This window comes from Ceratotherium simum, chromosome 8, assembly GCF_057802395.1.
Source record: "Ceratotherium simum simum isolate JZ-2026a chromosome 8, ASM5780239v1, whole genome shotgun sequence".
Taxonomy (NCBI): domain Eukaryota; kingdom Metazoa; phylum Chordata; class Mammalia; order Perissodactyla; family Rhinocerotidae; genus Ceratotherium; species Ceratotherium simum.
The window spans coordinates 53,962,569-54,106,747 of record NC_141907.1 but is presented as its reverse complement, the minus strand read 5'-3'; the positions used below and the strand labels follow the sequence as shown (position 1 = coordinate 54,106,747).

General features: G+C 36.2%; 2 protein-coding genes across 3 annotated transcripts; both read left to right on the top strand.

Moving 5' to 3' along the window:
- Positions 1 to 25,931: 25,931 nt before the first annotated feature.
- Positions 25,932 to 65,474, top strand: LOC101396761 (transmembrane serine protease 11D). Its single transcript, XM_087434661.1, has 10 exons — positions 25,932 to 26,004; positions 26,714 to 26,863; positions 29,089 to 29,207; positions 42,273 to 42,340; positions 50,503 to 50,660; positions 54,070 to 54,108; positions 56,789 to 56,966; positions 60,339 to 60,598; positions 61,998 to 62,140; positions 65,313 to 65,474. Exons 1-10 carry the CDS (start codon positions 25,932 to 25,934, stop codon positions 65,472 to 65,474), a joined length of 1,350 nt encoding a protein of 449 aa, XP_087290787.1.
- A 16,748-nt stretch (positions 65,475 to 82,222) lies between these two features.
- Positions 82,223 to 143,380, top strand: LOC101400481 (transmembrane protease serine 11C-like). Of its 2 annotated transcripts, none has more exons than XM_004419110.2 (10): positions 82,223 to 82,278; positions 88,482 to 88,591; positions 98,308 to 98,426; positions 111,088 to 111,155; positions 114,955 to 115,118; positions 131,899 to 131,937; positions 135,405 to 135,576; positions 136,756 to 137,015; positions 138,057 to 138,199; positions 143,219 to 143,380. In XM_004419110.2, the coding sequence occupies exons 1-10, from the start codon at positions 82,223 to 82,225 to the stop codon at positions 143,378 to 143,380; spliced, it is 1,293 nt and encodes a 430-aa protein (XP_004419167.2). The 2 variants fall into 2 exon arrangements, with proteins under 2 accessions (XP_004419167.2, XP_087290820.1); XM_087434694.1 differs by having other exon boundaries at positions 88,479 to 88,591.
- Positions 143,381 to 144,179: the final 799 nt, after the last annotated feature.

Here is a 144,179-nt window from a genome sequence, read left to right as displayed (position 1 = left end):
AGCAGTTTGAGGCAGCTAGAACTGGGTTCAGCTAGCTTGCTTGTGGAAACTTTCTATGGTTAGGCTCTTCCTGAAACTTTTTTGTCTGTAAAACACTCAACAGATAATCTTAGTTTTTATCAGATACTTGGTACCCTTCTCTTTGTCTGGCTTTCTGGTTACAGCATGAGTTAGATTGGTGTTTCTAAGTGAGAAATCATGCTGTTGGGCCCATACAGGGCCCTCCATCTCTCCCACTGTGCCCATGTCATTCATGTGCCCATCATGTCAACAGTTAGTGATACTGGTCTAGAGTGACCAACTGTCCCAGTTTGCCTAGGATTTGGGGGGTTCCAGAATGCTAGACTTTCAATTTTAAAGCCTAGACAGTTCCAGGCAAAATGGAACAAGTTGATCCCCCACTGGTGCCCCTCTCACCAGCACATTCCTGATGACCTTGCTGAATAGTGTGTTATCTGGGCTCTCCCATTAAATGATTTTCTGATGGAGCTTCACATGATATATACATTCCACCGAGCCTGCTTCTCTGAGCCTTTTAAACCCTTGGCATCTACTGAGTCCGACAAAAATTCTTGAATTTCAACCTAACTTAGGATGAGCAATTGCTTTTCCAGACTTCCAGGAGCCACTCCAGCAGCAAGTTTACACCATTCCCTGGGCACCCTGCCAGGTGTTATGCCCTGTATACTGAAAGGCTGTTCCCAAGTCAATAAACCCTTCCTTCTCCAGCCTTGTGTCCCAGCCCCCTTGAATAAGCACCCTCAGAATCCACTCAAACAGAAAGTACTCCCACAGTACCTGCTGGTATCTGCTGCTAATTTTTGCTTTTCCTTCCTCTCTCTTCAGGCCTGACTGGTTCCCAGATGATTATGTTGTGACTTAATCTTGGTAGCAGGCCTGGCAATCAGGAGAAGAGATGCATGCAGCTCCTGGAAAGAACAGCTATCGCCTTGTGGAGAAGAGGCCTCTGCAGAATGCTAGCTCTCAAAGGAGAGAGAGGACCTACTTCTTCAGACTTAGAAGGCTCAAAAGTCTGCAGAGTCAAAATCTTCAGGGACATCTGACCAGATATCCACATCCCATGTGTCAGGTTCCAGCTTTTCCCATCTAGGGTTCTGACTTTGGAACAACAGACCTGCCTCTTTTGAACATTTAACTATCATTGGAGTTCAGCCACTCTATCTAATCCTGTGTTTGCTATTCAGCTTTTCCTGCTCACCCACTGCATGACATGAGGGGTTCCTAATAATCTATCAAACAGAATCTCTGGATTTCATACTTAGTTTTCAATTACGTTAATTGCCCTCAACTTTTCACTATCCAACTATTGACCATACATACAACCTAGTAGCAACCATGCAATTCCACTCTACTTATGTTTATCTTCGCTCTCCCCCATATCTTTCAAATACATGAATCAGCACACCGACCTGTGCATTCACTTCTACTATCACGCCAGCTCAGCTCACTAGTGGTGAAAGGTTTAATCAGACTGTAGGCATGACACCTACCACCAAGTCCTCATTACCAGCTGGGTGGTGAGTGATCCAGCCCTCAAATCTCATCTTAACACCTGTTTTCTTGGAGCTCTCTCAGTACTACCAGTACAGGTTGGGTTTTCTGAATAACAGACACTTAGACAAAGTAAAAGTATAAAAGTTTATTGAAAAGTAACACCTATTAAAAAAAGAAAAAGAAAAAAAGGAAGCAGCATTGGGCAGGGAGAGCTATCAAACCGGAATGCCAATCTGACAATATCTCTGCCAGACCACTGGGAACTCTGGAGTAAATACTACCTGTTAAAGAAATCCACACTGGGTGAAAATGGCTAGGCCCTTGTACCACCACCTTGCTCAGTCACTGGCTGAGGGCTACCCAGAGAAGAACATGCCCTTGGCTTGAAAACTGAAGCAAACCTTGACAAAGCTAACAGCTAGAGGCTGTCAGGTTGTAATAGGCATATCTTTTTATTCTGATGCTTTGATATCTGTGGCCTACTGACCCTGGAGGGACTGCCTTTCCCAGGGCTAGCTAATTTCCAGAGACAGCAAATGACTCCCCTGTGTGTGTGCCCTTCATATGTAAACCAATCCAGAGTTCATACCCCAAACACTTCCTTTTTTGAGCTCTTACACTCTGGGTCACTATCCCCCAGGGAATAGTGTACCCACTAGTACAGTGTCCCCACCCCAGGGCCAGTTACCAGATAGCTAGGGACAGCCACTATACCATAGAGCCCAATGAAATTATAACAACTAGCCAACCCTAAGTCTTCTTACTCTGCTTCACCTGTTCCTTCCCATGGAAATCACAATCAAGGCTCTCGCCCACAGTTCTTCCTTTTTCTCTCTGCCTCCTTACTGACCCTGGTGCTTCCTCATGTGGCCCTGCATGGAGTGGCATGCCCCTTCCTCTTGGGGGCAGTAAATAACAAACTATCTTTTCAATGGCAATCTCTCCTCATTTGTTGGCCTCATCATACCTAAATAAAAATAAAATCTATATTTTAAAACACAGGTACTCATACTCTTTGCGGCTATGTAATTTGTCTTGAAGGATGATCTGAAGGATATCGCCACGTACCCTACAAGAGTGATTTTTTTAAACAGCTCAAACATGGCTGTAGTACTTCAGAAAGCACTAAATTTTTATTCACTATTTTATTCAATAATTCAAAAATTATTGAATGAGTAGTTGAACATATGCCAGGTAGGGATGACAGGCTCTGAAAACACAGAAGTCCTCTCCCCCATGGGCCCTGTGGTCTACTGTGGAATAATTTCAAAAAGTGTGCTAAGTGCTGTAATGAGTGTGAGTATGAGAAGCAAACTGATGTAGGATCACAATGAAGAGGAACCAACCTATCCTAAGAGGTAAGAAGCCTTCACAGAGGAAGAAGCACATGGGCAGACCTGAAAGATTATTCAGATTTGGGAACTAAAAATAAATTTATTGAAAGAGGTAAGAAAGATGATCTAAGCTGAGGGAACAGACCTGGAGGAGATAGTGAGGGCAGTATATTCAAGTAACTAAAGGAAATTCAATGGACAGAACATAGAGTGTGAGAAGGAGGGTGAAAAAGTAGGAATGTCCAGATGCTGCAGGGCTTTCCCACCCATGTTAGAGAGAATGAACTCGATCTTAAGTGCAAGGGAAGCTACTGAAGAGTTTCTAAAAGGATAGTGGCATAATACAATTTGTAACAATCATTCTTGTAGGTGTGAAGAATGGACTAGACTAGAAAAAGATTAGAGGCAGAGAGATTCATCAGAAGACTGTGGCAATAATCCACCTGATAAATTATAGTGGCCTGGAGTCATGTGGTAACAGTGGGGACAAGGACAAGGGAATAAATAGGTGCAATAAATATTCATGCACATAAGACATTGAGATACTACACAGAGTCAAAGATAACACCCAGATTTCTGGTGCAAGAAACTGGCTGAATGGGAGGTGACTTGTAGAAATAGGGAATATTGGAGAAGCAGGTTAAGGAAGAAGATGTGCGTACAAAGCACAGATGAACAGATTAACCTTTCAAGGAAGGACGTAAATGTCTTTCACTATAATAGGAAGGGTATAGGCAGATGCTAAGATTTATAGATATGATAATAAGTAGTGTGGCAGTGTCCATCTGAAGGCTTCTATCTTTTTCTCCAAAAGTAGAACTGGAAGTCCTCTGTTGAAAGCAAGGGCAGGGAATAAGGGATAGGAAATAAACATATGGGGAAGAATAGAGAAGATTTGAAATGGTTTTTATAAACACTAAACTAGACACTGACCAGGGAAACCTAGCTGTATTTCCGGGCAGTACTGAAGAGCTCGCTAAGTCCAATAGTCATAAATTGATAATGGAATCAATCTTAAAATAGATACTACTTATAATAGTTATATGTATTCATACTGTTCTTATTGTCAACCAAATAAAAGATCACTTAAAAGCCTTTTGTGGATATATTGGATAATTTTAATAGAGTTTAGCAGCCAGACCCTTCAGTTGATGAGATGATATATGTTGTATTATATTTATTTACCCCGATTGCTTCTCTGAATGTGGAGAAAAAAATGCAAGAGTCAAATTTGTGTATGTACGCAGGAAGGTGAAAATTAACCTCCATAGGAGAAAACAACTCCATGCAGCTCAAGGGAGATGGATGTAAAGAACGTAGGAGAGAGGTAAAGGATACATACTTCTTCTTTAATAAGATAAAAAGGTAACCTATGACCAAGATGCTTCTTTGACATCTTACTATTAGAAACTGGTAAAAAAAAAAAAGTTCACATGGAAAGCACAAGAAAATAACTGGCTGCCAACATGAAAGCCATCATCGGTTGTAATAAGCTTTGGATGTCTTAAACCATGTTTGAAGGAAGGCTTTAGGAATAAGATTGGTTTAGAGAAGCAAGAGCATATGTGTGAATCTAGGGAGGGGGTGTTTTAAAAACACCCAGGGCCATTTTCACACTCTCTCCATCTCTCGGAAACTATGACCCCTAAAAGTGTATAAACACACAAACACACACACACGGCCTTGAGAATCAGTGCTGAAGGAATGACTTATGTTACACATTGTTGACCATGCCAGGTGCTTTACATTTGTTCATTCATTTGATTTGATTTGACTGAATTTAATTTTCACAACTCTATAAGAATGGTATTTTAACTCCATTTGTACATGTAAGAAAATTGAGTCTTACAAAGATAAACAACTTTTCTGAATCCTGTTGGGTAGTAAATAGAAGAACCATGATTTGATTCTAGGTGTATTCTAACTCCAAAGAACATAGTGTTTCCACTACAACATGCCTTCTGAATATACAAAAGCCTTTGAAACATAGTGGGACATATGTATTCCCTTAGCCCCAACTACCTACAAGTCATAATCCACAAAATTAAACTTGGCCACACTTACAAAACCCAGTTATTACCCGATTTTTAAATTTACATTTACAATAAATGTGAAGATTTATATTTAACTAATATTTTACTACTTTCAAATGGTGGGCACATCCATTATCTTTCTTTTTCTATGTATATAACAACTCTGTGACCAAGGTCATGACAAATTCATTACCAAACATAGCCATATGATTGTGCTGCCCTGGACCTGGACAAACTTCAAATTCAAAAAAAAAAAAACACTACTGGCCACACCTTTTTAGAGCATCTGCTTTTTGGTTGTTGTTTCTGCTGGTATTGTTATGACAGGCTCCACTAGATGATTCATACTTCTTTCAAAGCTAGGTCTATTATCAGACATTTGTGTATTGAGATATTCTCTTTACTACGATCTCTCCCCCTCAGCCTGGGTGGGCAAAAGAACTAATCTTGTTAGCTCGTACACTGGTTTGTACTGGTTTGTACTGGTTTGATGGAGGATGGTTTATCCTCCATCAAAATAATGATCTCTTCTATTTCCCTGAAGCCTGTTCCTGCCAGTCATCCTAGGTCAGGTTGTCTTGGTTTTCTGAATGTACAACTAGAGGAATAAAATCAAACCTATGACAGGGAGGAAGAGGATTCTAACATGTTTTGTATAATATCATTCTATATTCCTTATTCTTTCAATGACCGCCACTTAAGAATAGAGAAGGTCAAGTCCTATCCTGCCACTCCCTGAGGATCTGAAGGTTAAGAGTCAACATCTTTTGAACTAGTCCCTGCTAAGAGCAAGTCCTTTGCCTCACAAATAATTTCATGCCTCACCTTTTCTTCTGTATTGAGTTCATCACAGACAAGCAGGAAGTCACTTTCAGACTGAATGCAGTTTTCCCCAGGCCATTCCTCTGACTCATTTCCAAATTCTGTTGGGAATAGTGATGGGTCACCAGGATCTGCATTAATACATTCAAACAATATGTTGACTAAGCACCTACGCGTTAAAAAGACCCTTGCTGAGTACTCTAGGAAATAGAAAGATGGAGGAGAAAGAGCATACATATTTGGGGGAAAGGGCTGTCAACAAAAACCAGAAGACAATACTTCACATCCTTGAAAAAATTATTTAAAAAGAAGTAAATTTTTAAAAGCCATTAAAATATTTAAATAACTTAGCCCAATAAATTATTTTTCCTTTCCATTTATTTCAAGGAGAAATTCAGCAGTTGGGTGAAAAAGAAAAACTATGTTCATGAAGGTGGTCACTGAAAGAACCATCAACAATAAAAAAAGGAAAATATCTAAATATTTCACATTAGGAGATGGTTTCAGTATTTTACAATGAATCTATTCCATATAATATGATTCACCCTTTAAAATGCAGCCATTAAAATTGTTAATAATGGATGAATCTAGGTATTACATTCGCAAGTTTTCTGTAAGTTTGAAATTATATCAAAATGAAAAGTTATAAAATATTTTTATACAGCTACTAGATACACGTACAACTACTAGAAATAATATACACAGCTACCAGAAATAAAAACTAGTAACACAAGGATATGCTTATGAAATAACACTAAGTATAGAAAGCGTAATACAAGATACATACATATACACTGTGATATAAGTGTGTGAAAAAGACCTGTACATGTGAAAAGTACTTAAACAAGTAAAATGAAAATGGTTTGTTTAGGTAACATTGTTCAAAAGTTTTTAAAATATTGTTTCATTCTTTTTACCAAAAAAAAAAAAAACACAAACAAAAAAACCAACAACGTCAGAATATCAGGTATGAGATATTGGATCTGACGAAAATATATAAGGGAAGGGTGGGGATGAATCCACTCATTTCTGTCCCTGTTGTCTGGTTTGTATGTTATATGAAAAATGTATAAGAAATTGAACACTTCTCTAAGTGCAGTCCTGGAGTGAATTCATTAGCCATTAGCTATCAGTATTTACAAGATAAAGTCAGAGAATTTTAGAGTTGGAAGAGTCCTCTAAGACCACCTGATTCAGCTTCTTGTGTTCTTAGCGCATAAATGAGACTCGCTGAAGAATAAGTGATTTTTTTCTTAGGCTACACAATTAGTTGATGAAAAAGCTGAGACTAGAATTCAAGTTTTAATACCCAATCTAATTCTATTACACATTCCAATTCTTTAGTATTCATTATTTCTCACAAAGCAACCCCAGCACAACCTTCCAAATTTGTCTTCTACTCCTTCCCAACACATTGGACAGGGATGTCCTTTCTCACTTCCATGCCATTCTTGCCTGTGTTGTTTTCTTGGGCTCTGCCCCTGCCTGGAAACACTGCCTGACACTCTCCACGCTTACCCTGACCACATACATACTCGCACTACACTCTGCTGTCCACTCATCTACTAGTAGTAGCAAGTTAGAATACTTTTTTCAAAAGACATACTTGGAAAAAGATGAAGTGAATTTTAGTTCTAACTGATCTACTTGCTTATCCCACAACTTTGTACACCTACTCAATTACTTCTCTGAATTTCTGTTCCATATGCTATGAGAAAAACAGTATTTTATCACAGAGAAGGGGGAATTCAGAGGTCGTACTACCCAATAATGCATGAAAAGTATTTTCTGATAGTCCTTGGCTTGCTGTGGCAAGAAATGAGGAGCATGATGATATAACACGGGCATGCATGTCACATTCTCTTGAATTAAAAATAGTGACTTTACTGCATGTGAAGTAGTTGCAAGCTTTCACAAAATACCTATCACCTGTTACCATGTTTAATCACAATTTACCAGAATAAATGAAATTCTTACTGATTTTTGAAATTCCCTGTTTCTGACTCCATTTCACACGTCATACTATTGGTTCAAGTTGTTTCCTTCAGACTTGTTTAGCAAGTTAGATTTTAATTACATGAGATTTCCTCCTTTGTCTTCAGCTCCTTCACAGATTACACATAATATATAAGAGTCATCCATTTGAGTGGAAATCTCAGAGCAGTTGAATAGGCAGAAAAAGATACCTCTTCATTATTCAGGATTAAAATGTATAGGTAAGTCCTGTTTTTGCCTCTGTAGTTTTGGAATTTTTACTGTATAGTAAAGCATGTGAAAAATATACAGAAGCTTAAGAAGTTTTGGCTGTATGTAGCAATCTTCTAGTTACTTTTCCAGAAACTTCACTGAAAATCCTAGATATTGTTTCGATAATGTGCTTGATATTGTTTAAATAAGGTGCTTGGTTGCCTGACTGAATTTTTTATGAAATGAATAAACCTAAAGAGATGGCTTAGCATTATGAAACCATATCTTTAAATAAGGAAGTGTTTTTGTTTTCTCATGTTTAACTTTTCAGACAGTGATGTGTGGATTTTAAAAATGTAATCGGTAAAAAATTCCTCTGTTTTCAAAATTTTTGAGGATTCTGTATTTTTCCTCTTGTCACAGTCACAGTGTCATTAATAGCTATTAAATAGGCAATCCTGAAGTCCTCTTTAAGAAAGTAAAGAGACTATTTGTCTACTTTTTATATATTTAATAGAATCTTTATTTTCAAGTAAATTCTTGTTGATATTTAAGAAAAAATTAGCATTTATCTAGTTTTCAGTTAATGAATACTTATTTTCATACACTTTCACACAAAAAAAGCAACAAATACACTTTCACAACAAAAAAGCATAATCTAGAGTCAGATGGTACAATCTTAAAATCATTACATAATCTGATGTGTTTGTTGTGTTTCTACGAGCATACACAGTGTTCATTTTGTTTTTCCATGAACACAGAAAAATAGAATACTGATAAGTCATTTCAAAAGGAAGATAGATAAAAGCATGGGCAATGTGTTGGCTATGTTAAGTGTAGTTGAATTTATTTTAAATCTCCTGAACGTTACAAAACTCAATCAAAATTCAAATCATTTTAATAAAATATATGGACAATTATGTGCACTTGAATATATATAAAGATGAGTGAAAAGTGGGTAGCAATCTGTTTCCAACAATAGGCAATAATTAACAATTAACAATAATATAAAGAAAATAAAATAAATTATTTCATATTCATGTAATGGATAGGTTTAATGCCCTATTCAAATAGGTTAAAATCTACAAAGTAACTTATATACCGTGTCTGTTCTCATTTTATGTGAAAAACAAATCACAAAATTGTATTTACTCATTGACAATCACTTTGTAAATCTATACATGTGAAAAAGTCTAATGAGGAATATAAAACACTAATCATGTTTGTTGTATTAAAGTAGTGAGTTTATGAATTATATTTTTTCCATTATGCTTAAACTTTTTATAACAACATAACATTGTTTTGGTAATCACAGTACAGTTTGAAATGTGTTTTGCTGAAACATTTTTAATTTTGCAAAGAAATTTCTCTGATTTTTAAAAAACTGACCCCTATAAGCAGCTAAATGTACATCAAAATGTCATTCAAAGGAAAACAAAGGAAGATATGTAAACAATGCAAATAATGAAAGAGATGTACAATTTCAGAATGCCTTGAATCAATCTAATTTCTAAATTGATCCATCCTTACAAGAAACATGACAATCAGAACTAAACTTCCAATTACAAAGAACTCTTCTTTGGAACTTTGGTTTCTATGGATCAGACTTTGAAATATTTTGTCTCTATAACAGGCTGCATCTACTAATAATCAATTAGTTTTTTCTTTTTTATTAACCGAAAATATATATAACTCCCAATTAGTTTTGTTCATTGGTTGGTTGGTTGGCTTTTATCAGAACGAGATCATCAGAGTTACCACGCCAAACTGATGAAATTTTCAAAATAATTTAATTTATGGACCCTTATTCATCAATTTGAGGAACCACGACCGGGAAACAATGCCTTCTGTCAACCTGAATAAAGAGCAGAATTTTCAATAGGAAGAGGAAAGCATATTCAATTGGAGAGTTAAAAAAATAGACAAATTCTTATTCTGACAATCTTACTTCTAAGCCAGGACGCCTGCCTGAGTTTAATATTGCAAGGAAAGAATTAAAATATACAGTTTCCTTCTCTGCTGAAATATTGCCATCAGCATAAAGACATGTCATACTAACTCCAACTTAAAAAAAAATCTCCAACTCCATTATTTTCCAATTCCTCCATATACTTTAAGGGAGCAGGGTATCCAAATTGAGTAGGGGAAGGGAAATGGAAAGGTGTAATATATTTTTTAGGTAATTCTAGATCATTTTTAGGTAATTTTAGGTAAATCTCCAAGTAATTCTGAGATACCTTTGGTTGACAATGGGCTCTCTTGGATGGTTTTATTACTTTTATATATAAATTAAACTCCCAGACCACTTCCAGGTTCTCCTCTCTTGAAGCATGCAAAGATAGTGTGTTCCTTTCTTTACCCACCTTGTTCTCCCTTTCGCTCAAGAAGGAAATGCTACCACAGGGCCCAGGAACCTAGGCAGCTGTGTTATAATGATATAATCATTATTCATTTCAAATCCTTGGGTATTCCAGATGTTCTCAGGTCCACTATGAGAGTGTCTATGTCCTCTGAATTACATAAAAAGTATAAGATGAGGTTTGGAAAATACAATGAAGATTTATAAGCTGGAATTCAGAATGTGGTTTAGATTTAAGGTAAATGAGCATATCTCAGCTCAGGAACAGACAAGTCTCAGCAGGATTCCTCCCACCACAACAAATGTTATTTCCATTTTCTTCCCTTTGGTCTGTGCTCGTGATACGATTAATTGACTACAGAGATATGTCAAAGCCAATCAGGTGCCCTGCCTCCTAACAGCTCAAAATAACATGAGACAAAAGTTAGGGGAAAAAAGCCAGAGCTGTCAAAAATGCATTCCAAACTCTGCCTGTTGTTTCAACCTAATTTGTGAATTGCTATTTTAACTTTCAAAAACCATGCTTATAATTGTAAATCACTAAGCAAAGCATACATTTCTTAGTAGAAATTAGGCAAGTGAACACCAACTTATCCTTACAGTTAGAGCCAAAAATAGTGCATTTAAAGTAAAAGTTTCTGCTCACAAAAACCTCGGGACACATGCTAAAACAGTTGCCACATTTGGCCAGAATTTTGTTTCTGATGGTGGTATAGACTGGGGCAGTGGCAACAGCGTTATAATACACAGAAGGATCAGCTGCAATCAGTCACTTAAGAACACATATTGTCTAGCAAATTCTGTCATGTCCACCGCCAATTTTTTCTCTGGAAGGCACTCCCAAGCTATTTCTTCTGAAATTTGTCACTTATCTAACTCTTATGCCACTCCAGCTCCCAAGATAGCTATGGTTGACACCCCTAAAATAAGTCTTGAGGACAAGAGTCAATATCTACTATTCTAAGGGAACTTAAAGATATTCAATCCAATTCCTTAAAAGATGTTGCTCTAACTTGAATGACTCCATTTTCTTAAACAAAGAAAACGTGCCATGATTTCAGTTTTTCAGAGTATTTTTTAAGTCTAAATGTAGCACGCACTCATGATACGTAAAATAAAGCACCATCCCAAGTCTAAAACCATTTGCTGGGTAACTATCTAAAATGATTGGAGATAAAATTGACTTTGGAATAGTTTACATTGATGACTAACTCAGCAGAAAGAAAATGACAGATTCTATTGAATATTTACAATATCCATTTGCCAAGGGTATGAACAACTGTATCAGCGATTAATAAAAGGATATGTGAGCTCAGGCTTCAAGGCAGTGGATTAAAAAGAGCCATTGAACATATTTTTCTAACCTAGAAAAATTTTTATTCTGACAATCTTCCTTCTTAGCTAAGATATCTGCCTGAGTTTAATACTGAAAAGAATGAATTAAAACATACAGTTTGCTTCTCTGCTGGAATATTCCCATCAGCATAAAGACATGCCATAGTATCTCCAATTTCAAAAATATTCCTCCCTTGACCCATATCCCCTCTCCAGCTATTGCCTCATTTCTCATTTCCTCCCCTTAACAGCAAAACTCTCCTAAAGGTTTATCTAGACCCACTGCCTCCATTTCTATTTTCTTCTCCCATTCACTCCTTTTACTTTTTAAATATTTTTATTGTGAAATATACTATACATAGAGACTAATTTAAAAAACAAACCTCTCGGTACTTAGCATTTATTAAGAAAAATAACATCATCAGTACTATAGAAGACCCTGTGGGCCCCTCCCCAATTACACCCTGTCCATTAACTGCCCTCCCCCATCATGCCCAATGTAGCTGTTTTCTGGCATAGTATCTAAATTTCCCTCATTTTCTTTATGGTTTTACCACTCATGGATAGATCCCCACATAACATATCATTTAGTTCTACCTACATCTGAAATTCACATAAATGGGATCAAAATTATGTTTTATAAAGTGTGTAGTAATAATTTATTCATGTTCACAGCTATATGATATTCCATTGTAAGAGTCTACTATAACTTACATATCCACTCTTCTGGAATCTTGCCATTACAACTAATACAGCTGTGAACATTCTTGAATAGGTCCAATGGTAGAAACATGGAAGACTTTCTCTTGGGTATGTTCCTGCAAATGGATTTTCTGGGTCATAGAGCATGTGCATGTTTGTCTTTAACCTATTCTCTCTTATTCCATTACAAATAGGTTTTCATCCCCACAGGTCTGAAATAGCTCTTGTGCAGCTCTTCACTGTGATCCATATTGCAGAATCCACTGGTCAGGTCTCAGCACTCACTTTACTTAGTGGCTCCACAGCAGATCATTCCCTCCTTGAAATATAGTCTTCACACAGCTTCAAAACACCATTTTCTCTTGATTTTTCTCCCATACCACTGGTCAAACTTTCTGAGTTTCTGTCACCGGATCCTGTTCATTATCTTCTTGCCCAAATTCTGAGTAATTTGAGGTACAACTTCTCTTCTGTAGCTATACTTACCTTCTGTGTAATTCCATCCAGTTCTATAGTTTTCAGTACTATATAAGCTGATGGTTCCCAAGGGTAGGTAGTGGTCCCTCAAGTCCACAATCATTCACTAGGAAACCCAAAATGCTCTTGCTAGAAAGCAACTTTTAATTCAATATGGCAAAATAAGCCATTTGAATCCTACGTACCCAAGCACTTTATTTATACCTCCTTTATGGTATTTACCTTATTAGTTCTTCTATTATATTTCATTCATTTATTCATTATTCATTCATTGAAAAAATACCTGCTTTTTGAGTGCCTAATTTGTGTGAGCAGCTGTGTTAGGTGCCAGACATGCAGAAATGGAACAGAAATGCATGGACCCTGATCTCGTTGTTCATTGGGAAGACAAGCACTAAAAAAGAAACAAGCAAGTACTTATCTAATTATAGTCGTAGTAAGTACTGTGAAAAAAAGTTTAGGGGCTTTGGTTAATTAAGATGAATGGAAGCAACTATCACTGAACACACTTATTCTATGGAAACCTCAGCAGAGCAAAAAGAAGCTTCCTGGCCAGGAGATGACTATATCAGTGATTAATATGAAAATTTGTGATCTCATTTTGATTTGTTTAATAAGATAATATTAAAATAAGCATTATAATAGAGGACACTACCTAGGAATTCATGGAAGTCTTTTCTGAGGAAGTACTTTTTAAGTAGAAACTTAAATGCAGTCAGGAAACAAATCATGCTGGTCTTTGAAGGCCATATTAAAGAGTTGGGATTATATCCTAAGAGAACTGCTAAACTGTTAAAGATTTGACAAGGGCAGAGACATTATTATATCAGAATTTTTGAAAGATCATCTGCCTCTCTATGGAGAATGATCCCTGTGGCGAGGGGAGACACTCGCTGATAAAGGAAGACCAGTTACAGGCTAGTTCAGTACTTCAGAAAAGGAATGAAGATGGCTTAGATAAAAGTGGTGGGAGTGGCAATAAAAGTTGAGACATATCTCAGAAATAAAGAGGCTGGGACTTGGCACTCAATCAGATGTGAGGAACGAGAGAGGTGTCAAGTATGATTTTCAGGTTTTCTACATGAGTAACTTGGTGGACATGGGTTTCATTTACCAGAAAACAAAATACCAGAAAAGGATCTATTTGATGTGGCAGAGAGAGGTTGTGAGTGTTAGAAGGGAAAAGACAATCAATTCAGCTTTGGAAATGTTAAGTTCTAAACATCAAGTGGGGATGTGTGAAGAATGCAGTTGGATATTTCAGTCTGAAAATCACGTGTAGATCAATGTTTCTCAGAGTGTAATCTTCGGTTTATGTCTATCTGCAACCCCTAGGATACTTGATAAAAATGCAGATTTCTGAGCCGTAAGACCAGATGTACTGAAACAGTCTATCTGGGTGTGGGATGCAGGAATTTTTGCTTTTCCAAGCTTCTCAATGGATTCTTATGCACACAAAAACTTGAGAACTGTTGTCTCAAATGGTAACTGAAGCTGATTGAATGAGATCAACTAGAGAAAAAAGATGTCACCCAAGACAGAATACAAAGCAACAACAGACACTTAAGGTTGAATAGAGGAGAAGCAATCAGCAAACGACATTTAAAAGGAGGAATCAGAAGGATAAAAAGAGTATAGAATCATGGAAATCTAAAGATAGTGTTTCAATAAAAAAGGAAGGGTTAAGATTGTAAAATGCTGCTAAGACTATGGCTTATTCTCTCTCAGAAAGACATGAGTGCCTTAAGGCAAGGACAGTTCTTTAGTCATTTTTTAAATGTCCCCAGTACCTAGCAGAATGGTATGATAAGTACTCAATAGCTGTTAATTTTTCCAACATTCATTCAACAAACACTGTGTTAATAGAGGGCCCACCCTGTCCTGGGTTGCAAAATACAATAAGACTTCAGAGAACGAGCACAGACAAAAAAAGTCAAGAATCCTCACTGTGGCACCACTTAATCTCTCTGCATATCAGTTTATTCATCTGTATAATGGGGAAGTTGGAATGGATATTCCTAAAACTCCCTTCCATTGCTAACATCCTGTGATTCAGTGATTCTACAGAATGTTATCGCTCTTACAAAACGCCATTATAAAAAATTATATTATTTGCAGCTAAACCTGATTTCTGTCTAAAAGAGGAATGTAGACTTTACCATTTATTGAACATAGGCCGGAGTCTAAGTATTTTACAAACAGCATCCCATTTAATTCTCACAACCCTTTGAGGCATTTTATGAATGAGGAATCTAAGGCTTAGGGATGTTTTGTCACTTGCCAATGGTCACGTGAGTCTGTCTGATTACAAAACTCATGATTATCACCACTATACTATATTATCTTTCTATATTACTTATATAGTAATTAAAAATACAGGCCTCTGGACAGGACTAGTGTTCCATAGGAATATTTATATAAAAATAGAAGAAACTGAGTAAACAGATGCATTTGTTCAGGAGACAGAAAGGAATCCCTTATGTGTGTGACTCTTCATGCTCATGTTAGAAGCCATGGCAAAGTTCACTGAGTAGAGAGGGCCTCACTTCCATCATCTAATCCCTCCTCTCACTGTGCAGATTCACTTAAAGAACAGACCACTGGAAACTTTGGGAGATACAGTGGAGAACTAATCACAATCAGTCCCTGCCCTCATTTTTTTGATTGACCAAGCACTGACACAGGGCCGAGTGCCAGACATTATTCTAGCTGCGTTAACAAATTTTTAACTCATTTATCCTCACAACAACCTGGAGGTAGGTACTATTGTTCCCTCCATTTTGCAGATAAGGAATTTGAGGAGAAGTTAGTTGGCTTCCCAGGTCCACATAGCAAGTAAATGGCAGAAGTAGAATTTGAACCCAGTTAGCCCAGCTTCAGAGTCTGTGCCCTCAACTGCTGCCTCTCTCACGGAGCTTACAGTCTACTGGGGAGGGGAGGAGAAGGTGTGGGGATGGGGAGACAGATAAGGAACCGGTAAGCAGACTCTCTTAAGGAATAAAGTGTTTGCAAAAGTTGAGAGTGTGCAGTAGAAGTGAGAGACTCTACCTAAGAGAGTGGTCATGGAAGTGAGAAGGAACCATCCTTGTGAAGGAGGAAGGAGGAAAGAACAGTGTGAAGGTGATAAGTAAACTCGCTGATTCTTCGTTTAAAGACAAAGAGGAAACTGAGGTCCAGAGAAGTGATTTGCCTCATGTGAAGCAGCTTTTCTGATCACTTCAACAGTGTTTTACCCCTTCCATGCATACTGCTTCCCGAGATAAGAGCTATATCTGTGGCATTTTTTCTGAGCTCTGAAGAATACATTCTATTTTGTAGGCCTCAAAAATATTAGTATCAGTGATCTTGGAACTCTGTTCATTTCATTATGACACAAAATCATCCTGGTAAACTGAGAATCTCAATTCTTTCCTCTGCTTCTGTAGGCAATTTGGGCAAGAAGCCACTAGGATTAAACTCAGAAGAGCCTGAGTACAAGATGTTGTTTTAAAAATATGTTGATGCAACTAAATATTACTCAAGAGCATTCCAAAGAACTAATCTTGGGTTTGGTCCATGATTCATTAAAAGCTACCTTTTTTTCTATGAGGACAATTATCATTTACTGGATATGGTTAAATAGAACTAACCACGATGATTCCAGTCTCCACTCCTCCCCTCTAAGTTACTGGCAATAACCCTCAACCAGTTGTACTAAGAGAATAGTTCCAGGAAATTTCTGGATTCTCTATTCTATCATGCCTGCTAACTTATTCCATCCAGTTTGTGCTGAAATGTCTTTCTTGCTTTAGACCCTTTACTAATAGATTTTTACTTCTTTAACATATAAATTTAATAATATATGATATTTCTTTTTTCTTTCTTCTGTCCCATCATTTATAGCACCTCCTTTCCCACCTCCCTGCCCATCCCCCCAAGTAAAAATTGTTAAAAACCTTGTATATATCCTTCCATACAAATTAAGCAGGATTGTTTCCTTGGCAATTGTTAGAATCTTGTAGATTTGGGTCTATATATAACAATCAAATCAAACATTGGAACATAAACACATTTGGGGCAAAAAAATCCTGCCTTGAGCTTCTCTGGAGTGTGATGCACCAAATTCCTCACCTCATTGGGACCCACTTTGTAGAAACAATGAAATAGCCTGACACTTTCAATTTAGTATTACAAATCAGTTCACATTGAACTGGGAGTAAGGGCCCCTCAAGCCATTACTCATTTATTTTCTGTAAAAATCAAACATGTATTTAGTTCTAGATTAGGGTCAGTATATTTTGACGAAGCAATAAGTTAAGGTTTGGAACATTTTATAATGATCTTAGAGCAGAAGAGGATTGTTTATGTACTTGGACTTTAGGAAACAGAAAAGGAACTAGTATGCCTTCAATAAAATCACTCTTTTGTCTTGGAGCTACTCTGATCTAATTGTACCCAAAACCCTTGTTACACAAAGTGTGATCCTTGGACCAATAGCATCAGCATCACCTGGGAGCTTGTTGGAAATGCAGAAGCCTGGGCACAACCCCAGATTAACTAAATTAACATTTGCATTTTAACTGGCAATTCATACATACATTAAAATTTAAGTACTAAACTAAACCACAACTAAACTAAAGAGCTACAAGGTAGTCTCTCAAGTATCCAAAATGGAGAGAGTGGTACAGCAAGAAGCATCTTTGTGTATTTAAATATGAATAAACATGCCCTCTAAGCTGGGCATGCGATAGAAATCCCATTCCTCTCCTGCAGAAACAATACCTTGGGCAAGTTAGAACTCACAGAGAAGCATTTTCTTAACTGAGTTCCCGGAACACTGTGCTTCTCAAAATGTTAGGTATTTCAGAAATAAATGTTTCTGTGCTCAAATAAGTTTGGAAAACACTGCTATCTACTCAGTTCAGGCTGCATAATGGAAGGAAGAAACAGGAGAATTACAAAATGAGCAAAGAACAAATGGCTTTTTGTCATTTGGCAGCTTGAATTTAATATGTTTTTCTCTAGGACTTCTCAGCCTTTTTTTCCCACCTGACACATGACAGGTAATGGTAATATGTGTGGCACACTCCCATGGATCTAACCAGGCTTATAAGCAGCTCCCAATGTAGTGCTTGTAACTCCACCCCCCACAAAAAAAAAGAAAATGCAAATGAGTGAGAGGAACGTTATGCCAGAATTATCTGCTCTAAATTGTGTTAAGAAGTAAATCATTTCAAAACTCTGATGCTTTAACTGTTATTTGTAACAAATTGCTTGCCATCAACAATAATACGCCACTATATTCCAACCACTCACTGAGAATTGCTTTCTAGGAAATGGCATTGAAACTTGAACTGAATGGGTTATTGAGTCGTTTTCTGTTTCTCTGAGTTCAAGCCCACCCTCATTGTCAATTATTCACTGAAAGCTTGGTAATTTTGTTATTGCAGTAAGTTAACAACCATTAAAAGAAAATTTAATTTTAACAGCTTTATTGAGATGTAATTACATACCATAAAGTTCACTCCTTTAAGTGTACAATTCTGTGGTTTCTAGTATATTTATAGAGTTGAGCAACCATCACCAAAATCCAATTTCAGAACATTTTCATCATCCCAACAGACACACTTAACTTTAAAAATTAATTTCAAGTACTCATTTCCCAAAGAGCATTTTGACGATAAAATATCACTTATTTATACTGTCATGAATACTTCTTTGTAACTTGCAGAAAGCTGGCAAAATAATGTTGGTACCAATAAAAGTTAAAGATCATCTTTAGTTAAAAATAAAGAAAAAAAGGAAAGAAAATTAAGGGAAAGAATAAAGAAAAGAAAAAGGAAGGGAGAAAGAAAACATAGATTCTGAAAACTAAATCCAGATAGAAAAAAATGCTATTTGGATGAAAACAGACAAGGAAGCAAATCTTCAACTTTATGGTTCTTTCTTGCTTTGAAACCACTCTGGGCTCAATGGCTCTGTCAATAGCTGCACTTTCTACAACTCAGAAGGAATATTAGCATTGAACAGCAGTGCCCTCTAAAGTACATGCTAGGCTCTCCCTAACATTAATCAGGAAGGAGATCAGTAACCTGGGGCAGGACTTTCTTTGTTACAATTGTTGGTATTGAAATACTAGGTACATGTTCTTCAACAACAGTAAAGTGAACAGTATTGCTCCCATCACTTTGTGGATTTGGTGACTCCTAGAGAAATATACTTAAAATACCAGCATCATGAAGTTTCAGAAGAAATATTTCCATCCATTTTGTTGTTTTCAAACAGATCCTAGGTAGGATCATCTTCGTAGACAATGCCACCTTCTACCATAATGCTACTGTGCCTATTTGCACCCTGAAAAAGCCCCATAATCCCTATTATGGAAACAAGAACCTACCCTTTGGGCAGCTGCACAGTTCCAACAAAGACGACCTTCCTTATAAACGCAAGAGTATATTAAGTGTAGCAGAGCAGTAACTAGAATATGACTCTAACGCTTTAACTGACTCTTGTCAGTCAGTCATCTTCAGACATCATCTATTCATCATTACAGAAGGCTGCTTCTACAACGTAAATCCCCTAACTGCAGTTCTCTTTCCACAGCCCCTGAGAAGTCTTTTACAATGCAAGAATTAAACACTATGCTCAGAAGTTTCAAATCAATTAAAGGAATATTTTATATCTTAGATCCTTCATTTCAGAAACATGACTGATGTTGGAACAAAGGAAATTTCAGAAAAGAAGAAATGATTATTTTTAATTGGAAAAGTTCCACACCTGCGTTACTTATCGCAGAAACATAAACTTAACACTATTAACAAAGAATACATTATAAAACTGGAAGTATTTTTCAATTACAGCAGGGTCTAAATAAATTAATATTTGGTACACTGTGATGAAGGATAATCTACAATATTTTCCTTCTCTAATAATTGTTTAATACAGCCTCAATCACTAGAACTCAGTGAAATTTTTTTAAATCAGGTAACAATTGCTGTAAATCATATTGAAATACATTTTAGTGCTATAATAATAATAACAAACTGGAGAAAGAATGCTCATGGCCTTCTAGTATAGGAAAATGATTCCTTCAAGTCTAGAACCAATTAGACAAAGTATGACTAGAGCATCATTAGGGAAGGCATTTATTTTCCTCCCAGCAGTAAAGATAGATTTGGCCTACTGTGGCCACACCCTCTCATGGTGTTCACTCTGTGATCTAGATCTGTTAAAAAGAACCTGAGTTCCAGAGTATAGCCTGAGTCCTAGGAAAGGAAAAAACTTAACCAGCCTTTGAGGCAATTGAGCCCACACTCTTAGTGGCAGCAGCTTCTCATGAACCATCGTCAACTCCCAACCCCCCCTCTGCATTCACATCTACATACATACCTATCAGTCATTTGTCTGTATCAACTTGCAAACTTTGTGAGAAGAATTTGAATCCTGGATTTGCTTTCCCTGCGAGTAACAGATTCCAGAACTTCAACATATCATTTCAGGTCTGCTATATACAGTTGTACAGTTTGCACAATGCACAAAAATGCATGGCTCAGCGGAAGACTGGAAGCTAAGGTGGAGCCCATGCTCCCTGCCAAACTCTTTGCCCCAGAGTGGTGCTGCATGCAGCCCAAGGAGTAGTATCCTTTTATAATTGTCTCTCTCTCCCAGAGAAGTTGTCTTTTCCTAATTCTCCCAAAATCATTATACTAGCTCATACAGGTCTCATACCACTTGCCCAGCCTCTGTATCCTCAGGAAGTATAAAGTGATGTATATCCTCAAGGAATATAAACTTATTTGAATGCTACCCAAAATAAAAATAAATTGGAAAGTAAATCATTGAATTAAAAGAAAGTCATGTAGTGCATGCCAAATGGACACACACACCAAGCGTTATGTATTTGTGATTCAAGCATAGGATTCTTCCATACGGACCCAGAGTTTTCAGAATGCATCATGGTTTAATAAAACAAATAGATTCAATAAATTTTAAAACTGTGGCACTGACTCTGCCACCATCCAGTTGTTCAAGCCTGAATAATCCTCTGTGTCTCTTTCCTTTTACAGTGCTCCTAAGTTCATCAAGAACAAAAAAACTTAAGAAATTAATAAATAAATAAAAGTGTTGGACTAGATCAGTGATTTGCTGGAAATAGGAGAGGGTCCTTTTCTCCCATCCCAAATTCAGACAGAAAACCTACTCCATTTTCATCTGTTTTCCATTATTGTGCTTCTAAGCAAGACCTTGTTTGAACAAAGTGTTCCTCAACTTGAAAAAACATTAAACCATTAAATTGGATAGTCTGTACTGCCTGGCTAGTGGTAACTGTCTAGAGCTAATGAAACTGGCTAAAATAGAGTAAGTCCCTTTACTTTGGAACCATTTCTCATATTCTTCATAACACTAACATATAATGTAAACACACATATTCAAATATATGTTTGTATATGCTGTAAGGATATAAGGTCCTTAAGAAATATAAAAATATTTTCGAACTTTTCATTTCTTAGCATCAACAATAAGATAGTAAGTGTGATAGAAATTAAGAACAACAATGTGATAATTAACAGAAAATCTCCTCCCATCTGATGTGGACATTTGCAGTTTGAGCTTGACAGACCTCGACTCACAATCCAGCTCTGTCACTTACTAGCTGAGTAACTAAGCCTCTATTTCATCATCTGTAAACCAGGGTTATTTACAAGGATTAAATTGAATGATGTAGAAAAACACAACACAGTGCCAGGTAAGCACTCAATAGACGGTAGAGATTATTCTCTGATCTATATTTTATTTGCCAGTATTCAAAACAAGAATGCATGACAACAATCCCATATCAAGTCCCTCCGAACTATAGTAAAATTATTTTAAACCTCTCTTTGCTGTGTCATTCATCAATTTTGCCATAAACAATGCCTGATGTGGAGTCTGTAATGGGTATTGTGCGAAGAATGGGGCATAACTGACAGACAAGATGCATCTCTACCTTTCATGAGTTACAGATTAGAGGTGGGTGCAGGCAAGAAAGTCATTGTTTACCATGTGAAGTGATAAGGACTAGAATAGAGAAATTCACTGGGCGTGATGAGATCAGATGAGGGGGAGCTAAGGGAAAAGAAGGTAACTACCTGGAGGGAAAAGAAAGATGCTTGAATTATCTTAAGAATAAAATGGGAATTCACCAGGTAGCTGAGGAATGATGTTTCTCAGGCAAAGGGTCATCACATATAGAATTGGCTGTAACATTTGGTCTGGCTGGGGTTAATTGGGCAGGTGAGGATGCGGCAGAAGAGGAAGCTGCAGAGGTAATTGTGATGAGCCTTAAATGCCATATAGAAGGTTTGGATGCATCCTGAGGATCTTGACGAACTATAGATAAATTTCAAAGGTGGTAGGGGAAGGGGAGGGTGTCAGAACCTAAGATTTAAATTTAAAAAGTCCCTAGAAGGATTTTTAAGGGTTGATTGGAAAGAAGCAAAAACCTTGGATTCACTCTAGATTTCTTTTTTTCCCCACATCTCATAACTGAACCATCAGCAAATCCTCTAGGGTCTAAATTCAAAATATGTCCAGACTCTGACCACTTCTCTCCACTTGTTACCACCCCTGTCTAAACTACCATCATCTCTCATCTTGATTACTGAATGACCTCCTAAATCATCTCCCACTCCATCGCAGGCCCACCACTCCCCCCACATCGCCCAGAGTGACCCTGTTAAAGAAACAGATCTCATGTGACTCCTTTGCTCAAAACCTTCGAAGAATTTCTGTCTCACATAGAATAAAGACCAAAGCCTTACATGCAAAGCCCTAAATGATCTGTCCCCACCCACTGACTCCCTACTCCTTTCTGACCTTCTCTTGCTCTAAGGCCCCCCACCTCTAATTTGCTCACTCCACTTCAGTCCAGCTGCCCCTTTGCTGTTCCTCAAATTCACCAGGAGAACTTCTCGCTCTGGATCTGCTGTTCTTTCTCCCTAGATCATTCTTCCCCTGGTATCTTCACGGCTTATTCAACTCACTTATTTCTGTTCTTTATTCAACAGTCATCTTCTCAGCACAGCCTTTCCTGGCCATTTTATCTAAATTTTCAGCACCCCATACTCACTCCCTTTCTCACCTCCTTACTTGTTACCGTTATTTTACTTATTTATCTTATTCATTCCTGTCTCCTTATCCCCTACCCACTAGGACTGCTACGTTTGTCTATTTCTTTTCAGTGTATCCCCAGCACCTAGAACATTGCAGGCATTCACCAAGTGTCTCTTGAATTAACTGATTAGTCAATGGAAGAACGGAGACCAGTTAAGAGGCATTTCAAGTAATACAAGTAAGGAGATAACAAGCAAAATTAAGAAAGAAATACAGGGTATAGAGAAAAAGACTTAGGTAGTAAGCTAAACACTGTTTGGTGACCTCTTGAATGTGGGAAGTGACCAAGAGGGAGCAGGTGCAGCTAATTCCTGGGTTTTTAACTAAGGATACCAGGTAGACGGTAGTGACATTCGCCAATATTAGAAATAGTGAGGACTGAGTGCAGGCTGAGGAAAAAGACAGCAAGTTCAGTTTTGACTTGAACTGTTATATTTAAGGAGGTTGTAAAGCTTTCATAAGATGTCCAGTGGATAATCAGAAATGATGGTGTGAAGCTCAAAGACAGAGGTCTGGGCTAAAGATCTAGCTCAGGAAATATTACCCTATTGAGTGCTTGCTGAAACCATGGCCTAGGATGGGATCACCGAGAAAGAATGCATAGCAGGAATGAACCAAACCTTTGTTACTATGAAATCTTATTTAAATGGACACAAAATTGTCTAAAAGCTCTGTATAAACTTAATATGCGTATCTGAATTTGCAATTACTCTGTCACTGTTTTCCTCCATTTTTGCAGATAATGGAAAGTTATTGCCAAATGGCTCTATTAATCCACAGCCAAGTATTGGTTGTACCTATATGTCAGTGGCAGAGATTAATTAGTATTCCTACATAAATTTGATAATGTAAGGTGTACTTTCAAGATAAAATTAAATCAACAATTATTTTATTGCACACCTACCATGTGTAAGACAAAGTCCTAGCACTCAATTTAGTAAGCACTCAATAGATGTTGATTACCTTTGCTTCCCTCAAGTGAGGTCAGGAGAGATAGGAGTTCCAAAGCTTTCTGTCTCCCACAGGGTGAGAGAAGAAGCGTATGTGAGAGGAAGAGCATCTTCTTTGATTCAAACCAACCTGGTTTCCATTTCCAGCTCTGTCACTCCTGAGTAATTACGAGTTTTTTACTCTCTGAGCCTGAGTTTCCTTATCTTCAAAACGAGGATCATAATACCTACTTTACAAGACTATTATGAAGATTAGCAATACACATGTACAATGTCTGACACTTAGGCTTTCATAAGAAAAGTATGGAATAAGTTTTCCAACATTCATGTAATTTTCCAAGTCAGTGAAAGAGAAAAGAAGAGAGGGAACCTTGTTACTGTGTCACAACTGAATATTTGTTCTGCTGTTTAAATGCAAGCACTAAAATTCTTACTGGTCAGGACCCTGCTTTAAAAGCAAAGTATTTTCTTGTACAGATTTCCATCGAATGATGAGTCAAAATTCAGACAGTGTTCACAAACATATTGTCTCTAATAGTTTACAAAGTAAATATTGTGTACGACTTGGTTTCTCTTGGCATAAGCTTTATATCAGCCACATACAGAGGCTCAACGATAAGTTGCACTACCAAAAGCAAAGCAGGTAATTCTCCAGCTGTTTCTACAGGGTGGAACAACCCATTCTTATGCAGGTAATTCAGGCTTGTGAGATTACGGTAATTTGGGCTCCACACCCTTTGTTTATTGAGTCATATGTCTCATGGTGCTTTTCAGTTATTGAGTTTAAGGAGTGTTACGTGAAGTAAGCAAAGTGGGCTCTAAAGACATTCTCATGGGAGACTCAGCTGAGCAAAAGCACATACTGACTCTAGCCTTTGGGTTTTGTTTTTGGGGGTTTTGGCATTCAATTTAATTCTAGTTTTTTAGTACTTCTCACTCCACACTCATAAACCTTGACATATCAGTTCATCTCTGGAAATACAACCAGTCCCTGGTTGTTGAGGTGGAGGATCCAATCAGTTTGAAACTTATATAGGTTTTTGAGCTTACCCTTGCCTCCAACTGTCTTCCTTTGGCTCTGCCACTGCTCAGCAGCCACTAACATTTACTAAACTCACAAATGCCAAACGCTGTGCATTTGTGATCACACGTCATTGGCACAACAACCCCATAAGGAAACAGATGAGTAAACTCAGGCTCAAAATTTAGCAAACCTCAAAGTGCCAATTTTCTCCAACTCGAAAATTACTACAGTAGTGGTTTCCAAACGTTGCACTCTGGACCAGTGTCAGTGAAAGTCAGTTTCCACTAGTATAGCAAAATGAACAAGTAAGAGCAATGTATAAAAAGACATCATAAAGTTTGAGCTAAATTACTCATCTCATTATTCTGAGATTATGTCCCTCCTACTATTATGTATTTAAATGCCCTTTTACTAAATGATAATGTTTGAGCATGGTCAATTTTTTAAATTTTTAATGTGTTTATTCAACAAAATTATGTTGGCAAGTCTTTGTCCACCTCCAATAATCTTCTGAACTGTTACTGGTCCCAGAGCCACAGCATACAATGTGCAGGTGGTTACACTGTAAAATTCCAGGAGGTGCCCTTTCATAGGTATGTGAGCTGGGCAGAGCCCAAACAACACAGGCGATCCTGCTGTGAGACCTACATGTCTGGGAATCACTGACCCTCAGAGCATTCCCTTCATAGTTATATCCTAATGTTAGCAAAACAAATAGGAAAAAATGAAAGACTATATTCTGGCTAAATGTAACTGCTTTTCAGCTTTAAAGCTTTTAAATGTAAAACACGCCCAGGAGTTAACACATGCAACAAATACTTATAAATATCATAAATATTTATGAACCACTTATATACAGCAGGCACCCTACAAAGTGTCAGAAACAGAAGCATTAATACCATCATGATCCTCAAGGTTTTCACAGCCTAGTGGATAACCTATTAATAGAAATATATACTTCGTAACACCTAACATAACCTCACTGATCTTCAAAACAGCCTTGTGAGGCAGGTACTATTATTCCCATTTTTCAGATGAAGAAAGTCTCAGATAAATGACGATATGATCTCTAAGCAAACAAGGGATAAAACAGGAATTCACACTCGGCTCTTCTGGCAACCTCCCCAATTTGAACGTGTGTAGTGCTGGGGAGGGAGGCAATGAAGAAGGGAGTAACGTAGGCTCTATGCCTAATATAATACCAGATACTGTATCAGTACACATCTATTGCCTTACACTGCAGTTGATGAATTTGTAGGGGAAAAAATGATAAATTACACAAATCCTCTGCTGTCGGTGCAGTTCTAATTCATTTCAGGTGCCTGCTGCTCTCCTGGATCTCAGCACTCAGCCTCTGGCCACATCCCCATTTTTAATAGTGTGGAGAATATTACAGTGAGGAATGCTACTGTTCTGACTCCCTCCACCCCTGCCCCCACCCAAAATGATCTCTCTTCCGTACATCCCTGGGGATGGTGCCCAGGAAAGGGAGCTTACTACAGTAGTGTCCACATAGGATCCTGGAAGGAGTTGTAGTAAAACAGAGAACATAGTCATTATTCTTGAGAACTGCATCAACTGGTAGAAGGGAAAGCAATTGCAAATCACAGATTTCCTTATTCTTCTGTCGAACCACCTAAATGTCAACATTTTTGTGTTGAACAAAAATTTGAAAGAAACACCATTAAGAAAAGTGTTGTTCAGTTCAGGTTCATTTGCAGGACTATATTCCTATCAAGAATTATTCAGTTTCCAATATAGAGAGCCATGTGTAAGCTAAGACACTTAGGAAGGCAGACAACGATCAGGAACACTGAAATGATGGCTTCTCTGAGTGAAATGAGTGGCTTTGATTTTTACTCTTGTTCTAAGGCCAGCACGGGTGCCATCGACCTCAAGATTCCTGAATCCATATGTAGTGTGTTTTGTTGTTGTCGCCGGGGTGCTGATCCTGGCGGTGACCATAACTCTACTTGTCTACTTTCTAGCTTTTGGTAAGTACCAGAATATTAAAAGTACCACTTTTCAGACTAAATAACTAAATATACTTTAGGATTAAAAGTTTGGCAGTCTCTCTTTTATTGCCTTTTATTTTTTAATATAACATAATCATATGTCTTATTTATATATCCCTAACTATATGCTCATGTCTATATTTTCCTTCAATCAATATTTTTTCTCTTCTCTTTTTTGGTCTTTTTTATTATACTAAATATTATTAGCCAGGCAAACATTATTCTAGCCAAAGAAAAAAACTGGATACTTTTCTGATGCTAGGATTTTCCCATTTTGTTTTTTCATTAATACTATGATTTCCTTCTTCATTTAATAACCTGATAAAATTGTAAAAGTGAAATTGCAAAGAACTTTAAGTTTAAACATTTAAAAGGTGAATGTGCCTAAGTATTTGTTAATTCATGATCTGTCTCCTGAAAACAGTATTAGGAGCAGAACAGTTATGATAGGAGATAAACTTGAAGTTAAGAAGCAGAAAGGGGTAAAAATAAACTTTAAAAAGTATTCTGTTCTTTTATTATTTGTTTCTCTTATTTTCTTGAATTTTTTATTATTAAATCACAAAAAAATAGGAAACAATGACAAGGTACAAATAATATAAAGAAGACATATACTCTGCTTATTCACAAACAACTTTCCTTAATATCGCAGTGAATATTCTTTCAGATGTTTTAATGCAGATAAAATGTGTCAAATTTCACTAAATAATATATGTTATAATCTGCTTTTTTCACTTAAAAATATACTTTGAGGTTATTTTTATTTTAGCTATAACTTTTAAATTATGTTTGGGGGCGTATGTATGACTGTGGAGAGAGAGAGAGAACATAATTTATTGTATGTCCTATTGTAAACAGGCAAAAATGCTTAACTATGTAAAGATTGAAAAACTCCCAATGATGCAATAAAATTACGAACATTAGAAAAAGCAGTAACTAGGAATAATCTTTTCAGCCAATTAAATTATATAGTTGTGGCTAAATTTTGCTTTTGACTACATTTTGCTATCAAATCACCTGGAGTCAATTATGTCTAAGGTGAATTACAGAAAAAGGAAAAAGAAACATCAAGTTCCAAGTTAAATTAATGAGTTTTTACTCTTAATGACACTGTATAGTCATGCATTGCTTAATCACATGACTATGTTCTGAGAAATGCATTCTTAGGTGATTTCGTCATTGTGCAAATGTCATACTTACACAAACCTAGATAGTATAGCCTACGTACACACTTAACCTATATGGTACTAATCTTGGATGTATGGTACTAATTATGGATCCACCATTGTATATGAAGTCCATCATTGACCCAAACATCATTATGCAGACGTGACTATATTGTCACACTTAAACACAAAGGGGAGAGCCTAGGTAAGTCCTCTTCAAACTATATCCCAGTGACCACTTATGGCCCTAGAAATACTTATCCCTCCACCACAAAGAACTACTTACCCTTTGCCCAGGATCTCCAACTCTTTCCTCTGACTGAGGTATTTCTCTGCATAAATTACATATACAAATGATCTAAGGGAAACAGAGATTTTTCCTGAGACAAATTATGTTATATTATGTCCATGTTCATAATATTTCTAAGATGAGTACAAGTATATTTTAAAGATTTTTATTTCCTTCACACAGCTGAGTATGTCCTCTGGAAGACCCTTTTTGATGGAAAAAATTCACATTGGACAACCAGATTACATATCTTGTCAGAAGACTTGTTTTCTAGCTTAATCCAGAAAGACTAATGACAATTACTAACTCCACCATAAAGAATATTATTTGAAATAATTTTTTAAACTATTCAGAATTACTTAGGGTTATTCCTTGATGATAAATGAGTAATAGCAAATTACAATCATTAATATTTCTTGAATGAATAAATCTGCAATCACAAATCTCCCTAAAATATAGTAAGAATGAAAATGATGATACTTTTGAACAATTTTTAATTTCTCAAATAATAATGCTGTTCTGATTTTTATACATCTTTAACAGTTCCAGTTTTGCCAATCTTTTTAAAAACTGATAGAAAAATCATAATTTTATTATAGTTACATTTATATTAAGTTTAGAGTTTTCTTTCTTTCAAAGCAAGTAAATTTTTTAAAATTGCATAATATAGCCTCTCATAATCCTAAATGTACTAAAGATTAAAGTACTTAGTAACATGAGACTGACTCTGCCTTTTCTTTGTTTTACAGATCAAAAATCTTACTTTTACCGTAGCAGCTTTCAAATCCTAAATGTTAAATATAGTGATCAGTTAAATTCACCAGCTACACAGGAATACAGGACTTTGAGTGGAAGAATTGAATCTATGGTAAGTTAATATTTTATCCATATTTATTTTATTCCATCAAATTTTATTCCATCATAAAATGAATATGATAATAAACCTAATATTTTGTGATATATTTGCAATTGCTAGATGCTCTGCATATTTCCCTCACTTGAATGGTGAAAGATGTGATTCTTTGTGCCTTTTCCAAGTTAATTTGCAGGTATCCTGGTTCTTACTCACATTTTAAGTTATGAGTGAAAAGTATTAGATGGATCATGAGTATATATGTATTTTCTATGGTTATGACTTCAAAGACTAGAAGTCTATTGTTTGTGCAAGTTAAGCATTTATTATTGCTCCCCTTGAGAATGCCGTTATAAATCCTTTCATGTTGCCTTCTTTCCTCTTTCTGTATTCAACTAAACACAGAGGTAGAAGATGTTAAAAGGTATGTTTGCATGTCAATAATACCATAGTTTGGACATCACACCAAAATATGTTCAACGATAGACATAGAAAATATACAAAGGAAACTTGGATTTTCCCTTGAAGAGGCCAACAGGCTGCCTACCAACAACCTCACAAGTGGACCCTTAGCATTTGTTCATCACCACTAACCAGGTCTGCCTGAGTCAGAGTTGACCAGTCTCACGGTTGCTCACTTACTCTTACGTTTTTTAAGAGTCCTAAGAATATAAATTAATCCAATGGTTCCAAAATTTTAGCATGTAACAGAATCACCTGGAAGGTTTGTTACAACACAGATTTCTGGGCCCCCATGTCAGAGTTTCTGATTCAGTAAGTCTAGGGTAGCCCCAAGAATTTGCATTTCTAACAAGCTCCCAGGTGATGCTGATGCTAATTGTCCATGGACCACACTTCAGGAACCACTGAGTTAATCTATAATGAGAGCTATCATGGCTGGGGGACTGAATCATCTGCTGATCTAACATTTTTCCTCAGAGGAAAAATTCACTGGAAGCCAAGTTATGAGCCAACTGCTTGCTGAGCATGGAATTAGAGCAAGGGAAGTTAGGTGTATCATTTAAATGTTTAATGAGATCAGAATAAACAGCTGAATCAGAATGATTTGGGAAGAGAATCTAGGCCAGGAGGCAGACGTAGGGTTAACATTGAACAAGATCAGTTTATCATGTCAGAAGTGGGAGCCTCCTGTCCCTGCAATAAAGTTATTAAGCATCAATCCTGCCAAATGCTGTGGATGTACAAAAACGGAGTAGATAGTGGATCCTGCACTTGTAGAGCTTAGGCTAACATGGAAGATTAAACAAGCCTACAGATACTTACAAAACAAGATATATAGTGAGTATGTGACATGAGAGCAACGCAGACATAAGTTTGTGGTAAGAGGATAAATTATATTCAATCAAGGAAATCAGAGATGGCTTCTTAAAAAAGATGACTTTTCAGGTTGGCTGTAAGAATGAGTAGGGCACACTACAGCCAAAACATAAGCCAAGGCGTAGAGGGGAGAAGGCGCTTAGCTAACAAGTTTGGACTTTATTTTGTAGGCAAAGTCTTGAGCTGGAGGCAACATGATGGAACCAGCTCCGACAGATTCATGTCCAGAAATGTAAAAATTAGATTATAAAGAGAAGAGCCTGCCCACAGTAAGACTAGCTAGATGCTTATAACAGCGGTCCAGAAAAGAGCCAAGGAGCTAAGAGCTTGAATTAGGCAATATTCCAGAAAATGTGGAATTGCAAATAAAACTTCCATCTTAGGCCCACCAAAGCAACTCTTCTCCCCAACTTACTACTTTCTTCTCCCAACCGGTTCTGAAAAATCAACATAAATATTTAGTTATATCATTTGTATCATGAGATAGCATTGTTTGAACTTCAAACCAATGGATATTTTTAAATTTCTTGAAGAAGCTACTAGAGATATAGACCTCAGGAGGCCAGTCTGAGGACAGCTCATTTTATTGAGCTTCACTTTATTGTGCTTCGTAGATATTGCAATTTTTACAAATTGAAGTTTTGTGGCAACACTGTGTTGAGCAAGTCTATTGGCACTATTTTTCCGACATCATTTGCTCACTTCATATCTCTGTGTCACATTTTGGTAGTTATTGTAATATTTCAAACTTTTTCATTATTATTATATTTGCTATGATGATCTGTATCAGTGATCTTTGATGTCCTTATTGTAATTGTTTTGGAGCACCACAAACTGTGCCCATATGAGACGGTGAACTTAATGGATAAATGTTGTGTGTATTCTGACTGCTCCATTGACTAGCTGTTCTCCTATCTCTTTCCCTCTCCTTGGGCCTCCCTATTCTTTGAGACAAAAATATTGAAATTTGGCCAATTAATAACCCTACAATGGCGTCTAAGTGTTCAAGTGAAAGGAAGAGTTGCACATCTCTCATTTGAAATCAAAAGCTAGAAACGATTAAGCTTAGTGAGGAAGGCATGTCAAAAGCCGAGATAGGCTGAAAGCTAACTCTCTTGTGCCAAACAGTTAGCCAAGTGGTGAATGCAAAGGAAAAGTTCTTGAAGGAAATTAAAAGTGCTACTCCACTGAACACACAAATGATAAGAAAACAAATCAGTCTTATTGCTGATATGGAGAAAGTTTTAGTGGTCTGGATAGATCAAACCAGCCACAACATTCCCTTAAGCCAAAGAATAATCCAGAGCAAGGCCCTAACTCTCTTCAACCTTATGAAGGCTGAGAGAGGTGAGGAAGCTGTAGAAGAAATGTTTGAAGCTAGCAGAGGTTGATTCATGAGGTTTAAGGAAAGAAGCCCTCTCCATAACCTAAAAGTGCAAGGTGAAGCAGCAAGTGCTAATGTAGAAGCTACAGCAAGTTATCCAGAAGATCTAGCTAAGATAATTAATGAATAAGGCTCCATTAAACAACAGATTTTCAATGTAGATGAAACAGCCTTATATTGGAAGAAGATGCCATCTAGGACTTTCATAGCTAGAGAGAAGACAATTCCTGGCATCAAAGCTTCAAAGGACAGACTGACTCTCTTTTTAGGGGCTAATGCAGCTAATGACTTTAAGTTGGAACCAATGCTCATTTACCACTCCGAAAATCCTCAGGTCCCTTAAGAATTATGCTAAACCTACTCTGCCTGTGCTCTATAAATGGAACAACAAAGTCTGGATGACAGCACATCCATTTACAACATGCTTGACTGAATATTTTAATCCCACTGTTGAGACCTACGGCTCAGGAAAAAAGATTCCTTTCAAGATATTACTGTTCATTGACAATGCACCTGATCACCCAAGAGCTCTGATGGAGATGTACAATGAGATTACTGTTTTTTTCATGCCTGCTAACACTACACCCATTCTGCAGCCCATGGATCAAGGAGTAATTTCAATTTTCAAGTCTTATTATTCAAGAAATACATTTTGCAAGGCTATAGCCGCCACAGATAGGGATTCCTCTGATGGATCTGGGCAACGTTAGCTGAAAACCTCCTGGAAAGGATTCACCATTTCAGATGCCATTAAGAACATTTGTGGAGCCAGCCCTGATGGCCTAGTGGTTAAAGTTCGGTGCACTCTGCTTCAGCGACCCAGGTTCAGTTCCTGGGTGCAGAACCACACCACTCATCTGTCAGCAGCCATGCTGTGCCAGCAGCTCACATAGAAGAACTAGAAGGACTTACAACTAGAATATACAACTATGTAGTGTGGCTTTGGGGAGAGGGGAAAAAAAAGCAGAGGAAGATTGGCAACAGATGTTAGCTCAGGGTGAATCTTTCCCAGCAAAAAAAAAAAACGGAAGAACATTTGTGATTCATGGGAAGAGGTCAAAATATCAACATTAACGGGAGTTTGGAAGTTGATTCCAACCCTCGTGGATGACTTTGAGAGGTTCAGTGGATGAAGTAACTGCAGACGTGGTAGAAATAGCATGAGAACTAGAATTAAAAGTGGAGCCTGAGGGGCCGGCCCAGTGGCACAAGCAGTTAAGTGCACGTGCTCCACTTCGGCGGCCCGGGGTTCGCAGGTTCGGATCCGGGCGCACACCGACGCATCGCTTGTCAAGCCATGCTGTGGCGCATCCCATATAACGTAGACGAAGATAGGCACAGATGTTAGCTCAGGGCCAATCTTCCTCAAGAAAAAAGGGGAGGATTGGCATCGGATGTTAGCTCAAGTCTAGTCCTCCTCACAAAAAAAAAAAAAAAGTGGAACCTGAAAATGCGACTGAATTGATTCAATCACATGATAAAACTTTAATGGATGAGGAGTTGCTTGTTATGGATGAGCAAAGAAAGTGGTTTCTTGAGAAGGAATTTACTCTTGGTGAAGATGCTGTGAAGATTATTGACATGACAATAAAGGATTTAGAGTATTACATAAACTTAATTGATAAAGCAGCGACAGGGTTTGAGAGGATTGACTAATTTTGAAAGAAGTTCCATTGTGGTAAAATGCTATCAAATAGCACGCATGCTACAGAGAAATCATTCATGAAAGGAAGAATCAATTGACACCACAAACTTCATTGCTGTCTTCTTTTAAGAAATTGCCATAGCCACCCCAAACTTCATCAATCACCACACTGATCAGTCAGCAGTCATCAATATCAAGGCAAGACCCTCCACCAGCAAAAAGATTATGACTTGCTGAAGACTCAGAGGATGGTTAGCATGTTTTAGCAATAAAGCACTTTTTAATTAAGGTATGTACATTTTTTTAGCCTTAATGCTATTGCACACTTAGATTACAGTATAGTATAAACATAACTATATGCACTGGGAAACCAAAAAATGTGTATGACTCGTTTTTGGTGATATTCATTTTATTGCTGTGGTCTGGAACCGAACCCACAGTATCTCTGAGGTATGCCTGCATTCATAACAAGGTCCTCACACACACACAAAGACATCTTGTAATGTTTCAGCTGTGTACTCAGTTTAATAAAGGGAGCAAACTAAAAGGGTGTGTATAAGAAGAATCCCAGCTTCATTATAGGGAATTAGAATCCAGCTATTTGCTGAATTCAGCAAGATGTCAGTGATGTCTTCAGCCCCAGGGAGGTCACTCAGGTCCTGCCAGACAGACTTAGCATGTTAGGTCAGCTCATTTTTAATAGACAATATGCAAAATTGCAAAAGGCTAATTTGCAGAGAAATGGTACAAAACATAACATATGTTCAGCAATGTAAAGAGCATGAACTAAATAAATTTCTTTTGAAAAGTACTACCAGCACTTTTGGAAGATATTCAGTAAATTTTAGAACACAATGCCAATGACAAAAAAATATGAGCTAGCTTGTTATTTTTAAATTATTCTCAAAAATATTTTGTAAAGTAAATTATAATGCATATATAAACCTTGATATCAAAAGAACGTAGTTTTAGTATTGTCTCTTGTTATAAATATAATACAAAAACATGTAGCAAATTCAAGGTATTCAAGAAATATAAAGAAGAAATATGCACAAAATCTCAACACTCAGATATATTCACTAGTAGAATTTTGATGTTTCAGATACATTTCTATGCAAACTACATACATCATACATGCAAAAACATAAAATTTCCTGTCAATGGAATCATACTACATATGCTAGTTTACTATGTACTTTTTTCTTAAAAATATGTCATAGAGGTATATAAATATCAACAAATTTAGAAATATACCACTTTAAATAAGCAGTATTATAGTGTGTAGATGTACAACATTTTATTTAACCAGTCCTCTATTGACAGTTTAAATTGTTCCCAGTTTTTCACTGTTATATTTAACATTTTGAAGACCATCCTTGTTCACACATCCTTGTACATGTGATTGATTATATTTTGGGGATATATTCCCAGAAGCAGAATTACCAGAGTATAGGGCCGATGCAGTTCTTATTTTTCTCTAGAGACTTTTAATTTTTTTAATAAAGATTTTATTTTAGAAGTATTTTAGTTTATAGAGAAGTTGCATCACCAGCAGTATACAAGTATGGATAGGTATGCTTATTTCCCCACCACACTAACACTAGGTGGTGTAAATCTTTTTAATTGTTGCTAATCCAGTTGGTGAGAAGTGATATCTCACTATCATTTTGATTTGCATTTCTTTGCTTACTAGTAAGATTTAATTTGTCTTCATATATTAGTAGATCATTTTTATTTAATTTTTTGAAATATGAAATTTTCCTTTCATTTTTATAATTTCATTTCAATTGCCTGGTCATGACCTTCCCCATTTTCTTACTGGAGTATTTGGTTTTGTTAATATGAATTTGAAAAAAACTTTTTCCTTATTAGAATATTAAAATTTGCCTCTAACTCATGTTGCATATATTTCTCTAATATGTGGTCTGACTTTCAACTTTGTTTATAATGTAGGGTATTTTTAATGAAAAATAGATTTAATTTTTTATGTAGCCAGAATAATCAATCTTTTTTATGATTTCTCACTTTTGCGCCAGGTTAAAAGTGGCTTTCTCCACTCCAAATACTCTTCAAGATCTTCACTCACATTTTCTTTTTGTAATTTTATTTCAGGTTTTATAATTTTATCTTTGATTCATCTGTAATTTATTTTGTAATAAGGTGAAGATCCAGCTTTTTCCCCTCAAATAGCTAGGTGGTGGTACCAAAACAGTATGTTAAATAGTGCAATGGATTTATTTGTCATGCCACCTTTACCATATGCTAAATTCTTCCTTTTCTTTTTTCTGTACTCTACTCTCTTTCGCTGGACAATTTTTGCTTGCACCAGTACTAAGCTATTTAGAGTACTGTAGCTTTATAATATATTTAAACATCTGGCAGAGCAAGATTTCCCTTGAAATTCTTCTGATGTATGAGTCCCATAGTTAATCTCATTTATCTATCTTTCTGTAAAAACCCTTTTAACATTAAAAACATTATATGAATATTACTCTAATATAGTGCTTTATAGTTTACAAAGCACTTTCATATATATTATCTAACCTTCCACTCACAATAGCCATATGAATTAATAAATCATTTTTATAGATGGGTAAGTAAAGGTTGTGAGATTAAAAAACATGCCACAGGCCATTCAGCCGGAAAGTGGTAGAGCCAGAATTCAAACTAAGGTCTCTTGACTCCAAATCCAAGAACAGTACCATTGCCCAATGATGACATGAGTACCATCATTATCCTTGTCCCATAGACAACACTGCTATACTTAATGAGCAGTGGAATACTCCCAGAACATTCTCTCATATTAAGCAATTCACTTCTCTTTTCTGTTTATTCATCAGTAAAATAAAATCATTGGACTAGATGATTTTTATAGTACATTCTAACTCAAAAAATCTACAATTTTGTGATTTTAATGCAAGATATCCATGCCACCCATTCACCTGTTTTTCTTATCCTGCCTCTCCGGCCACTTCTTCTCAGTGTCCTTTATAGCGTCACCTTCCTCTACACTGCCAATAAATGTTGAAATTCCCCTAGGCTTTAATCTACACCCTCCTCTCTTCTCACACTATTTTCTATCGCTAGATGATCTTACCCATGACCATTACCTCAACCAGCACTTACATACTAATGACAGTCTATCTCCAACCCAAACTTTTCTTCTGTGCTTCAGACATTTTCACCCACCTACCAGCTTGATATCTCTATGTGGCTGTTTTAAAAATATCTCAAATACATATGTGCCAAAATGAAACTCACAGTCTCCCCACGCCATCCTAGCTTTCTTCCAATAATCCTATCCCCATTAACATCAATACCATTTATTCAGTTTCCGAAACTAGAAACCTAGAATTCATCCTAGACATACTGCTCTTTATCATTCCAAATATCCAATCCATTACCAACCCCCATAGGTTTTATCCCCTATATTTCCCTCAAATCCATTCATTTCTCTCCATATCTGCTACCACCATGCCCAGCCAAGCCATCACCTCTACTCTGGAGTACTAAAATAGCATCATAGCTAATTTGCCTGATTTCGTCCCTAAAATTGATTATCCATATGCAGCAACAGAGATTGTTCTCAAATTGCAAATCTGATTACATTATCCTTTTGCTTAAAACACCTCAGTGACTTCCCATTATTTACAATAAAGACCAAATGCTTCACACACTAACAAGATCTGCATGGTCTAGCTTTTCTATCACTCTAGCATCCCTGCTCGCTATGCTACAATTGCACTGGCCTCCTTTCATTCCTTAAACACAACCTGTTTGTTCCCACCACAGGACTTTGCATGTGCCATTCCCTCTAACTGTGAGGCTTTTTCTTTCCTCTTCAACCAGCTAACTGATTTTTCCTGAAGATCTCAGCTCCATAAGCATCTCCTCTGAGCAACTTCTCTAATCTCACTGGCTAGATCAAATTCCTCTACTATATTGCTGCATTTATCAGAGTTATAATTTTATTTAAATGTGGATGATAATTTGATTAGTGCCTGTCTCTTCCCATTAGATGTAAGCTCCTTGATGGCAAAGACTGTTTATCTTCTCTCACCACTGTATCCCAGTGCTTGCTAGAAGGGGTCTGGAGCACAAGAGGTGCTCAAAAACTCCTGATGAATGAGTGAAAAAAGGAACAGCACCGTTTAGAAGTAATGAAAGCACCTGTTTGCAAAATACATGTATCAAAACTATGAGTACATTCTGATTGAATGGGTCTTTCCAAGTAAAACAAGAGACTTCAATCAGGATTCATACCTGGGATGAACTGAATCATTGAAACTCCCCTTTGGTATTAGGGGTGGTATTGCAACAGATCCTGCATACGACAATTGCCATTTTTTCCAAAATATACCTAATGATAGTCCCATAAACAAACAAGGACACAGAAAGAGAAAGAAAGCAGTATCAATTTGAAATTAATCTTATCACATCACTTATACCATCAGGGCTTTTGGGTAAAATTCATTTCAGGCACATCCATTTAACAAGCATTGATTGTTGCCTAATGCCTAAAAGAGAATTTGGCACATACTTGGCATTCAAATATTTGTTGAATGAATGAATAAATGATACATTCTATCTCTTGGTTCCTGTGTCAAGTCCTAGGGACACAAAATAAAGACATGGTAGCAGTTAGGGTGGAGCTCACAGTGGTCTCCAACGTGGGGCTGTGCACCTCAGAGAGGAATTCACAATAATTTTTTGGAGTGATGGAAGAAAATACTCAAACGTCACTGTGTGTATTTTTCTCTTAAAGAATTAAAAAAAAAAAAAACAGGAAAGAAAAAAAGAACCTTAGGTTTGTTACTATTTACAAATGAATTGATACTGGCACCCTTGTTTGGATTTATGTCAGCTGGTCCCACACCATGTGTGTGACAATATCTTGAGGGAAGGGGGTGAGGGCAGCAACACAATAGAACTGACTGGGCTTCAGCACATATTTACCTGCTCTCAGTAGATTTCAGTGATGTGAAGTTTTCACTGGATTAAAAATTATATTATCTAGTTCTAAAAGTAAACTAAATCTCCCCAAAATTAATAAGGGGACTAAGAAGAATCCTTCAAAATGCAAACAAATTTAAAAACTTGCAATTTGAACATTACCCTAATATGTAAGCACAGTAACGAACTAGTAAATGAACAGTATGCTTCTAGCTAGAGCCATATTACCAGGTGAAGCAATACCTTAGGTAAAGCCATATGCTTCTTAGAAGATATTTAATACACACACACACACACACAGACACACACACACACTCTGTCCCTTCAAGGTATAAGGTATTAACCACTTTTTAAATAAAACTCATCGTATGGAAAGAAGACTTTGAAAATATATTTTTAGCAATGTGCCCATCATTAGGTGACTGTGTTTCATTTTGCTTGGCTGGAAATGATGTATGTTATTTGTAAAAGTGCAGACATGCATACATAAAAATTTGGGGGAAAGGATAAGTTCTCATGTGTGGTTGATTTTGAACACATTTCTTTCTTTCCTTTCTTTTTTTTTTTTCCTAAGATCAGCCCTGAGCTAACACCCACGCCAACTCTCCTCTTTTTGCTGAGTAAAACTGGCCCTGAGCTAACATCCATGCCCATCTTCCTCCATTTTATCTGGGATGCCACCACAGCATGGCCTGACAAGCGGTGCGTCGGTGTGCGGCGGGGATCCAAACCCGGGCCACCACCAGCAGAGCGTGCACACTTAACCGCTACGCCACAGGGCCGGCCCTGAACACATTTCTTTAAAAATATATATAAAATGAAATACCTTTCATTTGGTTTGCAAGGATAACCAACTGATATCAGGGAAGATGGAATGAGACCATTCCACGATGGGTGAGACTGACAACTTAGTGTCACGATTTATTAAGTTCTGTCAATGATGCCCTTCATGCATTTGGAGCCACATAATTGTGTGGAAGCTTCTTCAGCACTTCAAACAAAGTATTTAAACTAAACTTAGAATCATACCTTTGAGTCATTTTATCACAAAATGTTGCAAAATTTATAAATTCTATCCAGTCATATTGTTAACACTGAAAATATAATTATTGAAAAAATTAATGGAATAAGGGGCCGGCCCGGTGGTGTAGCAGTAAAGTTCGCGTGCTCCACTTCGGCAGCCAGGGTTTCACAGGTTTGGATCCATGGCGTGGACTGATGCACTCCTTGTCAAGCCATGCTGTGGCAGCATACCATATAAAGCAGAGGAAGATGGGCACAGATGTGAGCCCAGAGCCAATCTTCCTCAGCAAAAAGAGGAGGATTTGCATTGGATGTTAGCTCAGGGTTAATCTTCCTCACCAAAAAAAAAAAAAAAAAAATTAATGGAATAAAATACCTACATGTTTATTCTGTAACTCAGCCTTTTTAATTTCTAATTTTTTCAAATGTTTTATGATGTACATTGTTAGTACAGTATTATTACATGCATATAATTTATAAATAAATATACTTGTTTTGGCTCCTCACACACAAAATGTTTTACCCACAGGAGTGTATAATCAAAAATATTTGGAGACCATTGTAGTAATAGATAGATCATATTTGCCATATATTTTATCTCTTTCTTGAAAGCTAAGCTTTCCAGATCTTCCGATTAAACAGAAAAGAAAGTTGTAACTGGAGGATGATTGAAATCACAAAAACAACATTATTCCTATTATTCATCCCATGAATAATATAAACAAAACTATAGCTATCAAGTAAGAAGGGACTGAAAATAAGGTGATTTATCTTCATGGGTAGCTAATGAGATCTTTTCCCTCTAAAGATAAAAAATATGTGACAATTATAGATAATCTATATGTAATGTTTTACCCTTTATATGATCTGTTCTATTAAAGATTTAAAGATATTCGCTTTGTTAGAATTTACCAAAATAATCTGTATCTCACTTCAGTTCTTACCAATTATGAATATTACTGAGGTATGAGGGTTCTAGACTATTTTAGAATACAAAGATAGTATTGTCACCCTCAATCAGGAAGGAATATAAAATAGTTCTCTCTTTTTTTCATTTTTTACTGGATTTTTGTCCAATGTCACAAAAGGGTCATAGTACAGGTTACAAAATCAAATGAGTGTGAAAGTAAACTCATTTGACCCTTTGAACACAGTAATAATTTTGAAGGGAGAGAAAAGGCCAAAAAGGTTGACTGTAAAGCTCACTAAAAGTAGATGCATAGTCTCTGGGAGTTGTAGTAGTCAATTGCATACAGATAAATTTTTTAAATACACTTTTGACTGTTCTCCTTTTATAGATGGAGAAAGTGAGAGGAAGAAAGGTTACGAGGTTCATCCTCCTACACCGTTAACTGAAATATAGCTTACCAAATGACAGCAACAATTAATTCTAGATATAGAATTTGGGGTGACTTTTTGTTTTCTTCTTAATACTTAAGAGTATTTCTTGAATTTTTTAAAAAGGAACACGAACTATTTACATGAAAGCAATAGTCTCATTATTCTTAAAAATGTTCAAGGCTTTTCTGGAAAGAAAGAAAATGATCGGCTGGCCTGGTGGCGTAGTGTGCACGTAAGTGTGCACGCTCCACTGCGGCGGCCCAGGGTTCACAGGTTTGGATCCCAGGCACGCACTGACGCACTGCTTGTCAAGCCATGCTGTGGCGGCATCCCATAAAAAGTAGAGGAAGATGGGCACAGATGTTAGCCCAGGGCCAGTCTTCCTCGGCAAAAAGAGGAGGATTGGCATAGAATGTTAGCTCAGGGCTGATCTTCCTCACAAAAAAAGAAAGAAAGAAAATGATCATTTTCTCTAACAACTGGTTGGTCTGATACCAGCCTATACGAATGGATATTTAAAAAGATATCGTGTGGTATAATCGAGATTGCATAAACTTTACAGTTTCAAGAAGAATTAGCTTCAAATCCTGACTTAATGTAATATTCAGCAGACGACTTAATTTCCCCATCTTCATCTTTTCATGTCCACCTCCACCTTGTTGCAACCTCACAGTACAAGCCAACAGAATCCATTCTCCCTTATGAAAATTCAATACCTCTGACCCTGCATCTTGGAAGAACTGTTCCAATTACAGAACCACTCCTAGTTCACTGTGAAGCTGATCTTTATACCTCAAGAGGACCATCCTTGCTGGGACTGGCAATGATTCAGGGAGATAGATAAGGTTCAGATAGCTAAAGAAATTATCAACTGATGTTAAAAAATAACCTCTGAGGCATTAATCAAAAATAACAAGGAAAAGACTGTCCTTTGCTTCTCCCCTTTCTCACCACACTCTCCACTGCTACTCATTTTAATCTGGTCTTACTCATTTAAAAACAGTTGTGAGAGATCACACAATGTAAGTTATATCAGTGGATTCCCCTAGTGTTGGCTTGGCTCCTGCCTCAATCCCCTTGGAAACAGTCACCAAATCACGTAACATGAGCTCTCATTGAGTAAAACATCTGATGCGTTTAGAATGACTTCTAATGAAGACAGATCCCGTTCATTATCATCTTTGTGTAATAGATGAAGAAACAGGCACTGCATCAAGAGATTACATAACCAATCTAAATCAATCCCACGTGTTCTGAGATGGAATTGAACTAAACTGAACTGAACTGAAAACTCAAGTCTCCATTCCACATTAACATAAGTCCCGTGTTACAGGGCTGGGAAGCAGGAGAGGAAGAACTGTAATTACAGAGATGCCTTTTTCTTTTCTTTCTACAGATTACTGACACATTTAAAAAGTCAAATTTGGGAAATCAGTTCATCAAAGCTCATGTTGTCAAAATGAGGTGAGTGGAACTATATCAAAAAATATATAAGCATAGATACAATTTGGCCCATTTGACTTTTGTTCACAGCATGGATGATGAATGAGATGTTCACACAATTTGTTGCAATATTATGAAAATAGTATCATGGGCAGCTTAAAAAACAATGCCAAAACAAAAACACAAACAAAACATGCTATCTATGATTTACCTACTAATGTACATAACCATATTACTTCAATTCTTGGTGGGAAAAGGAGGAAAGGGTGGAGAGAGAGTTGAGTGAAAGTACAGTAACAGGACTATACTATTGTATAAATCCAGTGGATACCATTCATATTCCAGTCTATGTAAACAGTGCCCCCTGAAGTTGTGCCATGCTGTGGTGCTGGACATATTCATCCAAGATCAAAGCACTATAACCAACTTCAAAAGTGGCTTCTGGTTTTTGTTTGCCTGAAATTCTATAACAGAAAGGATGCTGTCGCTAAATCCAAGCATGTCTGTCATGAATTAATAACAGAGGGAGTAGCAGCATGCATGCTAGCTATTTGCCATTCCTGCCTTAGTTGAACATTCACCTATCCAGGTGATGTGACAAAATGGGCCCTCTCAACTAAAACAGTCACCGTTACTGACCCTACCACAAACACCTCAAATGCTTACACTGCTCAATCCTTCAAGTAATATGCAAAAGTTCTTTGGAAGGGAGAATAATTGTATTAATTCTTTCTCGAATACTAACACCACAAGAAAATCAATTTTTCTTATTCTCTGTAGAGTCACGTAGTAAGTGCCCAGGAGCATGGAGCTCTGGTTAGATAAGTTTTGTTGAGGAGTTAGAGGAGTAGGCAGAATCTACAGGAAGAATATTTTCCAAAATGCATTTCAGTCAGTTCACTACACATTCACATTAGTACTTTCTTGTGAACTCTCTGTATTAGTCACTAGCTCTCAAAATTTGTAGGACTGAATGAGCCATCTGCATTTTCTCTCCTTTTGTCCGCTTCCCACTTACCACTCAATCCCCTGAAATCTCACTTCTGACCCCACCACAAAATGCTAATTTGTTCTTGCCAATTTCAGCAATGACATCTAAATCACAGACTCCAAAGAAACCATGTCAGTCTTCTGTTTGGACCTCTCAATGGTATTTGGCACTGTTGAACTTCAATTGTCCTTGAAATAGTATCACCCTGTGCATTCTATGACCCTAAACACCCCTGATTTTCTCTTAGCTCTCCAGTTACTCATCAGTTTTCTTTACCAGTTTTTATTCCTTCTCTGTACATTCCTCAAATGTTGTTGAATGTCAGGCCATGCTATAAGCCTCTCATCTCCATTCTCATTCTGTCCTTTCTGTGGCTTCATTGCCACCTGTATGCTGATTATTCTCAAAGTTGTATCTCTAGGCTAGTCCTCTCTTCTCTCTAGACCTGAATATACACAGCCATCTACTTGACATCATCATATGGATATCTTGCAGACAACTCAACTTTAATATGTCCAGACCTGAATCTATCCTCTCCCCCACCAAGTATGTTAGTTACTCTTCTAGTGTTGCCTACCTCTATAAATGACATCACCTTCAACATAGCTGCTCAAGAAAGAAATATGAGAGTCATCTTTAATCCCTGTCTCTCCCTCAACCCACACATGTAATCATCTAATCTTTACAATTCTATTTCCTAAATATCTCTAAGATCCATAACTTGTCTTCAAATACACTGCCTTCAACCATGTCTCTCCTAGACTATGAACAGCCTTCTAGTGAGTCTCCTTTCCTCCAGTCTTGCTCTACTCCACACTCTACATTGCAGCCAGAAAGATTTTTTGAAACAGAAACCTAAACATACTATTCTCTTAGATAAAATCTTTCAAAGGGCCACTCCTTACCCTTACATATGTCAAATATCATAAATAAATAAATATGTATGTATCAAAGATACATGTATCCTTGATACATACATAATGGATATATATATGTATATGTACATGTATGTCTCCTGAGACATTTACACTGGTGAGTAAAGAACAAGGTGGAGGGGCCGGCCCAGTGGCATAGCGGTTAAGTTCACACGTTCCACTTTGGCGGCCCAGGCTTCATCAGTTTGGATCCTGGGTGCGGACCTACTCACCGCTCATCAAGCCGTGCTGAGGCAGCATCCCGTATAGAAGAGCTACAACTCTACAACTATGATACACAACTATGTACTGGGGCTTTGGGGAGAAAAAAGAAAAAGAGGAAGATTGGCAACAGATGTTAGCGCAGGGCCAATCTTCCCCAAACAAACAAACAAAAAGAACAAGGTGGACAGTAGTGGAAGATAAGCCCAGAGATGGAGATGGTAGGAGGAAGTCAAATAAAGAAAGTTTAGTAAACTTTGTTTTAAAATTTTCACTGCTCCAAACCTTCCTTTATCTTCTTATTGATCTGTAGGAGTCCTGTATTTATAGCAGGTACCAACCATTTGTCACTTTCTGAGTTGCAAACATATTCTGCCTGTCTATAGCATATCTTTACACTTTGTTTACGGCATCTTTTGTTGCAGAAAATAAGTTGTAAAATGTCTTATGTAAGAAATCCTTTCTCCTCCCGTATATAAAGACATTCTCCCACATTTTCTTGTAAGTTTGAAATTTTTGCTGTTCATATTCAGATGCTTTGTTTGTATACGGTATAAAGTAAAGATCTAATTTAATGTTTCCCATATGAGTCATTTTCTTTCAGATTTGTAATTCCACTTCTGTGATACGTTGTTTACATATGTCTGTGAGTCAGTTTCTGGATGATGAATTCTGTTCCTTCCTATTAAGCTTAATAATTATGTCATTCAAATAAAATCTACCACTATGGATTTGTCTATTTCTCCTTGTTCAATATATTTTAAGGACATATTATTGAGTGCCTATCTCTTTAGAATTGTTATATCTTCCTCATGAATTATTTCTTTTATCAAAGTATTAATCCTTTTTATCCCTATTTAGTGTTTTTTAATCTTAAAATCATTTATGTCTCATACTATTATGGCTACATTGAGTTTCTTGTGGTTATTATTTTTCAATATATCTTTATCCACCTTTTTATTTTCAACATTTATATGTCCTTATAGGTTAGATATTTCTCCTAAAGTAAGATGACAGCTAGATTATATTTGCTAATGCAGTCTGACCATCTTTGTCTTCAATTGGAATTTACATTTACTGTGATGACTTCTACATGTGCATTTATTTCTTTCATATTATTTTGTGTTCTTTAGCCTGCTTTTTCTGTGCTTCTTTTTCCTACTGTCTTGCCTTCTTTTGTATGATTGACTTTTCTTCATTTTCTTTTCTTCTTTCACTAGTTTAAAAGTTCTACATTCCATTCATCTTATTTTAGTAATTATCCTTAAAATTTAAAAAAGGAAACTTGGCTTAATCCACTACCCTGCTTCCAGATAATACAAGGAACTTGAAACTCTTATTCATGTTATTATTAATGATGTTTTAGTTCCACCTGATTTGTAATAACTCCAAATTAGTCATTGTAATTATACTGTCAATGTCTTTTTAGATTACCAGTTTACTATTTTGTTTGTTCCTATTTCTTCCTGTATCTTACACTCTCCTTTTGGGTTCAATTTCCTTCTTACTGAAGTACCTCCTTTATAAATTCTTTCACAAGAAGAGTACATGAGCAATAAACTACACTTTTTGTTTTGCTTTGATCTGAAAAAATGTCCTTATTTTAGCCTTATTCTTGAATAATACTTTAGTGTGGATATAAAATTCTAAGTAGATAGCTATTTTCTCTCAGAACTTTGAAGATACAATATATACTGCCTTACATTGTTGCTATTAAGAGATTTTCCTTCAGTCAAAATGTTCTTTGGTAGTTAATCTTTTCTCTGTTGTTTGAAAATCTTCCATTTGTCTTTGAAGTTCAGAGTATTATTATGATGTACTATTTGTGCGTGGGTTTTCTTTTATTTAGTATGCTTCAGACTCATTGTGATCTTTATCAATTCTAGATAATTCTCATTATCTCTTATAATATTGCTGCTCTTTTATTTTTCTGTGCTCTTCTTTAGCATTGCATTAGGAAAACATTGAGCCCTCTCCTGTCTCTTAGCCTCTGTTTGATCTTTTTCATCTCTTTATCTGTTTTCTACATTCCATGTGATTTCTTCATCTCTATCTTTCAGTTAACTCATTTCTCTTCAGCTTTGTCTAATATTCTGTGTAATCCATCCAAAGAGTTTTTTAAATTATTTCATTGAGGTCATATTGGTTTATAACATTATGTAATTTAGGGTGTACATTATTATATATCACTTTCTGTATAGACTGCATCTTTCTCACCATGAATAGTCTAGTTTTTATCTGTCACCATACATATATTCTTCTTTACCCCTTTCACCCTCCCCCCATCCCCTTCCCCTTTGGTAACCACTAATCTGTTCTCTTTATCCATTTGTTTATCTTCCACATATGAGTGAAATCATATGGTGTTTGTCTTTCTCTGTCTGGCTTATTTCACTTAACATAATACCCTCAAGTTCCATCCATGTTGTTGCAAATGGGACAATTTTGTCCTTTTTTATGGCTGAGTAATATTCCGTTGTGTGTGTGTGTGTGTGTGTGTGTGTGTGTGTGTGTGTATATATATATCCAGCACACCTTCTTTATCCATTCATTAGTTGATGGGCACTTAGTTTGCTTCCAAGTCTTGGCTATTGTGAATAATGCTGCAATGAACATAGGGGTACCTAAATCTCTTTGTATTGTTGATTTCACGTTCTTTGGATAAATACCCAGTAGTGGGATAGCTAGATTGTATGGTATTTCTATTTTTAATTTTTTGATAAATCTCTATTCTGTTTTCCATAGTGGCTGCACCTGTTTACATTCCCACCAGCAGTGTATGAGGGTCCTATTTTCTCCATATCCTCTCCCACATTTGTTATTTTTTGTCTTGTTAATTATAGCCATTCTGATGGGTATAAGGTGATATCTCGTTGTAGTTTTGATTTGCATTTCCCTAATGATTAGTGATGTTGAACATCTTTTCATGTGCCTGTTGGCCATCTGTATATCTTCCGTGGAAAAATGTCTGCTCATATCCTCTGCCCATTTTTTGATAGGGTTGTTTGATTTTTTGTTATTGAGTTGTATGAGTTCTTTATATATTTTGGAGATTAACTGCTTGTCAGATATATGATTTGCAAATATTTTCTCTGAGTTGGTGGGTTGACTTTTTGTTTTGTTCATGGTTTCTTTGCATTGCAGAAGCTTTTTAGTCTGATGTAGTCTCATTTGTTTATTTTTTTCTTTTGTTTTCCTTACCTGAGTAGACATGGCTTTCAAAAAGATACTGCTAAGACTGCTGTCAAAGAGTATACTGCCTATATTTTCTTCTGGAGTTTTATAGTTTCAGGTCTTACATCAAGTCTTTAATCCATTTTGGGTTAATTTTTGTGTATGGTGTAAGATAATGGTCTATTTTCATTCTTTTGCATGTGGCTGTCCAGTTTTCCCAACACCATTTATTGAAGAGATTTTCCTTTCTCCATTGTATGTTCTTGGCTTGTTTGTCAAAGATTAGCTCTCCAAGGACGTATGGTTTTATTTCTGGGCTTTCAATTCTGTTCCATTGATCTATGTGTCTGTTTTTCTGCCAGTGCCATGCTGTTTTGATTACTATAGCTTTGTAGCATATTTTGAAGTCAGGAATTGTGATGCCTTCAGCATTGTTCTTTTTTCTCAAGATTGCTTTGGCTATTCAGGGTCTTTTCTTGTTCCATATAAACTTTAGGATTTTTTGCTCTATTTCTGGGAAGAATGTCATTGGGATTCTAACGGGGATTGCATTGAATCTGTAAATTATTTTAGGTAATATGGACATTTTAACTATGTTTATTCTTCCAATTCACGAGCATGGAATATCTTTCCATTTCCTTATGTTTTCTTCGATTTCTTTCAATAATGTCTTATAGTTTTCAGTGTGTAGGTCTTTCACCTCCTTGGTTAAATTTATTCCTAGATATTTTATTTTGTTTGTGATGATTGTAAATGGGATTGTATTGGAAAGGAAGAAGTAAAACTCTTGCTGTTTGCAGATGACATGATTCTATATATAGAAAACCCTAAAGAATCCACCAGAAAACTATTAGGAATAATCAACTACAGCAAAGCTTCAGGGTACAAAATCAACTTACAAAAATCAGTTGCATTTCTATACACTAATATCGAACTAGCAGAAAGAGAAGTCAAGAATACAATCCCATTTACAAGCCATTGAGTTTTAATTTCAGTTAAAAACTACATTACAACTATGTTTTCCTGTCTGCAAGCTCTATTTGTGTCTTTTGAGAATCTGCCTGGTCTGTTTTGATAATGTCCCATACTTTCCTAATATTTATGATTCCCCCTTTTATGTCACTAGTGGTTTTAAATATACTTACATGACTATCTGTTAATTGTATCATGTGAAGTTTTTGAGGATGCTCTCCTTGTTCTGCTGATTCTAGCTCATGATGTATTGTTTACCACTGGGACTGTATGCTTATCTTTAATCCCACTTTATAAGTAGATCCTATACAGCCTGGATTTAACATAAATACCTCCACAACATTTGCTTCTATCAGACACTCTAGGAGGATCAGCAGCACATGGACCATTTTTTGGTTAATTTCTTAGCTTAAAGGTTCTACCCTGCAGGTAATATTAACGCAAACTTTCATGCAGCCAGGCTCATAATTGTGAATTCTTAGGAGAAGCTTCTTTTTTCTGTCCAGACCTGGACTTCTGAGACACATAAACTTCTTTATTTTTCTTTTATGACATGATGAACAGATTTTTTCTTTCTAATCTATGCTTCCACTAAGGGTTTAGAATCTTTGCCTTATTCTGAAACCTCATGTCCATCTCCCTATTTTGCACTAGCCCAAAGCCTCATCTCCAATATTTATGTAAATGCTAAAACTCAGGGCTATTGGATATTCTAGTGCTTACCACATAATATTCATGTTCTTCTTTATTTTTAGTCTTCCATGATTACCTTTCCTTTCATGTGAGCTCATTTCAAATGGAACTTACTATATTTTATCTAGCATTTCTGGTTGTTTTATGTGGAAAGTTTTTAAAAATTATTTAGCATTTCATGTTGCTAGAAATGGAAATTATAATTATTTATTCAGTATCTGCTTTTGCATCTAAATTGCAAGATCCTTGAAAATGGCAACTGTGAATCTAGGTCATAGCTAATTTCTGAAACTAAGAATAGTGCCTAGCACAAGACAGTGCTTATTTAATATTTGCTAAGTAAATATTAAATTAATATCTGGAATGAATATTATGGCAGAACTGGCGATTGAAATGAGAGGAAAAGGTCTAGGGTGAATATGGTAGCTTCAAAACCAAATTTGCCTAATGTACATTTTCAGAAAAGACAGCCAACGTTAGGTGGAAGAAGTGATTTACATGGTAATTTACATGGAAATAAGTGGAAATTATCTCAATTTTAGATAGTTATAGCCATTAGTCAAATTATCAAGGTTCATTGTGAGGAATATCCATGGTTAATTGAAATGGAGATAAAATCTTAACATATGACCACAAAAGTTAAAATTTGCTTTTGTAACCAGATGAATGGGTATAGGTACCAGAAAATTAACTTGAGCCTCTAAGTCACATAAATTTGGAACCTGATCTCTTTATAAGTTTGTTTAATGAGATGAGGTGTTCTTTTTTTTTTGAAGATTTGTGAAGTCTAATAATAGCTAATACTTATAGTGCGCTTACCACATGCTATGTACCCGTCCCAAAATTTCTGCACATATTAATTCATATAATCTTCATAACAACCCATTTTAATGGGAGTAGACTTAGATAAAGAAAGATTAAGAAACAAATAACTTACCAAAAATCGAACAGTAAATGGTAGAGCTGGTATTCACTCTGGCATTCTGACTTCCAAGCCATCTATATTGAATGGTGGGTACAGTGCACTATGCATTGGAGTCAAATATTTGTGAGCTAGCATTGTGATATATCATTACATATGCAAACAGTGTTATGTGAATCTGTTCTAAATTCCTCAAGTAAAATTTTTTTAATGTTTAATCAAGAAGAGTATATAAATAGAACAGCAGAAAATTATCATAATTACCCATTTTTAAAAATATCTTTATGGTTTTCAGACAAGGTGGTACTGGTGTGATAGCAGACGTTGTCATGAAATTTAAATTCACTAGAAAGAACAACGGAGCATTAATGAAAAGGAGAATTGAATCTGTTTTACACCAAATGCTGAATAACTCTGGAAACTTGGAAATAAACCCTTCAACTCAGATAACACGCAAGTACCATTTTTTATATACCATTTTATTTCAATACATCCCTCACCTTAACCAGTTATAATTCACATTTTAATTTAATGAGACTGACTTTATGAAAACTATATTATAAAACTAGATATAATATACAGCTCTATAATATAAAACATTCTAAAGTTTATAGAATCATTTAGCATTCATACAGTAAACTTTATTTGCTAAAAATTCTTTATTAATTTTCCCTCTCAACACTCCTTAGGAGGGATGTTGTTATGACATGTTCAATTGTAGGTATGCTACAGGAATGGTAAATAGCTGCTCAAGGTCAGAGAACAATTTAGTCTATGATCCTCCTCACCCAGAACAGAGCATACAATTGGAAGGTATCCGGTAAATACTTGTAGAATAAAGAAGGAAATTAGAAGACAGGATTTTTCCTATCTCCTCTCTGACGATCCTCTCTACTTTTGCCTGTCTTGAATCAATTTCCATTTTTTTCCATCCTTATGCTACCACTCAGGTTCAAGCAAACATCATTTCTTACTTAAACTACTGCACTAGCCTCCATACTACCTCCTTATGTACTTTCTTGGCCCCTTCCAATTCATGTCCATATATTGATCAAGGAAATATTTTAAAATACAATCTTGCTTAAAAGCCTCCCATGGCTTCCCACCAAAAAACCACCTGTAACTGGGATATCATACTTCCTGGTTAGCCCAGGACAGTCCCAGTTCATGTCAACTGTCCAAGAATCATTATTAATATTGCTCCCTAAGTGTCCTGGTTTGGACAATAAATAATATGCCCATCTCATCTAAAGCACTGAATGAGCTGGTTCATACATACCCCTCCAGCCAGTTATTATACCACTCTCTTCCTCTTTCATCATAATCTGGCCACACTTTCATTTTCTCTATCTGCCAAGCTCCTCTCCTTCCTGCCTCAGGGCCTTTGAGTACATTGTTCCAGTTTCTTATAACACTCCCTAGAGCACACCCTTGCGTCTGTCAGGGCTCATCTGAATCACTGCTTTCTAATGTAAGCCTTTTCTAACTTTCATTACTCAATCATTTACCTGTGTCACAGACTCCTTCATTTTCCTTCATAACGTTTATCACAACGGAAACTACAAAATTATTTGTGTGATTTTTGTATTGTTTGTCTTCATCCTACTCTGTAAACTTCCTAAAGGCAAGAACCAGTCTGCCTTGTGCATCCTATTGACCTTCTACCACCCAGTATCTAGCACATAATAGATACTCCATTAATATTTGTTGCATGACTAAAAGAAAGGAATTTCTTAATATGTACATAGAATTTAAGGACACTCCTCCAACTTTGTCATGTACTGCTAGTTTAATAAACCATGATTCCCTCCTAATAAGCTCGAGATTAAAGGATTTTGGTGGCTCCCACACTGGACTGGGATTCCATCAGCATACACCTGTCACAGCTGTACTAGTTGTTAAAATATTGAAACGCTTTCCTATCTATTGGTAAACAACCACTGCACCAGGCCTATAGAGTTGTCTCCCCAGCCCCTCCAAATCCTCCCATCCCAACTCTGGTCCCTTACAACTAAAGAGTTAATGGTTAGCCCACAAGGACCTCCAAGACACTGCTCCAGCTCCATGGCTGGCTGTGTCCTTTCTGAGTGGCTGATGTTTATGCATTTGTTTATTCCTCACAAAACCATATCTTATAGATATTTTTAGTGTCCTCATTCAGAAAAAATAGATAATTATCCAGGGTCATATTGTCAGCATGTAGGAGAGTCAGGATTTGAACTCAAGTCTGTCTTGTTCAAAGAAAGAAAAGGAGTGGTCAGCTCTTTTCATTCTCTGCCTCCAAGAGGATGTTTTGGCTCCTCTGACACTTACAAAGCAGATGTGACATGCAAACGTTTTGAAACTTTTGGCAGCAAATAAGTTTGTATAAACTCATTTTAGAGAGCACAAAAACCTGTCTGAGAAGTTTAGATTTATCTTATAGGAAATAAGAAGCTGATTTACCATTAAAAGACTTCAAGCAGACAAGGATATTATCTGACACATATTCTTAGAAAAATCACATCTGACATTCATTTTTAGAAAAATCAGAAAAAGTAGAGGTGGATGCCCTGAAAAATGCAAAAGTAGAGACAGGGAACCCAGTTTGAAGATTATTTAATAACTTGCTACTTCACCCTGCACTTTTACATTATGAAGATGGCTTCTTTCTTTAAACCTCATGAACTCTGCTAGTTTCAAACTTTTCTTCTGCAGCTTCCTCACCTCTCTCAGCCTTCAAGGAATATAAGTGTCAAATGACGAAAACATGAACTAAAGTAGAACCCAAAGAGATGGGGAGGATAGGATAATTCAAAGGATAGTTAGAGGCTAGAAAGGACAAAATCTTGAAACCAGTAAGATGTGGAAATGACAAGAAAGGAGGAGGCAGAGATCATTTCAGATTTGTAGCTACTGGTGGAAGCGGTGTCATTTACTAAAGGAGGAAATATAACATAAGAAGCAAATTTTGGGTAAAATCTGGTCAGACTGAGTTTGAGATGGCTGTAGGACATGCAGAGAAAACTGTCCTGTAAGCAGACCTTCTACTGGAATAGACAGACCTTCACTGTCTGATACCAACACATTCTCCTTTCCATGATCTCCCACCATTTCCCTTCATGCAGCACTTGCACTAGCTCTACCAACATTATCACTCCACAAACATCTTCCACCTCCATGCTTCTGTGCCCACTATACCTTCCACCGAATACCTTTTCACCTCTTGTCTCCCTGAGGCATTCCTTGTAGGTCTTCAAAATACAGCTCAAATGTTATTCTCACCAAGATAACTTCTGAAATCTCTCAGATAGCAATAGCTACTCTCTCCCTTCTCCTCTCCGCTTTGTACTTAAATTTATTCGAGTGATTCCTTGATTAATTTCTGCCTGTAAATTATGTGAGGGCAGACCCCTTGTATTTTTCTCATTGTTATACCTGCAGTACTGAGAATAGCATCAGGAGAGTAATACAGATAAACCTGTTCATATATACATATATATTAGAATAAATGAAAAATTAACTTCTCATAGCATTGTATCTTAATGACTTGCTTATGTTTCTGTTTTCCCTACTAAACTGAGTGAGTTGAGAGCAGAGATATCTTTTAAATATTTTTTCAGTGTTTGATAAGAAATTAAAGCACAGACTTTAGTTTACATAACAATAAATTGGGGAAAAATTGCAAACACAGATTTCTGGGGCCTATGACTCAGAAATCCTTTCAGCAAGTCTGAGATGGAGTCTGGGAATCTGTATTTTAGCAGCTCTCTAAGTGATTCTGATCATGGTTGTCTGAGGACTACACTTTAAGGAATGAAGGGGAAATGATATACAGTCCTTATTGTATTCATCTTACTTTCACTTTTTTTTTTAACACCAGCAATTACTGACCAGGATACAATAAATCTTTTCACTCAAGGTAAGTCTTAAAATTATTTTGTAAATACGGTTTGCCAAAATATAAAGAGTAAATGTTCAAGTCATTTGTGCTCTTTGCCAAGGCAATGTCTATTGAGGTGGTATCTTTATTCTTAGTTCACTCATGTGGGTTGCTGTTGAGACAAGACATCGCTGATTCCATTGGCGCATGGAGTGATGGTTAGGTTTAGAAGAAGGAAGAAGTAGTAGTGGCATTCCACCCAGTCTGTATCAAGTTTGAACTCATGAAAATTTTTTGGCAGCTTTGGGAAGCTTTTCCTGCCCTGGTTCCATGGTGGCATTTCTGTAGACTTGTAAATTATGTCTGGTGACATCATTTATATGGCTTCTCCTAACTACCAGAATAGCTTGTTTTGTTGTGGATCTAGATTAATCATAAAGTATAATAAAAAGAATTATAAAAAGTCTTGTCAGTTTTATGTCTATAACCTGAAGGAAAAGTCGCTACATTCCAATGTCATTGTGTATACTCTCAGGCTAGTACAGCAGAAACATAATCCCTGGAAAACAGCAGTTTACTTCTCTGGCTGATAAAATATAGTTAGAAATTAGTTCAATGTCCCTCGATAGCTGGCCAATCTCAGATACTTAAGTGATGTTACAAGGTAATGCTACCTCTTTGGGTGTTTTTCTACTGCATTATATATTTAATTCATGCTTCTTTTCAATGAAAATATGCCTAAGTAATTTACTAGAGAATTTGGTTGGAGAATGCAGCAAAGGAACCTATGTTTCATGTATATTCTTAATAGAAGTCTGGTCCTCCTCTATCCGGGAAGTCTGTTAGAAAAAATGCCTTTGGATGGTTGTCCTATTGACGCAGTATCACTACTTTAGAGCCAGTCCAGCAACAGAAATTGTTGGTGGTGATTTACCTTTAATTTCTTAGTAATAGACTAAACAAGAGGAAATAAATCATGGGAATGGGAGGTGAGAGAAGTTAAGTGATCAGCTTACCCTAGCCCATTTCAGCTTTGGCCACTGGAGTGTTCCTGGGCTCTCTTAAGATGTTTAAATAAACCTCATCTAGATACTTAGAAACCCTCAGTTACCTTCAAGAACATTCTGTGGACCTAAGGTAACTCCTTTTCAAGGACATGATTGGTAATATACAGTCAGTTATGGAGGTGGACAGGAACCTCCATGATGAACTGCATTACCACTATGGAATCTTCTTGTGAGAACAGTTTTCCTCCAACTTCAACGTGCACATGAATCACTCATTAAAACAGCTTCTAATAAGTTCTGAGGATCTAACGTACAGCATGGTGACTATAGTTAATAATATGATACTGATTCTTGAAAGTTGCTGAGAGTAGATCTTAAGCATTCTCATCATACACACACACACACAAAAAGAGTTAACTATGTGAGGTGAAGGATGCGTTAATTATCTTCGTCTTGGTAATCATTTAACAATGTATATGTATACCAAATCATCACGTTGTACACTTTAAAAATATACCATTATATTTGTCAATTATTCCTCAGTAAAGTTGTGGGGGGGAATGCAGCTTCTGATTCATTCTCTGGTGTGGGTTTGAGAGTCGATATTTCTTTTTTGTTTTTTAGGTTAGAGGTATAACTGACAAATAAAATTTTAAGATATTTAAAGTGTACAATGTCATGATTTGATATATGTATACATTGTGAAAAGATTCCCCCCATCTAGTTAGGTAACACATCCATCACGTCACATATTTACCCCACCATTTTTTGTTTGTGGTGAGAACATTTGTTCTACTCTCTCAGCAAATTTCAATGATATAATAGTGTTATCAACTATAGTCGCCATATTATACATTAGGTCCTCAGCCCTTATTCACCAGCTAAAATTTGTACCCTTCTACCAAAATCTCCCATTTCCCCCACCTCCTAGTCCCTGGTAACCACTTTCTACCCTCTGTTTCTATGAGTTTGATTTTTCTTTTTCTTTCTATTTTTTTTAAGATTCCACATAGAAGTTATACTATGCTGTATTTGTCTTTGTCTGGCTCATTTCACTTAGCAAAATATCCTCCAGGTTCATTGATGTTGTTGCAAATGACAAGATTTCCTTCTTTTTAAGGCTGAATAATATTCCATTATTCCATTGTGTATATATATGTATATTCCATTGTATATATATATATTCCATTGTATATATATATATATTCCACTGTAAATATATATATTCATATATATATATGCTACACTTTCTTGATCAATTTATCCACTGACAGGCACTTTGGTTGTTTCCACACAATGTCAACATTTCTAATAAGCTCCCAGGGGATGCCCAAACTGCAGGTCCACAGACTACACTTTGAGTAGCAAGGTGGAAATTTCCTAGTGAGCCTATGGCCTGAGCTAGTACGTCCACCACTGACCTATCTTAACCCCCAGTCATGAGAAATTCCAGAGAATTCTGAAGCTGCTCCAGAATTTGAAGCCCATATGCCAATTAAATTCAGAAATCTTCTCTAAAATGTAGTCTATAGACAAAAGTAGTCACATAAGTACTCTAAAAATATAACATATTGATCATGCTTTTGGAAAGACGAGCATTTCCTGGGGAAGAGTAGATAAAAGGCAAGGCATAAATGATGGAGAGACTTGCAACATCTCCCAAGTGTGTGAATTATGATCTTCCCAGCACATTAATCCCCTTTTCTCATTAGAATGTGGGGCCCGTCCGGACCTAATAACATTGTCCGAGGAGAGAATCATAGGAGGCACTAGGGCTGAGGAAGGAGACTGGCCATGGCAAGTCAGTTTACGGCTGAATAATGTTCACCACTGCGGAGGCGTCCTGATCAGTAACACGTGGATCCTGACAGCAGCTCACTGCTTCAGAAGGTGAGGCCACAGCTACCTACCCATCTGGGAACAACTAGGAGACATATACATGAGGACTCCACCCATACCCCCAGGACAGAACATGATTGGATTGAGTCAGAAATAATTCAATGCAAAAAAATTGAGTCTTTTCTTCCTATTTTATTATGATAACAAAAATATTTTTCTTCCTTCAGCTTGCTAATTTACTCCTACTTCTCTGTTTCAGGTTATAGTATATCATCATGGTAAAGAACAAAGATTTATATGTCAGAATGTTTCAATTAAATCCTAGGTTTGAAAGCTTAGGAAATATACTGAACCTTCATAAGCCTCTTTTTTTTTTTAGTTTGTTTTCAAATTAGGGGCAAATTAGGGACATACTATTGTTTGTATGTATGTATATTATTACTAATAATAATAGTCTAACACACTGTATTATTGTTATTAATAGGATTAAATACACTAATGTAAACATACATTAAATGTTAGCAAAAAGAATTGTTGCAGGAAATTTGCACATTATATCATGTAAGCTGATCAGCGGGCTGATGGCTGATCTCAGACTGCCTCATGCCATTAATTTATTCTTTCAAAAAAATGATTGACTGTCTACTATGAGCACAGTGTTGTCTATTATAGAAGCTAATTAAACAAACACTGCCCCTACTTTAAGGGAGCCTACATTCTAATGTTGGAGGTACACATGCACAAAAATAATGATCAATTATAGTGATTAGTATAAATAATATGAATTTAAACAACTTATAGAGAATTCTTCATTGATGTGACTAAAGGCTATGGCTAACATTAGGGTAATAAACTGCCAGTGGAGACTAGGATGCATAACCTTATCCTACTGGCATAAAGAAAAGGTCCTACTGCCCATAACAGAAGGACTTTACACTTCAGCATGACTAAAACCTGTTAGGGTCAGACATACCTCATTATTGGGGCATCCTAGACCCCAACAGTTGTTGGGAACTAAACACAAAAAGTTCACTCAGAAAAGGGATGGTGATCTGAACGCGTGTGTCTCTGACCATATCTATTCTCTTCTCAGATTCTCTCAATAACCGCTGTCTAAAATCCAACCTCCTTACCACATTCCCAAAAGCCCTCCATCAGATCAATCCAGACTTATTTCTCAACCATGAACCTTGAGGTCCAGCCAGATTGTATTATTCTATTCCCCTGGCCTCTGCCTACATATTCCCACTTAAAAGCATTTGCTCAATCTGCTGCTTCTCCCTAAAATGTTAATAATCCTTCCAAATCTCCATTTCTTCCTATTCGAATTCTATAAAACCTTCACTATTTCTAAGATGTCTTTTGCAGATTTGAGGGTACTGCCTCATAATACAGTGCCTGTTATAAAAAGTGTTTGTTAAATTAAGAGGGAGCAAAGTTTAACAAAACTAGTGCATGGTTTCTGAACAAAAGTTTTAGGAAACCCCAAATTATTCTGAATTTTTATTATGGCTATTTTATAACAATATTTTTTTACACAGTCAATAAATTTGAAACTTATTCTAAAGATACTTTCAGAGTTATCAAATTTCTGATTTAGAATGACGCATTTATTGCTGTGTCTCAAATAATACAAGAAATGAAATTCACAAAAAATTTCAATCTTCATTGTCACCTGAAATGCCAAAGAAAAGGAATGGCACTAATTGATTTCAATCACTTCTGAGTGTGGAAACTGGAAATGCTAATACCTGGATTTAGCAGGCACTTAGCATAATCAAGGATGTAACAGAAACATTACTGGATTCTAAGCCCTATTCTGACCCAATCACAAAAAGCTAAGTAAAGAATATCACTGTAATGAAAGCCACAGTTATAAATATCATCAATGACTGCCCAAGGAATCCATCATTTTAAAGGCTTAGAACGTCTTTGAATTTTCCCTCTCCAAATATTTCTATTCATGACCATGATTGATCCAGGAGAGCTGACAAACTATGTGAACCTTGTATTGGCACCCTCCCTGTACACTTGATTGTCACTGAGAACCCATCGATGAGGATTTGTTTGAGGCATGACCAGCCTTATATCAAGGTACATAGAAGTGATGAGGCCCTCATAGAGAGGCTTCTTGAATTGTCACCTCCTCTATGAAACTTTCCCTGATAGTCTCTTCCCTCCCCCCATGTTATTCCCACAGAAATTTGCTTATTTATCTTTAACAGTAGTCCCTGTGATTTATGATAGTTAATTTGTCTCTATCAGTCTCCTCCATTAGTGTGAGAGATACTCAAGGACAGAGACCATAATTATTTACATTTTTATTCTCAAAGACTCACACTATTCCTTATACAAAGTGGGCACTTAGTAATGGCTGGTTGAACTATAATTAACAAAAACAATAGTTACCTTCATTGAGCGCTTACCTTGTGGCAAGCACTAATTGACACAATTTACTTGTCTGAATTAATACTTACAATGGTGCAAGAGGTTATCATCAATCACATTTTATGCAAAAACAAACTGAGAATTAGAGATATTAAGTAACTTGCTCTAAATAACACTGTTAATATGTGACATAACCAAGATTTAAATCTAAACCTAACTGGTTCCAAAACCGTACTCTCATTTATTTGCTGGAAGAAAGGAAAGGAAGGGAAGGGGGGGGGGGAGGAAGAAAAGAAGAGTTTCTTTAGACTCTTCCCCATAAAGACCCTGAGCAAAAGAAGTTCAATGCAAAAAATCATGTATTTGCTTGTTGTTAACTATTTTTTTCTTCAAAATTTTTAACTAGCAGTCACTCTTACACAAGCTACTGTACCTTATAAAATTCATATATGCATATACACACACAAAACACACACATACATACACACACACATATATACACCAAAATCTTCAACAAGTATCCCACGTAGTACAAAAAAATTCTTCATCCATTAACAAGAGAAGGAGCCCCTTATCATCACTATTATTTAAACGGAGCTTCTAGCTAAAGGAAAGAACAGAAAAAAATAAGGACTGGAAGGAATGAGTTAAAACTAAAGAAGACATTATTTCAGACTTCTTATAGTTGCTTGGATGGGAGGATGTAGAAAAGGGAGAAATCAAAGAGGAGATTTGTGGTATAATAATTATTATCGAAGAATCAGAATATCTCACTGGAATAGAAAAACACCAAGATGTTCACCACTCCAAGATATGATTTCTAAAATCTTTCTCTGTTTCTTTAGACAAGTGATTACTCATTGCATCAGTAAAGAGTTAAACTCATTTACTGGCCATGTAATACAGAAATATATAGCAAAGTGATATTGATCTAATAGCTCCTAGATGGTGGCGGGGGATGACAAACAGAAAATCCAAATATTTGAAATGTTCACAAATTCCCTATTCAAATAGCATGTTTTCATACTTTTTCAGCTGCTCTGATCCTCGGCAATGGATTGCCACCTTTGGTATTTCCACAACATCTCCTACACAGAGAAGAGGAATAAGGACTATTAAAATCCATAACAATTATAGACCTGCAACTCATGAAAATGATATTGCAGTTGTGGAACTTGACCCAAGCATCACCTTTACCAAAAATATCCACAGGATATGTCTCCCAGAGGCTACCCAGAATATTCTACCTGGTTCCACTGCTTATGTAATAGGATGGGGATCTAGAAAATATGGTGGTATGTATCTCAGGAAAAATAAAAGCAAACCAAAAGAACAACAATATCTCCTGGTACCTGTTATTATGTAAGTTTTTAAACCAGGGAACACCTTAAGGACAGGTTCTATGGACAGAACTATCCTATATTCTGGTCAGCATAAGCTCTAGTTATTCCTGAATTTCCTCAGCAAAGCAAAGCAATGCCTCTAGAAACTATGTGGAATTCTCAAACATTGTAATAGGGAAATATAAAAGAAAGTGATGAAGAAACATGAGTTCTTCAATGATCCAGAGACTGTGTAGGATTCAAATTCCTCCCCTATAAAGAAAAAGAAATTTTGGGGGGCCTGCCCCGTGGCGTAGCGGTTAAGTGTGCGCACTCCGCTGCTGGTGGCCCGGGTTCAGATCCTGGGCCCGCACCAATGCACCACTTATCAGGCCATGCTGTGGCGGCGTCCCATATAAAGTGGAGGAAGATGGGCACAGATGTTAGCTCAGGGCAGGTCTTCCTCAGCAAAAAGAGGAGGATTGGCATGGATGTTAGCTCAGGGTTGATCTTCCTCACAAAAAAAAAAAGAAAAAAAATTTTTTAAAGAGGATTTGGATAGGTGTTCTCTAAAGGTTTTAATACCCTCTAAGGTATTGACAGCCATTTAAGGTATTCTGGGATGAAATAAATCCTGGCTCTAGAGCAAGAAACTCTATGTGTACATAAGCATTGCTCACACTTGTTTATTGAATGAATAAATGGAAATAAAAATGAGGGCAATGTGAAAGAGCAAATATAGCCACGGGGAAATAAGAGTATCAGCCAGGGAGTGGAAGGAGAACAGTAAAAATTCCCATGGGCTTCTACAGCTGTTGCAGATGGGCTCTCCAAGGAATAATGCAAAGGCTTAACTATCCTAGAAAATATTTCATTGTATTTTTACAGCCCAAAGTAATTCGGTGGAATAGACAAAATTTGTGCCAATCACGAAAATGGCAGTGCCATTTTGAAGGAACATACATATAAAATAAATTAGCCCTTTAGCCTTGAAACCAGATTGATTTCTCTTTTGTTGCTAGATTAAAGGTTACTAAATATGTAATTTTCCAATTCAAAATCTCAGTGGGGAATTTAAATGCTACTAGTCAATTTTAAGATAGCCGATTTATTTTTTTTTTCTCTTAAGGTCTAAGGGACACTGTATCACAAAGCTAAAGTAAAAAAAGAAAAACTTACCTGTGTAAAGGGGTTATCCTTCTCTACTATGGGAATCTTTGCTGAGAAAAAGCTCCTAAGTACATCTTCAGTAGCCTTCTTTGCTAAATAAGAAATAATGTTTGGAGTACATTTATTCCTTCCCATATTCACCATAGAGTCATTAATTTATATATCCTGAAGTCTATTTTCTTCCTGCTTTTATACTTAACAGGCAACACAGTTGCAGATCTAGAGCAAGCAAAGGTCAATATAATAAGTAACGATGTATGTAATGCACCAGCTGGTTACGATGGAGCAGTCTTGCCTGGAATGCTATGTGCCGGACTACCTCAAGGTGGAGTGGATGCATGCCAGGTAAATTGAAGACAATGTTATCAGTGTCATCATCCAAGATTATAAGCACTTACTAGCCTGTGATACTGTGACAGGCATAGAGGTAACATAATTATAATTGACAGCCCTGATCCTCTAAAAGTTTATGATCTATAGAGATAAAATTCTTATATGAAGTTGATCTATCATGAGACACTAATTCTGAGAAGCCAAAGCGCAGAACAGTTAAACGTCCACGCTCAAGAACCAGACAGATCCGAGTTTGAATTCCTTAAATCTCTATAACCAATCCTTTTATCTATAAAGTGGGGATAATAAAGATAGTATCTAACTTTTTAGGTACTACTAAAGATTAGATGGAGATTAAATGTGTCAGGTACATACTAAGCAACGAAGAAATCTCAGCTACCTCAGTTGTTTCTACTGTTGTTGTTAACCCAGACGATCATCACTAATATTAATAACTTTAATCTCAATCTTTTAACTATTAGGAAGGATTAAATAAATTAATCACTCATCTAAGAGTCATAGACAATAATTGATTTTAAAATAAATAACACCTAAATATCAGCATCTTGAAGATAGAAAATTTATATAAAAGACTTAGTTACTTGAGATACAACAGTTCCCACAGTTGTAAAACAACACAAATGAGAAAAAAAATCTATATAGATCTAGCCTGTAATTTTCAACCAAATATAAAAACATAAACAATAAATATGAAATTCTTACTAAGTAATTAGAATAAGATTTTAATACTAAAATTTTAATGAAAGTATCTGAACAATTGATGTGGTTATATCTTTTAATAGATTTTATTCCTGTGTCTGAAACCCAACTCCATATAATAACAGCAGCAACTATTCAGTATCAGAAATTACATTTCTGAAATTAAGAAAAATCAATCTGTTTTCTTGAGGAATCTGCTGCCGTTTTCCTGGGTGAATTGAATGCAGAAAAATAAGGTTTATTCTTTCCTCAAACATTACTGACTTTTATATTTAGTGCTCACGTTATTGAAAAAGTGGATAAGAAGTAGTTCCTCCAAATTTTTGCAAAGACCCCAATCCATGAGCACTTTCCCCAAAATGAAACATTTTTATTGACTGCAAGTTGTGTGTAGGTGGAGGAGAATTGTTTATCAATTTTCAAAATACTATTAGTTACCCTGTGGCCCTTTACTCCCTTTAAGTGGAGATGTCTTTGTGGTAGGGAACGCTTCTTGCACTCCTTCCTATTTCTTTTTTATTGCTAGCCCTGTAACAACAAATTCTTAACTTTCACAGTAGTTTTCCAAAGAATTTACCAATCAAATAAGCAACACACCTCCAGACTGACAATTCCAGATGTACTAAGAGCATTAATTAGAACTGACTTATGGATACACATGAGATATAAAAAGGTGTTACTCATGCTTTACTTACGATGCCCCTTTCCCTCTGCATACGCAAATTCTGCTCTTACTCCTAGTCTAGTTCAAGCCATAACTCTTCATGAAACTTTCTCTGTGTGTTCCACTCCAGGCCTCACTGATTTTCAGCTGAAAGAATAATGCATAGAGTTAGTGTCTCAAAAAAAGTCTCTACATAAGAGCTTACAAGATCCTATTTGTTTCTGTTCATTCATTCATTCATCAAAAAAAAAAAAAAGTATTAATTACTTTCTATGCGCCAGAAACTGTGCTAGCACAACAATACAATCTCTGCGCTCAACAAGGCTATGGTCTAAAAGAGAGAACACAGGCTCGAATGTCTGCCCAATCAGGCAGTGAAGCCGGCCAGAGTCAGGAAAAACGACACGTCCCTCTTAGTTTAACATTTGCTTGCCCACTCTTGGTAAGACATTATGCAGAGAAATTTCTTACTATAGAAGAAATAGCAGCAAAAACACAATGATGAGAAAGCACTGAGAACTGGTTAACTGGGCACATAAGCATGATCTAAAGAAGGCAGGGGCCAATCAACTCCATGCCGTGCTTGCCATGCAAGTTGATGATACACACACTGACCCTTCTCCCCATCTAGACTGCTAATTAAGTAGGTATGGAAGAACTAGCTACTAAGAGCAGTCAACGAATGACAAACTATTCTAGAAGCACACTTGGTAATAATAACTGCCTTTTATGAGTACTGACTATATGCCAGTCTGTAGTCAAAGTGCTATGTGTGTTTAACTCATTTAAACACATAAAAACATTATTTACAGATGAAGAAACTGAGGTACAGAGAGGTATTAAATAGCTTACTGAAAGTCATATAGCTGGTAAGTGGAGGATTCAAACCCGGGCTATCTAACTCCAGAACCCACAGACTCAACCCATCATGCAGCATGTAAGACCTAATAAATTTGTCTCCCCAACTAGATTATTGCATGCACAAATATATGTTGGTTGGTTTATTATTATAATTGTCTGGTAAGTGTTTTATAAGGAGTGTTTTACTCATTGCCATGTAAATTTCTTTTTGATTATTCACCAAAAGAACTTTTGATGACATACTATGCATCAGACACCATGTAGAGTGCTATGAATAGGAAGATAAGTGAGACTCCTAAAAGCTCATTCATTCAACAAATATTTCCTTAGTATCTCCTATGGGGTAGAAGCATAGGATACAGTAGTGTCCAGAATAGGTATGCCCCTTCCCCGATGGACCTTACAGTACAGCCAGAAAAACATACACTGAACAAGTATCATAAATGCAATGGGTGTTGCAGAGATGTGCAGCAGCTACAACGAGGGGAGCTGATCCAGTGGGAGTGAGTTCAAACAGGTAGACAAATGTGCTTGCATAAAATGATGACAAAGCAGTGAGATACACCCAGGATGTGGAAACACAGGCGGTGAAAAACTACTTTAGCCCAAAGCTGGAAGGGGTGGCATGGGGAGGAAGGCGCAGGTCAGGGAAGGCTCCTTGAAGGAGGTAAAGCCTGGGATGAGTAGCAGTCAACCAGGCAACTCATGGAGTCTGGGAAATGTGTTTCTCATCTTCTCACACTTGTTGAAGGAGGAACGTGTGTACTTGGAGGATTTCAGTAATTTTCACGTGACTTGGTATAATAGTTTGACACGAAATGTCATACTAACTTTATTTACTGTCATAATGGATATGACTTCTACTGCCATAGAAAGAAACTCCTTAATACCTTTGGGTTGCCTTCACACTTACATAATCAATCATTCTGTTTCCTTCAGGGTGACTCTGGTGGCCCACTAGTACAACAAGACTCCCGGCGGCTGTGGTTCCTTGTGGGGATAGTAAGCTGGGGGTTTCAGTGTGGTCTGCCAGATAAACCAGGAGTGTACACTCGAGTGACAGCCTACCGTGACTGGATAACCAAACAAACTGGGATCTAGTGCAACAAATGCATCTCTGTTGCAAAGTCTGTATGCAGGTGTGCCTGTCTAAAATTCCAAAACTTTACTTTTCAGCCACAAAATAAACTGAAAGTGTCCTATTTCAACATCCTGTTACATACATATGGTTTCACAAACACTGTTTAATCTTTCTTTATTACTACAGATTTTATATTTTCTCAAGAAAACTATATGAATATGGCATAGCACTGTGGCCATGTGCCAGGGGAAACAGGAAACTAGTGACAGAGATAACAATTTTATTACAGTTGTGATAAGTGCTAGCAGTAAGGAATACAGGTACCCTGAGAGTGGATACCAGAAGGACCTGGATTTCTTCAGGGTCACAGGCATCATCTCTGAGGAAGTCTCTTTGAAGCTGATAAGTGGGCAAAGTTTAGAAACTTGCAAAGGAAGAAGTGGTGGAATAACATTCAAGACAGAAAGAACAGCATGTGGCAAGAAAAATACTATTTGAAATTTCTGGTTACTCAATATTTTATAGGTGGTGTAAGTCCTAAAATTAAATATATGATGTCATTTTACAGTTCTACGGCAATCTTAATTATCCTCTAAGAACACGCTCCCATCCGAACTAACTGATGAATTTCAGGCATTTAAGACCAAAGCTAAAATATTCACTCCTCAACTGAGACCCAAAGAATTATAAATAATTTTCATGATAACTTTTATTAAAAATATCCTTCATCTACATGAAGGAGAGAATATATCTCCTCTGTAGAGAAGCTGAGGAAATACACCTACACAACCTTCTCAGGCAACTTAGAACTACACAGTGCTTTTTAACAAGTAAATAAGAGTAATTTTAAGAACTAAAGATCACCAGTGGCTGTTATTTTTGAGAGTTTAAGCACTTTCAATGGCTAAATCCAAATAATGAATTGAAAGTCATGAGGACAAAAATGGGAATAGTTGGTTTGTAAAAAGAAAGGTTAAATAGCTTAATTTCAATAAAATTATCTTTTAGAGAAAAGGAACTTCTCTCCCTCCCTCCCTCCTTCCTCTATACACACACTACCAAATAACAAATTCAATAAAATCCATTAAAATTTAATGGCACAGCAATTTATATAGTCTGAATCATGAACGTTACTGAATTTTTATGGGACCCTAGCATAGCTAAAGGTTGGTTATGCATGATTTTCATCTATGTGTCAGGGCTTCCTCCTTCTAAAAGCTAACTCACAACACCTGAGTGTCAGAACAACTAAATTCATTGTGATGAAAACTTCTTGTATTTTCTCATGTAAAACTGTGAAGAGATCTGCCTTAAAATTTTAAGGAAAAGAAAAGAAAATTTAACAAATTCTTGGTGAAATGTACAAATAAATCATTGGTACACCTTATTTCAAATAAACTCTTGGAAATCATTTCCCTGCCTAAGTATTTATGGAAGTTATGATTTATGAAAGACAACCCAAAACAATTTCTTTAATTGGTTCTCCAACAAGAGAACTGCCAACTAGACTAAAGGCTTAGACTTTCTGCTGCCCTATAATCAAGCTCTATAACTGAGGCAAGCGCCCAGCTTGACACTCCCTGGCTACACGCCATGAGGACATCATTTAGAGGAAGACTTAAGGGGAGTGTGTTTCTGTGCATGGGTGTGTTGGTGTGTCTGTATGTGTGTGTGTATGCATGTGCCCTCATAAACATATATAACATATCATATCATAAACATATTTTTGTTTATTCCTGTATATTGAAAGCTATAAATGAAAGTATTTATTTAGCAGAAGACAGAGAACATTCAATTATTTATTAAAAATAAAATATTATTTAGCAAAGATGCACATTTTTATGAAGAGACATTTGAACATGAGAACACCTATTTTAAGAGCTTCTTTTTTTTAATGTACTGATGAGTTCCATTTTCCTGATAGCTAAGTAACTCCATGAAAGCAATTTTGAATATTTATGGGAGGGGTAGTGATTCATAAATCCTTTCAGTCCTTAAAAAATCATTCCGGAAACTCTGACAGGAACTTTCTAGCACCCTAATTCAGTGCAAGAAAGAGTTAGTAATTCCAGAGAAAATCCTGTTCAGCATATAGAAAACACAGACTAACCAATAAAAAAAACATGGCACACACAGTGAATATTTGATATTTAAACGGAATCCTCCTGAGTTTAAAATAGTGAACAGAACTAATAAAAAAAGCCAGAATTATTCAAGCAAGTTTAGAGCAAACAATTGATTATTGCACTACTTGGAGGTGCAATTAATTACAGAGTGTAGATCATTCATTTAACAAATTTGTTGAGCCCTACTATGAAACTAAGATAAACTAATAAAGCTAAGATAAACAAGACATAGTCCCTGCCCCTAAGATACTCAGAATGGTGGTGTTGACAAACATTTATACAATATAACAAAATGGATACAACGATAAAGAGTAGAATATTTATTACAGGATAACAAAAGAAAGGAGGTCGTCCTAGAGGACTCAGGGAAAATATTTTATAATAATATCAAAAGTGAGTCTTCCAGAGCATCAATTTGCCATGAACCATTATTACTCTGTGGTTAGAGAGACGGGGATAAAGAACTTCTCAGATTATTCATCTAAATCTGTCACAGGCTCTAATCTATACAATTCAATTCTTATTTTCCAATTTGCTAAACATTAAATGGTTCAAACAAATCCAAAATAGATTTTCTCTTTATAGTTTTCATTCATGTCTATATAATCCAAATCTCAAAACCCAGTCCTTTCCATTTATAATCAATCAATTTGATTAATCTCCTAAGGAGAAAACAGGTCATTCCCCTACACCCATATTTCTAGTGATTCATTTCTATAAGAATCAGTCGTCTTTTGAAGAAACGGGTCCATTATCATCGAAGATATTTAAGCATAAGCTAGATGATCACCTGCAGAAATGTTTTAGAAGATTTCTGCAATGAGTCAGGCTTAAAAACAGATCATTTTCATGGTCCCTTCCAGTCTAAGATTCTACCCATGATAAGCAAATAGTTTTGTGGGAGCATAAGATCTCTGTGAGAAAGAGGAACTTCAAAGTATTGGGACATTTGTTTGTTTGTTTAATCTGGTGCACAACCATGAAACAAATTATCTAGAGTAAAAAAATCGAACAGATCAGAATTCAAATTAAGCAGAAATCCATTTTGGAGAAAAAGGCAACTGAATGAAATTGAGGAATTAATTCAGAAAGCAAACAGAGCTCACAGGGCATTTTCTAGGGCTACCTCTACATTTAATCTACCTCCAATCAACGAATTAGACTGAAATTACTAGTGCAAAAAAAATCAGTTGATACATCAATAAAGGGTTTTTCCCTGCAAAATTCATCCATCTAACCAGTCATTCATTTTTCAATCCATCCATTTGTTTATCAATAGCTTTTGAGCACTTACATTGTGCCAGGCACTATTCTGGGCTAGTCAAGACAACTTCTAGGAAAGAACAAGCCAGGCAAAGGAAGAAGCAAGTGTAAAAGTCCTGAGGTGACTACAAGTTTGTGGAACAGTAAGAAGTCAGTGTGGCTGAAGCAAAACCAATGAAAGAGAGACTGGTATTAGATGAAGTTGAAGAAATACGCATGCAGGCCATATAAAGAAGTTTCAATTTTATTCTAAATTTGAGGGCAAGAGTTTGGAGGGAAATCATATGATCAATTTTCTATTTTCTAAGGATTAATTTGGCTACTCTAAAGAGAAAGAGCTACAAGAGGACAAAAGTAGATGGGAGATGAGTCAGAAGGCTACTGCAACTATTGTTGTTATGTGTCGTCAAGTCAGCTTCTACTCCTGGCCGCTCTATGAATGAGTGATGTCCACAATGTCGTGTCCTCAGCAGCCCTACTGAGCTCCTTCAGACTCATGTCTGTGGCTTCCTTTGTGGAGTCAATCCATCTCATGTTTGGTCTTCCTCTTTTCCCGCTGCCTTCTACTTTTCCCAGCATTATTGTCTTTCCCAAAGAATCCTGCCTTCTCACGATGTGTCCAAAGTAGGACCGCAAAGTTTTATCATTTTTGCCTCCACCAATAGTTCAGGCTTAATTTGCTCTAGGACCCACTTGTTCATCTTTCTGACAGTCCAGGGTATCCACAGAGCTCTCCTCCAACACCAAATTTCAAATAAATCAATTTTTTTCCTGTCAGTCTTCCTCACTGTCCAGCTTTTGCACCCATACATAGTAATGGGGAACACGAGAGTGTGGATAATCTTGGGCCTTGGTCTCTAATGACACTTCCTTACACTTGATGATCTTTGCTAATTATTTCATTGCTGCCCTTCCAAGCCTCAGTCTTCTCTTGATTTCTTGACTACAGTCTCCATTTAAATTGACGACTGAACCAAGGTAAACAAAACCTTTAACAATTTCAGTGTCTTCATTGTGTATGTTAAAGTTGTGTAGTTCTTCTGTAGTCAAGATTTTTGTCTTCTTGACATTCAAATGCAGTCCTACTTTGGCACTTTCTTCTTTCACTTTCATCAGAAATCACTTCAAGTCATCGCTGCTTTCTGCCAGTAAGATGGTGTCATCTGTGTATCTTAAATTAGATTGTCGACATTTCTTCCACCAATTTTCACTCCTCCTTCACCTGAGTCTCATCCAGTTTTTTTTGTATATGTTCTGCATACAAATCAAACAAAGAGGGAGAGAAAATGCACCCTTGTCTGACACTTTTGCCTATAGGAAACCATTCTGTCTCTCCATATTCTGTCCTGTCAGTGGCTTCTCGTCCACAAGATAGGTTATGCAGCAGTAATCCAAGGAAAAGATGGGACAGACTTGGATTGAGGAGCGAGCAACGAAGATGGTGAAAAACAGTTGAATTTAGAAAATATTTGTAGGGAAAAACAACAGAAATTTCTGATAGAGTAGATTTAGGGACTGAGGGAAAGAGAAAGATCAAGGTTGACTCAAATTTTGAGCCTGAACAAGTGAGAGGAAAATTTGGGAGGAGGACAGGGTTGGGGGGTAGGGAATCAAGAGTTTCTTTTTGAATCAGTTACATTTGATATGCACAAGCAATCAGATCAGATAAACAACTTTAAATACACTTCTGTAGCTCAGAGGAGGGAATGAGACTGGAAATATCAATTTGATGGCATTTACATTTTCAGGGGACAAAAGCCATATTGTATGACTAGAAGAAAGAATGAGAAATGTAGTTTTTAGAAAATAATGTAAGGAAATATTTTGATAACCTTAAGAAATATCTTGATATCTTAAGGAAGATGAAAAAAATGATTTTAGAATCACAACAAAAATGGACTTAAAAAAAATGTTAAATTTGATTTTATTAAAATTAAGAACTTTTTGTTATTCAGATAAAAAGATAATATTACAGAGTGAGAGAGGATATTTGCAATACATATAACTAACAAATAGCTTGCATCTAGAATACATATAGAATGGCTACAAATCAATAAGCAAAATATAGATAACGTGATACAAAAATGGACAAAAGAACAGAAAAAAGAGAAATCCAAATAGCCAATAAACATAAGAAAAGGGACCCAACCTTATTAGAAATAAGGATAATGAAAAATAAAGCCACTATAATATACCACAACTACATACCAATGGATAAAAATTGAAAGTCTAACAATATCAAGAACTGGCAAGGATGGAGGAATGTAAATTGTTTTAATAAACTTGGAAAAAAATTGGCAATATCTAATAAAAGATAGCATATGTATATACTATGACCTAACAATTCCACTCCAAAGTAAATACTCTAGAAATAGGTGCACATGAACTGGAATATTCAAAGCAGCATTATTCATAATGGCCAAAACAGTAGAAGCAACCAAATTTCCATCAACAGTAGAATGGATATGTAAATTTTATGTTCATGTAATGCAATATCATACAGCAACAAAAATGAATAAACTAGAGCCACACTTAACAACATGGATGAACCTTAAAAACACAAAGTTAAACAAAAGGAGTCAGTCACATAAGAATATATACTATACTATTCTCTTTATATGTTTAAAAAACTATATTGTTCAGTAATTCATTCTTACTCATAAAAAACTATTTTTAAAAAGCAAAGAATTTATTGCCAAAAAATACAAGACAATGTTCACCATTAGGGGAGCAGGGTGGAATTGTAATTGGGAAGGGAAAGGTAGAGAGTGTTACTGAGCAAGAGAGCCCAATGCCCAAAGTGCACAGAAAGCAATAACTTACGGCACCAGCTTTTGAGAAAAGAAAAGGCTTTATTGCAAGATGGACCAGCAAGGAGACAGCAGGCAAGGCTCTCAAATCTGTCTCTCCGATCCAAGGTTTGGGGCGACATTTAAGAGGGTAGAGGGAACAGGCTGGTACACCAAAGTGCTGGCAGGGCAGGTTTCAATTGGAGGGCTTTAAACATTTATGGTAAGGTGTGGGAGGGGACTTTAACACTGGACAACAGACCGCTTGCTTCCAATGAGAGGCCGGCTTTTGATTTCCGGTCGTGTCCTGGTTCTTTGGTTCCATGAGGGAAGAATCATTGGTTCTGGGTGTTATTTCAGGTCAAGATTTTCTCCTCTGCACATGCTCTGGCTACATGATTTGCAGTTTTTTGGCTTGCTGTCCCTGAAAAGCAACTTCAACCTTCTGTTGATAAGATGGGGTCAGTTAAAACTGGTCCCATGATTACAAGAGCTGCTGGTTTGTTAGCAAATTTCTATGGATATTTGCTTTATAGTAAGCCATTAAGTTGGACATTTATGCTTTATGTACTGTCCTGTCTGTGTATTGTTTTTTACATCTCTGATGCAGAATATTTGTAGGCATCCCCAGGCATGGTGAGGGGAAGCAATCAATAACTCTCAGGTCATTCAGGAAAGAACCCTTGAAGAAATATATGAAACTCTTTTTTAAAAGTATATATCATGATGGACAGCAGGAAAGGCATTTTATTCCTCTTCATGATCCACACTAATATTTTAATAATAGTTTTCATTTGAATTTTACACATCTAGCAGAATTGCCTATCACTGCTAACATTGTTACTATACTAAACATTTCTAGCTTGCAGGGTTCTATTCAAATATTAGGTTCTAATTATTTCACAATTAGTAACTTTCCTAAACTATAAATTTTTGATGGTAAAATAAAAAAGATACATATAATCCCATTTTTTGACAAGACACAAGCTCAGATGTTTCAGAGAGATTGTTAAACAACTGTACTTGCAATAATAAATTAAAAGTAACAATGTTTTAAGCAATAAAAGTTTGTGTATATGCGTATGTGTGTGTTTAAATAGAATGCTTATAATAGTCCTCAGAAATAATGAAATAAATGTCCCCAAGTTTTCTTTGCTGGTAATTTTCTGCCTTTCCATTTTTAGTGCCTCTCTAAAAAAGATTATAATATTAGGATTAGCATTTTGCAGTTTTCATAATTTGGAATGCTTTCATAGAGAAAGTCCTGAAGTAAGCATCCTTTAATATTCTAATCATTTCCATTTTTATGACAATAGCAATGTATTTTCCTGTTTTAGTTATACTAGTCAGGGTTTCCTTCCAGCTATTTCTTTACTCGATTTGCAGCTGGGCAAGAAAACTATTAAATTTAGTGGCCAAGTCTATGACTTTAAGACACCAATATATGTTCAGAAGAAATAAATTCAGTAAATCCCTTGGATATTACTAGATATTTAGATGTTTGAACTCATAGCAGGAAAATTTTAGAATTTTGCCTAAACTTAATTCATCTAGTTTTCTAGATGAATTATGAGTGTCATGGACTCATAATTTTTTTGGAAATTAATAAAATTTTAATTAAATGTCTACCAAGTGAAATATTATGCTAACTACTAATTGTTAAATCCAGCATTCTGAAACTTTTCATTACATTTGAAAACAATTTGAAGGTTAAATTTTCTCACTTTGCAAGAATTTCCAAGGATGCATGATGACTGCTGAGCTATTACAGACAATACAGCCAAATAATTTCAGAAGTAAAATTATCAAAATTTTTTCAGCTCTTTTCTGGCAAGAAAATCTCTATTGAATGAAGGATGTGGGTGAATTTTAGTGCTTGCTTTGATGTTGGATGGGACCTTCAACAGGAAGAATGCCTAAGACCTAGGCTCCTCAAATGGCCCTGAACCTTGCTGGGCCTCAGCTTTTTCATCGGTAAGATGGTCCTTGAGGTCCCCTGAGGCTGTGGCTCAGCTCGTCTATTCCCTGAAGGTGCCAGCTCATCTGTGCAGTGAGAGGCTCTGGCTGTGGGACAGCGACGAGCCAAGGGAGGCCCTGGCTGGCAGGCCACGCTCCAAGTCTCCACCAGCTCCCCAGATGGGTTTGTTCATCCTGGTAGGCACCTACCTCAAGGTGGGGGGTGGGGGGTGGAACCTCAGTGGCACAGCCGCTCCATATCAGCTACGCCCTGGCTCTTCCTGACCCAGCTGAAGTCGGGGTCTGTGGCCCCAGCAGCACCTCAGTGTGGAAGCTGGACTCGTAATTTTTAAAAGTGGGTTTTATTGCAGGCATACACACTAAAGAGAAACTTTAACATTAGGTTAGAGCCTTACAGACACATTTCTATATGGCAACTACACAAAGATAAACTTGATAAACAGCAGTGGTAGCTATTAGTCTAACTACTATGTTTCAGTGTTGGATAATCTTTTCATATCATCATCAGACATTTTTCCATATTGTTACTTTTAGAAAAAGAAGGTATGAGGAGGGCCAGCCCCAGTGGCCTAGTGGTTAAGTTCAGCGGGCTCTGCTTTGGTGGCCGGGATTGGGTTCCCATGCATGAACCTACACCACTCGTCAGTGGCCATGCTGTGGCAGGTGGCTCACATACAAAATAGAGGAAGATAGGCAGCAGATGTTAGTTCAGGGCAAATCTTTCTCAGCAAAAAAAAAAAAAAAAAGAAGGTATGAGGAAATAAACTCAAGTCATAATATAATCTAATGGTCACAATTATTTGAAGTAGTAAGTATTTTCCTTTAAAAAGATATTCAAACTTTATGCAAAAGGTCAGAGAAGTTAATTGATGTGACCAAGTTCACACAGGAGGAAATGGCAGAATACAGCTCAATCACTGATTCTCTGATTCAGACCAAATCTCCTCACCACTGCCCATCACATCTCGGCAGCCATTTACACTGTTCTTCCTTCCTCACTGGTCTTTTGAAGAACCATGTGTGCATGGGCAGTGTTTCCATTTCTTATCTACAAAGCTTCAACAATAATTTTCCCCACTTCATAGAGTTTTACTTCAGATAAAATGAGGAAATGTGAGCATTTTAATAAATTGTACAAAACAGACAACATAAAACTTAGTTATTAAGAAAAAAGATTAAAAAATAGAATAACTCTGAACCAAAAGAGTTTTTTAAGCAAGTGGGAATTTTTTTGCTCTGAACACATACAATGAGGTAATTTATTTCACAACCAGCTATATATTCTAAAAACCTATTTTATATTATTCCTTAATTTTAATTTTAAGCAAGATATTTTTTTCTAAAGATCTAAATCACACTCAAAAAAGAAGTGCCACACTTTAGCAGAAAGTGAAAAATCCTCTTGCACTTGGAGTTTCTGATTTTATTAGGTGAAGGATTTCAGTTACCTCCAGTCTGTCTGGGTAGTTAAATAAAGGCCATCTCTTTTTTGAATGGATTGCACTGAGCTCCTTTTCAGAATTTATGCCAAACAAAACGTGATCAGGGAAAATTAAATTGTGAAAGCTTCAAAGTTCACACTCTCCTTACCAACATTTGCATTTTCTATTAAGTGAAGTTAACATTACACTTCTCTTTTTACACACACTCTTTTACACTCAGGCAAATAGCTTTCCTCAAGTTAGTGAAAAAGAAAAAGTTCTCATAAAAATGTGTTCTGAATCTTTCTTTCGTAAAAATAAAGCATACCCACAGTATTATGAAGTGAGCATTTGTTAAATGATTAAAAAATTCATTTGGGTAGAACTCTAAATAGACAATTTCTCGGAATTCTAACATTAATATATTAAAAGTGTTAACATTTTCAGGCTTACCCTACTATTAAAGTCTATAAATTGTCCAAAACTTCCTCTCTCTGTTAAAATTTGCTCCAGATAAAATAGTTTTATAAGGATATCTGTTTTTACTGGTAGCAGTTTTACTAGGATACTCCCATATAAGCTGAATTGCTGGGCTACTCCCATGTAAACTATTTTTAGTCTCTTCATTTAACCAATTTTGAAGTTATATTTCAGTTAATAAAATTTATTTTAATCTAAAACTTACACACATTTCCTCACTAACTGTTCTACTTCATTGGTGGTATTTGTCTTTGATAAATAGAAACCATGGGAGCAAAAATTGCCTTTTTTCCCAGGACTTTTTTGGAAAATAACAGACCAAGCAATGTTTGTGTGTGTGTGTGTGTGCATGTGTGTGTGTATATATATATATATATATATATATATATATATATATATATATATATATAAGGGTCCATTAATAGTGAACCAGGCAAGTGTAACTGATACGCTAATGTTTTTTATAGTTGTAGCCTAACAATATTCAAATATCTGGTCAATCCGTCAGGTTGCTTCCCACATTAGGCAGCCCAGATTTGATTTTTGCTATGTAAAGAGCAAAGAACAGTTGACTCGTTCATTTTCAACCAACTGTTTTGCCAATGTGTTCACACACACACACACACACACACACACACAAGGTGTATCTGCTTAATATTGCTAATTATTTAGCTCATGAGATTATTTTATGGAGTCCTGAATAGCTGTTTGTTCATTCTCCCTCAAGAGACCATTTGTTCAGATGTCCAGCATGTCATATATGTCTTAAATGTTAAGGAATAACGTACAAAACTATGTGAGAAAAATTCCCATTAGCAAGGAATAAAAGAATAATTTCATACAAGAAAAAAACCATGTTTTCTTATAGATTAAAAACCTGTTGAAAGTATGATCTGAAATAGTAATGATAATGATAGTTATAATAGTTGATATTTATGAAGCATTTGCTAACCACCAAGCCTTCCATGTAATAAACCTAGGAGAGGTATTATTATTATTACAACTATTTTTCAGAGGAAGAAACTAAGGTTCAGAAAAGTTAAATAAATGTCTGAGATCACAGAGCTGTTAAGTTACAATTAGGATTTAAAGGCAGAGTTTCAGATCCTAAATCCTGTGTATATATCCTTTAGAAACTAATTGTTAGCATGATTTGAATTTTTCACAGATAAATGTTATTTTTACTTTCCAAACTCTATAAGTTTTCAACCTAAGAATCAGATTATCTAAATACAGTTCCTCTATGTTATAATGATAGTTCTGTTCTTACTAGTACCTCCATATTATGGGAATCATCATGTTCTGATGATCTAGATTTTCACGAGTTATTATGTATTCACATCCCTTATTATCAACAAATATACACTGGCTCTAATTCAAATTGGAAACTTCAGAATCGTGACACTCAGATGGTTTAGTAAATTTATGTTCTTCCTCATATCTTTCTAGACATATTCTCACTCTCAGTGTGATGATATACAACATATGCCTCCTCTTTAAACCACGCTGATTTCACCTGTAAGCACCACATAGAATCTGGCCTGTTTCCCTTTCTTTTCCAGGCTTGGATATGCCCACAGCCTGTGCCCATGAAGCCACTTATATAAGACTCACCACTGTGACCACCTATCTTCCACATCCAGGCCACAAACGCTATCTCTGGAGATTTCCTAAATGTCCAACGCTTGAAAATGATGGAGGCATCTGTGCAGGGGCAGAAAGACTGGCTTCTCCCAAAATCTGTGCTACTCCTTCTCATAATAAGCAATTCTGATGGGGTCTAATGTCTCACAACAGACCTCTTGAACACTTCACTCAGCTTGTAGTAATCACTTCTTCCTTAAAATCTCACCAGACTCCTCATTACAATAAAATATTCTCCTGTTTGGGTCTTGACTCCTGTAACTCTAAGAGATGACAGTCCCAGGGACTTGAGGCATCCCCTGCACTGCCTCTGGCTACTGCCTCCAATAAAAGCCCTTCCTCTGGAGGAAAGAAAACTAAAGCTTCCATACATATCATCGCGATAAAAACAGATGCTGAGAGGGAATGTAGGATGAAGGTGTGAAGGGTATCAGTAAAAGCTTTCTCCCGTGTTCATTTCTGCACGCATCTTGGAGGCATAGAATAAATGAACTACTGTCCCCTACTACTCTCAGTCACCATCAAACTCAACAAGGTTCCCTCAGGGTCTCTCTGCCTCAGTTTACCGTGAAGTCTCTCTATTCGAGGGCTTAAGCACCATAATGACACAAGGAACTCAGCAAGGTTGTCACTTTCCCGCTCCAAATGTGAAGGGGGCCACAAGACCTCTCTACTTTCAGATCCCTCCACACTTACCTAAATTTTATTATTCCTACTCCCCAGAACTAACCTGGAGTTGAGTGAGAAGTATGAGAAGGGTTTGGGGGTCACAGAACATTTTCCCAGGCTCAAATTCTAGTGCTTTCCCCTGACTCTCCACTCCCTTTTCCAGCCCACAAAATTTTACATAGTCTGGTCAGGTGGGGAAAAATTTTTCTCTGAACAATTAAGTATTTTTCCAGTTCTATAGCCTAAGCCTGGCCATCAACTTAAAATAAGTGTATTTTATATATGGTGAAATAATATATATACAAAAATTATATAATACACTGCTATAGAATTAAAAGAACATTTTTTAAATGAACACAGATGCATCTACCATAAGAAACAGAAAATTTTCAGTACTCTTGAATCACTCTGTGTAAGAGCTCAGTTTTTTTGTTTTTTTTTTTTAAGGAAGATTAGCCCTGAGCTAACATCTGTTGCCAGTCCTCTTTTTTGCTGAGGAAGATTGGCCCTGGGTTAACATCCATGCCCATCTTCCTCCACTTTATATGGGACGCTGCCATAGTATGGCTCAACAAGTAGTGCACAGGTCCGCACCAGGGATCTGACCCAAGAAGCCCAGGCCACCAAAGCCAAGTACGCAGACCCAACCTCTATGCCACAGGGCCAGCCTGAAGAGCTCAGTTTTTGATAATTAAAAGAGCTAGGCTCTTCTGATTAAAAATAAAAACACATTTTTTTAAAGATATTGATTCCACCATATGCTTAAACAGTCTATTTGGAATTGTCTTTACATCTCTGCTATAACAAGCTTTACTTGATGACAGTAAACTCAGAATGCATAAAGTGAGGGAAAGTCACAGGATCAAATGGAATTACCAGAAATTTAAAAAAAAAAATCAAAATGTTATTCTAAACACTTGTTTTGCTTTCTGAAAAAAGAAAATCTCACAAAATAGACCACCATGATGGTGTCTCAAATATTTTATCTCAGCTATCATGTCTTGCCTTAGTCCTTGTGAGAGAAACACTCCCCAGTTTCTTCACCCAGTCTTTGTACGGTTTCCAGCCACATCACGATTCCAGCTTTTCTCCTCTGGTTTTGCACTATCTTGTCATTATTTCTCTGAAACTACAGCACCCAGAGTTGCATAGAGTACTCCAGATATGGTCCAATAACTATGGAAAACAGTGAGAATACTACTTCCTGTGACTTTGAACGTATACTACTGTTCTCGAGTCAGCAGTTGGGGAACTTTTTAAGCAGCAGCATCATACAGTTGGATCATTAGGTGTTTGCACTTCTGAAACACAATGTTTCCCTCATTCTGTATTTATGTTTTAACTTAATGCAAAACCATGTAATATATGAATAATATTATATTATGTATCATCTTAGCATCTATTATTTTTCCAAGAATTTTATAATTTAACCTGTCAGTACTATTTTGTATCTTGATTTTGACCCTATCATATTAGCTACTCCTACAAATATATTTTCCTAAATTGTTGATCACAATGTTAACTAGAATAAGGCCAAAGCAGAGTGTATACTAAATAACTTCAAGAGATTCATATCCAATTACTAATCGACACTGCTTGGATAGAGTTGTTGAACAAGCTGGGAAGTAACTCATTATCAGACAGCTCACTGTTTGTCGTCTTATACACCAGGGATCATAGGTATCTTTGTCAAAATTGTACTTTCATGAAATCATTTATTACTGTTGTTCTTGATTCCTCAAAGCCCTCACTTCTCATATACAGTCAATCACTGAATCACATCAAACCTCTTGACTGAGTCTAGAAATCTCCATCTCATTGCCTTAATTCAAAGCCCTTGCACCTGCATAACTAAACAACTTTGTAACTGTTTCCTTCCAATTCCATAGTCTCTTTTTCACATAGCAAGCCAGAGTGATTTTAACAAAATGTCAATCTAACCCTATTTAAACTCTCCATTAGCGCTGTATTGCTCTGAAGTTAATTTCAAACTCCTTAAATAGCCTAGCAGGCCTTACAGGATCTGGACCCTTCCAATTTCTCCCATCTCATCTATCTCCTGTCAGCGCCCCCAACACACACATACACACTAATTCCTGTACCCTCTACAGTTTGGTCAAATTACTTTGGGGTAATATTCAGTCACCCCAAATTGCAATGCTCTCTCTTGCTTTTTACTGGGCTGATTCATTACCCTCACCTGTTGGAATACTATATTCCTATGCATCCTTCAGTTCTTGGGTTAGATATCTCATACTCTGAATACTCTTCTCTGACTCCCCGCCAACAACAGCAGGATTCAGTTTCACTTTCACGTTCACATAGTGCTCCATGAATGCTCCACCTAGGGTTTATTTTGATATGTTTTAATCACCAGCTTATTCGACTGCCTTTATTGTGAGATCATATTCACCTTAGAGTTTTCTCTTTAATTCTATGATTACCCTAGCGCCAAAGCCATAGTAGGTGTGCAACACATAACTTTGAAAGACTTTATTTTTTTAGAGCCATTTTAGCTTCAGCAAAACTGAGAGGAAGACATGGAAATTTCCCATATATTCCCTGCCCCCACACATGCATAGCCTCCCCCATTATCAACAATGCTTACCACAGTGGTGCATTTGTTACAAGTGATGAACCTATACTAGTATATCATAATCACCCAAAGTCCATAGTTTACTTTAGGGTTCACTCTTGGTTTTGTACATTCTATAAATTTGGACAAATGTATAATTACATATATCAATCATTATAGTATCATACAGAGTATTTTCACTGCCCTCTGTGCTCAGCCCATTCATCCCAACCTTCCCACTAACCTTTGGCAACCACTGATCTTTTTACTGTCTTCGTTGTTTTGCCTTTTCCAGAATGTCATACAGTTGGAATCATATAGTATGCAGCCTTTTCAGATTGGCTTCTTTCACTTAGCAATATGCATTTCAGTTTCCTCCATAGCTTCTCATGGTGTGGTAGCTCTTTTCTTTTTAGTGTTGAATAATATTCCTTTGTCTGGATATACCACAGTTTATTTATCCAATATATATTTTTTGATCAATGAAGGAAGAAGGTATCCTGTATCAGAATATTTTGTTTCTTGATCTCCAAAGACCATTCTAAGACAATAATTCAGGAAGTTTCTCATCTGATCCCTGGTCTTATATACCCAAACATTGTGTAGATTTTGGCACAAGGTCCCATGAGTTTATGAGCTTCAGTTGATAAAGCAGTGTATTTTGAGAAGCCCACAGGGAGAAAGTAAGGATTGAGCTAAACTTGAAGGATGAGTAGAATCTACATAGACAAATGAGAGTGAGGAGAACATACTAGATATTTTGAAGACAAGGCAAAAGTATAGAATCTGGAATACTCAAATAAATACAATTAATGGGGACATTTTTAAAGAATATAAATATATCTGATCAAGGTCCTAATAATAACTGATAGAAGAACTGCCATTTTGGTTCTTTTTCATCCTAATACAAATATGATTTCTCTGATTATCTTTCCCTTTACATGTTTTGGGAAGAAAGGAGGTTGCATAGCTAGAACAACGATTCTACTTGATCATGTAATAAGGTTGAGTCTCTTTATCAAAGACCATCACCCAAGAAAGCCTTCTCTCAGCATAACTGGATTCTCCCTTACTGCTGGTTCCTAGCATCTGACAAATTCTCTCTCTTCCAGGTGGCTAAACATTAGGATGTGTCCGATCTAATCACACCATTATCTAAATTGGCTGTTAAGAACCAGAATGCTATCCAAAACTCTGGAAAATTACTGGTTAAGCCAGTATATATTTTAAAAAAATATCAACACCCTGTGGATTTCATTTCATAAAATTCTTTAATGAGCACTAGTATTAGAGTGGCAGTAAAAATTTCAGGGAGGAATTCATAAAGGATGATATATGGGTTGAAAGCGCCAAGAGAATTATGAGTTGGAGAGCATTCAGATCCTAATGGAGGGTTAGATCTTGGAGAGCCATTGGGCTTTCACCAAAAAGCAATAAAAAACTACCACAATCTTTGGAAGTGGATTCTAGGGAGTGGAAGAGCAGCCTCTCATCTCCAAATTCACAAAATGCAAAAGCTAAGTAAAAGCTCACTGTTCTTCTCAAGGTGATCCTATTGCTTCTTCAGCCACAACTGAGAATTTTAAATTTTGCCTCCACTTGAGTCATATGATTATTTATTATTCATGGAGCAGCATATATACAGCTCATGTTTTACTATTGTAAAATTAATTAGTAAATGTTCAGAAAGCACTTTGAAGATGAAAAGTTGTATGAGTGCTAAGTATTATCATTATACCATTATCATAAAACACATAAAAGTCACAGAATCTCGTAAGCTAAATAGGTGGAGAATGACTGTGCTGCACAGCACTCAAGAAGAAGATGGCAAAGGGACAACCTCTGCAGAGAGAGCAGGCATGGACACCACTGCAGAACAGGTGGGCTTAAGGGGGGCGGGCTGCAGGGTGGCCTGCCATTGTTCCTTACAGAAATATTCTGAAGGGACCAAATTAGCTAAAGTAGCTTCATTTGTATTTTAAAGTTCTTAAAAATGAGCTACTCCCTCAACCTTTTTATGGAAATAGGAGCTATATAAATCATAAATAAAGGAAAAACAAGAATGACTAAGATTGACAAATTTTAATCATTAAAGTCTGTTTTGCTTGTTAATTTTTCTGAGAAATCTTTTCATCACACTTAGAACATTTACAAAAAGTATATGTATAATTGTTGAAATTGCTGAAGTAAAATTGGTAGATTTTATTTTAAAAAGATCATTTCACTTTGAAAATGGAAAGAACACTAGTTGCATGTATATATTTCTAATGATGTATGTTGACAGAGACAATATTTACGTTCACAACACGCTATTTTACCTGTAGGACGTGGTAGACCAAAGTTTAGGTCTTAATTTTCAATTATTAAAATATCACAATGCTGCACTTCTATACATTTTCAGTGGTGTGATTTAACATTTTAGTTGGAAAAAAGAACAGCAATGAAAGTATTTTATTCCTTCCCATTGGCAATGCCATATGCTCAGATAGCAATTGGCCTGAAACTCAAAGAAATGTGCTGACTGGTTCCATTGCACACAAAGATGGACAAATAATTCTTATGTTTTGATTCTCAAGCTAATCAAATTAACTCACAAAGATAAATGTTCACATGCACATTACAATCTTTCCTGGCACTCCAAAAAAATGCCTTGATATGCCTTGATAAACTCATTGAGATTGAGCCATATTTTTAACAAAAATTTTAGACAACTTTTCTTGTTTTGATATCTTGCCAACATCTAGATTCTAGGTGAACAGTATAATGTGAGCAGAGTGTAACTTCCTGATAAACAGCTTGAATAATCAGTCATTTTACACAATCACATTTATATTTACCTTAATTAGCTGTAAGAGAACCCCTAAAATCTTTTCCATTGAATTAAGTTACTGTTAGTTCTTTGGCTTAATTAACAAAACTCTAGTAAAAATATTTAATCTTGGCTTCTAAGTAATATGTTCTACATCCTTCATCTTAACTTGCTATGTTTTTTATGCTCCATAAACAATATTTGAGAAATAATGTGCAGACAGATCTTGGTTTCATCCTTTCAAAGAATTAATAATTTTTTAAGTACAACTCACCAGCAAGCCAGTGTTTCTTAAATCTCTAAATAATCCTCGATATCATTACCACCTTATCATTATTACTCTGAATGGCTTCAGGATACGCTTGGTGAATAAATAAAACACTTTGGAAAATTAAGGCATATTGCTGAAATCAAAAAAAGTTTTTCTACTCCTCACTTTAACTCCCTCCCAAGACCCAATTTCTGTCAAATAATAGGTAGTCTTTTTCGATCAACATTCCACATAATAATCACGCTTTGGAAAAAATGGAATTTATACGTCTGACGTTGTTTTTAGAGAATGCTCTAAGGAAAAGAATCTGGATGTTGACAAAGTTGAATTTTCCTTTTGAATTTAAGAATACACACACACAAAAACTCCAAATCAATAAAACCCTTTGCAAGTAGGAAGGACATCTACATCTCAGAAAACTCAAGTGAGAATGACAGAAATAAATATTTAGTTCATCTGCCTTTAAAATTAATTTTTATTCATTACCATAATTTTACATTTGTGAATCAAGAGAGATAAGTCACTGTAGTGATTTTAGATTTTGGTTGTAAGGTAAGTGAGAGTTGCAAGTTAGAGTGGCCTAGATGATTTAATTTTCCCTCTGGAGACCTGGAAAGAACCCTAATCCTAACTCTAACCCTAACCCTAACCCTCAATATACTGATAATAGCCAGAGGACAAATCACTACCTAGAACGCATATATTCCCTAGATTTAAAAAGTAGTCCTAAAGAGAAAATATGGTCCTACAATTTCCCTTTCTTGAAAATTAGGAAACTGGAATGGGTGATTTGTGGTATTGGAGGAGGGAGAGACACATACATCAATGGAACAGAAGACAACTCTGAAATAGACCCATATAAATAGGCCTAAGTAATTTTTGACCTAAGTACATAAGAAATTCAATGGAGGAAAGATGGTCTTTTCAGAAAATGCTGCTGGAGCAAGTAAACACCCAAAGAAACAAAAATTAACCTCAACCTAAGTCTCTTACCTCATGTAAAAATTAATTCTAAATGAATCATAGAATAAAGTATATAAAATTTTTAAGAAAAAAATATAGGAGAAAATCTTTGGCATCTAGGGCTAGGCAAAGTTCTCAGATTTGACACCAAAAGCGTGAGCCATTGGAGGAAATACTGAGAAATTGGACTTCATCAAAATTAAAAACTTCTGCTCTCTGGAAGACTCCATTTAGAAGACGAAAAGACAAGCCACAAACTGGGAAAAAAGTGTTTGCAAAACCCAAATCCCACAAAGGACTAGTTTCTAGAATATATAAAGAGTTCTCAAAACTCAAAAGTAAAAAGAACAATCCAATTAGAAAATAGGTAAAAGATATAAACAGATATTTCAGAGGATATATAGATGGCAAATAAACACATGTAAAGATTTCAACATCACTAGTCAATGCAAATTAAAAGCATGAGATATCTCTGCATCTCCATCAGAATGGTTAAAATTTAGGCCAGCCCCATGGCGTAGCAGTTAAGCGTGGTGCGTGGGTTCAGATCTCGGGTGCGCACCGACGCACTGCTTGTCAGGCCATGCTGTGGCAGTGTCCCACCTAAAGTGGAGGAAGATCGGCATGGATGTTAGCTCAGGGCCAGTCTTCTTCAGCCAAAAGAGGAGGACTGGCAGATGTTAGCTCAGGGCTGATCTTCCTCACGAAAAAAAAGAATGGTTAAAATTTAAAATAGTGACAACAACAAATGTTGGCAAAGATGCAGAGGAACTGGATCACTTATACGCTGCTGATGGAAATATCAAATGTTGCAGCCACTCTAAAAAACAGTTTGGCAGTTTCTTAAAAACTAAACATACAGCTATCACACAACTTAGCAATTGTACCTCTGGACATGTATCTCAAAGAAACAGAGACACATTCATACAAAAACTTGTACACAAATGTTTATAGCAACTTTATTCCTAACAGCCAAAAAGTGGAAACAATCCAGATGTCCTTCAACGAGTACACAATTAAACAAACTGTGGTACATATTTACTATGAATTACTTCTGAGCAATTTAAAAAATAATAATAAAAGAACTTTTGATACATGCAGTAATCTGAATGAATCACAAGAGAATTTTGATGAGTGAAAAAGAGCAAAACCGAAAAGATTGCATATTATATGAGTCCATTTATACAACATTCTTGAAATGACAAAATTATAGAAAAGGAGAACAGATTAGTGGTTGCCAGGGGTTAAGGAGGGCAAGAGGACTGGAGGCAAGTGGGTGTTGGTATAAAAGGGCAACATGAGTGACCCTCGTGTTGAAACTGTTCGGTATCTTGGCTGTACCAATGTAAATATCTTGGTTGTGAAATCTTACTATAGTTTTTCAATTTGTTACCATTGGGGAAAATGTACAAGGAATCCCTCTGTTTTCTCACAATTGCATGTGACTCTATAATCGTCACAAAATAAAACAGTTAATTAAAATTTTTGAAAAATAAACACACAAATTTCTTCTCTTAGGTAGAGTATTCTATGGGATAACTGATGTAATATCTTCAACAAGTCAATGTCATGAAAAATAAAAAAAGGAGGGCAGAGTATGGAAGCTGCTCTAAATTAAAAGAGATATAAGAAAATAATAACCAAATGCAATGTGGAGATTTTGATTTGATTTTTGTTCAAAATTGTGAAAGTCATTTTGAGGACTAGTAGAGATATTTGAACATAAACTTTGTATTAGAGGATATTAAGGAATTATTGATATTTCATTAGGTATGACAATGGTCATATTTTTTTAAAGCCCTTAATTTTTAGATGGAAAATAAAGTATTCAGGGGTGAATGTCATGATGCAATTATTTTTCTGTAACTACTTTAAAATACTTCAGAAACATAATGAAGTAAATATTGCAAAATGTTCATGGTTCTTAAATCTATGTGATGGATATATGGAGGTTCATTAAACTATTCTCTCTACTTTTACACATATTTAAAATTTTCCATAATAGAATAAAACTTCTCTTGATCCCATTTCCTTCATCATGTATCAACTCATTTCTTTAATCCCCTTTTCAGCAAACGCTAAAAGAGTGGTCAATGGTCACTGCTTCTAGTTCCCTATTTCCATTCTCTTTCAAACCATCTCTAACCAGTATCATGTCGCTTCCACTCCTAAAACTTGTTTCATCAAGGTCAACAATTACCTTTATAATGTTAATCCAATGGTCAATTTTCAAAGCTTATTTGCAATCTTATTTGAGCCATCAGCATCATCTGACACCACTAATCCCCTTCCTCATCCTTGATACATTTCTATTAGCTTCCAGGACACCATTTTCTCTTGGTTTTCCTCTTACCCTCATTATTTACTTCCTCTCAGTCTCCTTTGCTTGGTCTTCCTCTTCTTCTTAATCTTTTAATATGGGAGTGTCCCAGGGATCATATCTTGGTCTTCTTTTCTTTCTACATTTACTTCCTTGGCAATCTCATCTAGTCCAGAGACTAATCTATGTGTTGACAAATGCCAAATTTACACAACCAGCCTAGACCTCTATCTCATACATCAGACTTGTGTATCCCACTTGCATCTCTTCTTGGAAGCCTAGTGAACATCTAAAACATAAAATGAACAAAACTGAACACATAATCATCCTCTCAAAACCTGCTATATCAACAGCCTTCCCATCTCAGTTGATGACAACTCCATCCTTCAAGTCCACAAGCTAAAGAACTTTAAACCACCCTTGACTCTTCTTTTCCACTCACGTTCCACACCACTCCATCAGGAACTCCTGTCAACTCTATACTCAAAATATATCCAAACTTCAACCCCTTTTCATTTCCTCCACCTCTACCACCCTGGTCCAAGTCAATATCATCTTGTGCTAGGATTATTGTAATCATTTCCTATCTTGTCACTCTGCTTCCACCTTTGTCCCCTATAATTTACTCTCCACAAAGCAGTCAGAGGGATTCCCATTAAGAAATTAGATCAGGGCCGGCCGGGTGGCGCAAGCGGTTGAGTGCGCACACTCCGCTGCGGCAGCCCGGGTTTCGCCGGTTGGGATCCTGGGCGCACACTGACGCGCCACTTGTTAAGCCATGCTGTGGCGGCGTCCCATATAAAGTAGAGGAAGATTGGCACGGATGTTAGCCCAGGGCCAGTGTTCCTCAGCAAAAAAGAGGAGGATTGGCATTGGATGTTAGCTCAGGGCTGGTCTTCCTCACAAAAAAAAAAAAAAAAGAAATTAGACCAGATCATCATAGTCTTCTGCCCAAAGCCCTCCAAGCTCCCATTTCACTCAGAAAAAAAGTCAATCGCATTACAGTGACCCACAAGGCCCAACATGATCTGGGCCTCGGTACCTCTCAGATAGTCACTTACTACTCTTCTCTTCATTCACTGCTCCAGTCACACTGCTCTCCTAACATACTAGTCATGTCCCTCCCTGAGGGCCTTTGTCAAATTATTTCCTCTGCCTGGAATTTTCCAAATATCTGTATGACTAACCCCCTCAAATCTGCTCAGATTTTACCTTCTCAGTAGGCCTAACCTGACCACTCTATTGAATGCTGCATCCTGCCACCACCGCCATCTCACACACACTTGCACATTTCTGTTACCTAGCTCTACTTATTTTCCCACAGCACTTAATATCTTTTTACTGATTATATATTTTATTAATTATGCTCTTTGTTTCTTGTCTATCTCCCCTCAGTAAAATGTAAGCTACGTAAGGAAAAATATCTCTGTTCCTACAACTATGCCTACCACATAGGACATCTATAAATATTTGCTGAATGAATGAATGTATTTTGATTTTAGTATTACCAGTATTATTCATATATGCTAAAAAATAAGCAGGCCAAACATTATATTCACTAATTCTCCATGTTGTTTTCCTAGCTCAGCAGTCTACTGAATCCATAGTTAATGTAAAATAACGTACTTTTACACTTAACATCAAATCCATATTTATTTCTGAAAGAGTCCTACATCTTGCTCATATTAACACTTGCTCTCCTGTCCTTTTTGCTCAGAAGAACAAACACAAAAATGAAACTCACAAGGTGTGGAAAGATAACCCTGGGTATCTTAATGATGGTGATTGCCGCGGTAGTCATCGGACTCATTGTTTATTTCGTTGCTTATGGTAAGTACTCACTACGTCCAGTCATGTGGAATTACTAATTCCATTATTGGGGGGAAAATTAAGAATTTTGAAAATAGGGGAAGGAAAGGAGTCAGACAAGATTATTTGGCAGAGAGAGTTTCTTATGGTTAATAACATTTACTGTAGACTTTGTTCTTCAGCAACCTTTGGCTTAGGGCATTCTAAACCCAGGAATTTGGTGTGCTCTTTTTTAATTACTGGTGAAGATTTAGGTGCCAGGAATACACTGATGAATAAAGTAGTCATAGTCTCTACCTTTGCTGAACTTACAACTTTCTGAAGAGATAATCAATGAGTTAACAAACAAATAAATGTAAAAGCCTAGAATCTGGGATTCTAAGCTAAGATTTCTTATCCCAAAACTATAATTTTTTCCCTATACAATGTTTTCATCTCATAAAATTCTCCCTAAAAAGTAGAGTTTTTCTATTATTAAGGGATGAAATACAGTTAGTACAAATTTTTCTATATATTTTGCAAAAAATAGAAAGAATTAAAGGATCCTTGATTTTTCTTAAAAATAGCTCTTTGTGCCAAGTTCTCTGTGTCCTGTTCTTGTTATTATATTTAACCCAGTATTTCCTAAGCTTTTCAAGAATGGAGGACTTTTTTTTTTTTTCTGGTGAGGAAGATTGGCCCTGAGCTTATGTCTGTACCAATCTTCCTCTTTTTGCTTGAGGAAAACTGGCCCTGAGCTCACATCCATGCCAATCCTCCTCTACTTTGTATGTGGGATGCCGTCACAGCGTGGCTTACGTGGTGCATATGTCCATGCCTGGGATCTGACCCCACAAACCCCAGGCCGCCAAAGGGGAGCATACGAACTTAACCACTATGCCACCTGGCAGGCCCCTGGAGGACCTTTTTATAGGAAAAAAAATTTGCCTACATTCCCACAAGAAAGTAATTACTTTGTTGAATAAGAAAAGAAATAAAAACAAATGAGTACTATAAATTTAGTAACGCTAGTAAATCAACTTGTATTTAATGAATTACATCCACTTATGTTTGAAAATCAGTAATACATATATGTACAAGAATCATTGTTCATTAAGTCTAGAAGAACAGATGTGTATATAAATATTTTTCCCTAGAATGATCTTCTTCTACCACCATGCCCCTATCCTGTATAATTCATGGCTCACAGGTTGGGAACTACTGCTTTAAAATATAGTAGTATTTTCTGAAAAAAATACTAACATTTAGAAAAGAGGCTGTGTAGCTAAATAAACATCCAGTTCAGTTTATAAGGGGAAAAGAAAATACATAGAGAGAAATAGAGAGAGTTGTACACAGTGGAGTAAGGAGTCCATCTCCCTAAGAACTAAGTGTTTGTGACCACCTCTGTTTCGTCTTCTATATACATCCTTGCATACACACAGACTTACTGTGCAAACACAATCATTAGGTAGACTGTAATGCCAGCTACTACCACTGCCAGACCAAGAGTCATCGTCATAGCATATGCCCATAAACCTTTGACTAAGAGGTTCTCACTCAAGACATACACATAGAACCTGCTGCCTTTCATTAAGGGTGTAAAAGTCCAAGAAATTGGAGATAAGTAAAGAATATTTAAAGAGGTTATATTTGGAGGTAGGTGTGCTGTAATTTCTCATACTACTAACTACCCCAGTATGACAAGAGTAAAGGATTTCCCCTTCACATCAAGCTCAGAGATGGGCTTTGAAAGAGAGACCAATATGACCCTAAGAAGATGATTGCAGAATGGGAACACAGTGGACTGGAATCTGACTCACACCTGGAATATCTTAAGGGCAAGAGACTCGGTGCTTGTTTATCAGAGTGAAGAGGAGGTGACACAACTGGGAAGTTTGAACAATCAGTCTTTGAGACAAATAATGCATAAATGTTTCCTATGAAACAGATATAAACCGCCTAGAAAAAAAGCCCCATCATCTTAGGTCCTGTCCAAGATGCCACCTGGAGGGGTAATCAGATCTCAGGTTAAAGACTGAGAAATATCTCCAGCTGCCTAAATGCTGAGGAAGGAGTAAACTCAAGCTGGAATAGTTACCTTTGTCCACGTAAGGAAACTGTAGTTGAGACAACTCTAGCAATAAGTGGAAATGGAATTTCAAAGTTCAGAAAAACCTAGAAGGAAGTTAGTTTTAAATATGTACTAAGTTCCTAGAGTACTAAAGCTAGATGCCAAATTCTTGACCATTCCAGTAAGGACCTAGACGAGTCCAAATCCAGTTAATGAAGTAGGGCAGGAGGAATAGAAGGATAGGGTGAGTAAAGAGCTTGGGAAGGGAAAAACCTCAACTTCAAGTTCAAATTTTGATTATTAAACAGACCTGAGTATTTTAATTTTTGAATTGAGACCATGTTTTGCGACTTATAATGATCATAACACTTTGTATTACTAAAGAATTGAAAACAAAATTGTTTTATCATTAAATCCTATAAAATATACTTGTGTGAAATACTAGTCATATATATTTGTGTGTGTTTATATAATCACACCTTGCAGTTTATTCTAAAGCAATTCTATACAGATATTTTTTAGTAGGTCTAGAAGAAACTACTTATGTGAGAATGAATGAATTCTAATATATTTAAGATCTCACTCTTGGAGTTAGTCATAGTAATACCTATTTCCCAGGAATTAAAAACTTGTGGCTAATAAAAACTTCTAAAAAGAAGGAAAAAAAATCCAAAATTAAATACTTCTGCATCAGAACAATAAGTAAGTTTTGTTAATATGTAAGTTTTCTCAAGTCACAGTAAACCTGTAGGGGAACATGAATAGAACCTCCCAAGACTGTGTAAAGTACTTTGATAGGGCTTCCCAATTCCCAGATTTTATTTCTTTTTTCTTTTAATAGTAATTAAATGGTTTTTCACTTTAAGACTGCCTACGTGGTGCCACAATATCTTGTATGAATGAACAAATTAAATCAGAAAGATCTTTTTAAGAACCTACATATTTTTCACTTAAGAAACAAAATCACAATCTGATTAACCAAATTTTACACTTTTTATCCAGATGCTTTGGCATCATGTGGAGGCAGCCTTATGACACTCCTCCTTTGAATGATGCTTTCAGAATCCTGTTAAGATTTTCTAGTTCACTAGTCCAGACTCCAAACCTGGAAGCAACGAGCCATCTCCTCACCATAACTACTCTTTCACTTGGACGAGTAAGTAGTTAAACAAGGAGAGCTGGATAAACCAAAGTACAGCACAAATATTCACTCGAGGATGCCTACATTTTTCTGCGTCATATGACTCTATATTATGGTAAGGTTGCGCTTTCTACTTGTTTAACTTCTTAAGAGATAAATAGAAATAGATAGATGACAGATGATAGATAGATAGATGGATAGATAGATAGATAGATAGAATGGAGAAAGTATAAGGGTATTTGAAATTGTACATGGATTCAACTCAATAAGCATTTACTGTGTGACTAATATGTACTTAATGGCAGGTACTAGGTTAGGTGCTATAATGGGGGTATAGCAGTAATGGAGGAAAGCTTCTAGAGCATCACACTAGTCCTTGCACTAAAAGTGCTCAGCATCTACAGCAGAGTCTGCACACTTTTCTTTTAAAGGGCCAAATAGTGTATATTTTCCTCTTGATGGGCCATTATAGTCTCCACTACAACTACTCGAGTCTACTGTTGTAGTGCTAAAGTAGCCAATAAGCAAATAAATGAATGTAGCTGTTTTCCTATAAAACTTTATTCATGAACACTGAAATTTGAATTTCATATAATTTTCACATCACAAAATATTATTCTTCTATTGACTTTTCTTTAACTTTTAAAAAATGTAAAAACCATTCTTAGCTCACAGGTCGTACAAAACCAGGCAGCAGGCTAGATTTCATAGTTTGCTGACTCCTGATCTAGAGCAGTGAATCTTAACCCTGACTGCACCTTAGAATCACCTGGAAAGGTTTTTTGTTTGTTTGTTTTGTTTTTTTAAATACTAGTACCCAAGCCCCACTCTCAAAGATGTTGTCTGAAGTGGAAATTGTCATTTTCAAAGCTCCCCAGTTGCTTCTAACATACAGCCAAGGTTGAGAACCACTGATCTACAGGGAGACAGATACACATAAGATTCAGATACAAATAAGTTCAGAGGTCAGTGATCCAGATTCAGTATGTCACTTCAAGATATCAGGGACCAAGGCTCCTTCTATCTTGTTGCTCCACCATGACCCACTTTGCCCAGAGCATCTCAATGTCCAAAGTGACTGTGCCAGTCTGGCCATTATGTCCACGTTCCAGCCAGCCAACAGGTGGAAAAGGAAGGAGAAGAGCATGCCCTCTCTCAATGAGAAAACATCTCAGAAGTTGCACATACCACTTTCCCTTTCATTCCATTTGTCAGAACCTAAATGCACTAGATCACTCTTGGATGTAAAAGAGGTAGGAAAATGTAGTTTTTATTTTTGAATAGCATCTGCTCAGTTACAAATCACAAATTGTATCACTATAGGAAAAGGGAAGAAGGATATCAAGAAATAACGCATAGTTTCTTCCTCAGGCAGTTAAAATTCTATTGCAATAGGTTAGGCTGGGAGTAACTGGTGAGGAAATTGACAGATGAGATTGCCAGTAAAGTTTCTGGACATGAAACGAGAAAGTTAATCTTTCATGCCAGTTTTCTCACTAATACTATTTCAGGATATTTCCAAATCTTCCTGTGCTATCTATAAATGGAAACTGTTAGCCCCCCAAATAGCAATTTCACTTTCAAGGAATAGAAAATGAAAGGAAAAGCATCAAGGTACAGGCAAAAATAATGTCTTCTTAAATTCCAACTTATTTGCTTTGTTTTCTTGCTTCTTATCCAAGAGCCAAAATGATAAATGTATGAGGTACTTTTCCTAGACTGCCTCTTCAGTGTCAAGTTTAACACCAACTCTAATGGATTGTGCAAAAGGCATCTCTTTGACTCTCCAGAGGCATGTTTGAGAGATCCTGGCATGAAGAACTACTTTCAGCAAGTCTTAAATGTGGATAATAGAAGCCAAGGATCAAGCTGGGAAGAATGAAAGTGTTTCATCTTCTAAGATAACAGCAGCCAGGAATGGGAGCAATTGGTTGCCACCAGAGCCCAGTTTAGAGCAAATAAGTCACCATATGTGAGAAAGATCCAGGTTAGAACCATACAGGGACAAGTGCACTGATACTGTTATCAGTTAATTATAAGCCCACAATATATGTATGGTCCCGAACACAAAAAGAAATCTATTTCTCAAAGGACAAGTGGCATCTTAAAAGAAAATTCAACATAAATCCATTTCCTTCTTCAATATTTTTAGATTACTTTTCAGTAATTTTTTAAAAATACAAAAAGATGTAGTGGAGGAATCGGGCAGAGAGCCCCTGAAGCAAGTGAATGAAGTTAGCATCAGCTGTGATGGGACGAATGGATATCAGTTGCCTTATGTTTGCCAAAGGACAAATAACTGCTGTGATATTATTGGCCAGAAAAACAAGTAAATCATAATCTAAATCTAATCATGAAAAAAATGTTTTATTCAAATGTCAAGCCATATAGAGCACCATATATCCCGTTATCTCTAATAGTATATTTAAGCAGTTAATCTTCCTTTAGCATTCTAGAGAGCCCATCTCTTCTAATTACTCTTCTTTTCAGAAATTCCTGAATTATTCTGGGACATTAATCTCATCCTTTTTAGATGTGCATTTTCTTAATCCTGGTCTACACAGAGCTGATGGAGCATCCAGGTGGGACCTGAACACTACATTCTCGTTCTTCACTGATATGCCAGGACCCCACCTCATCCCACATAGGAATCTTGCATACCAACACCTTCTCAAGTTGATCTGTCACAAAGGGAACATTTTCAGTAGTTGAAGATCATTAATTTATGGTGGGAATTGCTCAAGGCATATCAGAAGTCTGAATGGAGAAAATGGAGAGAAGGCTCTGGGATATAGGGGAGAAGAAGTATTCTAAACAGTTACTTTTGACTGTCATAGGAAGAGAAGGAAAAAGTAGTCATCGATCTAAGCCTTACTTCTCAAGCTTTAATGTGCATAAAAATCACTTGGATGGATGCTAACTAGGCTTATTGTGGTGATCATTTCACAATATATACATAAATCGAATCAGTACATTGTACACCTGAAACTAATATAATGTTATATGTCCACTATATCTCAATAAAAAAAATCACTCAGAAATCAAAAAAATATGAAATAAATAAAAATACAAAGAGGAGAATTAGTCAGGATCTAGTCCTCCGTGGAGCTCTTAACCCCAGCCCAGAATGTGATCTAGATTATCTGAAAAATACGAATCTTCTAGAAAGGAAAAACCAATGAAAATAACACTTAGAAGAGATCCTAGGGGATAAATTTTTTTCTCTGCTCAAGGTCTAGGTTACATTTGAAGGAGAGGAGCTAATCTTTTATTATGATAGTCTGCTAGTTCCTCTGAACACCAACAGTAGCACTCAATTTACCACTACACCTTCTAATTCAGGCCTTGGCACTCTAACAGGATAAGAGAGCTAGAGAATGGCTTTCCTCTCTAGTGACTGAAATTCATTTAGTAGTCCAACAAGTTATATAACATAATACTGTCTCAATGCCCTAGATTCTCAACCCTGATATTCCAAGAGAAAAATAAGAAGTCATACAATATTTGTGAATAAAAATATATAACAAAAAAATTATGTTCCTTTGGAATTTTCCTTTTCCAACTTTATTACAATATAGTTGACATATTGTATAATTTGAAAGTGTACAATGAGTTGATTTGATACATATATATTGCAAAATGATTACTATCATATACACATATTACTTGAGATATTTCATTGTTACAGTTTAGAAACACAACTGATTTCTGTATGTTGATTTTGTATCCTGCAACTTTACTGAACTCGATTAGTTCTAACAATTTTTTGGTTGAGTTTATTTTCTCCATATAAGATATCATCCGCAAATAAAGACAATTTTACTTTTTCTTTTCCAATTCAGATGCCTTTTATTTCTTTCTCTTGCCTAATTGCTGTGGCTAGGACTTCCAGTACTATCTTATATAGAAGTAGGGAGAGTGGAGACTCTTTGTTTTGCTCCTGAACTTAGAAAAAGAACTTTCAACTTTTCACAATTGAGTATGATGTTGACTGTGGGTTTGTCATATATGGCCTTTATTATGTTGAGGTATGTTCCTCCTAGACTCAGTGGGTTGGCATTTTCACAACAAGAAAGGATGTTGTATTTTGTCAAATGCTTTTTCTGCATCTATTGAGATGGTCATATGATTTTTATCTTTCATTCTATTAGTGTAGTGTATCATATTTATTGATTTGCCTATATTTAACCATCCTTGCATCCCAGGAAAAAATTTCACTTGATCATGGTATATAATTGTTTTAATGTGTTGTTAAATTCAGTTTGCTAATATTTTGTTAAGGATTTTTGCACCTATATTTATCAGGGATATTGGTCTATAGTTTTCTTTTCTTGTAGTGTGCTTATCTGGCTTTGATATAGGGGGTAATGCAGGAATCATAAAATGAGTTTAGAGGTGTTTCCTCCTCTTCTATTTTTTAGACAATTCTGAGAAGGATTCATATTAATTCTTTTTTAAATGTTTGGTAGAATTCACCAACGAAACCATCTGTCCTGAGGTTTTCTGTGTTGGGGGGTTTTTGATTACTCATTCAATCTTCTTACTTGTTATTGGTCTTTTCAGATTTACTATTTTCTCATGATTCCGTCGTGGTAGGTTGTATGTTTCTAGGAATTTATCTATTTCTTCTAGATTATCCAATTTGTTGGTGCATAATTATTCATAATAGTTTCTTATGATCCTTTGTATTTCTGTGGTATCAATTATAAAGTCTCCTCTTCCGTCTCTGATTTTATTTATTTATTTGAGATCTCTTTTTTTCTCAGTTACTCTACATAAAGATTTGTCAATTTTCTTCATCTTTTCAAAAAACCAACTCATAGTTTCCTTAATCTTTTCTATCATTTTTCTGGTCTTTATTTCATTTATTTCTGCTCTGATCTTTGTTATTTCCTTCTTTGTGGTAACTTTGGGCTTAGTTTGTTCTTTTTTTTCTAGTTCCTTGAGGTGTAAAGATAATTTGTTTATTTGAGATTGTTCTTTTTTTCTTGATGTAAACATTTATCAGTATAAAATTCCCTCTTAAAACTGTTTTTTCAGCATCCCATAAGTTTTGGTATGTTGTGTTTCTATTTTCATTTGTTTCAAGATACTTTTAAATTTCCTTTTTGATTTCTTCTTTGACTTACTGTTGTTCAGGAGTGTGTTGTTTAATTTTTACTTATTTATGAATTTTCCAGCTTTCCTCCTATTATTGATTTCTAGTTTCATACCATTGTGGTCAGAAAAGATACTCGGTATGATTTCAATCTTCTTAAATTTGCTAAGACTTGTTTTGTGACCTATCATATGATCTATCCTGGAGACTGTTCTCTGTGTCCTTAAGAAGAATGGGTATTCTGCTGCTGTTGGATGGAATGTTCTATACATGTCAAAGGTGTGGTTCAAGCCCAATGTTTCCTTGTTGATTTTCTCTCTAGATGATCTATCCATTGTTGAAAGTGGAGTATTGAAGTCCCCTACTAATTATATTGTTGCTATTTCTCCCTTCAGATCTGTTTGTATTTGCTTAATATATTTGGATGCTCCAATGTTGGATGCATATATACATACGATTGTTATGTCTTCTTGATGAATTGACCCCTTTATCATTATTTAATGACCTTCTTTGTCTCTTGTTAGTGTTTTAGCTTAAAGTCTATTTTTTTCTGATATAAGTATAGCTGCCCCAGCCTGGGTATTATTATTTTTGTCATCTCTGCCAATTTAATCCAAGAAAAATGTTACCTCATTTTTTGCATTTCTTTGATTATTTGTGCGTGTACAGGAAAGACTTTTCCAAATAATTAACTGCAGCCACTGACATGAAGGATTTTCTCAAAATGTTACAAAATAGTTTTACTCCTCAATCTCTTTTTTTCTCTTCTCTTTCTCTCCTTCCCCTTCTGCTCTCCTCTCTCTCTCTCTCTTTTTCTTTCATTATGCCCTCCCAGTCTATGGAGTTGATTGGTACGATGGGACCTGAGAAAAGTTACCAAAAAATTTAATTTCTACTATTTTTGATGTATTAAAATAGTACAGTCCAGCCTAACCCTCAACTTTTTCCTTTGCTTCACCTTTCTAAAGCTGTAGGTTTGACTTAGTTCTATTTACTTAATTTGCAGTATTTACAAGTCATACCTCATTTTACTTTCTCCTTTATTCATTTTCATTTCCTAGGTACTTCATAAATGATAAAACCTAGAATTCCACTGATTTTACTAAATGTAATCTGTGATGATCACAAAGACTAAGATAATTACCTATGCTTTAATATAATTTCTTCTCATAGTAACATATCTGTCTCTAGATTGTCCAAACTTGAAAGCTGGCACATTGAAATTTTACTTTAAAAATTCTGAATACATTCTTGGGTAAGGTTATAATTTAATAAACATTTCTCTGTCAAATTTATTTCAACAATCACTAATAATCAAAATGACTTAAATGTTGGGTTACCTGAAATTTCATCAGAGTATTCTATTTCCCATGATTTTCTTAAGAATGTAAGTAGTTACACAATGAGCAAAGTGAGAACTATTTTTTCTTTTCTCTCCTTCTCAGGCAAGACACCTCTCTACTACCACCTCAGCTTTAAAGTCAATAACATTGACTATGACAGCAAGTTTGAAAAATCATATTCACAAGAATATATGGACCTAAATAAAAAGATAATGTCTTTGGTAAGTTGAATTTTTTTTCTGTTCATTGTCCTTTTAAATGCTATGCTCCCAGAAGTGCCAGAATCCTAACAATCACCTTCCAACTTGGAAATGATTGATAATTTTAGACTATTTTTTACCATTACCTTGGTTCTAGATTAGGATAGTCAGCCCTTTCAGAAAGTCAATTAGAAAACACGTACAGGAAAAAAAAAACTATAAGAGGGGGCCGGCCCTGTGGCTTAGAGGTTAAGTGTGCACGCTCCACTACTGGCGGCCCGGGTTTGGATCCCGGGCATGCACTGACGCACCGCTTGTCCGGGCATGCTGAGGCCGCATCCCACATACAGCAACTAGAAGGATGTGCAACTATGACATACAACTATCTACTGGGGCTTTGAGGAAAAAAAAAGGAGGAGGATTGGCAATAGATGTTAGCTCAGGGCCAGTCTTCCTCAGCAAAAAAAAAAAAAAAAGAGGAGGATTAGCATGGATGTTAGCTCAGGGCTGATCTTCCTCACAAAAAAAAAAAACTATAAGAGGGACACATTTTGAGAATACCTAAGAAATGCGTGACATGTAAAAGACAGTCAACAAGTATTTCTAATGTATTAATAAACAATGAATAAAATATATCCCACCTCCAAGATATCTGACCAAGGCCATGCTGATCCTGCTGCTAAACTAAGTCCTTCAAGGAAGAGGAATGGCCAATGTAGAAGAGAACATAAAGACTAAAATAAAGATCATCTTGTAGCTCCTCAGTGTAGAGTGAAAACTTTAAAATGTCTACTTAAGAAAACGCTATGTTTTAAGTTAACCTTTACTTGACTGAAGACCTAACAAAGAGTCTTCACTGCCCCTTAGATATAAGCTTCCTTTATCATAGATACCACTCTAATTAGCTCAAATAATTCTGTCAATCAAACTAAATCCTGCCAGGAGCAGTGGTGGCATCATTCATCTCCCATTCCCTCAAGCAGATTCCTGACAGAACATCTTCAGAACTAGCTCTATCTGACTAAAGCTTGTAGTCTCTCCATAATATCCACTCTCCCAGTTTCTAATAAATTCAAAGTCTTTAAAAGTCTGGGTGTTGTTTTACCATTATACTAAGAGTTAGTGTATAGAAAATGGAGAAAGAAAAATCTACACTTTCAATTTAGCTTTATGATAAAAAGAAAATGACAAGGAAGCAATGTAATACAATGGTTACAAAATAGGCTTTGAACTCAGAGTCCTTGTTTAATTCTAAGTTTAGGTATTTACTAGCTGTATGACCTTAGACAAGTCACTTAATCTCCCAACAAATGTTTCTTCAACTAAAAAGAGATGACAAATACCTATACTATAGGATTGTTATAAGCATACATAAAATGAAATATGTCATAATCTTAGCAGAAGTCCTATTATTCTGTAAGCCCTTAAAAAAAGATAGCCTAAAAAAATTACCTAAAATAAGAACATAATTAATATTCTTAGAAATTATAAATATAAAACAAGTTAATATATAACTTTAAAGTAACTCCAAATATCCCACACTAAGAAAATGACCTTTTCTGCTATAAATTCAGATCAACTCATTCAAGTCAATTAACCTATGTTTACTTCATAAATGAATATTCTAAAAATATCAGTTTTATCATTTATCATATCATCCTGGTCAATCAACCACCAATCCCGACATCTTGCTTCAGGCTCCTTATTAGCCCTCATCCCTATTTTCTAACTCATCTGTATTTAAACAGTCACCAGATACTTCTCATACTTTTTCATTTACGTGCATCAGAGTGCCTACTTTTACATGCCTTTCTTTCTATTTTCATTTAATACAACACTCCATGTATTATAATTATTATCATGTACACAACATTCATAAGTAGAACACTAGTGATAATAGCACGTACCAAATGGAGCTATGAATCATGCAACAAACTTACCTATGAGTCATTATTATAATATCTACAGCCTATTTTTCTTCTTCTGATTTCCATTAAATAATTCTTATGATGATTCACTCTAAAAAGAGGAAAGGAAGTGGACAAAGAGAGATGCTGCTTTACTATGAATGATAGCTTTTTTAACTACAGATAGGTCTTCATAGGGAACATTTTTTTGTTTTAGATATGTGGTTTTCTAGTGAGCAACTCAAAAGAAATCTCTATTTTTTTGTAGCTCTCCAGCAAATATGATGCCCAATTATGGTGAATAGAAATTCTAAAAATTAGGAGTGGGGCAATACTTTAACAATAAAAATTAGCTTTACTAATTGTCATTACTGATCTAAGCAGTTTATGCATTAATTTATTTGATCCTCACAACATCCTCATTTTTCGTAGGAGGAAACTGAGGCACTAAGAGGTTAACTTACCCAAAATCATATTTCAAGTATGCTTCCATCTTTTTTTATGATTTATTGTCCTAAAATTAAAGAGCATGCAAATATTACACAATCTCGAGCACATTTCAGAATACATCTATTTCACATGGCCAGTCAAATATTCCAAAATGTTTAACCAAATTCTATGTGTTTTTCACATACAAATGCATTGGATTATAGATGACAAAAATGATACCTTAAAAGCATAAGGTTCCTAAGATTACCCATACAAAACAGGCCAGCCAAGCTCATACGTGAAACCACTTACCAGAATGTCTAAGAGGAGGGGGCATCTACAGTCCCTATATAACCAGGGCATTTGTCAAATAACAAATTTTTCTCTGAGCTAATCTGAGCCTGGTATGGGCATATGCGCCTTTAGGCAAATGCCTCTCTTTGGGGCAGCCTATCAAATGACAGATTATTTATAGAATTCAACAGGATTAGAAATATATAATTTTAAAAAGATAATAAAGTGAAGGACAATATTCAGGAGTCCTGTTCCATCTAATATGGGTCTGCAATGTTTCAATTTGAGTAAAAATTGTTAGTTCTCATTCAGTTTCCTCCTGCTGAAAACATATCGGAAAACTAAAATTTGGGCAATGGTCCTAAATTCAAGATTACTGTACTCTCTAATCCAGGCTATTTTTAAAACAAAATACTTATCTGATGTATTAAATGGAAATCATTGTACATTAAGTTTCTAGCCATGAAGGAACTAAGAAGATCCAAGGTTTATCAAAAAATGCAGCCAAGGGGCCGGCCTGGTGGCATAGCGGTCAAGTTTGCGCACTCCACTTCCTTGGCCGGGGGTTCGCAGGTTCGGATCCCGGCACGGGCGCCGCACGGCTTGTCAAGCCATGCTGTGGCAGTGTCCCATATCCAGTAGAGGAAGATGGGCACAGATGTTAGCCCAGGGCCAATCTTCCTCAGCTAAAAGAGGAAGATTGGCATTGGATGTTAGCTCGGGGTTAATCTTCCTCACAAAAAAAAAACCACATCCAACATTACAGAGCTATTATTCATATTTCAAATGATATGAAGACAACTTACAAAAATTACTGATGTACTAGTTTTCTTTTCTATAGTTTGAAAACAAGCATACAAGAAATAAATACTAGATGTTCAGGATGTATGTAGACATGGGGGGAGGGTGGTTACTGTAAGCAGAAGGAACAATAGACCCAAGCTTCACTCCATGTCTGAGAGTAACAGACTAGCAAACATGTGCTCTCTCTCATATCCACTTTTGAGATACTGTCATGTGGAGGTCGCATTTTCCTGCTTCTATAACAATGCATCATTTTATAATCCTTTGTCACACTTCACAGCATAATTTAACAATATAACACCACCACCAATAAAACGTTTTCCTATACATTTGTGAGCTGATTTGAAAGAGAATTTTAAATATCTGGATGGTTTACATAAAAATTAATTATAAACAAATATGTTAAACAATACTATACCATTACTCCACTAAAATCTGGTAAATTAGAGACCAGAAATTCTTCAGAAAAGTGGCTCCAATTACTTTATGGAATTCTCCCTTATGTGATATAGTTATTTTTGTTGAACTTCAGAACATCCACTTTAGTCTGAAATTTTTCAAGGGACAATCCTTAGTATATAACCAAATATTTGTGCTTTGATCTGTTTATTAAAAACGTGTTGATTGGTACTTTTAAGCCTCCTGTAGTTGATAAATACTGTGATGATGAATTTCTCACCCATAAAGGTGATTTTAATATCATAAATGATCATGATTTTGCCGTTAATAAGCCCATCCTTGAGTTCATCATTCTCAAGATCTTCCCATCAACATAGTCCAGAACCTCCTTCCACCTACTTGTCTAACTGGTGACTTAGAAGCATTTTGTACATTTTTCTTCAGAGAGAAAGGAGAGAGGAGGATGGAGTGAGGTAAAGAAGCTGGGAAAAGTAAAAATTAAATCCACCTCGTATGAAAGAGAAAAAGTTGGAGTTTGTGATATGTGTGTCTTTTGACACAAATTTCCAATATTGTTCTTCCTTATTTCTGGGAAAATAATTAGTTCTGAAATCCCTGCTCAGGACCTGCCCAATAGTCCTAAATAGGTTTCTGAAACTCGGCATTTGGTTTCAGGTCAAACAGCTGACAACCCTTTTGCTGTGGGGTGTGCCAAGAGACTGAGCTTCTTAAAAATAGGAATCGCATGAGTGATACCGGAAAAATTCCCATAACTCCACCTTACAGCTTCTTGGAACACCCTAAGCCTAAAGTTACTATTCACTCTAAGAATGTCGGGCTTTGTTATTATTCAAGGTGTATGTTGATCTTTTGAGCTATTGTGAGGCTTGGGAAGATGAATACAATCAAAAAAACAGATGAAGAAATTAAGGACATTAGAACAAAATATGAATAGCTAGTGTTTGGAAAAGTGAACAATAACTAGAAGCATTACAAGTTTAGTTATATTTTGGTTTGGAGACAGTGCCATATCAAAAAAGGGTTCTATATCATCTATCTACCCACACCCTCTTAAATAAATACTATATGCTAGGGCTAGGTGTCTGAGCTTATACTGAAGCTTATTTTAAAAAGTAAAAATATCATCCAGCAGTCCTCATTTTTGGTCCTCAGTCTAGTCTCTTTCCCCAGCTTCAGTTCATGATATTCCCATTCTCCCACTCACCTAGTCATTATATCTTAAAGTCAGTTTTGACCCCTTCTTCTCCATTATCTAATCATTCACCAAATTTTATTATTCCTTTAAAGTGTTTCTAGCCTGATTTCCAAGGCAAGATTGCTGATTAAAAACAAGCATTTAGGGGCCGGCCCGGTGGCGCAAGCGGTTAAGTGCGCGCGCTCCGCTGCGGCGGCCCAGGGTTCGCTGGTTCGGATCCCGGGCGCGCACCGACGCACTGCTTGGCAAGCCATGCTGTGGCGGCGTCCCATATAAAGTGGAGGAGATGGGCACAGATGTTAGCCCAGGGCCGTCTTCCTCAGCAAAAAAAGAGGAGGATTGGCGGATGTTAGCACAGGACTGATCTCCTCACAAAAAAAAAAAAAAAAACAAGCATTTATCCCTCACTCTCTCCTTAAATCTCACTGAAACGACCAAAAAAACAAAAACAACCCAATGTGTCTAAAAATGACAGAAGTATTGCCATCAATGGACTAAAAGAGTGGGGAGTTTCTGGAAGATAAAGACTAGAGCTGTCCTTAAGAGTAAAATCTCAGTACCACAGTTGCTGACAAATTCACAACCCCTGGAAGTAAAACACATGGCCCTCCAAAAGAGTGAGTCTTCCCCCCAGAAGCTTGGAATGAACCCAAGATCATGAAGAAAGCCAGATGTGGGTAATAAATTAAAATTAATTACGGAATTAATTATTTCCACAGGAAATAAGATATAAATTAATTAAAGGACTAAATCAAATATTCTACTAGAATTTCACACCAATGTAATAGAAAAAGAAATAATACGTATATATTGAAAAGAATGGAAAAAAAGGTCATTATTTACAGACAATATTACTATAAACTTAAAATATTCAAGAGATTCAATTAAAAAATTACTAGAAGCAATGACAGAGTTTTGTAAGGTGGCCAAATACCAGACCAATAAATAAAAGTAGTAGCTTTCTTTATCACCAAAAACAACAAAATATAAAAGTTATTATTTTTAAATGCCATTTAATAGCAACAAAAAGTATAAAATACACATATATAAAACTAACACAAATTGTATAAAATCCATATAAACTAAACTATAAAATTTTACTAAACAACATAAAAGAATAAATAGAGAGAAAAAACATGTTCCTGTAAGGGAAGACTTTATTTTAATTATATCGATCCTGTCCAAATTAATCTGTAAATTTAGTACAATCCTTTAGTTTATGATAAAGATTTTTTTTAAGTTCAATAAATATTGTTGGGACAATCAGCTAGCTATCTGGAAAATATAGGAAGTAATACTACTCGTGTTCCTGTCATAATCACTCGATACCATAGGTAGTTAGCTTGTACAAGATTATGTTTACTTATTTGAAGAACAGGACTAGTTAAGAGTATTTTTAACGTCCTTTATAGATTTAAAATTCCATAAATCTGTGGACTTATTACTATCAATTCTAGGATGCTATTATCTAACAACTCCAACCCAAAATGTTGTCCCCTGTCTCTGAACACCTACATAAACCACAATCTATGGTACTAATTTTGGCACTTAATTGTCTTTTCTTTGCAGCTACAAGTATGCTCTCTGTATCTATTGCCCCAATTATCTCCTCAAGTACAGAGACTAGTCAGTATGAGCATATTAAAATAATATTTTAAAAGAAGAAAAAGAAGACAAAAGCCAGGGGGAAGGGGGTTTTGAAGGAGAGAGACAAGAAAAATGATGAACAGCTTATAGAGAAAAAGGTAGATTTATGAATCACCAGAAATATTTCTGTAACCTAAGAGAGTTAACACAGGAATTATTCTGAGCAGATAAGTAGCTATACTATTCTCTCTTTCCATAGGATTCTCTTTTCCAGAGGAAACAAGATACTGTAATATTATTGCTCTCCTAGAATGTACTACAGTATTTCATGGTCTCTTCTTCAGATATCATTAGCCAGCTCACACACTGTCATCTTCTAAACACATTGCTCTTGACTCTGTGTTCTCCTCCAGCATCATTTCCCTGCTCCCTTTTTCATTAAAATTTTGTTGAAAAAGTTAGATATCTTTGCTGTTTCCACCTCTTTATCACCTGTTCTTACCCTAATTCAGCGCAACTCGAATTCCTTTCTCTCCACCCCATTAAACTAATCTTATAGCGGTCACCAGAGACCTCACTGTTGCCAAATCCAAAGGTCACTTCTTACTTGAACTTCTCATCTTTACTTTCCTTCCTTTCTGAAACCTTTTCTCTTTTTGGTTTCTAAGACATCTCCTTCTGCATATTTTCTTCTTCTTCTCCAGCTGCTTTTCCCAGCTGCCTTTGCTGGTTCCCTATCATCTGTAGATCTCTAGATCTCTACATATAGGTGGTCCCCACTGCACTGTCCAGAGTCCCCCCTACTCCTTTCTCTATCTTTCCCGTTCCTTCTATCCTCTCCTCTCTTCTCTATCGATTCTCCCTCTAACTTACTAATCCAAACTTTCTGTTTAAAAGCCATCTACATTGACCACTCCAAAAAGAGAACTCTTTCTCTATCTTCACCCCAAGACCTATTTCTCCCCCCTGTCTGACCCATCTCAGTAAATAACACCAAAATGAACCCAGTTGCTCAACCTAAAAACTTAACAAAGGAATTCTCCTCTCAACCAATAAATCAGCACATTCTATTGACTCCACCACCAAAATATAACTTTAATATCCTTAACTGCAGCCCCTATCATCTTTCTTGCCTAAACTCCTACAATTGCCTCCTAACTGATTTCTTTGCTTTCACCTAATCTCCCTATAATCTGTTCTCCATACAGTAGCTAAAGTGATTTTTTAAAAATGAAAATCAAATCACATCACTCACCAGCTTAGAAATCTTCCAAAGACTTTCAATTTCACTCATATTTATATAAAGATATAAACATAAAAAAGAAAATACATAAAATGGAGGAATAGGATCAAAACATATAAAATGAATTTTTTTAAGTACGGACGTCTTTTTTCTTTTCTGCTTGTTTTTCTCCACTCCCCCCTCTCCCTCTCCACATATCCCCAAACTCCACCTCAAAATAACCCATATTAACAAAACAGTGTGTATCCTTCCTTATTTTCCTCCTTGATTATATTAGCATATATAGAAAAACAAAAGACATAGGGGTGCTTGTCAATATTTTACCAAATGTGTTCATCTTGTACACACTTTTATAAAACTTGTTTGCTTTTCTCAGCAGTATCTCATAGAAATTTATACAAATCAATGTAAAAGTTTAATCTATTCTTTTCAGTGACCACATAATATTCTTTACTGTGGATGTAGCACAATATATTCAACCCTTCCCCAACTTATAGGCATTTACTTCGTTTCCAGGTTTTGACTAATATAACCAACATTACAAAAAATATCCTTCTACAAACATCTTTATATTTATATACATTTGACAGGTTTCTAGACTAAGATTTCTTAGTCAAATAGGGATTTTAATTTTAAGAAATGTTGCCAGATTGCTTTCCAAAGGGTTGAAATAATTCACATTTCCACCAGTCGTGTATTTGAGTACTCTTCCTCCATATTCAACAACAGGTGCAACCACTTTTTACTTTGTGCTAGTTTGGTAATGTATATCACTGTTACTTTAATTTGCATTTCCCTGACTACTGGTGAGGTTGAGAACTTTTTCTCTACATGGTGGCCACTGGGCTTGCTCACTGTGAATTTCCCGTTCACATCCTTTGCCTAAATTTTTCTATTGGGTTGTTTGTCTTACCCTTGTCAATTTATAAAAATCTCTATAAATTACAGATGTTAATACTTGCTCTACTATTTGGGAAAATATCTTCCCAAATGTACTTTTTACCATCTGATTATTTATGTGGTTTTATGTTTACTTTATTTTCAATTTTCTGAATTTTCTGTCTTGATTCAAATGGTTTCCACAGCCCATAAAAGAAGTGTACCCAGTTTCCTAGGGAGTTTTTTTCCCTCTACTTTTAAGTCTTTATCTATATGGAAATAGCTTTAGTAAAAGGTAGGGATATTTTCTTTCAGGTATAGATAGCCAGTTGAGCTGGCACTACTTTTTAAATAATCCAGCCTTTCTCAATGATTTAAAATGCCATCCCTGTTATATTCTAAATCCCCATATATTCTAGGATCTATTTTTCCATTCTATATCAGGTTCCACACTAATTGTATAGTATTTTCGTCCCATACCTTCATTTTCAACAGTCTTTCATCCCTTTATTTACAAATATGATACTTTTAAATAATAGATAACCAGGTTTTGTTTTTGAATGCAACTTAGATTCTTTAATGACAAAATTTTGTCTATTCTAATTAATTTTGTAACAAGTAATATACTTGATTTTATGTCTCCAGTGTGTTTTAAGGAAATAAAGTATTTTATTTTTTTGCTTTCTTTTCCATATTTTTGCTAATTTAAATTGTTTTTAATTCTATTTTTTCTTCTTGAAAATTTCAATATACTTAGTTAATAGTTAACTTATCCTTCCTGGAACTCAAAATTAGATGAATATTTTTCTACTATTATAAAAAAATTATTAGCCTCATCAAAACATTATATTCTTTATGTTAACTCCCAACCCAAGAAAAGGAGGCCTTTAACATACTTCCACTTCTGTCCTCTCCTCCTCTTTCCATTCCACACTCCTGATGAGGCTTTTTAACACTTTTATTTCCCTTCCCTCCTCTGCCCTCCTTCACTAGTCCTAATAACTAGGTTTTTCTGAGATAGTACCTGAAGTTCTAAACTATTATTAGGATGTTTCTTAAAGTATGTTGCTTCTGCTGCAAGCATTTAAGTTATACATTCATTGTATTGAACACACATACACCCAGATTTCATTGCTCACCATTTGTTCTCTCTTCTCTTCATCTTCCCCTTTATTGAGATCTCAATTCTAATTTATATCTTGCTTTACTAGAGTCCTTAGTCATGTATTTTTCTCAGTTTTAATATATGAATGATATATTATGAAATACTCAAACATCCATAAATATCTTTCTTTTGCTCTAACTTGAGATTGTATCTTGATTGGGAATAGGATTGTTGTCAGCTTTCTCTCTCAGAGTATGAGGATATTATTCCACCAACTTCCAATTTCAAATGTTACAGATGAAATATCCGATTCTATTCTATCAAAATATTTTTTTATTCTATATGAAAGTTTGTAGAAATTTCTCTTTGTATCTAAAATTCAAGAATATTCCCCAGATACATCAAACCTGCTTGAAACTCAGTCTACCCCTTTGAATCTGCAGATTTTGATTTTATTTAATTCAGAACCATTTGCTCACATTATTTATTATGATTATTTTATTTCCTCCATCTCTTTCTTTTTCTCTTTCAAACTCCAATTGTTTATAGCCACTTCTCCTGGAATTATGCTTTAAGTGTTTTGCTTCTTTTCACTCATTGTTTTCTTCTTTTTAAATTTTACTATTTTGAGGTGTTTATTCTATTTGGCCTTACAGGCCACAAATTTGGATCTCAAGAGTGACGATCATCTTTTTAAATTGACCTACTAAATTTTTTAACTTGAAAATCATGTTTTTTAGTACCATATAGTATTTTTTGCTATGTCTGAGTGTGCTTATGTGTGCTTCTTTGCCATTGTTGTTTAGGTTGCTGTCTGTTTCCTCCAGAAGTTCTGTTTTGATGAGCATCTAATGTGTTTTATTTCCTTTATCTGCCTGCTGGGCTCTTTCATTTGCATAATCATTTTTCCTTGTTGGCTTAATGGGACCACTGTCTTGTTACTGGAGGCAGACCTATAAGACGGAAGGTGAGATGTTCTTAAATCCTGTAGGCTGAAGTTGGGCAGCAGGCATTCTGCCTCCTCATACCAAGTCCCCAGGAGGGAGTCTTCTAGCTCCTCATTTTCAGCCCCCTGTCAGCCTCGCCTCAGGAGCAAGGAGGCTTCAGCCCCCACTTGCAGTTCCTTCTTGGCCTCGGTGGGGCCATGGAAACCCACTCACATGGTCCTCTGTCAGCTTTATCCCTGGGCTTCCACAGAGCTGTTGGCCAGGCTCTTCCCAAGGCCTGTTGTTATTCTGTCCTTGCACAGGGCTCTCAGACTTTTCTCTAGGTTCTTCCCTGACTTGTGGAAAAGGAAATTCCTCATCACCTCCCTGTTTCCAGGTTCCCATAAAACCCAATCCCACTTGTCCCCAGGAGAGGCAGATATATTGGAATTGGGAATAGAAGAAAAATACAGTATAGTTTAGGTACCATCTTGTCAGGATTTCTCCCTTCACTGTATTTATGAATAACATCCAAACCCCTTACCATGGCCAACAACACTCTCTGTAATCTCGTCCCTACCTACCTGGGCAACCTCAACTTATACACTCTCTCCCTTTCTCATGTTATTTGAGTCACAACAAATTTGCTTCTATCCCTCAAACATACCAATCTTATTCTTACCTAGGACCATAGCACCTGGTATTCCCTCTATCTAGAATACTCTTCTCCCTTTGATTGTCAACTTTTCATCTTTCAGGTCTCACTCAAATGTCATCTCTTCAAAAAGGCCTTATTTGATCATTCAAATACTGTCCCCTGAATCACTCCATCATATTACTTTATTTTACATTTTTTATATCATCTAACACTATCTCAAATTATCATACTTATATATTTATTTCTTGGTCTGCTCATTATCTGTTTCCTCCATTGAATCTCCAAGAAAGTATGGATCTATCTAATATCTTCATAGTTTTATTTCAATAGAAATTTATTGAATAAATGAACACATTCCAATTGCTTTGGAGCAAGAGGAAAAATATAAATTAAGTCTTTGCAATTCCAATAATGAGTCACTATTTTTGAAGGCCTGTCTTTGCCAAACTACAAGTCCTGGGCAGTGCAATCTGCTGTCTGGTGCTCTATGAAGGTCCTACTGTGGGAAATCATCTATTAGGTTGAGATCAGGAGCAGCTGAGAAAGTGATTTTTACATAAAACTTCTCTAAGAGACTTCTATGTATCCTGCTTTGAACCTATCAGCAGGGTATAACTGAAAGAGCAAAGAAAATGGTTTGCAGTCCAGGCATGAAAGGGGGCTCTCATAGTACAAAAAAAAAAAGAAGAAGAAGAAAGAAAGAAATATGTCCTCCTCCTGGGGACATTTCTGTTAAGTTTTATGGCACTGATGTTCAATAAAAAGCTGAACATGGAAGACAAACTATCAGTAGGTCCTTTGAATTCACCTCTTCAGAATAAATATTCTGCCCTATCATGTTACTGTTAGAAAGCAAATATTTTTGCCTCACCTTGCCACGTAATTTATTGATTTAAGAATATGTGTGAATGAATTGAGCTAGTGTAAAGATAATTTTCAAAAAGACACATGTTTAACACATGTTGCATCATTTTCTTAAATGGGTCATGATCTAGAGAAATTTTAATACTAGGTATTTGACCATATTAAGGAATTATTTAATTCCTAGGATGTGGGTGGTAGTAAAATGAAAACTGGTTTGGCTATTTACTGATAATTGGTGAAGCTGAATGGTGGGTACGTGGGGTTCATTATACTATTCTATTTGTTTTCACTTATATTTGAAGTTCTCCACAATGAAAACTTAAAAATAAAAAAAGAAAAAAAAAGTCATTATTCATTTTACTTTTTAACAGATAAATGAAACATTTCATGGATCGAAACTGAGAGGACAGTATGTCAAATCTCATGTTGTCCAAGTAAGGTACGTAAAATAGCCTGAGAGGCACAGAGGAAAACTTTTGTGCTTTGCCTTCATATCTCATACTCAAGAGAATATCTTTGTTTGGTATACATTTGAAAGATCGAAATAAATTTGAAATTGGAGTTTCAAAACCGCTAGCATTTTCAAATGTGGAAGAAGGTATTCAATGTCTGTTGGGAAATTATTAAACCAGAACCAAGAATTGTGGCTAAGTGTGAGTATTAAGGAAAAGTTGAATGGATTGTTTTTTATTTGAGGGTACAAAGTCAAAAAGAAAATCTAGAATCAGGAGATCATTTCAATATAAGAAAAGAATGGGTAATACCAGAGAGCAGTGTACAGGATGTCTGACCCGGGAGTGGCAAACTAGTAGCTAATGGCCCAAATCTAGCTTAGAGTTGTGGACTAAATGTAAAAGTTGGGAAATTTCACACGAAAAACAGAATTCTCAGAATGTGTTGAGAAATCAAAAGATCTGACAATTCGGAGCCCACATTCCCACACGGTAACAACAGGCTAAAACTGAGGCTGCACAGTTTGTAGCAGTCCCTAACACTCACACAATGTGTGCATATGTACTTATACCCAACCAGCTTCACTCTTTACATTACCTTCCTGGCTCTTCTAGAAATCCAATTCTATAGCTACTGTCTAGCAGTGAAGATGTTCATCCAAACACTGGAATCTGCCTCTGCCTAAAACTAGAACTTGTGCTATTTTATTTTCTTGGTTTATTTTTAAATAATCCATGCTCTTAAGTAGTAGCTCCAGAGAACTTTATTTATACTAACTTATTTAACCTGATAACAACCCTGTATGGTAGGTATATATTAGTTTTCCATTTTACAGATGAGGAAACTGAAGCAAAGGTAGGTTAAGTGACTTGCCAAGGTCACACATTTAATAAATAATAAAGCTGTAGTTTGACTCCAAGCAGTCCTGTCTAGATTATTACATCAACTTGTGTAACCTTCATCTTTCACTCCTGCTCCACTACAATCCATTCTCCACACTCAAAGTGAATTGGAAGAACACATCATCCCCCTACTTAATATCCTCTGACAGTTTCCCACAAATTCCAAATTCCTTATATAGTCCACCTAACCCTACCTGATCTGGCTCTGCCTCTGACCTCATCTCATACCATCATCCTCACTCATGAGTTTATAACCACACTAACCTGCTACTATTCTTACAATAAACATGCCAAAATTGTTCCCACCACAGGGTTGTCAAAGCATAAATTGCACCTGACAAAGTTAAACGGACAGTCAAGACTTTGTTCAAGGCTATTGCAATAGAGTAGAGAAGCCAGAACTATGTCTTAACTCCCCAAAACAAAGGGTGATAAGGTTTTTAAAGGCTGGGGTGAGAGAAAGATCTTAGGCCATCTGTGTTTGCTAATTTGCTTTGCCCAAAGAAAAATAAACTTCTCAGATCTTCATGAGAGGAGACAGCTTTGCAACTTGGAGCAAGGTGCCCACCAAAGTTAAGCTTCCACCCTCCCATGGAAATTGAGAGATAGAGGCGCTATCTCCTTTGATGTTTACATTTCAAAGAGATGGCTTTCAGGTCCTTGAGAAAGACATTTCTAGGGTTGTAAAACTGGCAAGAGGCTTTTAAAGATTTACATATAGTTCAAAGGGGCCAAGAAAGGATTCACAATTACAAGTTTTCTAAAGTAAATGTTGTAACAAAAAGAACACCAGAGGCCTAGAGTCAGGAAGAAGCTGTCTAACATTTAATAAAACTTAAGTGAATGTTAAGGCTATCTCGGTCAGGACCTTTGCACTTGACATTCCTTCTTTCTGGAACATTCCTTCCTCAGGTTTTAGCATCACTCACTCCTTGTCATTAGGGTCTTACTTCAAAGAGGCCTTCCCTGAAGCTGTCTATCATGTTCCCACCTCTACCATTCAAGTCATTGCTCTATTTTCTTCATAGCAAGTACCTTGAAGATTATTTTATTTATTTGTTTTCTTGTTTATCTGTCTCTCCTACTAGCATGAGAACAGAGACTTTGTGGTCTTATATGCTGATAGCTGATACAACTCTGGTACCTAGAACTCTGTCTGTCATATTGCCTGAACAAATACACATTTGTTGAATGAATGAATGAATGAACCAATCAATTGAAAGTTCAGGAACGGAAAGGAAAACTGCTTGTGGCAAAGAATTACAGGCATTTGTCATATCAAACTAAAGATTATTTTATGAGTCAAGAGAAGGTAAAATTAAAATAACTTTTAGTTCCTGTTTTCAGTAGAAAAGAAGATCATATGAACCCAAATGATGTCATATTAAATCCATATGTCTACATTTACTTTAGTTTTAGATTGTTATTTGACCCAGGAGAAAAGCTCAGAGTGACATCTATGGTTTAACAAAATCTTTAAAATAAACAGAGTAATGTGACGTCTTGCCTATTCCATAAGGAATAAAGGATTGTCCCTATAGATCAGACAAGAATAGATTAGCAGTGTACCTGCACAAAAGCAGAAGAGGTAAGAATACTTAATAAACTGATACGCAATCACTAAAGGCTTAACACTATACAAAGCAAATAAAAATAATACATGTATAGTACTCAAAGGAAGAACATCTGGTATACATACACCCTAAAACATAAAGTAATAAGGAGTTATATAGAAATTAGCTAATCTATTTATTTAGAATTGTCTTGGAAAAAAAGAATTGAAATAATAGGGCTTTATAATTACTCAGAAAATTTTGGATCTTGGCCACGGTTTATGTGTTTGTTCATGAGTGTTATGGAGGTTTGGAAGTGGATGTTTTCAGGATCTTTCTTGAATCACATAGAGCTCTGGGATTGTTGTAGATTTTCAAATGCACACATGCAGAGAAATGCCTAGGAATACGTGAGGAGGCACAGGAACAGAGGGTAGAGCAGAGTAGACATTCCACCAAGTCAGTAGTAGTTACCCCCTTTTAAAATTTCTGGTTTATACATTTGCATCTTCAAGTCAGAATTACAAATAAAATAAATCCAATCTAATGTTTTTGCTTAGTCATGATTTCCAACAGATGAGAGAGAAGTGGCCCACTATTGCAAATTGTGCCTCCACTAAAAAAAAAAAAAAAAAACAAGATAATAAACAATTCTTTCATCTTACCCGTTACATTTCATTCTATTGGCCCTTCTTACAGAGTCCATAGTGGATTTATACTACATATATACATTTATATTAATAAATAATTTTTGCACAGGGCCAGCCCCAGTGGCCTAGTGGTTAAGTTCACCACAGTCAGCTTCAACAGCCCTGATTGGGTTCCCAGGCACAGACCTACACCACTCATCTGTCAGTGGCCATGCTGTGGCATTGGCTCACATACAAAAAGAGGAAGACTAGCAACAGATGTTAGCTCAGGGCAAATCTTCCTCAGCAAAAATAAATAAATAAATAATCTTGGTACAGCACTCTCAAATTTTAAAAATATCTCCATATACATTATCTTATATGGTGTTTACAATAACCCGGTAAATAACATTATATGCCCATTATAGAGAGGAGGAAATTTAAGTACAGAGAATGCCAACAGCTTGCTGTAGTCAAGGAGTAGGCAAACGGTGAATCTAGAATACAAACTCAGTCCCCCTGAGTCTAAACTACACTTTCTTTACTGTTCACTATGTCCATAAAGTGCCATTTCCACTCTGTTGGGAGGAACTGGAACAGCTGCCAGGAGCTTTGCTTAACACAGGATAGAATGACTCCACTAAGAGCGATGGGAGCTCAGTAATAAAAGCGTAATTTATTTGTCTGTTTCTGTTCTGCAGCCGAGCCAAAGGGAAAGTGATAATACATGCTGTGCTGAAGTTTAAATCCTGTTATAAAAATAATGCAGCAAAATTTGGGGATAGAATTGAAACCACTTTACGTGAGAAGCTAAAGGGTGAAACTGGGTCTTTACATATAAATTCTTCTTCATTTAAATTTTCAGGTAAGCCTTTTGATGTATGATAGAGAATGATTTTCATCTTTTAATTTGAATATGGTTTTTTTGTGTAAATGAAAACAGCACTTCTCTCTTTAAATATCATTTCATAGACAATGATAATCGTTTTTAACCACTGTTAAAAATAATCAAGGTCCACATTAATCAACTTCCTGATATAATATCATCCTTGTATTCTTGGAATTAAACATTATGTGATGATAGAGTTTAAAAAAAAAAGTCATTAGGGTCCCAAATAACATTTCTTTGCAAAACAAGGCAGCCTTAAACTCTTAAACTCTTGTTCTGTGGCTCCTTCTGTGGGTCATGATTTCTCCCTCAGTTCTTTTGGGTGTCTCAAGAATCTACACTCATAGGGGCCGGCCCTGTGGCCTAGTGGTTAAGTTTGCATGCTCCGCTTCAGCAGCCCAGGTTTGCAGGTTTGAATCCCAGGTGCAGACCTACACCACTCGTCAGCCATGCTGTGGCAGTGTCTCTACAAAATAGAAGAGGATTGGCACAGATGTTAGCTCAGGGCAAATCTTCCTCAAGCAAATAGAGGAAGATTGGCAACAGATGTTTGCTCAGGGCTAATCTTCCTCAGGAAAAAAAAAAGAAGAATCAATACTCCTAAATTCCAGAATTGAGTTTGAATCTCTTTAACATCAAACTTACTTTTTGATAGCCCTTAAATGGACTTTGTCTCTCTCACTCTTATGACCAATTCTTGGTCACCTAACAATATTGTGAAAGACAGCTTCTAAAATGTCAGGATAAACATCCCTCCATTCCCAGGATAATGAGTGTCTCTCTGGTGTTGATAAAAGTAGAGCCAATACCTGGCACAGCTAAGCTAGGCTATCAGTTCTCTGGTACAACAAATTTGACCAAGGGCAGAAAAGTATCCCTATCCCTACAAGAAGGACTAAAAGGACTAAACGTTTATGAAAAACAAAAAATCTAGGCCAAAGGTTTATTTGCATGGAACATCAAAAGGATCAAAAAGCAAAACCTAAACATGCTTCTCCTGGATAAGAAGCCATCACGTTGTTGAAATGTGATTCTCCTTGGGTTATATCAGACGCTTTCTCTTAGAACCTTCCTTCTCACACAGCTTGTCCCATGTGTGGTGACCTCGAAAGAACAAAGAGAAACAAAGAGCTCTCCAATTTATAGAGAATTTGCCACCGAAGATACATTTTTGGAAACTCATCTGCTAAAAACATGAGCTCACGTAGTAAAGAAAAAGCATTATATTCCCAGTATTCCTCCAAACTTTAAGAACGTTATGTAGGATCCTAGGAAAACAGACTTTCTGGGGGTCTTTTCCAGATTTGTGGTTTTTCTCAGTAGTTTATTCACTACAATCCCATCCTACAATTTTATGAAAGGCAGTGACTGTTAAATGTAAGACACTTAAGGAAGGATGGATGGTGTTTCAATATTGTCTTAGCCTCTACCTGTTGCTTAGAAACTTCCTCTCCCTCCTTCTTCACCTCTCATTAGAAGCTAGATGCCTTGTGAAACCAGGTTCACAGGTGCAGGATCAAATTTAGCAGCCAAGTGGGGCAGTCCTCCAAAACCACAATGAAATGAGTTAACACAAAGTTCCTACTGATTCAAGACACCTCCTACTGAAAGGGATTGTGAGTCTTCATTGGTCACCACATAAATGGGTCTCTGGCTTAGGGATCTACAAAGAGCTTACTTAGGTAGTCAAGGTTGCTGTCACAGTACCTTATTGAATAGTCTGACCTTCCTATACTACCTGGTTAGTTCAGTTGCTTAGAGCCTTCATTTTCACTCAAGCTGCTTAACACAGAGGAAAAAGTCACTACTTTCTACAGCTGTGGCTTAGACATCACTGGCCAGTGCTATTAGCTACAACGAATGACTGTATATAGCACTAGTGTTCCTATGTTATTGTTCTTAGAAAGAGGGGATATAGCATAGTGGGTAAGGTCATGGGTCCTGCTATGAGATATGAATCCCAGGTCCTCGACAAATTAGCTGTGTGACTTTGGAAAAACTACTTAACATTTCTGTGCCTCAGTCTAACCATCGCATCATGAGGATGATGACAGTAATAAGAAATACTTCATATGGTTGTTGTGAGTATTTCAAAGACCTAATACATACAAAGCTCTTAAAGAAATAGGACTAATACAGAGTAAGTGTCATTAATAGTTGAGTTTTCATCAGGAGAACAAAAACACTCAAAATGTGTGTCTTATAGATTGTAAATTTGCAAGTCACCTATATATATATATTACTACTATTATATATAATGTACTATTATTTTTATTAAAATAGTACTACCTTTACCCTCCCTCTCCCCACCCCCACAACCCCCACCCAAAGCAAATCCCTTCATCTCACAGAGCCTTAGCTTCTTCATCTTTAAAAAGGAGATTATGGTTCATATACTTCATGGTGTTTTTTTCTGAAAAAAACACCATGAGCATATACATCTAAAGCCCTTAGCGCAGTGCCTGGCACAGAACAAGCACTCAATAAATAGTAATCAATATACTTTCTTCTATATGTACACTGTGCAAAGGAATATTTTCCCAGCCCTCATGGTTATTCTCCTGATAATTGTGTACTTGGATGTTCACTGTGCAGCCACCTGAATCTTAGGAAGCATACCTATGTGCTTTTTATGTATCGATTCAAAACAGGGCAATAGCCCATTTAAAGAGATTCGACAAGCCTCAGGGATGAAGTAAATCAGTGGCAGTTGAACCAAGGGATAAAAATTATTGCTCTTGTAGAAATAGAAAGTTAATCAACTAAAATATCCATTAACATTTCAGCACTTAATAATTACACCTACCCTAGGAAAATTGCTTTATATAACTCTTAGTTATAATACTAAATCAGAATCAAGAAAATTTTTAAATCATCTATTATTGGCTTAATTTATTTATTCATTTATTGAATAAATACTGACTGAATGCTGACTATGGCCCAGGAAATTTGGATAAAATTCTACCTTACTAGTTATTTTTTGTTTATGCTAATATTATAAATTCACTTTTTTTTCCTATGCACATACCAAATGATAATGAAATGAGAATCTAAAAAGGGTATTATTCGATAATTCTTTTAAAATTTGCCATGGATCATCACAACCAAAAATCAAAATCTCACAGAATTTCTGCTCAGAATTTGTATTCTCTATAACTGCCGTGTGTGTTAAATTATTAATCCTAGATCAATGGCAAAATTAGGAATAGTGAAAATGAGTTACTGCTTTCTGGTCCAGATCAAATGCATGAAAATTCATTGCATAGTGGACATCTAGAAGACTTTAGACTTGGAAAAGACTTTGGAGATCTTTGGTCTGGTTCCATCATTTACAGGTTAGGAAGATTCAATGAAGAGAAGTCATTCATCCAAAGTTATAAAATAAAGAACAGGCAGACCTAAGATTTGAACCCATATCTTCTGATTCTAAGTGCACTGTGCATTCTCTACACTATCTTATGAATCAGATTGGAATTGACAGCTGCACTAAAAATCTGCTTAAGCTGCTGGTTTAAACTTCCTAGTGAAAAAAAAATCTACATCTTTTTTTAAATCTGTAGTCAACCATTCCAAATCCAAATCTTTTAAACTCTGTCCTCAGTTTTAACATCAATGAAGAAAGGATGTAAATCCACATATAACTTAAAAAATTCATGAGAGGAGTTAAAATCAAATATTATGAAATATTAATTTTAATAATTATGAAGTACTTGTAGAAACGCTTTGCTAGGCACTATGGGGAATTCCAAGAAAAAAAGAATATTGTCCCTCTCAACAAAAAGTCTACATACAGTAAAGCTCACACTGAGTTACTATATATGAAATGAAAGGCACAATGAGTATCATCATTTCAAAATATATTTTAAGTTTATTTAGTATAAACAGTGTGATGTGGATTGGACCTAATACTGTCGTCATTTGGTAAAATCAAGCAGTGACTGCAAACTGCTAGATGAGAACAGCTGAAAACTGTTTTTGTCAACAACATGCCCAAAGCCCTGTGTTTCTCAGTCCACTGGCCTCTACACCCTTGTCACTACTTTTGGAGAGCAATCCCAGTCAAGGTCGAGTTCCTTTGACATAGCTCACAAAGAAGCCGTTCCTTTCCGTCAGAGCACTTTCTCAGGGTTTAATTATATATTCACTAAGGTGATTATTTCATTAGTGACTGTCTCTCCCATCAGATCTTAATCTCCATTAGAGCAGAGGCCATATCTATTTTTCCTCACCATTATATGTTCAGAGCCTAGCACAGGGCCTGGCATATAGCAGTAAACAGTTGTTGGGTGAATTAACGAATTCCATAACACCAAAGCTGCAACTGAGAACCAGAATAGGAGAGAATATATATAGCCTTTCTCAACTGAAGTTCCACAAAAGAATTAAGCCTTTAAATAAAATGGTATAAATGACTATGTTTTCAGTTCTTCCAAGGATGATACATAGTTAGTACTATTCCAGATGCATAAGAGAGAAGTTCATTCATTTCATAAAAATGAAGGCCCCTAGGACTTTAGAGCTTAATTCTCTTCCAGAATTCCAACAGAGGAGGCCTGATGGCAAGTGTGGCCCATGTATACTACTAGTAGACATCACCACACCCAGATTTAGGATATAAAGAGTGCTTCAGTTATTGAGAGCCATGAACATAATGTGTAATTTCATCTTCCACTCACTCCCGAATTCCATGAAAAATGACAGTGCTACTACCTTCCAAGGTACTAACAAAACCAGTATTTGTGGAATGTATTCTTGAGAGATCATGAGAGATCAATGTTTTCTCCATCAATTCTAAAGCTCAGTAGATCAGAAGATTTTCAAACTGACTAGTGAGCATAAAACCTAGAAAAACCATTGATGGTAGTTTTTGCCTGCCTATGAAGGAATTATTTCCTGAAAAATCTCTCATAAAGGCAAATTCCTTAACCTAATAGCATTGACTTCAGTGGAGAAAGTTTTTATGCATTCTCAAACCCCCAAATTTATATTCACTTGTGATTAAACAATATCACATTCCTTTAAAATAGAGATAACCTCAATAGTTAAAATTAGTTAACAAAATCAATTTTCCTTATTATTTTATGATATAACTGCTTACATGATCTCGTTACTTTATAGCCTAACAATCAAAACAGAACATACATATGATATTTAATGTTTATGTAATTCAAACTTTAATGCAAAATAAAAAAGAAAGAAAGAAAAGAACAAGTAAAGCAATGCAAGTGATATCTCACCAAACAAGCTGACCTCACAGCATGATGCACTTGACTATCACTGCCATAAACTATCAAGCCAAGAGCTAAGAAGAAATTGAACACTAGATTAGATGTACCAACTACACAACTGCAAGGATGATCACACGGTGCTCTCCTGAAGCTCTGGAAGGAAAAATCCAAGTCATTCCTTGTAAAAGCAAAGAAATGCCTCATAAGCTAAAGTGAAGGATTTATATGAAATGCCTAACAAAGTTGAATGCTCATAACTTTAATTGGCATATTTAAGGGTATGACTGTGATTTGTTTTAAAAAATAATAATCATTTCCTACTCAAAATTGCTTTGTATACACTGGTACACTTACCCATCTATTGAATAAGCATGAAAAATATTTTAAATACCTATGCTAAATCATAATTGGTTAAAATAAAAACCCAAATTATGTAGAAGCAATAGAAATAATAATAACATAGACCTACATACATGAGGATGATGATCCTGACCCACTCTCAAGAGTTTTACAAGAAGAATGAAGCTCTGGCCTAGCACTCATTTGTGAGCAGCTGGCCAGCACTGAGGTATGAATCATGTTAGTAAAACACACCTTTTTCATGTGGCTTGACCCTGAGACAATGCATGGCTTCATTTATACTATGCTTTAAGCTACTAACTTAACCAATCATTCTTTGATAAATCCTAGAGGACATTGTTTAAAAGCATATTATTGCCCAGAGTGTCCTTTCTTAATAAGAGCCAATCTTCAGCTCTACAAACCTGTTTTATCAGCAAAAAATCATTCTTAAAATATTCTAAGTAGTGTAAACCTTAATCATTGACAATTTCTTGGAATTAAATCTTTCTAAATAGGCAAATTTTCTGAATAGTTTATATTTTATCCATTTAACAAAATATAAAAAGTCTCCTTAAAATTATATTTTTACAAAAATCTGTCTCAAACTTACCACCTACTTTTCTGACATCGCTATGGACATCCACTAATATACAGTGGATATTGTCGTGCCCTCCGGGCATTTAGGGAAATGTAGGGTTATTGGCGCCTTCATCAAATGACCCCAACATTTGGGTTTTTGAGCTGTCATATTTGTTCTTTATATTTTATTTCTTTCTCATACTTTAATGTCAAGCAGAGATCCTGCTGTCACTTCTATTTTCCCTATGTTCTTTCTTCTACCTTCTTCAAATTCCTTTTAAATATTTTTCAGTAATTTATATATAAAAATTAGAAAAGCAAACAGTTTTTGAATGAGGGTGTGCTGGGCCTTCTTATCAAGTATTTAAGCTTTAGTGTATTGATTTTTCGATATATCTTTTGGCTCCTCAGACACTCTTGTTTCCTGATACTTGACTTATTTCCAGAGAAAATGTTGCTAAGTCTCCTGAGAGATGTGGAGCACTATTCCTGACATTTTGAAATATGTCTTTTAATAACGCCAGGAATTTACTTAAAAGAATATTTCTTTAAGTATTTTTCAAATGGATTCTTGAGCTTAGAGTTTGAAGTATATATTATTGAATAATACAACTATGTATTAGACACAGTCCAGATACTTTGAGAGTTTAAATATTAATAGATAGTCATTACATTAAAGAACACACTATCAATAGGGCACACAAGACATACTTCCACAAAAATATCCATGAACTAAGAATGGCCAACCAAACTAATTGTTCTTAATTTTCTAATCTCTATAAGAGGAAAAACCATTATAATTTTATAATAGTTATTTTGATAGTCAGGCACTAATTTTAAATGATTAATACTAAAATACTCCATCTAGGAGGCCAATTCAGTTAATTGCCCGGACTACTTGGTAGATCCATCAGGAGTGACTCAGTTCTAGACACAGAAAAACTCTCTGATATTTCAGACCAAATAGATAGGCTATTAGTAGGCAAGACCCCAATAGATTTTATTCAGTGGAGTTCTAAATTCACCGTGCCAATTTAGGTCCAATATACCTGGGATGAATCCTGAACTTCTGCCATACGCTCTCTTCATCATATCCTTGTCTTGACACTACTTGACTGAATTCTCAATCTGCTTCTCCATTTTAAATAGTTTTATACAACTATCTCTATTTTAGCAATGTGTGGTTCTGCATTCTCATTCCCTGCTAAAACTGAAATTCTTCTCAGAAACTCAGTCCTTTAAGCTGGGGTCATAATAGCTAGGCTAGCTCTTGCCACCTCCCCATAAAATCGTTGGGGTCTTTTACCCATGGGATTGAATACCTGGAACTCAGACACTACAGTCCTGATTGATATCCAGCATCATCCCTCTGAGGTTGGAATACGTTTGTGTAATGGTTAATTTTGTGTGTCAACTCGACTGGGCCACAGGATGCCCAGATATCTGGTTAAACGTTATTTCTAGATGTGTCTGTGAGAATGTTTCCAGAAGACATTAGCATTTGAATTGGTGAACTGAATAAAGCTGATTGCCCTCCCCAATCTGGGTGGACATAACCCAATCCATTGAAGGCCTGCATAGAACCAAATGACAGAGGAAGGGTGAATTCTCTCTCTCTGCCTGACTGAAACATTGGTATTCTGCCCTCGGACTAAGATTTACACCACCAGCAGTCCAGTTCTCAGGCCCTTGGTCTTGGACTAGAATTACGCTACCAGCTTTTCTGAGTCTCCAGTTTGCAGACGGCAGATCATGGAACTTCTCAGCCTCCATAATTGCCCATAAGTCAATTCCTCATAATAATTAAATAAATAGATAGATGAAAGATAGATAGGCAGGTTCTGTTTCTCTGGAGAACCCTGACTAATACAACCTGCCAGCGTAACACTGCCAATCACCATCAAGCCCAAATGAGCTCAAATTTGTTATGGCCTTTCGGGAACCCCACTTGCCTCACACACTCCTATGAGGCCAACCTTACCTACAGCTAGACCAACTCCCCTACCTCTTTTCAAGTATATCCTAGCTTCCTTTCATTTCCCAGGAACCCAAGACTTTGAGGCCACTGCATCCCTCATGCCTACCTTGAGTGAATTATAACATAATCAAAATTAAGAGTGATGAGTTTTAGGTTAAAGAGTTTGTGCTTTTCCAAGTATAAAGAGTCCATTAAGATCTATTAAATCATGCAAGACACATAGTCAAAGCTTTGCTTTTTAAAATTTTATCTGATAATATTGTGAAAAATGAAATAGAGGAGAGAGTCTTTAAGCAGAGAGATCAACTAGGAAGAAATTACAATGGTCCAAGTGTGAAGAATTGAAAAACCTATTTATAATAGTAAAAATAATATTAGAAATAGTGAACATACATCAAAGAGATTACAATACGGAACTGACAGAATTTAACAATTGGATGTGAGGCACAATAGTGAGAGGAATTGAATACAACATACAAGTTTTAAGTCTGAGGAATTAGTGGGATGATAACTTCATAGAGAAATAGGAGACAATGGAGAAAGAGTAGAATACCAGTGGTTAGCTTATATTTTGAGTATGAGATAGAATATATATCTCCTGATAAAGTTATTTATCAACAATTTGAAAATAAAGGATTGGTCTTCTGAAGGAAGCTTGGGTCTAAAACCATAAATATAAGGGTCATTCCCATAAGGTGATAACGAAGTCCTGAAAAAGAATAAGATTGCAAAGAATATATAAAAATGAGAAGAGGGAAAAATCAAAGATACAATTTGGGGAAATATTTTTCTTCATCAAGAAGAAGGAAGAGGAGTCAGGATTTCAGATGATAAAAGAAAAAAATAGACAAAAAGGTAGTAGAAAAATAGTTTTATAAATATTCAATAGGGGATCCATGACTTTACCTTCCAAGAAGATGGAGTGGATGTACTTTTCCCTATACTTCCCACTAAATACAACTAAAACCCATAGATATTATATATAAAACAAACTTATATATATAAGAAGAGCCTAGACTGGCTAGTGACCTCAGGCCCACCAACATGGTGGTGAGTCCCATGGGTTTGCTTCATATATCCCAAAATTGGAGCTGCAGAAGCTAGCAACCCAAAAACTCCCAAAGGTGCAGGAAAATAAAAACCCCCACAGGCCATCCCGGTGGCGTAGTGGTTAGGTTGTCATGCTCCATTTCGGTGGCCCGGGGTTCGTGGATTTGGATCCTTGGTGTGGACCTACATACTGCTCATCAAGCAATCCTGTGGCGGCATCCCATATACAAAATAGAGGAATACTGGCACAGATGTTAGCTCAGGACCATCTTCCTCAAGCAAAAAGGAAAATTGGCAAGATATGTTACCTCAGGGCCAATCTTCCTCAGCAAAAAAAAAAAAAAAAGCCCCCACAAAAGCCTGCTCTCTCTCTAGGCAAAAGACCAGGAAAGGATCAGCATAGCAAGATAGAATACTTTTAGACAATAATTGCCTTACTCCAGCCAAAATACCACAGAAAAAACTATGGCCTTACCCCTACTCATGTTAGCAAAGGCTGAGCGGGGACCCTATGCTTCCACCCTTGCTAGGCTCTAATAAAACTATGACAGGTCTTGTATGCTGAAAACTACACAACACTGATGAAAGAAATCAAAGAAGATCTAAATAAATCGAGAGAAAAATCATCTTTATGGATTAGAAGACTCAACCTCATAAAGATGTCAGTTATCCCCAAATTGATATACAGAATTATATCTTTTAGAAAAAAATGTAAGAGAAAATCTTTGGCATCTAGGGCTAGGCAGAGTTCTTAGACTTGACACCAAAAGCATGATACATAAGAGGAAAAACTGATAAAGAGGACTCCATCAAAATTAAAATTTTCGTTCTGTGAAATTTCATCCTATTAAGAGGATGAAAAGATAAGCTACAGACTGGGAAAAAATATTTGCACACCACATATCAAAGGACTAGTTCTCTTGACTATATAAAAAACTCTCAAAACTCAGTGAAAAAAACAAACAATCCATTTAGAAAACGGGGAAAAGATGTGAAGAGACATTTGACCAAAAAGAATATAAAGATGGCAAATAAGCACATAAACAGATGTTCAATATCATTAGCAATTAGAGAAATAAAACTTAAAACTACAATGAGATACTGCTACACACTTATGAGAATGGCTAAAATAAAAAGTGATGACAAAATCAAAGGCTGGCAAGAATACGGAGAAACTGAAGCACTCATACATTGCCTGTGGGAATGTAAAATGGTATATCCACTCTGGAAAACAATTTGGTAGTTTCTTAAAAAATTAAACATGCAACTACCAGCAATTGCACTTCTAGGCATTATCCCAGACAAATGATGACGTGTGTTCTAACAAATCTTATACATGGGGCCAGCTCCGGTGGCCTAGTGGTTAAGTTCATCACGCTCCGCTTCGGCGGCCCAGGTTCAGTTCCAGGATGCGGACCTACACCACTTGTCTATCAGGGGTCGTGCCCACCCCGTGGCCAAGTGGTGAAAGTTCTATGTGCCCCACTATGGTGGCCAGGGTTCACGGGTTTGGATCCCAAGCGCAGACCTACTCTACTCATCAGCCATGCTGTGGAGGCATACCACATACAAAATAGAGGAAGATTGGCATGGATGTACCAAAAAACAAAGAACAAGATAGAGGAAGATTGGCAAGAGATATTAGCTCAGGATGAATCTTCCTCAGCAAAAAAAAAAAAAAAAAAACTTATACATGAATGCTCATAGCAGCTTTATTCATAATAGCCAAAAACTGAAAATAACCCAGATTTCCTTGAACAAGTAAATGGTTAAACTAACTTGGGTACATCATAACCATGGAATACTACGCAACAATAAAGATAACTTGGATGAATCTCTAGAGAACTACACTAAGTAAAAGAAGCCAATCCAAAAAGGTACATACTGTCTGATTCTATTTATATGAATTTATGACATTCTTTTTTTTTTTAATTTTTATTTATTTATTTTTTCCCCCAAAGCCCCAGTAGATAGTTGTATGTCATAGCTGCACATCCTTCTAGTTGCTGTATATGGGACGCGGCCTCAGCATGGCCGGACAAGCGGTGCGTCGGTGCACGCCAGGGATCCGAACCCGGGCTGCCAGCAGCGGAGCACGCGCACTTAACCGCTAAGCCACGGGGCCGGCCCTATGACATTCTTGAAATGACAAAATTATAGAATGGGAGAACAGGTTAGTGGTTGCCAGAGATTAAGAAGGGAATAAGATGGGAGGAAGCAGATGTGGCTATAAAAGGGCAACATGACGAATCCTTCTGGTGATGGAAATGCTCTGTATTTTAGCATCAATGTCAATATCCTGGTTATGAAATTGTACTATAGTTTTGAAGATGTTACCTTTACAACATCTTTGTAAGATATTACCTTTGGGGGAAATTGGGTAAAGGGTACATAAATATTATTTATTATAACTACATCTGAATCTACTATTATCTCATAATAAAATGTTGAATTTTTAAAAATTTCACTATAAAAAACACATACATACACATTTCTTGGGATTACATCTTAGACGTCCTGAGTTTGGCTCCTTATCCCTCATGGTCCTAGATCTCTGAGTTACTGTCATAACAAATATTATTTAAATGACTCATAGTGTGAGTTTTTTTAAATGTTTTTGTGAAATTTAGAAATCCTTTTAAGACTCATAAAAACTACCATTATGGAGTTACTCTTATGAAAATATAATAATGGTATTTTATCTTCCATTCCAGCAGCCTGAAATCTTTTGACATTCACAAACACTTTATATAAGATTGTAAAGATACTAAAGCTATCAGGCAAAACCACTTTAAATCTTCTTTTATATTAGTGATAAATTACATACGACTGTTTCTTTCCTGCTTCTCTTGTAATACTAAATGCCAATTTTAATGATTTTTTCCCCTTAAACTGATTTTTGTTTCTGATAAGATATGCATCCAAGAGCTTTTATTAAAGCTCATAATGTGGAAAAAAATCAATGAGGGACAAGAAAAGGCATTCAAAATATTAAGAGCTCTTTTTTAAAAAGAAAGAAATACCTTTACCAAGTCTGTCAACTCAGGCCAGGTAGAAATTTAAACCTAAAGATTTCAGAAATTTCTTCCAAACCAGCTTTTCCATTCATTGTACCCTTCATATTCTTTGTCTCTTATGTAGAATTTCCAAAGAAACACACAAAAATCCTATGTGTTCTGAGCAAGAATAGTTGTAGTTTGTGTTTAACGACAGCTTATTTGTGCAATTTCAAAAACCATGTAACTGTCAAGGATTTACGCATAAGTATTACATAAAACAAGACTATAAGTTCTTTTATTATTGTAATTGGGTCTTTTAATCACTGCCTGAATATTTTTATTTTTCAGTATTTTTTTTCAAATATATATAGTTCCCAGAAGAAATCCCTTTTTTTCTTTACTATAGTAAAGATATATTTAAAGCAAGCAACTTGACATTAGTTCCAGAGAAAAAATTTAATTCATTCAGAATGAACAAGTGAATACTACCAGGTGCTGGTTATTTTGCATCAAAAACTACTACATGCAAACCGAAAAGGGAACATGAAGGTTAGGAATTATCTGAAAAGAGAGAGTTAAGAAGGAAAGCTTCTTGGAGAAGCTACCTGTTAATATGGATCTTAAAGAAAGTAATGGGGGCCGGCCCCGTGGCTTAGCGGTTAAGTTCGCGCGCTCCGCTGCTGGCGGCCCAGGTTCGGATCCCTGGCGCGCACCGACGCACCGCTTGTCCGGCCATGCTGAGGCTGCGTCCCACATACAGCAACTAGAAGGATGTACAGCTATGACATACAACTATCTACTGGGGCTTTGGGGGGAAAAAATAAGTAAATAAAATCTTTAAAAAAAAAAAAAAGAAAGAAAGTAATGGATGTGAACTGAAAGGAATCCCCAAAGTGTTCTCTGCTGGATGAAACACCAGAGCTGTGCCATCAAAATGCAGACCTTCACAAGACATCTAGGTACCTGGGAGAGCCAAGATAGACACTTTCCAAACTGAAAGTGCTAAACCTAAATATTAACCTCCTGTCCAGCATGTGTCCTCAAAAGGACCCCTTAGAAACACAAGGATGGCATTTCAAAGCATAAGACAGATGTTATCACTTAAATTATCCACTGCTCACTACATCACTGCAGCTGCCTAAATACACTTCTTGGTACATGTCTTGTTCTCTCTTCATTACAGTAGTCTTTTGTACTGCGTCCAAAGCTTAAAATCAACAATGGCTAAGTCATAGGACAAGCATATATAATATCCAAATCAAAATAGATATTCTGACGTCATATTTCTTGAAATCTACATTAAAAAATTGGAGCACACAGTTCTACCTTAAAAACTACCACCTGGGGGCCAGCCCCATGGCGTGGCGGTTAAGTGCGTGCACTCCACTGCTGGCAGCCTAGGTTCAGATCCCCAGCACGCACAGACGCGTCGCTTGTCAGGCCATGCTGTGGTGGCGTCCCACATAAAGTGGAGGAAGATGGGCACGATGTTAGCTAAGGGCCAGTCTTCCTCAGCAAAAAGAGGAAGATTGGCATGGATGTTAGCTCAGGGCTGATGTTCCTCACAAAAAAATTAAAAACTACCACCTTCATATACAACTGGCTGTTAATTAATTAAGTTTAATTAATTTATATTTAAGTAATTAAATCTTAATAAAATATTTTTAAAATTTTATCTTCAGAGTCAAGATTGCAAACATATTGAGGATATGTACTGTGAAAAACTAATCTACATCACTCTGAGGAATGACAAATGATATGTAATATTTAACCACAGAGATCATTTTCAGTCTAATTAGAAACATAAAGAAAAGCAATTATTGAGGTTAAATGTGCAGCCAGGTGACTAATCAAAACCTGCAGTGAGTAAAGGATTCAGATTTTGTTCAACCACAATCCAAGTCACGCTCTGATCCTTTGCCTTTTTATGCAGACCAGTCATATTAATGCTCCAGTAGCTTTTTTTTTCTGGTGAAAATATTATGAATGAACTTCCATGGTGGAAGATGATCATTTCCATGTCATAAAACAATTTTATAGTAGTTATCTTCCTCAGTAAGTCCATGTACATTTATAGTTTTAAAGTTTTCAGAAATCTACCACAGGAACATTTTTAAATATGCCATAAAACACATTCTGTTAGGGAATTCAGCTTATGTCCTCTATGTTTTTAATGCTAGACTCCTAGGAAAACTATCTGAAAAGTAGGATTAATGAACTAATTTAGCATTTGGACTCATGTAAAGTAATAAATTCACCTAACTAGCATTAAAGCCCATGGTCTATGTAAAATGTATATTATAAATGTATCTACTCCTACTGTAAAATTCTTCCTTATACTTTAGTCATACAGCTTAGCTTTCATTATCATTATGTTTCAGACTTCTTTTTTTAAGGAATGAAATATTCCCTGGATATCAGACTTTTAGGGAGTCCTCATTCTTACCAGAGCATGCAAAATTGCATTTCTTACTCCCTAATCTGAGACAGACACCAAATATACAACAATGACAGATCCAAAAGCCCATTTAGATAGCGTCTAAGCATATTGTCTAATCTAATGTTCAATAGTGAGTGAATTATGCCTATTTTTCCCCCAATAAAATTAATTTCTTGACTGCTTCCCAAAAGAATATTTGTCAACAGCTATTCCTATTCCTCTGTCACCCTTCTATGCTAAGTGACTTTTCTTGGTGCACCCAATTTTCTATGCACACATCTGCCATAGGACTTATCACATAATATTATCTTCTTAGCTGTCCATTGCTTCCACTACACTCCGAATTCTTCAAGGGCAGGGTCCATTCTATTCTTCTTTGATTCCTGGCCCATAGGAGAAGACCAATGAACCCTTGCTGAGCTGTTATTTAAAACTGCTTTGTCTTATTATGCTGTGATGAAATCCTCTTCTTGGCAGGGTCAGTGCCATTGTTTTTTGTCACTTCCCATATACGGTACTTTTATAAAGAGAGTATCTTAGGTTACAGTGTAAAGAGAGTATCTTAGGTTACAGTGTTGACTCCTTGATTCAGAGGTAATTCCACAGGAGTTCCAGCCATAAGTGTGAGCCAAGGGACTTAAAAGGAAGAAAACACAAACAGCCACAGTAATGACTCAGGCCAAAGGAGTGACAACTTAAGTCATTCTCTATTCATTGTACTTGTCTGTCTGCCACCCACCCAACTGATAGTTATTCTATTAAGCTCTGGGATAATACAACTATTAAAAGTAAATTATAAGTCAAAAACAATTCTTCCCTTTAGCAAGTCATGCATCAATAAAGACAACTTCAAAGAAAGAAGAAATGTTCTGTGAACACGGTAGAGTTTCTAAATAATTAGTTCTTAAGGTGTAGGAATTAACATTTTTCCAGTCAAGTTAAAACAGTTTAATTATTTCTCAAAATCTTAATGTGGTTTGATATATTTTACCAACCACACAAAGCTCAAAATTAAACTCTAAAGGTATCAAATCAAACAAATATTAGCCTCTGGAAGGCAGCTATGAAAGATTAGATGGAAATACACCACCTTTCTGTTTAAGTAGGTGTGGCTCATATCTACTCATAGTTCATCTGACTGCTGAATTGCTCCTGCCTTTTTGTTCAGACAGGTTGACTCTGGGAAAGGATTCTTTTGTCTCCCTGATTTGTTGTGCAACCTAATGTAAGACTGTGTGACTGTACTTGGCATATAGAGCCGGATACTCCCTCCTGGATTTATAGAAATCCAAGAGCAAAATAAAAATGAATCTACATTGGCATTTATAGTATTTAATTTATGGAGCAACTAGTAATTTCTTTTTGAAGAGAAACTCTTAAATAGAAATGGCTAGTGGATTTACAGTTCTCTGCATCTGACATTTGGGACATAACTGTGACTCATTTGTTCACCCTCTCTTCACACACTTCTCACATGAATTGTACAAGTTTGCAATTCTGCAGGGATGTAGAGCCCATAGCAAAATTGTCTGGAGTAAATCACATCCTATAATATACCCTAGATGTCTAGGAATGAGTAGACAATGTTAAAGTCTGCCTTATTACTAAAGTAAAATTTTTTTATCCAAAATAAATGGGAAATGGAATGGCATACTTAATTGAATGTTCTGAATAATTGAAATTCACCACACAAAGAGTATTAATTTTAAAAGGATCAAAATATAGCAAAATGCACTCAACACCAAAAAATGCCCTAAATATAACAATGTATGCACTTTCCTAGTTATTAGCATTATTTGTTATGATATAATATCAAATACACTCAATTATCTGGTGATTTGGATTCAAGATACGGTGAAAGATCACTTTTTGTATATATTTGAGTACTTTCCAGAACCAAGACCTCTTTTTCAAATAACTTATAATAGTAAACCTGAGTCTTTTTAGAAACAGAAGAATGAATACAACGATTTTATTACACTATGCTAATCTATGAACATAGAAATTATATATTCAAGATTGAATAAAATGATTATGTGTACAGAATACTGTGCTCCCAAAAACAAAATTATTAATAATATTAAAATAAAATGTGTTCATAAATGTAAATATTTTCATTTTCTTTTCTCTTGACTTTTAGACATTGCAATGCCAACAGCAGAAAATCTTCTCAATACCTGTAAGTTCATTAACAAAGAGTTATTTTCTAGTGAAACTTGATTCCTTGGATGGCAAAAAGACCTCCACTTGACAGTCAATGTGGTGCCCACAAAGGTGTAATAGGAAGCCTACTTTTAGAAAGTTGCATGAAGGTGACTGAAGTTGGTCTTAAATTGACTGATATCATGGATTTAAAATGATGTACATATTATCATATGCCATAATGGCAGAGGGGATCTAGGAACAAGCAGTGATAATTAAGAATTTAGAGTCTAAAACCAGCTACACATCAGTTTTGAGCCCTAAATCTGTGACTTACCAACTTGCTGTATTTACACAGGTTATTTAACTGCTCAAACCCTCAATTCCAAGTCGTTGTGACAATAAAAGAGGGTAGCACAAGTAAAGTACTTACAAGAGTATCCAGATCATAATAAACACTCAATAGAGGTCACCTATTTGTATTTTCTATTCTATGAAAATTCCAGGCCTAGGAACTCACTGTGGAATTCTAACCCTACAAGCCAGATTTAGTCTGCTGAGAGGTCAGCTGCCTTACATGTGAGCAGCTTCCTGGTTGGCCATGGCATTCTGCTTCCGTTCTCCCCATAGCTGCTCTGGGAAATGTGATCCCCAGGGTTGCTGGAACCTGGAGCAGGCTGTCAGGAGAAGCACTGCTCTTATCTGGGGACAGAGACTGACTCAGGCAGCTGGATTAGAGGAATCACCTTCCAGAGCCAAGGTGACACTGACCCCAATGGCTCTCACTATCCTTTAGTCACAGCATAATTATTTCTGAGGAACCTGGGCAAAACTTAAAGACAAAGCTGTATTACATTATTTTTCTCTCTGATATATTTTGACTGAACCATCCCCAGCAACTTAATAAAACATTTCAAAGTCAATTATTCCAATTAAAAACTTTAGTAGTGATATAATCAAAATCCACAATTAGGAATTCATCAGGTTGGTAGAAGAGAGGTAATCAAGACAGGAATAAAAGCAGTGGTAAGAAAGAAATTAGCCAATTTGTCTATCCCCCAGCTGGAACACTAAACAACCACCCAGATCAGTGTTCCGAATTTGATTTGGCCTATCTGAGATTTAGTTGTAATTTAAATGAAAAGGGAGAAGGGAGAGGTAGGCAAGAAAAATCAAACAGGGTTGAAGAAAGACTAGAGTTTAGCAGGTATCATAAATTGTATTCAAGTGCAGTAATAGGTGATGGGATGGAAGTTAGAAGGGTAGGGAGGCTGTAAGGGCTTGGTCGATTCCCTGATGTTTCTCAAAGTATCAGCTAGGGAGTCTTCATTATATTCCTTAAGTCCTTGAAATTTACCATACGACCTCTTTTAACATAACAAAAGCTACAAGGTGCCATGTAAGTCAGAGGTAATAACAAAGTAATACTGCAGAGGTGCCAGCTGAAAGCTTAACAGACACAATAATCATGAGTAAATGAGAAGTCATGGAAATTGATGCATGGATATAAATAAGATTAAAATACTAAGTAAGACCAGAAACAGGGAAGTCAAGTCACCCAAGGGAATAGGGAGGAACTATTATACCTTTGGGTTCTGGATTATTTGCATTATTCTCTGTAGCGTCCAGGATAGGGAGTGGAAACAAAGAAGAAAAGAAAAGGGAGTTACATTCAGTGAGTCAATGTGCTATTCAATTCAAAAATAGCAACCACAAAGGCTCTGCTTCGGTTTAGCGATTTTTATAAAGTGGATGCCTTAACAACCTGAGGTTTGGCTTGCATCAAAGATGCAATCTAGAATCTAGAACAATTGAGAATCAGAAGCAACATACAAATTTAAGAACTTCAGAGGGCTAGTGAAGGCCTTTTAAAAAGCCTGCATGTCCCTCCCCTGTGCTTCTAATGCCTTTCCACTTTCAGGAAAGAATATCTCAAGATACATCTTGTCACATATAATTAACAACATCTCTGTGAAGTAATTGACCATCTAACCTTTCCAATTAATGTAAATGTTCTCATTCTTTATACAAATACCTTTCTCTAGCTCAGAGTTTCTCAACCTTAACACTACTAACATTTCGGGCCACATAATTCCTTGTTCCAGAGACAGTCCTGTGTGTTATAGGACTTTTAGCAGCCTCCCTGGCTTCTATCCACTACATACCAGTAGCCCCTTCCCCAATTATGTCAACCAAAAATGTCTCCAGGTATTGTCAAATTTCTCCTGGGGATGGGGTGGGGGGGTGTGCAAAACTGTCCTTAATTGAAAGCCACTGCTTTTAATCTATGCCCACTGCATTGATTATGGCAAGTTTTCTTCACTCTCTAAATGCTTAGGAACATACCCATTTTAGAAAACAGTTTGCAATCAAATATCATTTTTATTTCAAGATGTCTCATGGATTACACTCCATAGAGTTCACTTCTACAAACGTTTATTGAGCTCCTTTTATGTGATAGGTTCTCTGCGGTAGGTTCTGGAGATACCTTTTTTAAAAAAAGATATGGTCCCTGCCCTCTAAAAATATTTATTAATTAGGCTGACAACCTCTAGTAAAAGATAGCAAAAATTGTTAAGGGACGAGCTCAGTGCTTTAGCTGGAGTAAGATAAGACAGTCAAGAGACTCAGAGAGAGAGTCAAACAGAATCACAATGAAGTTGTACTATTACTGCAGATTTGCCTTGAAGACTTAACAATCTAGCAGTTTCTCTGGATCTAAATTGACACTAGAGCACAGTCCTGATTCAGAGAAGCATATAACTTTGGGAAAGGGTTGGCTATCTTCATGTGTTATTCCTTTCATCCAGGTATTGCTGTATTGGAACTTGAGTGTGAACACATTTCTGTCTACTCTGTCTCTCATCAATATCTCATTCAGGGCCGGCTCCGTGGCTTAGCGGTTAAGTGCGCGCACTCTGATGCTGGCGGCCCGGGTTCGGATCCCGGGCGCGCCCCAAGGCACCACTTCTCCGTCCAACGCGAGGCCGAGTCCCACGTACAGCAACTAGAAGGATGTGAACCTATGACATACAACTGTCTACTGGGGCTTTGGGGGGAAAAAAAGGAATAAACAAAATCTTTAAAAAAAAAAAAATAATATATCTCATTCACATTCACATTCATTCTCACTTTCTTATGAGTGTTTCATAGCAATCATTGCTTTAAACTACTGCTCACAAAATTAAAAAGCACACATTTCCCTATGCAACTTAGTAACTGGTTATGTCACTATTATATGCCAAATTCAAACATTTAATTCTTGACACACAGAGAGTGTATGTGAGCGATGAGGATGGGAGAGGAAGATGTCAATCTATTTTGAATGAATTCTTAGGAAATCTCATGTCAGCAGTAAATTAGTCCTAATTTCTCCAAGACTGTGAGTTTTTCCTCAGTTAATAGTTAACAGTGACACATATTATGGGGCATTTGTTTACTATAGCAATGCATTCATAAGCAATATCGATATCATTATATGCTAATGAACTCCATTTTGAGCAGGTTGTGGACAACGCACAATAACTCCCTCTGGCAACAAGATAGCAGGGGGCATGGATGCCCAGGAAGGGGAATGGCCCTGGCAAGCTAGCCTTCAACAGAACAACGTCCACCTATGTGGAGCCACTCTGATTAGTAACAGCTGGCTTGTCACTGCTGCTCACTGTTTCATAAAGTAAGCTCTGGGCCACATAAAGGCCTCAAAACCACTCAAGTACCTAAAAGTCTGATACATATCTTTCAAAAATATGGTCACACAGCTATGCCTCCAACTGTTCGATATTGTGAGGTATAGATCCTCAAAATTATTCAGTGGAATTATCAGTTTAAAAAAAACAGATATATTCAGGCTAGAGCAGGGTTTACACTACTGATATTTTGGACAAAATAATTCTTTGTTGTGGGGTATATCCTGTGCATTATAGGATATTTAGCTGTATCCCTGGCCTCTACTGACCAAATGCCAGTAGTACCCCACAGGACTGAAAACGAAAAATGTATCCAGACACTACTACATGTCTCCTGCAAGACAAAATAGCCTTCAGTTGAGAATCACTAAGCTAGATTCATTTAATTCAATTTTATAAAGAAACTATAAATCCCAAATTGAACACACGTCTGCTATTTCTTTCTCATCATTATTACATTTTGTGTTATTTATTTAAGCATAAGTACTTGAATTCATCCTGCATCCTCCCATATATTTTATAGCCCTATTTGAAATGATTATTCTTTAAAGGATATATTATTGTATGAAAAGTGTGCTGTTTTTTTACCCAAAAGTTTTTATCCCTTTATTTGATGGTTCATTTCACTAATTTCTATTGGTTTTACGTAGCACTTACTGGTTTTATTTTTAAACAAAAATCCTTCTCAAACTTGAGAGTTTGAAAATGTTCCAGCAGCACTATTTTTCAGTGCTTAATATACAAACCCTTGATTAACAAATAATAGTAAAAGTCAGAAATATCTTTCTATTTATAGTTTTTAATGATTACAAAAGAGGACTAGACTACTTCCTTAACCTCCATAAATTTACTCTATCCCATATCCTTGCCCACTTTTTATCTTGTGTTGTCATATTTATTTTCCAAGTCCCCTTGAGTCTTTTCTGGACAAAATAAGGAATAAAGTGTAGTTTCCATAGGTTATCTTTTAAAATATAGCTTATTGAGTTATCCAAAGTCTATTCATGTTACTATTATTTTTGTTTTTTCTCTTACATATAGCTTCACTTTTATGTGCTTGTGCGTACTATGGAAATTCAAAATATATCTGTTTAAAAAAGTTTGAGATATTAATTCCTACAACTCCAATATACAGGACTTTTAATAAATAAATTTATTTTCTTTAGGGACAGAGATCCCAAAGAATGGAAAGTTACTTTTGGGCTTCTTTTAAGTCATCCACAAACACAGCGAGGTGTCAAGGATATTATAATTCATGAAAACTACCATTACCCCGCACACGATAATGACATTGCTGTTGTACATCTGTCTTCGCCAGTATTATATACAAGCAACATCCGAAGAGCATGTCTTCCGGAAGCTACTTATACATTCCCACCCAACTCAGATGTGGTGGTCACTGGATGGGGAACATTAAAGTCTGATGGTAAGTTCCTAACCTTCCTCTATGACATGGTTTGAGTTTTAGGAGTTAAAAAAAAAAAACTCAGAATCAGAACTAAACCTAAGATATACTTTCTCTGGATCATTTTAAAGAGAATAATGTGCAATGGATTGAAAATTATCCTCAACAACATTCATACAGAAACTACAATTTTATAGAGCTGTTTACCATAATTTCCCTTAACAATGGCAGTTTTACAGAAATGTATTATTTGAATAAGTAATTCATTTCCTTCTATTTCATTCATTCATTTATTCATTCCATAAACGTTTATTTTGATCACCACCTTTGTTCCAAGTACTGTCCTAGCTGGTTTGGATATGTTAATGAATAAAATAGGCAAATATTTCTGCCCTCATAAAGCTTAGCAAAGAAAGACAGATAATAATCATGAAATATAATAAATAAGTAGATTACACAACATGTTTCATGCAGGTAAGTATCATAGAAAAAATGAAGACCACAGAGGATTGAGTGCTTTTGATGGGGTGAAATGAGTAGCCCTCTGCAACAAGGCAAAACTTGAGCAAAGACTATTTAAACATGTGCATCCCTATGACCCCAAAAGTGTAAACATTTAGTGGCTATTTATGATTATAAATGTATTTGAAAGCAGAAAAAAATAAACCTAAAATTAATTCCAAGATTTAGAATTATAGTAATAAACAGCAGAAAAATCTAAAAATGATTATAAAATTATATGTTTCTGGAATATGAATTTTTCACTTTGTTTTTTAAGGCATAGATGTAATAAATATAAAATTCCAAAACAATTCAAAAGGAAAAAAATCCCATCACATATGGATATACACAGCAAGTATTTCAAAAGATGGTCATTTTTAACAATAGCTTGGTGTGTTCATAATATTAGTTCTTTGTTACTAAGAAAGGAGACAATTAAAGCTTAATTAAAACGTATGTTTTACATTGATTAAGAAATTGTACATAGTGTTAGATAATAATAATCTAGCCAGAGGGACTGATATTGACTTTAGTAAAAATTATACAACTTCCTCCCTTTAGGAATAAGTCCTAATATACTCCAAAAAGGATTAGTGAAGATCATAGATAATAAGACCTGCAACCATGAAAAGGTATATGGTGGTGTGATCACACCTGGAATGTTGTGCGCCGGGTTCCTGAAGGGAAATGTGGATGCCTGCCAGGTAAATCTGCCTATTCCATTTTCAGGAAGGGTTTTTTCTTGTAGTTTTTAATTTCCAATTAACCTGTTCAATTTTCTCAAAAGACTGGCAATTTTTAAAGGCTTAAGGATGTTTTATAGCTGAAGTAGCTAATTAAAATTATATTGCTATCTGATAGGTCTCATTAAAGTACTAAAATACTAAACTACCCTTATTGTTATAAGAAGCTGTGAGTGGGAGTGGGGAAGAGAATCAATTTGGAATAAGCAATAAAGAGATGAAATGGAATGTTGGTGACTTTAGCTCGACTGGCCCTCTTTCACTGAGAAACACTCAACTAGGTCCAACACCCTAAATATTTTATTTATTTAACAACACATATATAGCATTTCCATGTGCCAAGCACTGTTTTAAGCTCTTTACAAATATTAATTTATTCAAGTTATGACAATCCTGTGATATATGTTTGTACTATTATAAACCCTATTTCTCAGATGAAGAGACTGAGACAAAGAGATCAAGTAATTTGTCTAAACTCACACAGGTATTAAGTGGCAGAACAGAGATTTAAACACAGGAAATTGGGCTCCAGAGCCTACACTCTGAATGGTACCCTAAGCTGCCTTTCCTTATGTATAATATGCTTCAAACACCTCTGATGCTGTTTATGAGCAATAGTCCTAGAGCTAACAAAAGTACTTCTAGGGTTATCTAGGTAGGCAGAATCAGTAATAAATCCAGGAGGACCCTTATTTTATTCATTCTTTCTTTCATGTAATGATTATTTATTGATTACTGACTATGTACCACACCCTGTGCTAGGCGCAGGGGAGTTAAAACTGAATAAAGCATTGTTCCTGCATTCTAGGGGCTAGAAGACATGCAAACAAGTACTTGCGATACATAATTATCATCTCTAATTACAGATTCCCATCTTTTCTAGTGTCTCACTAAACGTATTCTCTGAAGTCATGACGAGCTTAAATCTCTGTTTCTCTCCATTTTCTCTCAGTCCATCACCCTCAGCCCCATGACTCTCTTCTAACCTTATGTAGCCTAGAACCCACGCTTTATTATTTCAACCACTCTACTGACAGCTCCCCCAATGACTACACCATATTCCACTACCCCTATACCCATCCTAATAATCTCCAACCACAGAGCAATCTATCTACTTTATTTGCTTTTATATGTGAGCTGCTGAGCACAGCGAGAAGAAATCTTATAGCCTTGTAAACTGGGGTCATATAATCACAGCTGGGTCCTTAACACACTGTGGAATTCTTTAATGCGTCTTTTACGGTGCTATGTCAAACTGTCATTACATTGTCTGAATGTACCTCTCTATGCCCTTTTATTTCAAAACATATGACATTTCCTCCTACTGGACAAAAAATGAAAGCAATCATACGAGAACTCCTTTAATTTCTTTTCTACCTGATAGATTTATACTTATACATATCCTCACCTTCTAGGCTCAGGATGAACAAGTTTCTTCTATTCAAAGCTAATCTTCCACCTGTGTTTTTTATCCACTCTTTTTCCACCTACATAGGTATTTGAACTTTCCATTAATTTGAAACTTTCTTCCATATTTTCCAAATTGTCCCACTCTAATGGACTCTTCCACATATTCTGCAAACATTATTAGGTCTCTCTCTTGATGTATCCTACTCTCTCTTTCTTTTTCCCTTCTTGGTCAAATCTCTACAGAATAGTTTACCATCATTTTTCCACAATCTCAACTTATTCATTCTGACCCACTGCTTGCAGATTTTTTCCCTACCAGTCCACTGAAAGCATTCTAGCCAAGATTACTAATGATTGTCTAATTGCCAAATCCAATACATGCAGAGTAGAAGAGCAACTGGAAGCAAGTGAGTTAGAGATAGTGGAATCTATTAAGATATTTTATCTGAGATAGTGAGGGCTTCAACTAAGACACAGTAGGAATGAAGAGCTAATAAGACAGTTGAGTGGACAAGATCGTTGGACTGATTAGATGTGAGGAAGAAGGTAAAGGAGGAATACATGCTAACTCCCATATTTCTCCCTGAGCAACTAGAGAAGATAGAAAGAGCAGGTTTGAAAAGGGTGAAAGTTCAGTTTGGGTGTGCTAAATTTGAAGTACCTGCAGAATAGCCAGACAGATATGTCCAGTATAGCATTGGAAATAAAAACTTTGAGCTCAGAAAAGAGTTCTGGCTAGAGATATATACCTAAAAGTCATTGCCATCTGGGTGGTAGTTAAATTCATGAGCATGAATATAATTGCTCAGATAAAGTGTGTAAAATAAGAAGCTCCTAAAAGTAACAGAACTTGGGTATATGTGCTTTTAAGGGGCTAATAGTAAGAGATTAAAAAGATCAGAAAAACAATAACAAATTGGAGTCACAGGAGTAAGAGATCAGAAAAAAAGGGAATAGTTAATAGTGACACATGCCATAGAGAAGTCAAGTAAGATAAATGCTGGAAAGAGTATCAAATTCAACAACTGTTTATTGGTAAAGTTTGAGAAGGGTGGATTGGTGGAAAGAAAAACTATTTAGAAATTGAGAATGGGATGAGAAAATGGAAATTTCAATATAGACGACTACTTTAAGTCACTTAGCTATGAAAAGAAGATAATTAGGGCAATAGAGGAGGTCTTAAGATCCAGAAAGGTTGTCATTTTTCAGGTAGGCAAGGCCACCCCCCCCCAAAAAAAATCTATAAGTTTGGAGGGGAAAGACAGTTAAGAAAATGAAGACATATTAGGAGAACACAAACAAAAAAAGAGAAGGTTATTGATAGAACAAGTTTCTTGATCCAGAGAACAAATGGAGGGACTAGCCTTGGAAAGAACGACATACATCCATTTATCTGAACAAGAAAGTAGATACAGATGTGGGCTGATATAGGTGAAATGGGAAGTCGAAAGAGACAAGGACAAGAAATGGAGAGACTGCTACCTGTTATTCTCTAGTTACTCTATGAATTTGAAACTAAGCAAGAGACTAGGTTCAGAGTGAGGGAACTGGATTTTTTTAAAATTGTGAAATGAGCCTTGTGCACCACTGGTGGGAACGTAAAATGGTGCAGCCTCCGTGGAAAATAGCATGGTTGTTCCCCAAAAAAATTAAAAACAGATTGCCATATGATCCAGCAATTCCATTTCTGGGTAAATACCCAGAAGAATCGAAAGCAGGGACAAATAGATATGTGTGCATCCATGTTCATAGCAGCATTATTCACAAAAGCCAAAAGATAGAAGCAGCCCAAGTGCCCACTGATGGATAAGTGGATAAACAAAATGTGTTATATACATAAAATAAAATATTATTCAGCCTTAAAAGTGAAGAAAATTCTGACACATGCTACAATATGGATGAACTCTGAAGACATTATGCTAAGTGAAACAAGCTGGTCACAAAAGGGCAAATACTGTATGACTCCACTCATATGAGGTACTTAGAGAGTCAAATTTTAGAGACAAAAAGTAGAATAGTGGTTGCCAGGAGCTGGGGAAACGGAACAATGGAGAGTTATTGTTTAATGGGTGTAGAGTTTCAGTTTTACAAGATGAAAAAAAGTTTTGGAGATGGATGGTGGTTATGATCACACAATATGAATATACTTAATGCCATTTAATTGTACACTGAAAAATGGTTAAAATGGTAAATTTATGTTATATATATTATACACAATTAAAAAATAATGATTATTTTCATTGTAAGATGAGAACAGTTTGGATTGGCTGCTCTTAAAAATGAGAAAGGAATATGACTAGGGACAAATAACTATTGGGAAGAGGTGTTAGTTTGAGGATGTAAATTTGTTTTTTTTTGTATTTTTTTAAAGATTTTATTTATTTTTTTTCCCCCCAAAGCCCCAGTAGATAGTTGTATGTCATAGCTGCACATCCTTCTAGTTGCTGTATGTGGGACGCGGCCTCAACATGGCTGGAGAAGCGGTGCATCGGTGCGCACCCGGGATCCAAACCCGGGCCGCCAGCAGCGGAGCGCGTGCACTTAACCGCTAAGCCACAGGGCCGGCCCTGAGGATATAAATTTGTAACATGATTTTTTTTTTCACTGTGTTTGGGTTGGCCCAGGTTATGGTGGGGAGGAAGGTATGAAGCTGAGAATCCTGTTGAAAGAGTAGTGGTATGGCTAAATTAGGAATATAGTCACATAAAGAAAGATGGGAAGTAGGAAGTAAGCTAATACACGAAGAGAAAAGGGAGGGGTTAAGAATTGGCATTCTTAATGAGGCTGAAGAGTAGATGCAAAGTGAAAAGTAGTGTAATGAGAAAACTGAAGGGATAGGTACATGTAATCATAATGCTGAATATGGCATTTCAGAGGTGGAGTAGTTCCAGATGATGACAAGGAGCGACCTGGAAATGTTTAATAAATATACAGATAGTTAGAATCAAGGAAACCAAGAGACTATAGTTTCATCCAATAGATGCTGAAATTATTCAGGATGATGGGAAGGATTAGAGCAAAGGAAAATACAGATGCCAAGGTGTTCCATCATTCTGGAAAAATGGCCTAAACATCAGTAGACGACAATCATAAGGAGTGTAGAGGGTAGTTTAGCCAAATTGCATAATTCTGAAAATTGAAGGGATGTTTACCCAAGAAGGGAAGAGCAATAGTCCAGTGTTGGTGGTAGGTAAATATAAACCTTCTTTTTCCCCAGCATCTGCATCAAAATAGGGGATTTGAGGGAGATAATCAGAGAATTCCTCAGCATACCGATGACTGCATAAGCAACAATACCTTCAATATTTCTTTTGGGTAATAATTGAGTTGAAATTTTTCATACATATTTTCCATTATTGTATTCTTATATCCAAGGACATATATTAATATCTTTTATTTAAATAAATTATTATAGAACACAAAAATATTCTAGACTGGAATCATTTTAATATTGAAATATCTAGGTTTTTTCCCTTCTTCTGTCTCTCCTCGTCTTTACTACAAAAGAGAAAAATTAACATTATTCACCTTAAATTATAGTAATTGTATATATATCCTCTTTTTTTCTAGGGTGACTCTGGTGGACCTCTAGTTGGTGCAGATTATAAAGGCACTTGGTTCCTTGCTGGTATTGTAAGCTGGGGAGATGAATGTGCTCTTCCAAACAAGCCTGGTGTCTACACTCGAGTAACATACTATCGAGACTGGATCATGTCCAAAACTGGTCTCTAGTGCAGAAGTTCTTTGCAGTTTAAACCTGAAGATTATATGCTTGTTAATTGTGTTTATAATTCCCAAACTACATTTAACTAAGATTACTTGAGGCACATTTAATGCTGCAAATTTAAACATACACAATTTTAGAACTATGAAAACTCTTTGTGTATTAGACATTGAGAAGGGTTTAGTGAGAGTAATGGACCAGGACATACAATTTTCCTTTTTACCCCTTTCCAGACTGAAGGTAATTATATGAGTAAATATGGATTACAATTTACTAAAGAGGTCTTCTCTGCTGATTTGCAGATGCAGGTCCCTTGAGAAATCATAGAATAAGTTTTCAAATCAACTCCTCTGAGTGTATAAATAATCCCTGCTGACAAGCACATGAATTCCACAAGATCAACATACTGGTAGGTTGTAGCCTAGTGAGTTGTAGTAATACTGCCTATAAAAATTTCCCAAGAAAGGGGCCAGCCCGGTGGCGCAAGCGGTTAAGTGTGCGCACTCTGCTGCGGAGGCCCAGAGTTTGCCGGTTCGGACCCCGGGTGCACATCGATGCACCGCTTGGCAAGCCATGCTGTGGTGGCGTCCCATATAAAGTGGAGGGAGATGGGCATGGGTGTTAGCCCAGGGCCAGTCTCCCTCAGCACAAAAGAGGAGGATTGGCATTGGATGTTAGCTCAGGGCTGGTCTTCCTCACACACACACACAAAAAATTTCCCAGGAAAATCTGTCTACCTGTTTTCTTTCTAGTCTTTGTGCCAAGGCTAATCCCTTCTCTATGGCTTCCTCACCTTCATTGACACAA

Bases quoted from the DNA above. Each gene is read 5' to 3' on its own strand.
- LOC101396761 (XM_087434661.1), top strand. From the start codon at position 25,932: ATGATCTCTAAGCAAACAAGGGATAAAACAGGAATTCACACTCGGCTC. The intron at 26,005-26,713 runs GTGTGTAGTGCT...GAGTGAAATGAG, and splicing joins GCAACCTCCCCAATTTGAAC to TGGCTTTGATTTTTACTCTT. The intron at 54,109-56,788 runs GTAAGTCTTAAA...TTTTCTCATTAG, and splicing joins AATAAATCTTTTCACTCAAG to AATGTGGGGCCCGTCCGGAC.
- LOC101400481 (XM_087434694.1), top strand. From the start codon at position 82,223: ATGGCAAAGGGACAACCTCTGCAGAGAGAGCAGGCATGGACACCACTG. The intron at 131,938-135,404 runs GTAAGTTCATTA...CATTTTGAGCAG, and splicing joins AGAAAATCTTCTCAATACCT to GTTGTGGACAACGCACAATA. The intron at 135,577-136,755 runs GTAAGCTCTGGG...TATTTTCTTTAG, and splicing joins GCTGCTCACTGTTTCATAAA to GGACAGAGATCCCAAAGAAT.